The 126,320-nt window shown below is 40.3% G+C and overlaps 2 protein-coding genes across 3 annotated transcripts in view; both read right to left on the bottom strand.

The window, feature by feature from the left end:
* Positions 1 to 5,238: 5,238 nt before the first annotated feature.
* On the bottom strand, positions 5,239 to 82,464 carry PRKAR2B (protein kinase cAMP-dependent type II regulatory subunit beta). Its single transcript, XM_088533226.1, has 11 exons — positions 82,162 to 82,464; positions 54,753 to 54,788; positions 26,319 to 26,371; positions 25,428 to 25,511; positions 12,455 to 12,561; positions 10,808 to 10,961; positions 9,675 to 9,776; positions 9,027 to 9,101; positions 8,201 to 8,266; positions 7,872 to 8,010; positions 5,239 to 6,603 (listed from the first exon to the last, which is right to left on the bottom strand). The coding sequence occupies exons 1-11, from the start codon at positions 82,430 to 82,432 to the stop codon at positions 6,470 to 6,472; spliced, it is 1,221 nt and encodes a 406-aa protein (XP_088389352.1). The 5' UTR covers positions 82,433 to 82,464; the 3' UTR covers positions 5,239 to 6,469.
* A 22,928-nt stretch (positions 82,465 to 105,392) lies between these two features.
* Positions 105,393 to 126,320, bottom strand: part of PIK3CG (phosphatidylinositol-4,5-bisphosphate 3-kinase catalytic subunit gamma) — a 23,901-nt gene continuing 2,973 nt past the window's right edge. For both annotated transcript variants that reach the window (XM_010220211.2, XM_088533207.1), the window contains 10 exons: positions 125,726 to 126,320; positions 121,499 to 121,564; positions 121,161 to 121,386; positions 117,977 to 118,080; positions 117,050 to 117,196; positions 116,223 to 116,313; positions 112,547 to 112,677; positions 111,825 to 111,936; positions 109,719 to 109,876; positions 105,393 to 105,800 (listed from right to left, as the gene is read on the bottom strand). The exon at positions 125,726 to 126,320 is cut by the window's right edge. In XM_010220211.2, the coding sequence (XP_010218513.2) occupies positions 105,519 to 105,800; positions 109,719 to 109,876; positions 111,825 to 111,936; positions 112,547 to 112,677; positions 116,223 to 116,313; positions 117,050 to 117,196; positions 117,977 to 118,080; positions 121,161 to 121,386; positions 121,499 to 121,564; positions 125,726 to 126,320 (1,912 nt within the window). In that variant the 3' untranslated portion in view covers positions 105,393 to 105,518. The remainder of the gene's footprint in view (positions 105,801 to 109,718; positions 109,877 to 111,824; positions 111,937 to 112,546; positions 112,678 to 116,222; positions 116,314 to 117,049; positions 117,197 to 117,976; positions 118,081 to 121,160; positions 121,387 to 121,498; positions 121,565 to 125,725) is intronic.

Below are 126,320 nucleotides of genomic sequence, written 5' to 3'. Positions count from 1 at the left end.
AAGTTACTTCACAAGCCCAGATTTTTCTAGATTTATGAAAAGTCTGAACTCTAAGCAATAGTTATATCTTTATATAAGAAACTTGGAATACTCTTCTTCCCATTATCCCACCATAAGATCACCTTTACAAGTGTGTTCCTTCCCTGTCTTCCCTTATGCGTCTCAATAGCCTTTAAGCTGCTTGGGGAGAGCCCCAGGCTTGCTGGTTTGAACTCCTTTAGTTATAGTGCTCTAGATACAAGTTTGGCACAAGTGTTGCACACGAGGCTTTCTTTTTCCACGCAACGAATAAGCTGATTTGCTGCGTTAGAGCTACCAGCTCTTCAAAAGCCTCTGTCTGCCACAGTGCAGAAGGGGGAGAGCACATGGGCTGGATCCAGTGGCTACAAAAGATACATAATCCTGTTTATCCTCTTTCAAGTCCATGACATTTTTCAGGGGAAAAAAAAGAACTATCCTGAAGGTTAGTGCCTTGTTATAGAACAAGTTCCTACCCCACTACTCATCACTTTCTATATGAAACAAAAAATGTTGTCCCAAAATCAGTGTAAGATACATTTGCTGGGAAAGTTCCTTATAAAAAATGTCTGCATAAATGTAAACTCCGAAGCCCAATTCTCTCAATTCACTGGCCCTGATTCCACATATAGATCTTGTCAAGTAAATGTCAATGCTGTATTCACACAGCATCTGTGACACATAACACAGAATGTACAAAATTAAGGATCCTACCTGTGTCTTTCACATTAAAAACCTGCAAATGTGAATGTCGCGGTAGTTTTGAGAATCTGAGAACAGAATCATAACAGCTTTCTTATTTTAAAATCTACCTTTTTTTTTTCCTTTGCATATTGCAAGTGAAAGCATACCCTGTGAGAACACAGGAAAAGGAATAAAAAAGCAGGTTCCCTGTGCAGTAGATGGCAGTGGAACACACAAAACTCTATCAAAGCTTTCTTACTAAACACCCCTTCATTAGAAGTCAAACGCCAATCTTCTAAATGCCAGAATTAAGATTGTTTATGTCAAAGCAATACTTCTTGCTCTGTATGTCTGGTGTCTAATTAAAAACCTTACTTGTCCCCTTGCTCTGCGACCAAGACAGATGGGTTCTCAGGGGATGATCAATACCGTCCAGCACCAACGCTGTTTGTAGCTGTGTTGATTCGGTTATTTTGCTCTTGGAGGAGAGGTAGAAAGCAAGGTGGGGGCTGGGAGATGTTACTTGTGAGTTCTTGTCACTTCACGGATGGCTACCAGGAAGCATAAATGACCAGGAAATACTCTACATAAACAGAAGATACATAAATGAAGTTGTATTTGTCTTATTCTAGCTATCTACTTTGAATCTCTCCTGTCCAAAGCCAATTCATTTATGAACTGGCATCTATGCTGACTTGGAAACACACCATATTATTATTTTAACTCTGCCACCAGAGCTTTCCCATCTGTGTCCAGACATCCACCCTCACTAATTAACTGAACACCCTGTAAATCCTGATCAGCTTTCACCTTTGCTCAGCTCAGCAGCCTCTGCTCACCACCCTGCCTTTCTCACCCGGCTCTTCCTTCACATGACTTCTCGTTCCCCTAAAGCTGCTCCCACTCCTTCCCTCCCGGCACATCCCAGTGACTCTATGTGCACCAAGTCCCTCTGCTCTTGGGAATGCGGCGCGGAGGATCCGGGGCTGCACCCAGGGCAGCGCAACTGGCGTCAGAACAGAGACAGACCTAACAGATCCAGATACAACCCATAAGAAAAATAAGGGAAAAAGCCGCTATCCCAGCCCAAAGCTTGCAGAAAAACAAGTTGAGAAGAGACTACAAACCCAGAAGATCTGTAGGTTCTCTGTGTGCTAAGTTACAGTGCCAGGTGTGTTCCTGGGTACTGGAACAGTCCTCCGTGCTCCAAAATTGCTGGGAGAGCCCTGGCAGTTTTTGCTCACGTCAATAGCAAAAAATTCCTGCATATGGTTTGGAAGTTAGCATGAGCCAACGACCATTTCCAGTGAGTCATTCACACATGGCCACCCCATACAGTAAGCTGGAAAAAGTTTATAGGACAGCTTCTAAATTAGCTCACACACACAGTTAAAATAGTATGAATGTTGCCCACTTGATGCCTGAGTACTAGCAAATAGTCTTGGGCTAATGTAACTTACTAGCAGGGATGTAACTGTAGAGAGAAGGTAGGATATTTACCAAAGTTGCAGCCAGAAGTGAGAACAAGAGCTAAAGGAAGGCGAAGGTAAGGCCAGTTTCCTCAAGACAGTGACCCCATCTTACTTCACAAGGACAAACCAACAAAGAGAAAAAATAAAATACAGTTTGGTGAAACTTGTCAAAGGGATTTTTTTTTGTTTTTTTCACATTCTTCCAAGATTCATCTGTTCCTTTTCCATTTTTTTTCCATTTCCATTTCATTTCTCCATGAAGGAAGAGCATCCACTCTGTGAAGCACCTTCCTGAGCCAAAACAAAGTAGATGAAAAACTTAGAAGCAGACTTGGTACATGTCTGAAGGAAATCCAACCACAAAATTGACTTAAAAATAATCCTCCATTTTATAACACAGTTCTGTACTCTCAGCATACAAAGAAGCAATCCATTCCTGACAGGGAAAACTGCGGGGTAGCTTAGTTGAGGACAGACACAAGACAGACACAAGAGAACAAGAGAAGAAAACATCTTAGAAACTTAAAAAAAAAAAGAAAGAAAAAAAAGAGAATGCCTGCAATTATCACGTGTATGAACGGAGAAAAGGAGCTTTAAACTGACATAACAACTTCAGCAAGACTGTGTAAGGATGTCCATCCTGTGATGAACTGACTTTCAGCAAAGTGCATTGTTCAGCCAAGGCAGTAAATGTCTAAAAATCAGAAGAGTGAGAAATTTGCCATTCCAGGTATGTGAATTATAACCAGCAGATATTAATTTTTCACATCTGGATACTCCCTGGTATTAAAAAGCAGTGACACCTCACTGTCTGCCAGGGAAGGTGAGTTATAAATGACACAAGATGACACAAATAGCAATGCAACTGATCCCAAAGTGACTTTATGGGAAACTTAAAGCAGCAAACATTTCAAAAAAAAACAAAAAAAAAAAACAAAAAAAAAACAAGACACGACTCCACAGCAATGGAGCAATTTTCACTGAATGGAGAAGGTTGAAAGAGAGAAGATGATGGAGTGACAAATGCTTTAAGCTGCAGAAGGCTTCACAGTGCTCTTGATACAGCCAAGCCCCCGAGACTGACACCACGAGTCATTTATGGACCTCGGACAGGAGCTCAAGAGGGGGTGACTTTCAGAAACATTAATCCCAGATGAATTTGGATGAAATGTCACGGAACACAGACAAATGCCATTAAAAAGAGCCGTGGCATGACCATGAGGGGCAGGAAGCTTGGCTTCCTTAGGGTTTGTGCCTTGTGACGGCCTGAGGGCTGCGGTGACGCTTTTCTCATGGTTAAGGCATGTGTCAACGCTCACTGCCATCCTGTGCCGGCAGCACGTGAGCCCCTCCATGCCCTGCTCTCACTGACCTGCTCTGCTCTCTGGCACTTCTCTCCTTACGCAGCAGGGTGTATTTTCAAAGAGCTCACTGGAGCATTTTGTTTTCGTCTCCAGATCTTAGGCGCTTGTCAAATTTGCTTAAATCATGTACAGGTTTGCAAAATTTGCCCATGAGGTGGGGAGAGAAGAGAGAAACATGAAGACTTACGGGACGTGCCAAGTACCTAAATCCTGCTCCTTTAGGAGCCAGGACCAGGCTGGCAAGGACCACAACAAAATCTTTAAAAACAGAAGTGTCAGGCAATCTAAACACGGGCAGAGATACTCTCATAATGTGAACACGATACAAAATTATTTAAGATTATCTGAACTGTACCTTTTTTGATAGCTCCAAACAATAAAGACCAGTAACTTGGTATGATTTCCTTCTTAGGACGAACACCACATTTATGATGCTAGGACTAACGTTTTTGAGCTGTGCCTAGAAACAGATCCAGGAGAAATCCCAGATGCTGAGAACTGATGAAGGATGTAATATTTGGTGTGAAACTTGCAGCAAGACTGCTCTGTTATCGTCAAAGGAAAACCCCTGCAGTCACCATAAAAGAAAATTCCAGAAATCCACCAGTTCCCAAGAACAGCACAATAAATTGCTTTGACATTAAGCCACACTTTGAGACACTTTGGGGAAATCCAAAGTATGTGGGTCTCTGGCATCCAGAATTCCCCACTACCACAGTTTTTCCTGAATATAAACTGCAAGGACATCATCAGATAGGAGGTATATTGCTGCACCAGCCTAAGATCTATCCTGAGTAGAGAGGGTATCTGCAGAACTTCTTCATTGATGAAAATCAACATGGCAGTGTTAAGAATTATGAATGTTTTAATAAATAAATATAAACAGTTCACTTGTAACTTTATGATAATAAAATTAAAACACAACAATATCAATAAGCATATATTTATATATATAAAAGTGTTGTTTATTGTAAGGAAACTTTAAATATAACCAACAATATTGAAAATATTGTGACCGGCATTTATGGCCTTGATTGTAGTTTACTGCCATACAAGTAATTGTTAGCATTTTTCTTAATCACATTAAGCTAGTGCAAAGTATAGGTAACTTTTGGAGATTAAGCATACAGAATGACAAAGCACAGATCTTGGTTACCTGATTATTTCCTTCTAGTATAAGAAGCTTCTCTCTCTCTTTTTTGTTTATTTTCCCAAAAAATCAAAAGTACAAAGGCAAGTTATATATTTGCAATTACTCATACCAATTTCTAGGTTAAAAAAAGACACTTGTGAATTTTGCTGAGATTGTATTTTGTTAATAATTTGCTTAATAATTTATACCATACTCTATGATATAAATTATATATTGAAGTAGTATTATATAATCATAACTTCATATTCTGGTATGATTATATAAACTGCCAGAACATAGCACTAGCTATAATTACATCAACATAAAGAAATAAATGGCATTAGAAAAGCCATTATCTAAGAAGGAAAGATAATCGTTCAGGTGTTTGGAACAGGGCACAAGCAACCTTCCTAATACTCTTTAATGTCATTTTGGCAGAACTACTATCAATTGCCATTACGTGCACTAGTTTCCATGTACATCACCAGATAAGCAGTATTAAAAGCAGACCGTGCCTGAGATTTCCAGTCACAGACCTTTCCGAGCAAGGAGCCCCTGATATTCTCTCTCCTCAGTCTCGGAAGGCGTCCCATGCCATTATGGTCAGAAAGGCATTTTATGACGACCTACAGATTTTTGAAGGTAGTACCTGTCAGCTTTAATGACAACATACTTTTCAAACTTGCATTAAACTTTTAAATTCTTGATCTTTCAAACTAAAAATGTTTTTGTACTTGCTGATAATGATTTTCAAGAACAAGCTCAGCTTACTACACCTTTCGATATCAATCACTTCCTAACTGATCTGGTGTTTGATAACTAAGATCAGACTGTAAGAGGAGAGATATACAGAGATCATTTGATTTGGAATAGGGAAGGGATTTAACAAATCAAAAGGTGAGATCTAAAAAAAATGTAACTAGAGAACAAGCATAGAAAGAGAAGACAAAAATGCATAAATATAAAACAAGGGAGAAGGAAAAAATGCAAGTTATTCATGATTAGGTAGAACATGACAATGATCTATACCTTTGCTTTTTAAAGCATCAGGGTTAATTTGTCAGTTGTCCTCACTCCAGAATGTGCAGAATACATGTAACTAATAAAAAACGCAGTTTATTGCAAAAATATACAAGTCCTCTAAATTGCATAAGATATTGCAATGTTGTGCTGAAACATGACATATTAAACAAAGAGGACTTTAAAACAAATTACAAAATGTTAAAAATCAGATTTGGGTCATGAGCGTCACACAAAATGCATTATCATGCTTTATCTTACGATTACTCTTGTGTTTCACTACATCTGTGATAAATGCAACATAAAATCATGACAACTGTAATAGTCAGAAAGTAATAACTACTGTATATCTTCTGTATTAATACATATAAACACTTTGTGTGCACTAATACTTTCAACATATCACATTCAAACTAACAGTCTTTCCAGAAAAATTGTAACCATTTTGAAGAACAGAAGCTGGTTTAACAAGTTAATTGCATGTGGGTTTCTTGAAATCTACTCTTTATGGGAATGCTGCATGTGAAGGACTTGATTTTCAAAGGTGCTGTGCTACTACCATCAATGGTGAGCACTTTTAACAATCAAGTCCACAATTTATTAAATTCCGATTTTGTTTACTAGTATTTCCATTGTAGTAAGTCCAAAAAATACCCCAAAACCCACTCCCAAAATCACAGAAAATGCTTGGCATCTATAGGAAGAGAGACAATTTCTCAGTGGACTAACCACTACTGTGCTATTTTCTCGTAACAGATCTCGTGGCTCCATGGTTGTGTTCACGCACGGGGATCAGCAATGTCCATGTTTGTTCCAAACAGCGCAACTAGCTGCTCTTCGTAGTTTGCAATGTTTCTTTTCATAATTTCCATACAAGGTCCCAAAAGCCTTTCAAATGCCTGAACATCCATAACTAAGATAAAAGGGGAGAGAAAGAGAAAGAATATAATTTGTTTGTCAGTTGGAGACACAAATCTTGGTATTTATGACAAGCCAGTGTACAATTTTAAATGATAATAGGAAAAATATTACTGAGGCATATACTTTGTTTACACAGAAAAGAAACACCGTAGCAAAACCAGTATCAGCTAACACACTGCAGGCTTGGAACTTTATAAATTAACTTATAACTAGCTGGGTTCCTTATTTTGAAAATATTTTCAGATTAAAGTCTATGTGATCCAAGAGATGCCGGAGAGCTCTGGAGTGCCTGGATTCCTCCACAGAAAATAGTTTCAGTTGCCTTGTGATTTCAATAAAATATATAATTCGCTGATGTTGTGGCTGTATTTCTTTGCTATTTTACCCTTGCTTCTAGTAGGCCATGTAGGAAACCTTATACTTGTCTGTTTTCAACCTGGTTGCCTGTAGTCTCATGGCTGCTAAGAAAAATTGAAGATCTTCACTATTTGGACAGACCTCTGCACTCACACTGTGTGATGACTGGCTCTTTCCCATCGCTGCCTCTTGTTCTTCCCCATCTTTGATCTCTAATGTCTGTTCATCTGTGTATGTTAGGTGATAAGGATTTTAAAAACAATAGTTTTATAGATAAGTGGAAAACTTGGGTTTGCTAGCTTGGTAAAAGGCTGTCATTCAAGAAAGCTAAATCTGTAGTTTGTCATTTTTCCCTTTAATTGAATGCAAACATTCAGAAACGAAACTTTCGACATTGAAAAATGAGTGGACTGAGAAGAGGTGACCTGTGAGCTCAGCTCCTATGGTCTTTGCTTTCCTGTGCCTGAAGCTACAGTGTGACGGAATGATTAAATTAACAAGCTGGTGAAGGCAAAGGATTTGTTAAAGTCATGGTGATAAAATGGAACAAATTTTTTACTAAACAGTTACTTCTCAGGTGATGGTCTAGTGAGAAAGGAAATTCTTTATCTATTTCTAGAATGTTGGAGAGATTTATCTGACAGTTACAAAAGATTTGCTGCAATCCTCTCGGCAGTACCTTGAAACCACTCTTACCCACATATAACTAGAGAAACATTGGAGAATTTGTGCAATTTTTTTTGTAATGTAAATAGAAATATTTAGTAATAGTAGTAGATATGTAGTTCAAAAGTCTTACTTGTCGTTAGGTAAATGTAATTAAATCTTATATCTTGAAGGAAAGACAGAGTTCCAAATAAAAGCATCATTTTACATTAGATACAAAATATCACTGAATGTTACCTAAACACTTGACGGTGCCCAGAGCAAACGCGGAAGCAGCTCGTGGTTTGTTGGTTACAAGGGCAAGTTCTCCAAAATACTGTCCTCTTGAGCATCGAGCTATTTCTACTGCTCCATTCTCTTCTACATCTTGTTTACCCTGAAATATCAGGTTAAAAAAACAGAAAGAAACTTAGAGGATGAGGGAGAGAAGAGAGAGAGATCTGCTGAACTCAGAATTTTATAAGTAAAATTAACAATGGCAACAAGAGACATTAGTGTTTAACATTTAGAACACATCAAAATTTATAAAGCCCCACCAAATTCCATATATTGTATGAATGTTTTACCTTTCTTTTCATTATTATCCTTACTTCTCCAGATTCCACAATGAAGAAAGAATCAGCCATCTCACCCTTTAAGGGAAAAAACAAAGCGGGTAAGGCAAATGTGGAAGTTGCTTTTCAGCGTAATGGTAGCATTAAAGAATTCACCTCCAGTTCATGGAGTTTTTCAATACCTGCTGCAAAATAAATCACTTTTACTGTGAAATCTACACTCACGACACAAAAGGATCAAAATGTCTATACAGAATTGACAGTGAGGCCTTTCTGTGAAAAGGCATATCTGACTGTGCCTTAGACAAAATGCAGGAGAAAATGTTTTTGAAGATTTTACCATCCTTACTCCTCTTTCTCCCTCTCTGTATTCACCTCAAACAATCTTTGCTATACATACTCCAGTATAAACAAGCCTCCAAAGGCTGTATCTGATCTCTAATAAACGTTTCGGGGCAAGACAATCTCAGTGGTCTCAGTGGAAACCCTGGAGGGTTTCATTTTACATTCCCCTTCTAATGATTATGGCATTTATACAACAGAAACAAGATAAATCTCCAGTCCTTAGTGCAAACAGTAGTTCTCTTGCACAGTTTGCATTTCTAACTATACTAAAACTGTTGATTTCTTCATTCATACAGAAAGGAATGCTTCTCAAAGTATCATAAATGGAAAACAACTTCTGAACAGGATGATCACCTCTCTTGGACATCCGATTCATTGTGTTTAAGTTTTTTTGACAAAGAAAAAAAATAGTTAAAAATCACGTATTCTCTATATATGATATGGCAATTGTTGGCTATTGAAAGAAAAAAAAAAAAGAAATAAATAACTATACCTGAGCAATGATTTGTTCCCCATCTTTGTATACTTTGGTGCCAATCACATCAACAACTTTCAAACGTTCAGATACCTTAATTTAAAAAAAATACATTACAATATTATATTTAGTCCTTTAATACTTCACAAATCTTTAGAGAGAGCAACATATCTTTCTTCACCTGCGTTGATATTCATTAAAAAAGACACAAGAACAATTGTTCAATAGCATTCCAAAGGGTATATTGGTATATTACAGTCTTAATGGCAAGGTCTGTTAACAAAACTTCCACTTCTGTAAAAGTTTACACATCCCTAACGTCCAAAATTATTTTCAGAAAAAGTATACATTTAAAAATACAGATGTTAAATTAAAAGGTTTTACAATCTTCTAAATCATTGGTAATATTACTGCCTAAACTGGAGTAAAAAATAAGTTTAAGAAAATGAAAGATAGAAATTAAAATAAAAAAATAAAATCCATTTGTATACAGTATTAACAATGACTCTTGTCCTGAATATTTATAAATATAGTCTTTTTCCCAAACAAAAGTATATAAAATTTAAATCTGGATAAAATGTTGACTCCAAATTTAAACTTGGTAGAGGCAGGGTCTTATCATAGACCGCTGATACAGACATTACAATAACGTAATAGAAAGCTTACTTCTAAAGATTTAAGGAATGGCAATGACCCAATAAATTTTTCATACATTTTTCTCTTTTTGGCATTATTTTTTACAATGATTCTTCGGAACGTTACTCTGTCCTGTAAATAGAAGAGAAAGAGAAAAAGAAAGTTTACTAACAGAAAGGGCATGGAGGGGTAGAAAAGGCTTTAAAAATGACTAAAAAAAGTCATTGCTGACCCAGTTTCAGTCATTTAATTTAGCTAGGCTCCCCATATAGTTAGCTGAGGAAGATTTCCCTTGAGGCCAGGTAGGAGCACCTGAAGTTAAGCTCTTGATTTAACTCACACTCTCAGGAGCTTCTCTGCCCCTTGGCTATACAGAGGCTAGAGAGGTTGCCTTAACCAGCTTGGCCTCAAGCAGAGAATTGAGTGGAGTGAACAATATATGTCCTAAACTTAGCCCACATGATCCAAAACAGGAAAAGGAAGCATTTTCTCTGCATTTCTAGGGTTCAACTGTATGTTAATTATCAAGAGAGCTAAGTCTCTGTATGACAAGTTGGGGTCTAATGGTTTTCAAATAAATATCACATCAGGTCTTTAGCAAATGACTGGTATTTAAATGGGTGGTGCAGAAGCATACATGTCCCTTCAAGGAGTAAGGCCACCTTGGGATTTGGCATTGGATCAACACGTGTGCCTTGATGTTGAACGTCTATCTGAGCTTTACACCTCTGGTAATTTCTACTGTTGTTTTCAAAGGTCCAGACACTGATAAATAACCTTACTTCGGAATTTTACTCAGAACCAAACGCATTTCCTAGCAAGATATGGGAAAATATTGTATATATGCATATATACAGATACATATATATCAAAGTGACTGTGTCTGAACGTGTTTTTCAGTTTAGAAAATTATCATTAAATAGGAATATATATATATATATATGTATGTATGTATATAAAAGAAAGGAGTGCTTTCTTGAGCCTTTCAGAATTGTTTCTCTAGTTTCTGGAAAACGATAGTACTAGGTCTGGTATTCTGAGTGCTTTAAAATTAAACTTCCCTAAATTATCAATAATTTTTATGCAGATATAGCATATCATGGTGATTTATATAAAACATTTAAAATAAATTGCTAATATATTAAAACAAGTATTTCACTTACCAATCCCCAGATGGCACCAGGAGAGGTAGCTATAATTGTAGCTGCTCTGGGCGTGTTGTACATTAAGGCCAACTCACCAAAACTGCCTCGGTTATCATAGGTTCCAATACACCTCCCAACACCATCACATTTTACATAAATATCATATGTGCCTCTGTTAATAAAATACATAAATACAGTAAGTGGAATTTCCTCCCGTTCTTTACTAAGCAGCCATTCATTATATTATTTTATACCATGAATTCTAAAGATAAAGCATTTTGAGATATATATATTTTGCTTGTTTAAATGATACTAAGCACCTTGCAGGGCCAATCACTTCTATAAATACCAAAAGTAGCTGCTTTTTAAAGGGAGGGATAGGGTTGTTATTTTATTGGAAGTAACTCATTTTAATGAAAACCTGATTTACAATGATTAATAACGAGAGCTGCATATATTAAAAATGAAGACTCAAACTTAGCATCCGTGTTTCATTTCAACCACAGTTCACACAAATGAGATGAGAGTTTGCAAAAATGATTATGATACAGACAATAAAAAAATGGGTTATTTGCCATTTTAAATATTTTAAAGTAATAATTAGTATATTTTAATGCATTAATTAAAGGAGATGAACACACAGAATTAATGTATATGAAAAACAACATAAGACTATGAAATGATAAAATCATATAATTAGCTAATAAAATGCATATTTCTTCTCCCCTTTATTAACTAGGTAGCTTACTTTTTTGCTCTGGAAGAGGCATAAAACTTGACATTGTAAAACACAACCCAGCCATTCTCAATGATGCTGAGTCATTATTTTGTTCAGAACAGAGGATATATATTATACTTGATAGATCATGCAGATGTAATGCAAACATCTGCACCATGACCCCCGTGATAAGGATCTTAGGGGTAGTTAGGGACAGACCTAAAAACCGCAAGGTTGACACAATTTTCAGTCCCTGTAGCTTTTTGAGTAGGAGAGACAGACCAAAACCTCACAGTTCTGAAGAAATGTTGACTCCTGACACACTTCAAAGATTGTCTTCAAAAAAGACCAACCACATTTAGATTTCTTTTTTGAGTTCAAGGATAATATTCCTTTCAAACACTCTCAAAAGTCACTGTCAAAGCTTCCAACTGAAGACAGAAAATAAGGAAAAATGTTTTGGCACAGCCTGGCCAGAGCCTGTCTAAATGACAAGTGCAGAACAGTGAAGTAAATGCTCCTCCAAACACATTGGCTTCAGCAATAAGCAACATCGAAGATTTTACTTAGCTTTACCCAAGACAGAGTTGCAGGTGAAATGCGTTAACTAAGCTACTTAAGCTCTAATAATACTTGTAGGAACCAGAAATTGTACAGACAGTATTAGATTGCAACAAGATTTCAAATCTGAAGTTGCAAAATTTTTCACACTGTGTTTTATATTAGATCTTTCTCAATTTGGGAAAAAAAGTCTTTGGGATCCAGCAATACCTAAAGAAGGAAGCGACATATTTCAATAAAAAAAACCTTTTAAAAAATCACCTTCCACAGCTCAAACACAAAATATGCATTATATTTTCTCTCTCCCATGCAAGTATGCATAAAAATCAAATTCGAGTACAGAAAAAGATAGATTTTTCTCAAAGGACTTTAGCACAAACATTCACCTATCAATGACGTAGAAGTTGTCACCATCGTCCCCTTGATCAATGACATGCTCTCCTCCTTCGACCTGCTTTTCAAACATCGCGTCCAACACCTGAGACATCTGTTCCTATTAAAAAAAACCACAAAGACAAGAAGTTATCATCTGCTTTTAAAATGTTACTCTTCAATTAACTGTTCAGATTCCCAAATATACAGACAGTGCTTAGCTTCCTTCCTCGTCCCTGCCAATGACAGTATAGACCTTGACTGCTATAAGTTACCCCATGAGCATCCAAAGACAGAATTTCACCCTTCACAACTACATACATTATGCAGATGACAGGAAGCACCATGTCCCTCATTGCAGACAACACACCTACCTGTTTCTGCCCTTAGAAATAATTTATAGGGTTATGAGTTTCAAAATGATTGTGAAGTATCTTGGAAATGTAGATGCCTACAATGCCTGCACAATACAGGGACGAATTTAACCATAAAGGTCTGTCACGTTTTGGATGAATAATTAAATGCTGGACTTCCCAAGAAGGAAGAAATCACACAGGCCTATAAAACTACTTGATTAGACTTAATGTTTATGAAATGTGAATGTTTGGAGGGAAACGAATCAGTCTATCAAAATGACATCATCTCAATTATAACTGCCTAATAACAAAAAGAAAATTGCAAACTATAATATTTGTCTTGGTGGGTATAAACTTGCTAAAATGTAGTGTTCACATAAAAGATAAAAAACAACTCAGCTCTTTCTGCATTAACAACATGAATCCCAAATGTTAACTTAATAACTTGAGTTTCACTTGTAGTTTATTCAAAAATATACTTAAAATACTAACAACAATTACAAAATTGTGCTTGGTTTCTGAACCTTACTAAGCATATATCATAGTGGAACAAATAAGTTCCACTGAAAACTGCAAGAAAAAAAAAGTCTGTGGATTTAGAGTTTTCCCCACACAATTTACTTAATTCATGGCATTGCCAGCCATTGGGAAGTGGCATTTACCTTTTGAAGTAATACCAGTACTGCCAGTTCTGTAGAGTTCCTTTACAACCCATGGACAGATATAACCATACCACTTATCTCAGAGCTATTCAATGGGGATGCCTTTTTCTTTCGTTTGATGATAGACTTCATAGATTTTGAATACTTACGCTAAATTTTATATATACAAAGACAAAATTCAGTGGAATTAAATCTATTTTTATCCTACCAGATTTCTTCATTTACTCAACCCCCTGACAATATCAGCAGTAGCACATCACACAAGACTTCTTAAAAAATGAAAACTAAATACATTTTTACCTAACAGAATCTACCGCAGCGGGCACAGAACAACAGAATTGCAGTATCCGACCTCAGTACAGTCAATTTAAGTAAAATACAGTAACATATCATGTATCCTACCTAGACCAGCAAGGCAGCCTAGGAATTATTTAACTCTGCTTAGTATCTTTTTCATTACAGTCAGCCATGCAGGTGCAAAAAGGAGGATCATTTTACTACCAGTTCTTGGGTTAGATTTCAATTTCAGAGAGAGAGAGGTCTGTGTGCCTTTGGGAGACATTGAAAATAATGCACATGAGTTGCCCTCTAAAAAATCAAGTTAACAGGTAGTATTTCTTTTTTTTTTTCCCCCCGCTTTTCCCTAAGTAAACTAAAAGGAACTCCTACACAATCTGTAGAACTGACATTAAGTCTAATCGGCTGTTTAAAGCATTTGAAAAAGCGCATTCCCCTTTCACTTGCTTGACACCTAAATTGGCAAAGTGAGTCCCCAACAAGCAGCCCCCCGCTGCCATTTGGATAGAAATGAGAATATGGCAAAGCTGCAGGTTTCCCTGGGGCGCAGGGCGCGCGCTCGCAGCCTCCCTCCGACGTCCTAATGAACAGCCCCTCAGGAGCCTCAGGAATTAAAATACTCCCAAGATGTTTTGAAAAAAGGCTGAATTAAAAGGAGCAAAAAGAGGTTATTAGCTGTATTGATACTGTTATTTACTGAAGGAACAGTATGTACTGTTAAAATACTGATTCAATGTGCTTCACCTAAGCTTTCAGGTTGGAACATTTTCATTCTCATAATTATGAGTCAGGCTCACTAAAAGATACAACTTTTCTGGAAGATGGCTTAAAGACACAACTTTCATGTCACCAGGTCTTTTTTAGACATCTGAGTAGAATTCATAAATGCAGTTCCTTTTTTTAAAAAGATGTTTTTTAACACTTGAAGTCACTTAATATTTTTGAGGACTAAATAACTTACCATTTTCTAATAATCTTTTTATTTTCTGCAGAATTATTCACAAGCATTTTACATTTCTAAATAAATCACAACTGATTTAGAGTCATCTGGTCCCCTTCCCAAAACTCTCCACATAAAATAATGACAGTGCAGACTAATAAGCAAACCAGGCACATAGTTCAGTTCTCACAAGCAAAGATTATAAGCAAGACCTGCTGTGGAGGAAAAAAAGAGTTCCTATAATAATCACTCATGTCCCACAAGTTATCAATTCCTCTTGGGAAAATTTAAAATAATTATTAAAAAAAACTCCAGTCTTCAACAAATCTTTCAAAATGATCAATTTTCTTATAGAGAAAAAAAGTCAGCTTCATAAAATGTCACAGTGATGCATTTTGGACAAAGTCTGCATACAACCAAAGCTGTAAGCATGCATCTCACTAACAGAATATAAAACAGATGGTCTTCCAGCAAGATTGATGCCCTCCCTAAATTAGTGGGAGGCTCTTCTAGGGTAATGGGAGACCTGTTTGACTAAAGTTCAACCTCAGAAAATAAAAATTACAGCAGCAACGCACAAATTTTCTGCTCTCTACCAAAGAGTTTCATTCCTACAAATTCCAGCTGGTACTAAAAATGCTAAATGTGTGAAAGACAGACACAGAACCCACTGGTTTTTTTTACCAGAAAAAGAGTAAAATAACAAAACAAAGAGTCCCCACTGAATTTCCTGCATTTTCTAAGATAACATTTTGATTGCAGAATGACAAATATCAACTAAGAATGAAAGTCAGCTCTCAGGAAGGGGTACAAAAATGCTTGTCAGGTTTCACAACTGAAGTATTTGTAAATGAGAACTCTTTGAAACATCCTGCAAAAAACAAACCTCGTGTGTGTGTAGCTGATTTATTTTTAGTTAGCTGAATTAATACTGAACTTTGTTTATTGTCATCAAGATTCACAAGATACAGTAGTCTCAGCCAGTCCTATTACTTCTTCATTTTTCACTGTGTAGTTACAGAGAAAGAGAATTTTGTACCTGCACACATGCACTTAGACTCTGCTGCAATACACTGGTATCTCCCCCCAGTTTTTCCCCAAAATCTCCTCCCAAACAACTAATACTTGGCATAATCGATGTTCTGATAACAGATCTACTTTTTAATCCTAAAGCCAGATTTCTCTTTATCTAATCTATCTTTATCCTTGCAGAGCGACCACAGGGAGGATCAGTAAATTGAGGCTCAGTGTGGCAGGGTATCAGGAGGCTTCACACACCAGCGAGCCAAGCAAGCAGGTTTTAAGCTTTTATGTTAAGAATTAAAATATGGATCAGAGTTTAAATAAACTGTGGTTGCATACATTTCCAACTGCGAGACATGAGCAATCATGGAAGGAAACTTTCATATTTATTCTGACTGTGATCCTGCCTGTCTGTAAAGCAGTAGCTTCAACACCTTCCCCTCCCACGGCAAGATGGCAGGAGGAGAATCTCTGCTGCTCGTGTTTGGGAAACATCCCAGTGCTACCGTGTTAAAATGGAAAGCCAGTCATGGAAACGAAAAACTTAGTTTGTGTAGCACAGTGGTGAGCAGGGACCCAAACCCCCGTCGCTCCGTGAACACTGCGGGTTGCACCGGCTCTCCAAGAGCCTCTCAGCAGGGATGCACTGCAGGAGCCTCCAAGAAACAGGGGTTTTCTATTCCAGGTTTGCAAATGTGTTACATGCAATGCTACGGCGATCTGGCAATCTGTATCCTAAGAATCATACCTTATAAATGTGATATAGTTCCAATAATAAACAGCTTATAAAGTATCTCACAGACTCACACAGACTCACAGAATGGTTGAGGTTGGAAGGGACCTCTAGAGATCTAGCCCAACCCCGCTGAAGCATTAAACATTTATGTTGTGTGACCTTAGTGACTTATGCCTTAATTTCATTATCTTAATACAACGTTTTCAAATATAACAAAAGTGCATTTCCTAAGGACAATGCAATTTCCAAATGCAAAGTAGCAAAACTAGAGTTTATATAGTTTAAAATCAGTTTATATATATATGTATGTATATATGTATATATATATATATATATATATATATATACACACACACAACATTTATTTACATATTCTGATAAATACGAGCAATGGATTTTTGTTGCACTCCAAACTGACAAGCATGTAAATGATGTAAATGTCAAAAAAGGATTTTTTTTTCAGAAAATAATGGGAACCCTAGGGTTTTTGCCAGGAAAAAGCAATTCTAAATACCATCCTCTGTATAGAGAACATATTTTCATTTTCTTAGAAGTTGTAGGAAATCAAAGCAGGAAATCAGACCTTCTGAGAGGCACATCCACCACACAAATCAAATGCAATGTACCAAGAATGCCAGCTATCCACAAAATTTTCAGTTTAATAATAAAGCTTTTTTGGTAGAGAAATTACTGCATTTCTCTCAAAAATATCTTTCTAATAATTGACGTTTAATGGCAGAGCATTAATGCACAAAAGAAAAATACTATTTGAGTGAAGAAAGAAACCATAGATACTGTCCCATTGCACTGGCTTTCAGGTGTGGATTTATCTGTTGCACAGAGGAGCATTAGCTCCCCTAGCAGCATTGGGCAGCGTGATCTATCTTCTCATTTCACTTAGACTGGAGATGGCGCATTTATTTTTTTCCTCTTTTAATTAGCCTGAAACTGTACCTGCCCTGGTTTTACAGTGGCTCAAATGAATCATCTTCAGCAAAGTTCTTCTGCAGGTTTAGATCAATCAGAATCAAAGACTACATCTAAGAAGTATTAAATTTCATGGGCCCAGGGGACCGACTTGAGCATGGGTTTGGTATGGTCCAGCCTGGATGGTTCTTGGTGCAACTCTCAGCTTCAGCTTGGGCCAGTGATCGCTCTCCTCATGGAGCCGGCTCAAACTTTCGGGTTTGTCTAGCTGGTTACAAAGAGATGACACATGAAATAGAGAAGAAGAGATCTCCAGGGAGTAACAATAACTGTATTACCAAGGAAATCCTCCTGGAACAGTGTCCAGCTCTATCCTTCTGACTACATCAAATGAATAACTGCAAAGAGGTGCTCCAGTTCTCTACTTGATAAGCGCTGTCCTCCAGAAGCTGGTTGCATTGGAAAATAGTATATTAATCTCACCCTCTTTCAGGTCAAGAAAACAAACATGGCAATTGCAAATTAAGATGATTCCTTGAAAAAAAAAATCAGTTAGATATAGGCCGCTATAAGTAAAGCTGCATTTTATTTACCATGCATTAAAAATCCAATCACTGGCATGTCCTTGGAAAAGGACTTTTGTTTCCATCAGGAGAGCTGACAGCATGATGAGTCCTTTCCAAATGCCAATAGCTTTTTTAACTGCTAGACTGCCAAGTGATTTGCTACCTCTGTGCCAGATAGGCATCTTCCTAATATCATTTTAGAGATTTGCTGTGAGCCATTTTGCCAAGGGAAAAGAACAAAACTCTATAGACTAAACTCAGCTGTTCTTAACTACCAGAGATTCTAAGAAACATCAGTGTTTAAATGTTGATAAAAACTTGTTCTTTGACCAAATGCCATAAACTGAATCAATGAAGTGCTGTAGAAATAAAAAATTGTAGGACGCGATCATGACCAAAGTCGTGACAAGGACAAATGCTTTTGACAAATTTCCTCTTCTGCTCTTTAAAAGAAACTAGTATATTTGTACAATTAAAGTGATGTGGCTTCTCACAGGAAACACAAGACATCACTGGAATCTGTCAGGTACTGGTAGGCTCCAAGTGCTATTAAGGTGGATGAATAAGTACCAGGAGTATTGGGTGATAGGTTAGGATTTACATTTGGCAACCCTAGGAAAGAGAAAAGATGAGTGAGCAGCTAGAGTGCTGCCTACTAGAAAGGATAATTCCCTTTTTGTGACCTGAGAAATCCTGTATAACCAAAACAAGTCTTAGATTTCCTTGGACACAATGGTAATAACAAGACTTCCCCATCTCATGTGACTGTTGTAAAAATTACGATGTTCTGAGACACAGCTGTTAAGACTAACCTATGAACAAAAGCTAATCCTCATTTCTTCTGTTCCCCAAATCTCAGTTCTCATAGCCACTTTGTTCTTTATACCTACAACTACTTTACTCAAATGAGCCTAAGTTAAACTGATCTTCTCTTGGCCACCTTTTCCTCAGTTTTGGCAACATGTATCAAGCAATTAATACGTAATAACCAAGCAGAATACTAATATGAATCAGACAGAGAACCACAGCAGGGAGAAAAAGAAGAGGAAAAACCAGAAAAAAACATAAGCCGGGAAATCAGGAAAGAAAAAAGGAGTATTAATCCAAATGTCAGAGCAGCCTCTTGATGCTTAAGCAGCCTCTGCTGTTGCCACTGTTAGAGTCCAGATGAACATGTCATGTTTCTTCTCAGGGATGAGTGAAAGTCTGGTAAAGATGTCAGCAAAATCCCTGCTCCCTTCAGCTCTGTTCTGTTCTGCCTTTCACCCCTTACCAGGAGCTGTAGGCGCTGAGGGCAGGAAGAGATGGGGCTAATTACCTGCATGAGGATGGAGAGGAGGTGTTTGGCCCACACCACCACCCAAATGCTACCTGATCCTATCAGTTCTTGTCAAAATCCTCTCTCTTACTCTCCCCAGCAGCCCCTCCAAATCTGCCACATGAATTCCTGAAGCCTCATGGTCCTTCCAAGCAGCCTCCTCCTGACCACCATGAGTCCTCTTCTTGCTGGTTCCTCATAACTTACCCTGCTGCTGCCAAAAAAAAAAGAAAAATACACTTTGCCTGTGCTGCTAACCCTTGAAACATTGCTGCTATTCCGTCTTGACTCTACTTTAAAATGTGAGAAAACCCTGGAAATGACTACCAAGGCAACACATCAACATCCAAGACACCCAAGAACTACTCACTGTGTGACCCACAAATGCCTACTGCAGTTTGCAGCTGTGTTCACTGGGTTAAACACTCGTAGCTCTCTGAGGTGAAAGAATAAAAACTAGAGAGACAATCAAACATATTCTAGCTAAATATTACAAAAGTTAGAAGAGTTTTTAATCACTAGAATTTTAATCACTACGCTAGAATTCAGTACCACGCTCTGTAGATGTTTCTATAGATTAACCCAGTACTGTCAGTGCTGTGCTTGCCAGCACAATGCAGCTTGTCATCAGCACAGATAAAATTCTTAAGCCAAAAGTGAAGGCGTCTCACATTTGCCAGTGCTGCTGCAGAACACACTTAACAGCTGATCACAGGCAAGACTGAGGCAATTCTTCTTTACTTGATCTGATGTAACTATTAACTCTGCCATAGATAAAAGCGAAGTATTAAGTGTAGTTTTGTTAGTTTGCAAACCCATTATTTCAGGAGGAATTTTGCAAGGGCAGAGTGATAACACATTCAGGCACTGTGAGCCCTCTCCAGGATTGCTGGGATAAAATCTGTATTCCCCTTAATAACTCCAACATCTGTGGTCCTAATTCTTCACCAATATTTTTAAGAACTTAAGAGAATAATTATAATTATATGGTAATATTATACCATATGATACATAATAATTATATATTTTGTGCTATCATTATTATTATGAGAATCATCTGCTAGCAACTCTTTTCATGGAAGAATTTAGTGTTAAGCATAGGCGTCCACTATTCATGAAATGTTATATTACTCTTTCTTTCACCATCCTTTGAATTAATCAATACTAATTGATTAATCAATATTTGTGCTCTCTCATATTAATTCTCCAGGTGAATGATTGGCAATATGCCCAGAAATTGCTCTCACATACTTGTGAAGAACATGCATAATTTATTACCTTTTAGAAAAGGAACAGTCTATTTGAAATAGTCTCCATAAACAGGGTAAAGCGCCCAAGAATAAAGCTCCCCTAAAAGAGAACAGGCCACTTAAGCCTGCGTGCAGATTTTGCTACAAAAAGGGTCGAGGTTTTAAGTGCAAGTACAGCCCCCCCAGGCTTTTAACTGCTGCCCTTAACAGACAAACCAAAGAGCTTGTCATTAAAGAGCCCCAGCAGAGGTTGCCTTTAAAAAAAAAAAAAAAAAAACAAAGGACCAAGTCTTCTCTGAACTGCCTTGCCGAAGGGAAATGCGGAAGGCCGTGCTGGCCCCCACATGAGCTGCTGCTGCCGCTCGCAGCGATAACGCAGCCGCTGGCTGCACGCACGGACCCCGAGCTGATAGCAGCGACCCAGCTCGAGGCTTCTTGGTAGCGGCCCATCTGCTTATCTGCTTGTTTTCTCCTGGCTGCCTCATCCCCAGGGGAAGAAGAGGGGAAAGAGTCAAAGAGAAAGAAAAGAAGCTTTACAGAGAGAGGTGTGAAAACAAGCGCTTCTGACTCCATCACCAGTAACTCTGGTATCCGGAACGTGAAGGTACGGGAATATGTTTTGTGTGTGCACAAAGCAAGCCGGCCAGCACCCGCTCTGCCACGCTGGGAGAAAGAAAGTGGTGCCAGCACAAAGGGGTATGGTGTGAGGCAATCAAGAACAACAGCCCCACGGCCTGCCAGGAAGAGGCTGTGCTGAGAGGAGAACAGGAGAAGGTGTTTTGGAAGAGGCATGGCCATCCTCAGGTTAGATTTGGAGTGTAGGGAGAGGGAAGCAGACATCGGAATGCGCTTTCCCCTCTTAACTCACCTGTCCACGCAGTTTTGCTCCTGCAGTTACTTATGGAAAAATTCCAGGAGCAAAACTGTGTGGACGAGTGAGTTAAAATTTCCTGATCTGGTCATCTATGAAGGAGCAGAAGAGCCCTGCAAACTCCTCTCCCCATCATCTTAATGCACATGCATGTTTTAATCCAAATTCTTCTTCTAGCAAAGCTAAAAACAGTATTGAGTGACAGCAACCAGATAGGAGCCAATTAAGTCACCAGAAAGATGAAAAAAGATTAAAATACTGATTTTTTTAAAATGCTTTTTATTTTAAGGAGCTCACTCAGGGGTGCCTTGCCCAATTGCCATTGACCTTGACCAGTCACACACTCATCAATCCCCAAAAGTAAAGGAAGCTCCAGGATGATTCAAATAACTTTGCAGACATTAGGAATTTAACAGTTGGCTTTTAAAACTGCCACTTAGGGAATTGCACACCACAACTAGTGTTCCTTTGTAACATACTTCATTTTCAACCAGAGCCAATATTTATATTTATAGATATTTTTCCTTAAGTTCAACTATGGGGTATTTAAACACAGCAGTGTTTAAAAGTAGTGTTTACCAGCTAAAAAAGCAGTGTTTACCAGGTAAACGCAGACTCGAGACATAAATATGCTCAGTCTAAGTTTAGTCTCAAAGTCGGAAGATTATCTGCAGCTCTTCTCTTACATTTTGTCTCACATTAAATGGTTCTGCCATTTTTCACTTTTATGTGGAGGCTCCTGCCTTTCCACACAATGTCTTTAATTAAAATGCTGACCAGTACTTTAAGTCGCCTCCTCATTACTGCAACTTCTCCTGCTGTCATGATACCCTTATCTTATCCTTACGTCCACATTAAAACACAAATATGTTAGGGGTGGGATAACATTTTATGAAAATGTGAGCTCTGTTCTGCATCACGCACTGAGCACAACTGTTACCATGCCTTAGGGCCGGCTCTCCTGCTGTATTTGGGAATGCTGCTTGACACTTGCTAAAAGGCCATCAGGGAAAAGCCATTAAGTGCTCTACACTGTCTCTCCAATGTCCGCTCGCTGAGCTCTGTATGTTTTCCATGCACTGAACTATTACAGGAAGAGGTTGAAGTTCAGTGCAAAACAAAACAAAAAAAGTATGTGCGAAGGGAAGAGGAGGGACAGACACTATTTATACACAGCTTGGATTTTTGTTCCTGGGACTTTAGCTGAAGATCCTCTCTTCCATACTTCTCCAAGACGAAGGGGGTTTCTTGCTAATATACCAGGGAACTGCAGCAGCTGGCACACACTCACTTGTGCTCTGGGGTGGAGAGGCAGAGGTGAGGTAGAGATTTGGGGTGGGAATGCTTAAATTACTGCAACTCCAGTTGCCAAAGCTCTTGAGCCGCTGAACAGAAGTAGAGCAGGGGGGAAGAGGGGGAGAGGGCAGCAGAGTCTCCTCTGGGGAGCCATAGATCTTGGTGTCACTGAAGAGGCAACCAGACTGAAGAAAGCTGCATGTCAACACCCTTGCTAACTTCAGAGCCCAGTAGCTTTCCAATACCTTGCATTAGAAAATGTATAATAATGATTACTATTATTAATGATAATAATAATTCCTTTACAAAATCATTTTCTTTGCCTTTCCAGAATGCTGTCTGTGGAGGAGTTATACTAGAAGAAAGAGAGTCCATAAGCTACCGGACAATCTGAGCGAATGCAGGTAAACAAGAGAAAACTTTGGAGATTTCAGGAAGAGATTTCCAGGCTTTGGATGGCTGCATTGCAGAGCCCCATGAAGGGGCTAGGAAGTCTTTAGCCAAACATGTGGAACAGACTATGGGAACTAATAACAATTACAAAAAACTGATTCAGAAGCAAAAAAGAAAAAAAGGGCTTCAGGAAGATCAAAACATCAGAGGGATGATATGCCAACATACCAAAACAGTTCTGAGATCGCCTCCACAAATGGGGGAGGTAAGTCCTCAAATTCCTTAGAAAAGCTATATAAAATGTCTACACTGAAACAGCTTCATGCTGCAGGACTCCACAACACTGCAACACAGATGATAAGAAGCCAATAGATACCCACTCTGCAGACCGAGTGGCTGATGAACATCTCCTCTAATGAGCACATCTATCTAAATAGACAGAAGACCTAGCTCAGCAAAAGACAAAATGGATCTTGTCCAGAGGATTTGTACAAATGGGAGATACTCCCAAGAAACTGGGTAAACTCAGGAAAGAAGAAGGCCCAGATGAGTATCAAGACTCATTATATTATAAGTACCTCAAGGCAGGGAGTGAAGAGGATGGTGCTGGTCTCTTTTCAGTGGTGGCCACCGACAGAACTAGAGGTAATGGCCACAAACTGAAGCACCAAAAGTTCCACATGAACTTAAGGAAAAATTTTTTAACAGTGAGGGTGACAAAGCACTGGAACAGGCTGCCCAGAGAGGTTGTGGAGTCTCCTTCTCTGGAGATCTTCAAAACCCACTTGGATGCAGTCCTGTGCCACGTGCTCTAGGTGACCCTGTGTGTGCAGGGGGGTTGGACTAGATGATCTCTAGAGGTCCCTTCCAACCTTAAGCATTCTATGATTCTATGATTCTACGATAAGGCAGGTTATAGGAGCACACAATAAACCACTGGGTCTGAAGGTTCATAACAGTTAAGTGCTCACAGACTTAAACAAGAAGGGTCTGTCGAAGTATCATTAGCAGGATAAATTAACTCCTGACCAGCCAAACTGGGGCCAGGACACAACACTAATAAGGAAGAGATATAATAAAACAATTTCACATGCTCAGATGCCACTTTGTGTGCACAAAATTATGTATAAACATAATGCGAGAGTGGAAGGGACGTATTCAGATGACTTTGGCTTGAGCTTATTATAGCGGAACAGTTGATTAACTACCCATTAAACAGATACCATATAGGAGTTAGGAAATCCTTTGCACCAGGGTCCCTGGAATCCCAAGAGCGCACATACATTGGGACCTATGTTAAAACCCTTGATATCCTCTCATAGCTCTAACTCATGGCCTTGATGGGTCTCTCTGGCTCACCTTTCCTCATGTCTCTGTGAGTATGAGTACTCTGGGTTTCAGCTCAGCATTCCCATATGCCAAAGCCCAGAGCTAGAACCAGCAGATGGATTAAATCACATTTGCCATAATAGCACCTGACTTTCAAACAGAGCTGCAGGTTGGCCCTTCCATTAGCTCCTTCTTGAATGAAATTTAATTTTTTCATGCTTAAAAGTCTATATAACTGCTTCCATCTTCCCCATTTTCCCCCCTTTGACAGCCCTAAATCAGTTCTCTTGAGAAAGTATTTGGTATTTGGGAGTCATCCCAACCTCAGTGTACATGCTTTGATTTATATACTTGCCTTTCACTTAGTCCTGTGCTTTTTTGTAATATTATGACCTTTGTCTGTCCAGATCATTTGTTCACTGCACTTAATCTTTCTTAAAAGTTCATTACTGTTTTCATAAGCAATAGAAGAAAGATATCCTCTCAGAAGAATATTATTTGCACTGTTTTTACAGTGTCTATATTAAGTGAAATAATAATGTAAACATCTTGCTATTACCATTCTCTTCCCCTCTGTTTCATAATTTGCTTATACTATTATATCTCTAGTTAAGCTGCAGGCTTTGGAGGTAATTTTAAGATTTGATGGAGGGCTCAGTACACTTTTGAATGATACAAAATAACTAGAAGCAACAAAATACTGAATTCAAAGTTAACTGACAAATCTATATTTACCAATATATTAATATATAGTTAATATCATTTCAAAATAGGAACACAACAAAATACAGAACTTCACAAATATATTAATGTACTTCAATTCATTATTATAAATCATGGTACTTAAAAATAGACCCATATATATATGACGTGACTTCAAAAAAAGTCACTTTTGCAGTTTATGGAATGGTCAAGAAAGCATACATAGCTGCTTACAAAAGTCTATAAACTCCTACACAAAACTTGGGAGTCTCAATTATCACCAGCACTGCAAGATCTTCTTCATTATAAGGAATCTCTTACCGGATCGAGGTTCTTAAAAAGGAGGATGTCCTTGCAAGCCTCCTGCAGTCTGTTTCTTTGATCGTCTGTTTTAGGGTGAATAATCTGAAGAATATAACAGAAAAATCTTTAAAGTGGTCATTCTATAGCAGCAATTAGTTGAAAGTCTGAGCTAATACAGCTAAGCATTTTACATAACATTTTAGACTTGTTTGACAACATTCCCACTCCAAAATCTTCAGAATTTGCATAAATACCCAATGATGATACTATTCCCCACAATATAAGAAAATACTGCTCTACTGAATCTAAAAAGAACTTCTCATTTGTAGAATTCGGTTCATTTCTGCAAACCATTCTCAATATCTCTGTTTAAAATATTATTTTCACAGAATAAACAACAGACTTCACAGCCTCTGAGTGAGCCATAGGTTTTACTAAATTACCAGCATATGTTCGACATAAATTAACAGCTTCACTGATAATCAATTCACATGCTTACAATGGTATGCAGGGTTCCAAAACTGTGATAGTAGATGATAATCTTTATGAAAAAGTTACGAAAACTTTATAAACCAGAAAATAGATATTTATACTTGCCTCAAAAGTCCATTCTATGCTACTTTATATTAAAAATACTTAAATGCCTCTTAAAGGCATTTATTAAACATAAATAAATAAAATATATTTCATTAAACTATTGCATTCTAAAACTGAAAATAGAGAGTTTTTTTAATGTGCCTTTAAGAACAAAACCCCATAGATTATTAAAAGATATTACAATAAGGATGATTTCAGAAAGGAATAGTAATGCTGGTTATATAACTTACATAATTAGTCCTATTTTTTTCCTAATTATAATGCTTGAAAACTGAAAATATAAGTATTTATTTCAAAGCCCTATTTAAATACCCTGGTTTCTGTGTCATCCTCTTCTTCATCCGGATTGTAAGCTTCTGCACACACTGAAATTAAAAAAAAAAAAAGTATAATCTGAACTGAAAGTAACATAACGTTTTGCACAATTTACAGAACAGAAAATGAATCATGTGACATAGTAATGAGCTCAACAGAGAATTTCCAAGATCTTGCGCACAGGGAGAATAGTAGGTAATCTCCGCACTGCAGGCAAAACATCTACATTTATGTCATTTTTGACATGTTTTTTATGTTTTAAGAGATATGCCCTGAATACTCCTCAATCTCCCAGGTAACATGTTCTAAATGGCTGGACCTTAACATAAGAATTTATTTTCTTTCGTGTCTAAACTAATTCATTCCTGTTACAATCTAATCACACCATGTCTTGGCTTATCCATCCTGGATACAGATAACAGATCATTTGTTCGCTTCATCTACATAAATTCGGGTCTTTTAGGTTCCTGAAACCTTTTTTATCCTACCAACACTTAACTTTTTAGGATAAATAACTCTGATTCTTGACATCCTTCCTCACAAGCCATGGTTTTTACGTGTTCAATCTCATTGCTATTGTCTGTACCCTCCCGCCATCCCTGCCTTTATTGAAGGGGGATGCCCAGAACTGCAGCTGAACAGAATACTAAGTAGGACAGATGAATTACTCTGCTTTATACATCTTGAGGGCTATATATCTCTTTATCCATCCCTGCCTTTTTTCATAACAGCTTGATACTGTTTACTCGTGTAATTTTCATGACTTGTATATCATTCTCAAAAATCCCTGCTTAGCCAGCTCTCCCTGATGCTAGGTATTGCTATTTCTGGGTGTAGTGCTGTACACCCATTCTTACTAAATATCACCTATTTCCCCAGACTTTTTCTCCAATATGTCAAAATAAAAATCTAATCCTGTACTTGCAGTCCCTTTTCAGTTTGAGACAACTGCAAATTTAATAAGCATCCTCTTAGTTCCATAATCCAGATTAGTGTTGCAAATACAGAAAGATTATTTTACTATTCTTTCCTCTTAATAATGCAAATGAATTTTCATTTTCCATATGGTTCTTTCTTATGCTTGATTATAAAGAGCTTAAAATTTAGTCAGTTTTATGGTGCTTTTTGTTCTCCTTCTGGGCTGTCACGATTTGCATTTGCGCCTTTTATATTGTTTGTTCAAGGAACAACCAGTTTTGTTTAACTTCTTTTCTCTAGATTCTGTCCCTATGAGATTATGCCTGCAGTCCTCATTTTACTGTAATCTTCCCTCTTAGAGCCTTTCCTTCTAATTTTTCATTCCAGTTCTTTTCCCTCCTATAACCTACAAGCACTGCCATCCCAAGGTAATTGTCACTGAAGCCATCCCTCCTCTCCCTATCCTGGAACATCTTTGCTCTCAGAGGCAGTATCAAGTAGAACAGCTTCCCTCCTAACTGTTTTTTCTTCTCTCTCCAAATTTGCTCATATTCCAAGACATATTGGGCAGGTGCTATTCTACTTTCTCCTCTAACAGCCGATTGATTAGCTAGGCTCTCCTATGGCCACCATCCCCGGTACACTGCTAATAAAAACCCTCACCTACTCACACTCCTGCATTTGGTAGTCTGTGTTATGCCTGTGTGATCTGGAGCCATGAACGTTTCTCCTATTACTCACAGACCACGAGGATCATCCAACACTCTCCATGGGCTGGGTGAGGGCACAAGGGTATGAACCTGCTGTAGGGCAGCAACCACTGCCGCCTCCTCCCTCTCCTTCCACCATGTAAAGAGTATTGTTGTTCACAGATTGAGGTCCTCTTACTTATTCCTGATATTTCCTCTGTTATTATGCAAGCAACTTCTGAAAGAGTCACCAGATGGATCCATTAACGCCTTGTTCCCAAACCTGACTGAGGTGATTTCACTGCAATACGTGTTACTATACAGAGTGTCCCAAAGGAGGTCTTGGCCCTCACCATATTAGGCACCCAAAAACTACCATGTCCATTCTTTAAACCTTGGCAGCTTCAGAACTGTAACACAACTTGATACAACTCCCTTTGGAACCAACTGGAAGATTCCTACAGAATTTAATAAGAACTGGATTTGGTCCCAAATTATTCGTAATGCCCACAAAAGGAAATTTGAAATCTGTTGAACAAATACGATATTTTGCCTCTAAATAAACAGAATGTTCCTACCAACTATTTTATGGTAACTATAGTATTTCAATGTCATCTGAAATAAACTTCAGAAGATTTTATTAAAATAGCAACAACAGAAACATGTAAAATAAGCATCATAACCCATCTCATAAATCACTACGTTGTTTCAGCTGCTATCTGCCTCTGTGCCCGAGCATATATATGCGTACATGGGAGTCAACAAATGTGTGTTAAAGCACAGTATCCTAATGGATAAATAGTTCATCTGAAACCAAGGTACAGCAACATCATCCCCTCACTCCCCACACCCTCTATATCCTCCATGTCCATGTGTGGACAAACTCTGACAAAAGAGTAACTTCATTCCATGGCTACCGTGGTGTTACCACAGGTCACAGTTGGGCTGAACATTTAACAGTCTTCCAAACTACACAAAAGATGACTCTTCTCTCTGTTAGAAACTCATTCCCTTGTCTCATTAGCCATTGTCAGCAGGCATCTTTATCGAATGTTTCCTCTTTGTCACTGGTTACAGGGAATATGACATTTCTTTAATAACTTCAGTTTCTTTTGGCTAGCGCCCATCTCCTCAAATTTTAAAATGATTTTTTTGTTGTTATTTGAGATAAAGTCTTCTGGTAATAATTCTGTACCTCTTCTGACTAGCTTATCTTCTTTCCATAATCACTCCTGCATCCTTCATTTGGGTCTCAAGTTAAAGAGTATACAAATGCTGATAATGCAGCTCCGTGGTGCTAAATCTGGAATTCATTTTCCTACATGGATTATCTTTGTAGTCTTTCAGACCTTATAATCTAGTAACATGTTCATTTCTGAGTGCCTAGGACTAGATACCCCATAGAAGACTTGATACACTCAAGCACTTGATCATTGCCCAAAAAGCAACCCTAACTCAGTGGTTAGGAACTTACTTCACCCAATGTGCAATTATGGCATTAAAAACTGTGACAGTCACTGTACACGTTTCTCTCTTAGTCAATAAACTCAGCTAAACTAAACTATTTTTATTAAATTCTTCTAATGGAGGGTTACATCTCATGCATAATTCACCAGTGGAGAGTGAAACACAAGCAAGCCCAAACACACCGACACAGGAAGCTCTCAGAAGAAGGCAGAGCATCATCAAGATACTGAACCCACATGCACACAAATGTAACCTGCTAATAATAAAATGAATAATGACACGAAATTCATATGTAATCATAAACGTCCTACAGTGAAAACATGTGAGGAAAAACAGTCAATGTGTTCAGCCTCTAAAAAGTTCTGACCAAATGATTCGTATTCACAATGAAAGAAAATACTATAACAATTCACAGGATGAGCAAGCAAATTAATTTTATCTTCTCTCTACTTACTGTAAGTAAAGAATTAACTTTTTTTTTAAATTGCAGGGTAGAATGTAATGAGTTTCTCACAGCCATGCTGTCAGAAAGAGATTAATTATAGTATATAGAAGCACTAGCATAAATGACCTTTTTGTCCTTGGCTGGTGTGGTTAAAAGTAGCTGAGCTCAATTCGTTTATTATGGTAGAATTTTTGTTCCAAAGATTAAAAAAAAATAACATTAATTGCACAAAAAAGGCTCTTTAGAACAATGCAAGAGTTATCACTCACCAGAGAAAACAGAGAGCTTTTTCCTATCAAGTGACTATCATGGGATAAGTTTAAGATAAAGACCAATTAGTGGCATGTGATTACCATTAGGAGAAAAACATCAGAGCCTTTACAACAAAAGCTACCAATGTAGGAGTGAATGATTTAAAATGGTGTAAACTCTACTCTGTGATAAATGACATGTATGTAAATTTTATATTGCCTAAATTTGAGGTGAATAAACTGTCTATAACACAGATGACAGCTTACACATTAAATTTCCATGAGATCCAAAACTCCTGACAGAATTTTGTGGCGTATTGTATAGCACAGGCATCAGGACTATAACATGCAGTTACGCCGAGAAAAAGGATAAAGTGCTTCTTAATGAAGGAATCTATTCTCAACATGCATTTTCTTCAATTTTCTTGCCACAAACAAGCCTCCCTGTATTGTTTTGAAGGTACCAAGTAATTTACAATTCCTGTACTTTTATGAAACTAGTAGGTGAATATACTTCTACTGTATCTTAATAGTAGATCCTAATTCTATAGCACAGTATTTCTAAGTAGCACTAATATATATATCTTAGTTCTTCAAATGCTGACAATTTCCTACATAAGTTATTAAATAAAAGAGAGATTACTATAACGAGTTGAGGAAAGAGAAAAAGGAAAATTTATCTGACATTTGTATTCTGAAGTGCCTTGTGCTTATTTCAGGAGAAACTGGAAACAAAAGATTTCCAGGCAGAGGGCAATCTAGGATACAGGGAGTAACCGCAATTTGTACTGTAGAGTCCCTTAGCTCCATTTTCTCAATAATAATTTTCTTCAGGCAATTTGTGTACAAAGAAATAAGGTCATAAGGCACATTACAAAGAACTTTACAAGAAAGCAAGACAGTTATGAAACCATTTCCTCATCCCATTCAGTGTAAATCGATACTGGACAATGTTGCCAGCATCACTATCAGGCTGGAGTGTGAAAATAAAATGGGAGGGAGATGCAGAGCATCTCTGCCCATCGCAGCTGTGGCAGCCTGCCAACCTCCCCACAGACACCCCTCGCCACGAGAGCTCTGCCCATGCCCTCCCACGGCAGGAGTGACACTTCACTGGTAGAGCCATATGCTGATTCCTAAAGTGATTTAATATTGTGATTTTTCCCCCAGACTGTAAATACTTTCTCTACTAAAAGCAGAGTGAGAACATGGTGCATTGAAACTTCTGGTAGGACAGGTGCCAGTTCCAAACTGGATGGCAAATACTGTCTCCATCTCCATCAAAGTTCTCCAAAGGAAGTGAAATGAACTGTGCACTCCAAAATCCAGAATTTCAAAGATAACTTCTACTGAAGCAAAACTAACCCCGTTTCATAGGAGCAATGAGATATTACTACTTGTGAGTATGAAATCCCACCTTTCTTCCAGAGCTCTTTTTGACCGAATGAAATGAAGAGCTGTAAGAATAAAAACTGAAGAAGAACCTAGGGAAAGGAGATCCACTTCCTCCTCTGAGAGTTCAATGAGGCCAGATAGATAACATTTAAAACGTTCATGGAGCATCTAGTTGAGTGAACACCAATGAGCCTGCTGCTATGATACATCATTTGTGGAAAAATACAGATTATTTCAAGAAGACAAGTTACTCTAAATGGGAGCTAATTTGCAACAAAGCATCATCACTGAGGCTATCATATCCCCATGGTCCTGTGAAAAAGGTACATCTGCAGAATATCTAACCCTGACAGGGTCTCTAAACTGAATCTTCAAGCACTGTAAACAAAATTTATATCCGGAATGCCTGACACTTTGCAATTCTGTATCATTATTCTACTAGATGTACAGCATCTACATAAAGATGCTGCTATGCAACTTGGATTCAAAGTATGCACAACCAGAAAAAAAAGCTCTGGCAATCACAGAGACATAAAAATTCTTGAGATTTCTTTCACATGCAGCAAACCAAAATTTGTAAATAAATAAATAAGTTCCTCATCTGTTCTGCCAGATTCATGGGACAACTTTATCTCTGAGCAGTTCCCTACCTAACAAAATTGACTACGGACATCAGCCTCAGAATCTAAAGTTGGATAAAAACCAGGCAGCTTAATTACCAGGACCTTCAGCTTATTCTGTGGGCACTGATTGAACACCAGTAAGAAAGTCTGTTTCAAGATGGACTGCGCATGGAGGACTGGGCTCATCCTTTCATTGCCTAGACTGAATTTCTCCAAAGACTTCAAGACAGACATCAATACATACCAAATACCGTGTTAAACCATACAGTCAAGAACTGCTCATGCCATCAACTTTTCTTTGGTATTTTCTCCTGTCCGGTCACTGCTAACGTTATTTCACATGAGCCAAACTTAAATATCAAACTTTAAATATCTTGGCATTAGATATGATGAGCAATTGAAGACACTGAGAACACCGATTACATTGCTTTCAGCTAACTTTACCACATTGAGCTGTTCATGTGTGGGTGCCTCATCACAGCAAGTTCATTCTGTCACAGGCTACATAACCATTGTAGCCACATTTTTTTTTTGTCATGGAAAGTACTTTAGACACTTGGAATATAAGTGGAAAAATCATCGTATGTTAGAGTGCAGGCCCTCCCTGTATTCCACAGGCAAAGCACTCCACACCACAGACAGCAGCACCACGAGAAAGACACACACTTTTCCTAGAAATCACATGGTTTTGAATCACCAAATCAGCTACTCCACAGAACCACAACACTTCAACTTCACAACAGGCGGCTGAAAAGACTTCTGTTAAATGAACCTGAAAGGAGATTTAATAAAATCCCCCTGTGGACTTCAACAGTCCTTATCCCTCTTTATATTTCAGTTCTCACCATAACTGTGTAATTTGTCAAGCGGGAGCTAAAACACAGGCTTCAGGCTTGTGAGGAGGAGACAGTTTTCCCGGCCTCTCAGGAAGTGCTTGACTTCATCTGTCTGGCTAGCTAACAACAGCACAAGCACATTACAGTGTCCAGAACTCTGCAGGTGGTTATCAAACAATCAAATCCTGACAAAGTAAGAGGCATTTCCACGAGAAGAGTTTGCCAGTACATACTATATACCCTCTACTATTTACTATATAAGCTTTCCCCCAAAAAGCTAAAAGTAGCCTACAGAGTAGCAACATTCTGTACTCCTGTGTTGACCTGTGTAACCTTCTGTTCCCCTTCCTAAAACATTCTGAGCAGTTCACAACACTACAATGTGTTATTTGGGGCACAGCTCTAAAATGTATAAGTATTTGACAAGTTCTGAGCAAACACAGAGCTCTTTACATGCATTTCCTCTGTATACCACAGGATAAAAACAGAACTGCGCCCAGCTCTCTCTCCCATATTATTTTGTACTTCATGCCTGTCAACTACAGAGCCTTTGCTTATTGAAAAGTCAACGACAGGAAGAACTCAGGAAGCATGCATTACTTTTCCACCAGAAAGTTCATCCTTTACATAGAAAGTGAGCACACATAACTTGCAGCTGTTAAGAAAACATATTCTGAACAGCCCAGCTTAATATTTTTGCAGATTTAATATTAAATATTTCACATTGAAACATTTTTTTCAGTATTCTTAATACATCTCAGAGAGTAAACAGCTTTGAAATCTGATTTGCTAAAAACATGTTAAAAATTGTAGCTACAACTGTTCATCCCAATAGCAGTCAGGTTTTAAAATAGTAGCATAACTTATTCAACTATACACAATACCAAGCTGAACATTCAGCAAAATAAGAAAGGTACAGATAAAACTAAATCTAGAAGACTCTAAGAAACTTTGGAAAGATGTCAAATTAAAGACAGGTTTATGCAAGCCACAGTTAGAGGATGGTAGAATTTTATATACAATAAGCAGGCCCATAGGAGATGGGTTTGAAACTGTTTGTTCCTTGTGGCTTTAGAACTGCTAAATAAATACTTTGCTTTGAGAAGACTGATCTAGTCCTTTTTCAGACTAACCATCTGAAGCCCTGAACGTAGGTACTGAAACACTCCCCATCCCTGGAAGGTGGTTACGAGTTCCTCAGAGCATGTCACAAAAACGGTGTTTCCGCATCTGGGGTAGAATTGCCGTGGCTGCATCTGAACAGCCTTCACAGCAAACCTGCGCCCAGGTGGGATTCGGAACAGCAAGCTGAGAACAGGAACCCAACGGAGGAGGAGTTATCCTCTGGAAAGAATGGTTGCTATAGCAAATTTGCCTGCTTGGCCTTTTACAGGTGCACGGGAAGGAGGCTTGAACCCACGCTTTCCAGCAAAGCGCCCTCGGTCCCCCTCAGTCCTGCACTACAAACAACCTGTAATTAGACTGGCTTCATTCCTCCTGGGGCCAGACAGCTGAATGAAATGAAATGCAATAGCAAGCTAAAGGAGCCTGCCTCAGCAATCTGGAGGGAGAATCTCTCCCCTTAGAAGGGGAAATCCAGTGTGGCCCCTGCTCCGAATGAAAATTTATATATATTTTACCGAAGCACTTTTAAATGTAAAATGAATAAGCAGTCTCTGAAACAACAGAGGAATGCAACGCATTAGCAAAAGAAAGAAAAAGAAATAGAAAAATCTTCAGATTAGAGGGAAACTAAATGGGAGAGCAAAGCAAAAATCATTTTCTTTCATTTAACACCCAGAAGCAGCTTCATTAGAACTTTAGCATGCTAGTTTTAGACATGTTGGTTTTGGTTAAGCCCAAAACACTTGCTCAAACATGTCATGCTCACAAAATCCTCTACATCACAGATTTGATAAACAAAATTTTATAAACAAGTTCCAGCTAAAGACAGATTTGAGACAGATAGAAAAAAAAATCTACTACTAAAAAGAAATATTTCCGACAAGTTTTGGAACCGTTGATTTTCAACATCTGGTTTCTCATCAATTTTAGAAAACCCATTTAAGACCCTCTGCTAACGGGATCTTCTTTAGTTAACCTAAGGAAATTTAGAAGAGAAATTGCAACTATAATACATGCTATTTTACTTGGACATATTTGAAACGTAAACCATTATTATGAAATAATACTGGCACTGCATACTAAAGTCAGAAAATAAATACTCAACATAGCAAACATTATATAATCACCTACATGTGTAATGGCTCAGGAGCAAATAAAAAGCCAAAAGATGGACTAGAAATATTATTCTTCCAAGAACTTAGGCCATAATCATCATGGCAACACTAGTTACAACACTTTGATTCCCTAATAATAGCAATTGTCCATTTCTGTGCTTATCACTACTTTCTTACTACTTACTATTTGGAACATGAAAGAAGCCATCAAGGTCTCACAGAACTAGTCAATATTTTCTTAAAAGAGAAAGAAACCCTCAAACCATACAGCTAATGAGCTTTCAACACCTGGAACTTGTATTTCTCAGAAGCGAAGGTAAATATAGACAGTGTACTTCAGTGACTGATTTTTTTTTAACACAAATACATCCACTACCACTTTTCTAAATGCTTTTCTTCATCTCCCTCCACAAATAGTTTTATTCACTAAATACTACCGAACTTGAACAAAATAAATAGGTGAACAAATACCTTGACATGAACATAGTTTTTTCTTTCTTCACACAGTAAAACAACTTTATGTTTTCTTCTATCTGGATCTTGCAGGTTTCCACAGAGGTCAAGTTTTTGTCTGCCTTACTTTTCCTATCATTTTAAGAAGTTGCAGAGAAACTGGAAGAAGTTACATCAAATCAGATAGGACATGCCACCTTGTAGAACTTTTCTGCTTGTCACCACCAGTTATCTCCATTTGCTCAATACCTATTTAAAATCATACTGCACTTAGAAGATGGTTAAAGATGAACCCAGGAAAATCTGTGATAATGCCAGAGAAGATCACTGAAGAACATCCAGCAACACGAGAACAAACAGCCACGGATTGTCAAGACATTGTTTTCCCTTCCCCAGGCTATTCCATACCCAAAAAGTTATGATGGCAAAAGCTTGCTTGCCCATGTGCATCTGGCCAAGGAAGACTGTACTCTTTCCATTTCAAGAAGAAAAGTCCAAAGGGATCCGCACATGTATAACCTCTAGACTTCTACAACTAATCTCCAAGAATTAAGTGACAGTAATTCACCTTGGAAAAGGCTCAAAAACAAACTGCCACAATATTTTACTGTTCTGCTGCAGTCTGTACCAGTGTTCTCCATCTTTCTGCACAGCTCCTCATTTTACACAAACCTCAACTCACAGTACCTTGTTCTGATCCTGATCTGACTGGCTGTTGCATCCACCTGCACAACTATGACCTTACACTGTTGCAACAAAAATTAAAACCATCAGGCAACAGGAGAAAGCTCATGAATGTGGAAGCAAGAACCTCCTCAGAAACTGAATCTATACCAAAAAACTCAGGCATACAAAGAGGAGAAGAAAAATGAATTTGACATTTTACATTCAACGTAAAAAAAAAATGGTCATTTTTCTATGCAAACATACCCACAGTTTTAGGGAAAAAATACATTGGTGAAACTATTGTTCTTACTGAATAGAAAGGAGGAAAGATTTCTGTTTGTACTTATCATTCACTCAATAGTACAAGAGGTGAGATAATAACATATGCCATAATTCTATGGCAGCATTCTAAATGCCAAAAAAAAAAAAAGCATAGCTTTAGCCATATACATTGTATTTCCTGACAATTAATAACTAACTTAAAGCAATATCCTAAGAGATATCCCAGATGATTACTTTTCAGAAAAGCTCTTTTAGAACTACAGCACAAGTGAAACAAAGGGTTAACATCCCTTTTTGTTTTTTTATATAGTATTAGAATCCAGACTTACAGTTTAGTGTTTTTCTCCTGAGAAAGGAAATACCTACAGAGAGTCTTTAGCAACAACTCTGTTGAATATCAAATTCTAATACATGAAATTTTAGAGGAAGAAAGTTACTTCTAACTTCTTCAACCAAAACAGTCATTTGTAATGGAAAGTACTTTTAGAGATAAAACTTGGAGGGAATAATCCAGGCTACAGAGAAAATGAAAGGAACCTCAAGGGATCTTTATTCCCTTATAAATGTCCTGTGTTTAAGCAGTGGTGCTAAAGAACTTCTTGATTTAATATGTATACAGTTCCCCTGACACTTCTAGGAATTTCAGGTTTTATGATTAAATAATCATTTAGTGTAAAAGTTACCATGATAGCAGCACAGCTGGGAAGTAACAGCAATATTCTAGCTAAATGAAACAGACTGTATTTCCTAATTCATGTCCACACTTCTTGTGTACTAATCTAAAACTGCATGATTTTAATTCTAAAGAAGTGGAAAACAATAACAACAACAAAACAATAAAAACTAAAAGCTTGGAATACTGTGATTCAAACAAATGAGTTTGAAAGTGCTATGTTTAGTGTAACCATTTATAAATTAATGCATTTTTTTTCTACACTCTTAGAAGCCTTCCAGCGTGCCAAAATGCAGAAAGAAAGAAAAGTTACTTCCCATTAATGGCAGCTCTCAGATATGCACAATACCTTCACGTCAGTGTACAGCTCACTCAAGAACGGTGAGCAGTCTTCATCTTAGAAATTCCACAGGATTTCAGAGATTTCTAAGATTTTCCTCTTAGAAATCCTCCATGCATACCCTCATCCTGGCACCAGCAGACTGCGGACTGCCTGCGTGGCAGCAGCTCTACTCAGAAGGCCCTGGGTGTCCTCTGGGTACAGGCAGCTGTATGAACAGTAACTTTAGAGAAAGGAAAGCAATTATCACCCCCTACTCCATGCGTCTCAGGCCACATCTAAAATACTGTGTCCAGTTTTGGGCCCTCCAGCACAAGAAAGACATTGACAAACTGGAGTGAGTTCAGCAGAGGGCCACTAAGGTGGTTGGAGCACTTGGTGTGTGAGAGGCTGGGGAAACTGGGCTGGTGGTAGTGCTGGTGGTGGTGGGCTTAGCAGGCCCAGAGAAGATAGCGCTTCGGGGGATCAGGTCACCACCTGCGGAGGCAGCTGAGAAGATGGAGCCAGGCTCTGCAGAGTGACACATTGTGGTAGGAGAGACCATTAGCTTAAGTTGAAATAAGAGGTAGAGGTAGACATAAGGCTTTCATTTGGTAGCCAGTGCTCGTCAGTGGCAACATACCGCCTTACATTCATGCCACAATTCCCTAAGGCAACCACAGTGGCTCTACAGGTCTCAGGAATGAAAGAAACGAGACAGGCATCTCGTTGAGGCAGTCATTGTAGGAGAGGAGTCCCAATCAGTCTGGGACAAGAGGTCTGCAGGGCTGTCCAGAGTGGTGCTGGTGACTGAGCAGTGGCCAAGAGGCTCATTACAACCTTAGACTCCTGAATCAGATGAGGACTTGTGACTTTCTCAGATTCACTCTCATGCTATATAGGCATGCAATTCCTTTACTTGCTAAGTTTAGAAGAATAGCACACAGAACATCACTTTATAAGCAATAAAAATACCTCATATATGGATCAGAGATGGAGTACAAGCCTCCCAAGTCTTGCAGAAATTGAGCCAAGTTATAAAGAAGTTATTGCATTAAACAAAAATAATGAGTAATAGAATAATATGGAATAATAGAAGAAAATCTGTAAGATGGGTGCTCCATTTCGGAGAGCAGTTGGAGGAACGGACATGGCCTTGAGCACATGGCGGGGGGGCTCCAATGCCCCACTCCAAGTGACGGGGGGTTGAGCATCTACACCACATGTTCTGCCTGGGAAAAATAATTATCCAATCTTTAGTAACTATCTGAAAATAATTATCCAACCTTGTATGTATACTAACACTGTGCATGTGGATGTAGAGTATCACCCAAAGACAGACACTTTTTGCTGATGATAACAAGACCACCTAAAGAGACACAAAAACCTTCTGTTACACTTTTGCTCAGTAGGAGAAAGGCCTATTCATATTTTCCTCTCCTTCCTATTTCCTGTTCGTTTTACAAAAACAGTCAGAATGAGGAGTTCATCATTACGCTGCCACTACTAAAAACTTAATGTCTTAGAACAGACCCTGTGCAAGAGGGGAAGCAAAATAAAATTCAGTAAACTGCTGAAGGAAAATCTGGGGAACTTCCAGGTTATGTAAATTCATTCAGTAATTTTAGTGTTGGCTAATAAAAAGCAAGTATTTCAGCTGAATAAGGCACAAACACACAAGTTACCTTCTAATAGGCAAAAATACTGTGATGAAAAGATAAGCCTGTGTGACAGTTTTACTTCTGATATTTTGTGCCTTAAGATGTCTCCCAGGAAATTTTATTAAGATCAGAAGTTTCATCTACATTATTTTAATTGCTAAGGAATGTGATGATAGCCTCCTCTACTATTCCAGGTTTTTGTTTGTTTGTTGTCTTCCATATTATTTCCTTTCTTACTTTTCTATTTAATTTCCAATATGTTCCTGGCATTAAATTAGATAAATTATCTACTTTCTTCTGATCAGAAAGGCAGAATTTTAAAACACTGAAATGCTCTGAACCCCAAGTGAAGTATATTTTCAGTATCCAAACAGATCTGATATATGTTGATGAAAATGCAGAAGTGTTTATTTGCTTCAAGAAGATGATAAGAGTGGAACAGGCAACTGATATAATTAAGCTATTTCAAATCTCAAGAGCTGGAGTATTTAGCTTTTCAGTTTGAACTGTATTTTCAGCTTGCCCATTATACCACTCAAAGCTACAACTAAATACTTTTAACTTTATCAAATTTTATTTTAGCTTCTTTGCTAGAAAAAGATAACTGGCACTCTAATGTTAAACCATATTTTTAATTAATTTTTGGAAATTTAAGAAGAATTTTGCCTCTGTAACAATGGCTGCTAACAACTGTATTTTATACCAAAAAAAAAAATTCGAAAATATTCACATTTTATCATGTGTTACTAAGCTCACTATAATGCAGTTCATCAAGATAGTGCACTGAGCTTCAAAAATAATAAGCTAAAAGTTCAGTCAGAATGGGGTTAAAAAAAAAGGTAGAAATACTACCATTGGTTTCTGCGAGCACTGCAGAAACCCTTTAGAATATTTTTAGGTTCTCATGAAGTTAAATATTATTAACATAATATACCTATAAGGATGAAGCCAGGCAATAACTATAAGACTACATAGGAATTAGAGACACCACATAAAAGCACTGTACATACAGCATAGGTAGCTTGTGGGATCCAGAGAAAGGCGGAGACACCATATACAGAGCCTCCGCTCCCTCATACTGGTGCATCTGTCCCCCGCAGTCCCCAGCCATTCCTTATATCTGTAAGAATATAATAGAAAGAAAAGGCAGAACAGGGCGCTTCAGGACCTGAGAGAAATCGGGAGCCCACGGTGCAGGGTCTCTGCTCCCTCACCTACGCTCTACCCAACAGCTTCGGGCCTTCCATAATGAAGAATAATTCAGTGCTCCATAATGAAGTGCTCCATAGTGAAGAATAAATTTCAAAAGATTGATGGCCTTATGGGCACAGGGCAGAATGCATAGGATTAACACAGTCTTTCAAAGGCAGCAGGTCACTGCGAGGTGGATGATATTGGTTTTGTTTCAGTGTGCTTCATACTATTCCTGCACTTATATAATGTCATAAGGGGAAAAGAGATAGTATGAATAAAATGGGATTTCTCAAGGAAGCAAAGATCAAAAGACTGTTAAAAATGTAAAACTTAAAATAATATGTTCTAGTCAGTATTGTTTTTTTGCCTGAAAAAAGAAGTTTCCTAAAAATAATCAAAATAATAAGAAGAATCCTAAAAATAATTTGTCAAAAAGTTATAAGTATGTCAAAATCATGGGTATTATGGGCACTTTTTGATAAGCTGAATTATAAAAGTCCAACTACCTAAAGATTTTGGATATTGTTTAATAAATACACCTGAAACTCAATAGCCTCGTATTTATTATGAAAAATAAACTTAATAAACTTACACTAGGAAAATTTTCAATTCAAACTAATCATTTTAGATAGATATTGATGCATAAATATTGCCTAATGCATAAATATTAATTTCATTTTTTTTTCTCCCATCTGGATCACCAAAATGTGAAAAAAGGTCAATCACTGACACAGCAACTGAAGGAGAAACTCCTTTATTACTCATTAGCACTGAAAAAGGAAAATGTAAGCAATTCTACTCAGAAAGTAAGAACATAAGAGCCTGGAGGAGTGACAACTCGGGCGGATCTTATCAATGTTCGTAAGCATCCGATGGGAGCCTGTAAAGCAGCCAGGATCTTCTCAGTGGTGCCCAATGACAGGAGAAGAGGCCACGGGCAGAAACCAAAACAGAAGATTTCACTTGGTCATGAGAAAACACTTCTGCATTGTGAGAGTGGTCAAACTCTGGCAGAGGTTGCCTAGAGAGGTTTGGGAGACTCCTTCCTTGGAGGAGGAGTTTGGAGTCATTCCAAACCCAATGAATGGGACATGCTCCTGGGCAACCTGCTCCAGCCGACCTTGCTTGAGATGGCAGCTCAACTAGATGGTCTGCAAATGTCTCTATCAAGCCCAACCCTTCTGTGATTCTGTGATTTACATTAATGAACAACAGTAGAGGACAAAATGAAATACAGCTTTGTGAAGCCTGTGACTCTACAAATGCTACTACTTGCTGCTTAGCATTTATTTCTAAACACTTTTTGGTATCAAGTTCTAACAAAATCATGTTCTAAAACATAGCTTTTCCTCCATGTTCAGCCTAGAGCAGCTCTCTATGCTAACAGCATCACACTTTGTAAATACCACACTAGATTAACACAAGTAGAAAAGTTAGAAAATGCAAAATATAATATTGCGCGCCATGTCTTTATGTATGCATGCACGGACAGAAAGGTACACAGTTTACTGCTATATAGTAAAAAGAGAAACATGCATATAAAAAAAGCTGCCCATGTATGAGCAGGTGCACACACATACACGAAGAATTAATCCTCACTTCCTTACCTATGTTCCCCAGCCCTCCAGTCCTAGACATGCTCTAGGGTATTTTAGGATTGTCAGGTGGTTTCTTACTCTCCTGTGACCACAAGCCCAGACCAAGAGCTCTTCATCTCATGTAAGCTCTCGTGCTAGAAAGGCACAAAGCCTCTATTCTGCAAGACTGAGAAAAATCTTCTTTTGTATTTTCTTGTCCCATAGGATCACCTTCTAGCTCACTCCAGGTACACCACTTGCAATCAGTTAGAGAACAATTTACACAGATTATTTTATTTGTAACTATTAGCATCTATTCAAGACACTGCTTATACTTTGCTTTATAAGATCACAAAAGCCGTAATTCCCAGTGATCTCTGATACAATCAAAAGTACACTTGTTTATGATCTCTGGTGTGTGACAACCAGCTAAATGAATTCAATTAAATGTAAATTTGTCAGGACAGCTTCTGGTTCTGCACAAGCTGAGAGTAATACCCCATCTTTTGGGAGGCCAGAGCATCTACAGGAATTAGTTTGTTCCTGTTGCTTTTAATCTTAAATTTGTCACAGTTTCCTGACCATTTCACCCAAGTTGTGTTCAGGAGGTTTTAAGCAACCAACCTACCAAGCCATGGATAGGCAGGTGTGAGGCTGCCATGAGCTGCAGGACTATGTCAGCACATGCACACTAGCAGTGCAGCAATATGCGCGGTCGAACACTTCTGTCACGCTACAGCAAATGACTCTTTAATACCAGCGCTCCCTGCCTCCTTTCTGCAGCAAAGCTTTTATGTCATTATGCATTTTAATTACCCTTCCCTCTGAGACCCAGACCTCTGCAGAGGCTGGAGTTTGCACAGTGCAGCAGATGAAGATGTCTGACACTGAACAAGAACCGCTGCTGTGCTTGCAGGGGTAGACAGGCTATATGGGACCGACCGCCCCCCCGTCCCTTCACTCTTTTCTTTTTGCCTGTATCACCCACAGGCTTCCTATTATCCCCTCTCGGCCCTTATAAACCACGTGTATCTGCTACTCCAGCAAGCTCATCTCTGGAACACATGAGGACGAGTCTCTGCCAAATATAATGATGTTGAGCAGAGTATCTAAGGATCTCTCCTCTCCTTTCTCAGCTGTCCTATAGCTGAAACAGATCTTCATACTGACCATGAGATAATGTTACTGATTCTATCTATCTGATGTGCCCCAAACTCTACAGCAGACAAGCCTCACATAAGGAGCTATTTTTACCACATTCTACACATACATGTACACGCACACATTTTTTTTTCCTGTTGATAATGGATCTTTTGACATAGTCTTTTAGAGAACAAAGCCAAAATTGATAATGACTGGCACATCCTGGGAATATATTCCCATATGGCTAGAATAAATTTTATGGTTCTATTAGGAAACAAAACAAGACAAAACCCACACACCATTAGTGTTAGCACCAGCGACCTCAGCAAAAAAAAATAATGTCTGAAAGGTTCTTGACTACCTTGGCACTACGCTGAACGAAGTACTACTGTGATGGGACAGACACCAAAAACCTGTGTTTCTCACTTTTGCACATCATATTGGTCAGAATCTGAATAAGAATTATTCACTTCTTTGTTACTGATCTATATTGTCAGTGTGAAAAAAAAGAAACCCTTAAGATGCAGTGCATTAATGAAACTTTCTTTTTAATTCATTCTTCTCTAAAACAGAATGGGATTTAATTTGGAGATGGACATAAAATAAGCCATCACTGTGCGTAACAAAACAGACTGAATCAAGAAATAAAACTTACATACTACAACTTTTGTACATAGTTCATGAACCCTGCTGCCAATGACTGCAAACTAATGCTGCACAACCCAGCAGCTGTATCACAATCTAGGCAGATGCCTGGCATCAGACTCCATCACTGTCCATATCTGTTCACAGGAATTGCTATAACTGAAACTCAGAAGAGATCTTTAAATTCAGGTTCAGTCCTTGTACAGCTTTCAGACTTGGCTGATTGTCTGACAAACCCTGAGCTCAAAATCTGTTAAAGGGATTCCTTACCTGGTAAGCACATAGTGGAAAAGGGACAAGTGGGAGCAGAAATGTTGCATGTGGAAGGATGTCCCTAGCCCCTTACTGTAATGTGCCTTTCCACGCTTTGCTATAGCCTCATGCTACTAATACAGGACTGTGCAGAGAACACAGTTTAGTTACTTATGTTTTGCTCGATTCCAAATATTTGTATGCAAGTCACACAACTATTTCCATTAGTTTCTGTATACAGTAGTAAAAACAACTTCTGATACACAAAAGGCGATTAGCTAGAATTCCCAAAGTTCAAAATACTGTATGCAATAGTTCAGTAATAATAAGGACTCATATAGTACCCTTTTAAATAACTTGATTTGAATGAGCATAGATTTAGAAGTTAGATATCTGAGTTTACAGGAAACAGATTGCAAAATTATATGCTTGCCCGGCACAGAAGCAGTATGAAACATGTTGAAGGGAAAAAAAAAAAAGAAAATCAGAGATGCTATCTTTACCAGCTAAGTGATGTTTCCCTCCAGGTTTCAAAGTTGACTTTATCTTCAAAACCAAGGGTTGGAGAAAACGGCCTGAGAGATATATGATAATGATGCAAAAAGCCAAGTCCAAAGATGCTGTAGAGCAGGATGATGGGGTGGGGGAAAATACGGAGCACTGGATGGATAGGAAGCCTTGAGCCTGTGCTTTGACAAAGGACATTTTGTTTAAAGAACTGAAAAGTACATCACGCAGCTCAAGGCATTGTGCTTCCCATGAAACATATGGAACTGCCACAGAGTGTTTAGGAAGCAAAACATCAGACTGCCGCACAATTTTATACAACGTGCATAAACTGGCATATGGCATTTTAAACAACCACAATATTCAGCAGAGGTCTTTATATACATCATTTCCACAGTATTCAGCAGAGGTTTTTATATACCTCATTTCTCTTTTCTTCTGCTCACCCGTGTTTAAAAGAAGCAGGATTTGCCAAGAATTAAGTCAAGTTTAATGGTTGCAGGCCTAGCCATTTGCGTCATACTGTTCTGCAAGGGAACTTGTTAAGTGAGATGTTCGAGTACCTACCTTGTCCTCCTCATCTCTTACCCTCCAGAAAGAAATCTTCTGTAGCATGCAAGTCAAACACGACATAAGAGATGAAATGGATTTGTTTTGCAAAGCTGGCAGGCAGAAATTATAATTGATGGTCTGTCAATTCTATTGGGCATTAACATACCTCCCAAATCTGAAGGCACAAATATTAAAAAATAAAATGGACCAGCAGCTGAAGCTGAACTTATCATAGACACATATATTGAAATATTTTAGAATTATTGAATAGTGGCAAATAACAAATGTCTACTCTGAAAAAAAAAGCTGTAAGTACTATTTATTTCAATGATGTATATATTTATTTGAATACATAACAATTTTATATTTTCATCAAAATTATGTATTATGAACATTCTGATAAATGAATTGGAAGGTTATTAGCCCCTCTGATCATTTTTAGATCCTGGTGTGCCACTTGGATCATCAAGATCATCAATGGTGAAAGCAATATAGGAAGCAGGTTAAAGCAGGAAACACAGAATGAGCTACAGGTTGTCAGACACGGGCAGCCTGCACTGCCTGCCAGGTGTTACCTGGGGCAAAAAGAAGAACTACTGAGCTGAAACACTTGGTCAGAAGAACAAGAGAAATTAAAGCGTAACAGAGAATTATCTGTGCTTTATCTTCACTAGTCTACAGCATCCACTGCACACTGAGAGCACCCTTTAGGGACACTTAGTACATTTGTTCAATAATCACTGGCATGTGCAAACTACTGCTTGCAGATAAATAGCCATATTTATTATCATTAATAGGAACATTTGGCCTCATTTCTGGATTTATTTTGACAGAAAGTCTGTTTTCTCCGGAAAATCTGTTTTCTCTGAAATTTGTTCACTACTCATTTTACAGCAGAAGAGATCTTTGCCTTCACTGCATTTATTTTATTGCAAAAGAAATGCTAGATAAAGAATGCTAAATAGCAGAATATCAAATAGTGATCTGCTTTAAAGTAAGAGAAAGAAATTCAGCTTTTTAGATAGACCCCTGGGGAGCGCTGACAGCTCAAGCAGAACCTGTTTGGGTAAGTGTTTCAGCTCTCGGTTCTGGTCTAGGTTTCGTATATCTGAAACAAGATTTCATCACCCTGAACAGCTATTGTTATTATTTTATACCCTGGATTCAAACCTATATGCAGAATGATTTCTGAAGGTGCTTTTAAAATAGCAGGAGAAACAGAGATGAAATGTAGAGGAAATGTGAAGAAATTGTCTAAACCATGTCTTACTTCTTTCTAACCACAACATCCCTGAGCAGTATAGTCTACTGCTCAACTGCTTAGTTGGAAAATTTTTCCTAAAGACCAACCTAAATATCTTTGTGTATAAAAATTAAGCTAATTACTGTTTATTTATTTCCCTCCCTGACATCTCCCTTGGGACATATGTTGAGAGCCCCATCTAAAGCAACGTTTTACATACCACAGTATTTGTTTACTTATTCCTGCCATCAGCCCTTACTTCCTTTCTTTCTTCTTTCTCCTGTCTTCTTTCCTCCCTTCCTTCAAATTTCTTATCCTCTGCCTTACTGATTGTGTCTACTACTTCTTTCTCATTTCCTTAAAGGAGTAAAGTACTACAGTTGTGACAAGACTGTCTAGACATAAGGATAACCATAACCATATCTAAGACCCAACATTATATTAGTTTTCAGCACTTAGCACCAAATATTTCTGTAATACAGCTACAACAAGCTCTGAAAAACTGGTTTCAAACTTTGCAGATGTCCTTCTATACAAGGCAACATTTGGGCACAATCTGCTACAATCTATTTTCTAGTTTTTTTGTAGGCTTAATACAGGAAATCCCACCAAAAAAATCTAAATGAATGTTGAAAGTGAACCATTTATAGCTAGGAACTTCCAGAAGTAATCCACAGATTGCCAAAATTATGTTCTCTTTCACATGCAAATATTAGACCCCAACAGTACCCTGTATTGTGGAAGACATAGTACTGTTGTGACGATCTAGAGAGGGAAAAGCTTTGGAGAATCCTTCACCAAAATGACTAAATTAACTGTGCAAGAAAGGGAAAAAAAAAACAAGCTTCTCAGCACACAAATCCTTCTTAGGATCTGAAGCAAAAGCAACAGACTGCCTGGAACAAATGCCACAACTTTATTATTTTGTTTAATTAGACCTTCTGGACAAAAGCAATGGTTAAGATTCAGGAGCAAATGTAAATGCTCTCTAAACACCAATATACTGATGTTCACATATTGTTTTTCTAACAGGAACTTTTCTGAAATGTCCAGAATATATACAAAGGGGCCAGACTGCTCAGCAGATTAAACTCTTGTTCCTATGACTTTGTCTCACTGGCAGCAGAAACTCGTGAAGTGCACAGCAAGCAACGCACCGAAGGGGAAATCCTGCAGGGAAGGTGGCTCACTCGTGCTGGTGCTGGGAGGGCCACAGGCTCCACCTCTGCCTTCCGTGTGTGTTGCGGACAGGCTCCTGAATCGTAGGATCATTATGGTTGGAAAAGAGCTTCAAGATCAAGTCCAACCGCAAAAGAAGCCGGTCCCTCGTTCAGAGCTAGATCCGTGCTCACAGAAGGCGCCTGGAGCAGGCACCGGTCTAGAGCCCCACACGCTGCCCAGCTCCCTTACAGCCATCCCACCAAGGGCTGTAAGGGGCCGACAGCTCCTCGAGCCCATAGACAAGCCCATACAGTAGCCACAGTTGAGGCCAGCTGCAAGTCCCATGGCTCTTGTGGCACCTGCTACCAGGCTCATCTCGGGAGAGCTCTGTGGCTGCTTTCTCTGGTTATCCCTGGGATGACCCTGCCGCGGCAGCCGGGGTACGTGACTGGCAGGCCGAGGCCGGACCTGCTCTGTCTGGAGGGCCCATGGCGCAGGAGAGGAGAGCTCAGACTTACACTGATGGAAAGGATCTTGTACTGGAGGTCCACTACACCACACATTTTATATTATGGACGAATCGCAGTGCAAAGAGAAGTAATCACCCGATTGTTAAACTGCTCTGCAGATGTAATTGTGGTTACGCTCCGAAGGAGCAGTGAAACTAAGTGCTTCAAGGAAAGAAAACAGGAATCTCGGGCGTTCAGTTTCTGATGTAGCTGAAGTTAGTGACATACGTTCTCACCTGACTATAAATGCTGCAATTCCCTATGTACGAACCAGGGACATTCCCCATTCTTCAATGGAAATAGGTGTTGTGAAATTCTTCAATGCTTCTGAGGCACTTATGTGCTGCAGTGATGATAGCTGTAGGAGGGACCACGACAAGGAAAGAAAACACGTTCTGTAAAGTTTGGAGACCGCAGACTATGCAGTGTATTTGTGCAAAATCACAAAACAAGGGAATTGTTGCTGTTTAATACTCACATTGGCAAGCTTAGTGCTAACAGGGCTTTAATATTAAATAGTACTGTATGCCAGCAGATGATAGGTCATTTTTATTAAAAAAAAAAAAAAAAAAAAGGAGGAGGAGGATTGCAGGATTGGGCATTTAAATTTAGCTATCGACTACGTGCATGCAAGGAAGAGCTTAAGATGAACCCAGAATCACTTGAACTCCATTCTAGGGGTAATACAGAATTCAGGACTCACAGACCTGGTAATTCTGCTTGAAGAACGACATTGGAATTACAGGTCTATTAATAAAGTTCTTCATTCTTCCTCCTTCTGTCACTATGACTTGATACGCTCCTACAACAATACTTTCTCCTACCTGTGCATTTAAAATGGGGTTTACAGTTACTTCGTTCTTCATCATTATTTCTGGTACAACTCCAGCTTCTGCCTTATTGTATAAAATGGAATATCATTTCATTAAAATTAGCCTTCTTTCTTTCACTGACATTTTTTAACATGCCATAGGAAAGTGCATGCCAATCTTGTTAATAAAATCTCAATATAATTCAAACTGACTGAAATTACAGATGGAATATCTGTTTTTAAGTTCAAAACTTTATCTTCTTTCCTAGTGACATAATCTATTCTTGGCTAACAGCGTCAATTTGCTCTTACTAAATAGTAGCTTGTATTAAACAATTGAATTTAATATCACTTATGTTCCTCCAAGCTCATAGTTTGAGAAAGCAATTAACAATTCCTTTGGCAAGAGGACGCAAATGGACTAAATTCAGTAAAATGTCTTTGTGTTCCTTAAGTGGCTTGTCACATTTTCCATAGAAACCATTGCAGTGAAAGCTGGCAGTGATGTATGCAAACGCCCCGGTGGGCCTGACGAACGCGTGATCCGCACCTCTGCTCAGGATCACAAAGCCCAAAACTTTTATCCTTTCACTGCTTTCAAAGGGCACCTGCACGAGGGCAAGAGGGTGACACGAAGGATGGATGAATCTCTCCGGCGACTCCGTTCCACGAGGGCTGCCCTGACCCTCCCTCATCACAGCCGCAGACGTGCCCAAGCGCGGCCCAACCTGCAGCCCGGCACAGGCCTCGCACCCGCCTCCGCGTGCCGTGAATGTTATAAATAACAGGGCCATGAAGTATTGGGAAGTATTTCACTCCATGTGCGCTTGCATGCACGTTTATTTTTTTCAAATAACAACTTGGAACGGAACCAGCGTGTTGTGATTCTAAAATGAACTGTTTTCTGCAAATTTTATTGCACGATGGAAAGAGTTCCATATATTTCATTTTTTCCCCTTTTTTTCTGCCTATTGAGATTAAGGGGAAATATTCCAGTGCAGCAGAAATTGTTGCTGGAAAATATTTAAGTAATTGCAAGCCTTGAGCAGAAACGAATTGAAATGACCTGCTCTACCATTTCAAATTAACCACCATCTGCTTTAGATGCTTGCAGTGCCATTGCGTGGCTTTTGGGCATTTCATGTAATTAGTGGTAAAGAGAATGTTGCATCTTCCTCTTTTACTTCACACCGTAGGTGAAAACCTGATCCGATGGCTTGCAAGTATAAAATTTGCAACGTCAAACGCAGTGAGTTTTCCTTCCTGGAGACACTTGTGTAACTGCAGCAGTAGCTGAAAAAATGACAGGCCAAGAAACACAGGCCAGGGATAATTAGAAATTACAACAGAACTAAGTGATTTGATCTCCACAGTGAAATATGTTGAATTTGACTACCTGCTAAATGAATTAAATACACACTTTCCAGGAAGTGTAAAAGCAGTTTCCTTTTGAAAGCAGCTGACTTCCCCAGCCTTTCATCTTCAGTTAGTCAGCCATGTAAAGTTACCTGAAAGTGTCAGTTCTTAATACCGTGTGTAAAGGCAACACATATTTCGTAGTTTTAAAAGTTCCAGAGTAGAAAAATAAAATCACTAAAAAAAAAAAAAAAAAGAACAGAGATCTCTTCTAGTGTCTTAAGAGATTTTCTCTCATTCTAAGATTGATGACTGACCCAGGAAGTGTATAACGTAAACTTCAATTTATTTGTAACATGCAGCTGTCTTCTCTGTGGAGTGGTCATTTCCAGCACCTGGGGAGGACAGTGAGCCTGGGAGCTGTCACCTCTCCTGCTTCCTCCCGTTCCTTCCATGACAGCAGCATTTCCTCAATTGCAAAGTCATTTCAGCTATATCTCAACCAGCTTTTCCTTGCATGATCAAGGCAGATCTCCTCTGGTTTAAATTATTTTGGTTTAGAACTTTGCGGAGAAGATGAATAAAAAACAAAAGGCAGAAAATAGAGCTACTTCTTCTCCATGTTCTTGTTTAACATTACTTATAGTATTATTTAAGGTGCAATTTATTTCCCTTCCACTGGGACTAAAAGGGCATTTTGAAGTTGGATAATGTCTGGGGAGAGGAATGAGGAGCTTATCTCTGTTCTTGATAAGAGATGCTTCCCCTGTGCCCTCAAACTTGTCTACCAATCCTTTTTAGCATAGCAAACTCATGGCAACAACATTTAGGTTCTTTTTGCTGTTTCAAAAGCTTAAGTAAGAACAGAAGTGAAGTAAATTTATAAAACTGTTACGTATTTCTTAATTAAAGACTGCATCATGCAGTTGTCATTAATACTAGTAAATGGGTAAAAACAGCCCTGATAAGTGATATCTACTAAGTCTAAATTCAAGCTCATTCTGCAGCAGCCCCATGCAGGCTTCCTATGCAAGTTTCATTTCATGTGGGTGAAAAGCAAGAGCTCAGTGCTTCTGCAAACACACAGAACCACGCTGGCTTCCCAAACCTAGGTATCATGCACTTGAATAGATGAAAATTAGTCTCATCCATGGCAAAAGGAGCATCTGTCTATATTCAGAAATTGCACCTCTTGGCTAGCTCAGCTCATTTTTCACCTTGTGAGCATACTCACAGCCTGCTCTTCAGCTTCATGCAACCTCCACCTCCACGTCCCCTTTTCCTCCTGTCCATGTCTCCTGATTGCCTCAGTGTTTTTTTTTCCTTTCCTTCTATCCTAATCCTACCATCTCTTAAAGAAAATTTCAAGATTAAAGTATCTGCAGCAACCTGACTGTTCATTCTATCTGCATGATGTATTTCTAGCCGCCTCTCCATGCCTACCTTGTCTATTTAAGGCTATGAAATCCATTATTACTTGTACTCAGCCTAGAACAGGGCAGCACATTACTCACTAGTCTGCAGGTAGCTACACCACCAGCAGCACAGTATCTGTATCTGTGTATTTTATGTATAGAACACACATTGCATACATAAACATAGAGATAAAACATACTAAATGACATAGCTCCATACATTTTAAGAACTGAAATTCAAGACAATTAACAGATCCTAGCTTACTTATTCCTGTGGCAGTACATTAATGTACTCACAGCATGTTGGCAGGACCAGCTGTTAAATAATAAATGTCTCACTATATTGTTTTCAGCGGGCGCTTTAGTGATTAATCTCCGGCGGCTTAATTTTTAGCTCAGGTTAGAAAAATAGCCACATCTTATGCCACTATGTAAAATACTAGAAATTGCCCCCAGCATAACAGAGACATCAAAATCAACACATCCACTGCAGTAAATTATTATGCGTTGTGAAGAAATGGTTATCATCCAGCTTTTGCCTCCCTATGGCTGCAAGAGCTCAAAAAGCAGCTTTTAGCAGGGCAGGAGTCTCTGCTCGGGGTGTCACTTGTGTTTTCCCTCGCTCCTGGTGTGAGTGTGACGGCCACCAGCACGGACAATCCTGCCCTTCCACCGTCCTGCCCCGGCCGAACCCGGCGACTCCGGCCACTGCCGTGGTGGCACGCACGTAAAATCCGCCGTTTTGGAGGGAGTTATCTGGGAGCCAGAGCATGGGGCAGTGGGAGATGCGAACGGAAATCGATGCAGCAAAGAACGGCGCTCCTGCTGATCTCATCACGCGGGCGCCCGCAGGCAGCGAGGCCCCGACGTGCGCAAGGGGAGCGAGGGGCTTCGGGGCACAGAGTGAGACAGGAGGGCAGGGAAACGTCACCCACCACATGCCCCAGCACCCCACGCCACGGATAACTGCCACAGCATGCAGCATTAACACCGAGCAACGCTTAGCAGAAGCAAATCTTCAAGAAAATTTCCATGACACTGCAGAATCAAAGCCCTTGCACATTTTACTCTTTAAAAATAGCTCGCAAATAAAAAAACTCTTCATTTGGTCAGCCGCTCACTTCCTAAATATGAGAATCATCTCGGACTCCAGAATGCCACAAAGCTGGAAAGCGTGGAAAGCTCCTGGTCGTGATCTGGCTTTTCTGTCTGCAAAGTATCTTGAGCACCTCAATGTATCCAAACAGTTATTCAATAAAAGGTAAAGCCACTATCCAAAAACATGGCTGTGACAAAACATCTCTGTAAAATGCTTGCGTATCAATATAGTTTGAGTCACGTTTAATATTTGATCAACCAACTTGCTTAAATATTCTGTGTCTCTCTGGTAGCTATTTAGTATTTAGGAAGCAAGAACTATCACCTTTCATGGCTTTTCTTGTTTGAAAAAAAAATTACTTTGACTATTAAAGCTGCCCTGAAAATTAATAAAATAGTACATACAGTAGATTGTACTATTATCCTGCTGCAGCTTAATTAAGCAGTGCTCATTTCTGAAGTTTGCAGAATGTTTCCTTATTGTAACAGATATTGAATTCCACTTACTGGATTTACATCTAAAGAGTCTTATACATTCCACTTATTTTTCTGAAAAAGATAACTCAATTTTATCTCTCCACAAAAGACCTAAGCACATTAAATATTAATTGCCCAGAAAAAATTATTTATATTTTTCTCCAATAAGTGTGCAAAAATTCCAGACCTATTTCTAGTTTCCTTTCAAAGGGACATTAAAAGTAACTGCCATTTTTTTTCTGAGCAAGCATTAGCTTTTCAAACTCTCCTACTGAAATGCAAAGTCTTATCACATCTCTGCTGAAAAGTTGCATTGATTAAAGTCAGCTGTCAATCAGCCCCACTCAAACCTTGCCTAAAACACGCAACAGCATTTGCATAACCCCCCGCTCACTGAGTGAGTGCCAGCTACGAATCATCCCTTTTAATCCATGTTACACGTACCTTATAAAGTATCAGCAAAACTTAAAACCATTAATATGAGGGTATTTTGGAATAAATTACGCTTTCTTACAGTGTGCTTCATACAAGAGACCCCAGTCCTGCACATGCCTATCTCCATTTATTCTATACAGTTCTCATCTTAGTACCCTGACTAATATTTTTATTGACAAGGAACTATCTGAATGAGACCATTGAAAGAAAACCCAGAACTCTGGACTGGCTTTCTGGGTTGTGGAATACACACTTTATTACATTTACTAAAAATGTAAACTGCGTTATGTAAATTTAGATTTTTAAGCTTAGTATACTAAGTTGACCAGATATTTCCAGTTCTGCTGACTCCTATGAATGCATCATGAAACTCATTATATTTAAGGGGGGCAGTTTACATCCCACTTCCAGATTCATATTATTTCAAAAATAAACAGAATTAAGTTCTGGGCCTCATGCTTCAGGAGAAGAAGACTGAAAATAGGAAATACAAAGGACAACTAAGGGGGGCAAAAAATATTTATTTTTAATCTCACATAAGTTGGGGGGATCCTTTGCATGTTGTAATGGAAATAGGCAAACAGCTCTTCGAGGCAGCACTAACCGAGCTGACCTGCAGTTCAGGCAGAATGGCACCAGGCTAAGCAGGAGCACTGGGCGCTCACACAGCACAACACAGGATCATGCTGTTTTTGGGACCCCATCTGATAGCTCTACAGAGATGCCCCTCGTACATAAACCAGCTCAGTTTGTTAAAAATTTGGAGATTGCTTGCAGGGCTGCACATTTTCTCATGCACATGTGTTCACCAAACTGCTGGTTCCAGTTGTCTATGAAATAAGCATGACAACACTGGATCCGGTTAGTCCTGTCAAGCCTAATAATGTTTTTTTTCAAGACAAAAAACAAGCAGACTTATATTTTTCATAAATTCCACCGCAACAGGAAGACTTCAGCCAAGTGCCTCAACCTTGGTGACATTTTTCAGCAAACGGTATTTGAAATTTGAAATAAACCAGGGTCAGTCATCTTCAGAGAAAACTGATTAATGTTATATTATATTTATATGGCAGCCACAATCACCATTATTTTAATGTATTACGTAGACCAAGGAAACATGGAGCTTTATCCAACTTACCTGATGCCCGTCTTGTGAATCGGTTTATCGTTGGAGCTGAAAGAAAAGAGAAGTTTCAGTTAGATTCTTTTCCTAACAATTCAAGTACACTTTACATCTACCAATCATATACTTCGTGTGATGACCACAAAAGTTGTGCAATAATTATTTGTAAATCCTTATAAAAAGGCATATAAATTTCATATATACCTAAACTTTTAAATTGCATTGCAAGAGACGTAGTAACTAGCTACTAGCTAAGAGTTGAAGAGCATTTTCAACTTTTTAAAAGTTACTGGATGCAAGCACTTTCACTGCTCATGTCTGGCTGGGAAACGTTTAGATCTGTATTTCTGTTGTTTATTGAGACCGCAGAAATTGGCATCTTGCATGCAATGATGCAAACCCAGATTAAGACAAAATAAAAAATGAATTTTAATTTTGCCAGACATACCTATTAGAAATGCGGCAACAAAGATGCTCTTATACGAAAAGGACTAATCTGCAATTCTATCTGAAAGAACAAATTTTCAACTGTCTAATACTTACAACACTTCATGTAAGTTAATACAAATGACAAAAGGAAAAAAAAAAGTTTTTTGTGGCAAAGGGCTGTTCATATTGGAACATCTACAAATATGTGCTGCAAACATTTGCAATCCAATTCCTATCTTGTTCCCAACTGGGAGACAGCACAGAGAGACATCTTAAAGCACACAGTGTTGATAATCTTTGGCCTCTATTTCAAATCCAGGCTTACCAGCTTCTGTAAGACATATTAGTGATAAAATACATGTGTACGTATACATATACACACACACACACACATATATATGTTTTGCTTTCCAAATACAACCTGCACACTGCTTATAGTCAATATAAAACACTAGTCTTGAACTCTGCTTTCACATGAGACTCTTTCTCAGCCTTTAATGCAAGAAGAAAATCTGAATGACCTAATTTCCAATGCGGGCAACAACCTCATTAAAAATGCATAGCCTTATCGTGGTTATTAATATTCAGCTTTACAAAATTACTCTGAATTCTACATGGAACCGACTGAAGAAAAATACTGAACGTGTTGATTCTTAACACAGTTTTATCAGGGAGTTGCACAGCATTTCTGGAGTGTTTCAGTGGAGATGGAGAAAGCAGGAGGGACAACAACAGCTTGAGATGCAAACAGACTTTTTATTCCTTTGGGAGAAGAAAGCAGAGCAAAGATACAAATTCTGAACCCGAGTTGCAGATGGTTTGTGCAAGCACATACAGTAGTGACAGGTCCAAGTGGCAAGAAATGCACTGGGATATGAGGCTGCAGTGACCCTAACTGCTATTCATGAGCAAGGATACCGCTTCCGAAGAAATTATCACAAACCCCAAATACACACATAAATAACGAGAGATTCACATAACCAGAAAGTTTATTTTTAAACCCAAGTTCTATTCCGACCCAAAGTATAAAAAAAGCAAGACATTTAAACAAACATCTTTATGAGAGCAGACAGCATATTTTATGCAACTACTGTTGTGTAATGATGTGTAATTGGTCAAACTGAAAAAAAAAGCCTACTGTTCATTTTGTCTTGAAGGTGATAGGGCAAATTCACTGCAGGACACGGGTCAAGACCCACCATCAGACAGCTGTGCCATTAGCTCCAGTTCCATAAAGCAGCAGCAGCCCTCAGCAGATGTGCCCATAAAAAAGCTTTGGGGATCTGACATATTTCTCACATCACATAGTGCTCTGCTCGCACTAGAAGTTTTCCTCAAAGCCAGGGAAGATAATTTGGTTTGGTTGTCAGTTCCCTATAGCATGTGTAGATAAGAAGATTTAACTCCTCTACACAGCTACCTCAGCACATTTTACCAACACAATAAATAATAAATAATTATTAAATAAATAAATTCCTTAAATAAAATCAACCCAATGCTGAATTAATCTACCTTGAAGTCTGCACCTCTTTGACAGTTTCAGTAATTATTTCAAAGAGACAATCCCTTTTCTAGGTATTTTACATTAAATAAACATTCAAAAACAGTTTTCTGATTGCTGCAAGAATATTTAATCTTGTTGTTAAGAGGAGGAAAAAAAAGAGTAAGGGAGAAGGATTTTACCGGAGTGTTAGGAACTTGATAACTAATTGTCCTGTGTCAGGCATGTGAAAGCCCAGTGCTCAGGCACCCACCAGGCAAAGCCTTGTTGCCCAGGCTCGGGACCTCTTTGAAGCCATCCAAATGTGTTCCTGGGAATTTCAGAAGCAGCACCACAGTTCTTCATTTTGCTGCAAGTTGAGCTCCTCTCTCTCTTGTAGCAATATATCTTTGGTGCCCAGAAAATGGAAAAGTTAGCTTAGAAGAAGGGCTTGGAGAATCATCATTAGCCTGTACTTCCACTGAAAAGTAGATGCATGATCAACCAGATGATTATAACGTCTGGCAGGATAAACACAGTAAGGTGGTCAAGCAAAGTTTCAAAAGCAGTCATAAGGAGTAACAAGGAGCAGCTGAGGGAGCTGGGATTGTTTAGTCTGGAGAAAAAGAGGCTCAGGGGAGACTTTATTGCTCCCTACAGTTACCTGAAAGGAGACTGTAGTGAGGCGGGGGTCTATCTCCTCTCCAGAATGTACACCAGGGGAGGTTCAGGTTAGACATTAGGAAGAATTTGTACATGGAGGCAGTAGTAGCACTGGAACAGGCTGCCCAGGGAAGTGGGCAGTTCCCAGCAGTGTTCAAGAAACATGTAGATGAGTCACTTAGGGACATGGTCTAGCAGGCATAGAATCATAGAACGCTTAAGATCGGAAGGGACCTCTAGAGGTCATCCAGTCCAAGCCCCCTGCACACGCAGGGTCACCTAGAGCACGTGGCACAGGACTGCATCCAAGCGGGTTTTGAAGGTCTCCAGAGAAGGAGACTCCACAACCTCTCTGGGCAGCCTGTTCCAGTGCTCTGTCACCCTCACTGTTAGGAAACTTTTCCTTAAGTTCCTGTGGAACTTTTGATGCTTCAGTTTGTGGCCACTTCCTCTAGTTCTGTCGGTGGCCACCACTGAAAAGAGGGCAGCACCATCCTCTTCACTGCCTCCCTTGAAGTACTTATAGACACTAATTAGATCTGCTCTCAGCCTTCTCTTCTCCAGGCTGAACAGGCCCAGCCCTCTCAGTCTTTCCTCATAGGGCAGATGTTCCATGGTGTTGAAGGTTTTATGGCTGGACTTGCTGATCTTGAAGGTCTTTTCCAACCATAACAATTCTATGAGTCTATGATTCTATGTGAGGAGCTGGAAGTCTTGGCTTGGAAAGCAGAAGGACACATCCTAAGGAATATGAAGGTCTCCTCCTGGGGCTGTGCGCCTTTAAGCTACAGAAAACTGGAGGCTGTAAAGAGGGCAGAAACACTACCTGGCTTTGCCTGTGCTTATCTGATTCCCTGGATCTCCTTTTCTTCAGCCGCTGCCACTCCTGGGCTAAACTGCTTCACGAGCTAGGACCAGTGTGGCTGTTCTGATGTTCAAGTAAAAGCGGCACCCAGAAAGAGAGAGTCCTGGCACGTTTAGCTATTTACTTCATCAGAGACCTGAGGGCAGCTCTGAAATGCCACTCTCGAGCCACGTGGCTACTGCATTTCCATCCACAGGCTCAAGCCTTAAGCTAGGACCAGATGCAAGAAACTTCACCTGGCTGCAGCTCCCCGCACCTCTGCTTGCGCCTCTGGCCCCTCTGGCCCCTCTCTTCTTGCAGTTGCCAGCAGCTTCTCAGGACTTGCCACACTGCCAGCAGCAGCGTCGCAAAGCTGCTGCACTTGCAAGTCCCCTTGAGCACCCGATCTCGTCGGACACCCGGGGGGCCACGGGGTGCAAGGACACCCCAGCTGCACGGACACCCGTCAGCGTACAGCACCACAACGCAGCAGCGCAGGAAAGCTCGGGAAGGGACCTGCAGAGCTGCTGAAGTCAACTCGGGAGGGAAAATATCCAAAAGGTTACAGAAAGAAGGAAAAAAGGCCTCTATGTTGACTTATAGTTACCAAGAAAAACCTTATGGACCTGTGCAAAAAGTAGAAGGAGCAAAACATGGATTGCAAAACTTTGTCATTGCAAAATCAAATGATTTTTCCCAACAAGAGGTAAACTGGGAAGCATTCAGAACATTCCCACTGACATTTTATCTTTTATTTGACTAGCAGAGAGAGCACTGTAGCACAGCTGGGTGATGTACTTCAGCTAGGGGAGCATCTTGTTTAAGCACTTTATGCCACTCTGGTATTAATACGATTCTTCACATCGTTTTGTCCCAACAAAAGTCTATTGAAAACTGTCATAGGGGAAAATGAAAAAAGGCAAAAGAAACAAGCAAAAAGCAGAACCCCCCAGGTGTCAATATCCTGATAAAGTTTGTAATTTGAAATTAAGGGAGTTAGACATTTTTATATGACACATTCCTGCTGTTGTCTTATTCGGGCTAAAAAGAAATACATTGCCTAAGACATTACCTGCTGGTAGCTGAAATTTCTGTTTGCTCGTGTTTGCAAATCCCTGTTTAGACAATTGTATGAGACTACAAAATGTTCTGAAGTATTTTGGTGAAACAGAATCAAGCAAGTAAACAGAAGTAAGTAGCACTACATAAATGATAAAAGCAGATGAAAATGTTATAATGTCACTAAGAATCCACTCTTTAAAAACAGCAGCGAATTACACGAAGCACTCACTGAAGATAAAATGTTTCCTTCAGTGACAACTGTCAGACAGCTAACTAGTGCTCTCTTCCTTTCTGGGTATTTTTTCACTTATGCAATTCCCATGTACATTAACCAGTCACCACCACACCCCTGCAAAACAGAAAATAAAAGTGATATCATTTTGAAAGTGAAAAAAGTAGAATAGGGGATCAATGGGATTGTTCATAGAACAACGAGGCTAGGGTGGTAAGGGTAAAAAAGGTATTTCTTTACCTGGGAGCTCTTTATCCTGTTAACTTGCTCTAATAGCACTGAGCCTTTTTGCAGACTCTCAGTTTAAGTGCTCAAAGTCAGGCTAGTTTTCAAGGCTGTCGGAGACACTAGTGCCACTACCTGGAATAATAAATTAACTCTGTTGCAGAGACCAGACTTAGGGGCAGCCGTGCCAGCTCTGCCTCCGTGGTCTGCCAGCCAGGGCAGCCGCAGCAGCCCGGCAGGAGCCTCCTGGGGCCCCTCCAACGCTCCTAGGAGCGTTTGCTGGTTCACAGCAAAACACCCAACACCAAAAGCCTGCTCTCAGTGAGCAGGGTCGGCAGATCAGTGAAAAAATCTCTAGATTAATAAAAATTAGAAGAACAGTTTCGATTAGCCCCTGTAGTATCTTCAGAGCGCAACAGACTACCCCTCCTAAAAAAAAAAAAGAGAGAGAGAGAAAAAAAAAGAAAATTAAGCTCAGTCACTATTTTTCTAAAGACCTCAAATTTGACAGCTGATAACCCATAGAGAACAAGAATGCTGCTAATAAGTCTTAAAAGGTAGCTACAGACAAAAATAGTTCCTGCACGTCAGTGCATAATCCTTGGGTGGAAGGCACAGATACCCACAGTGAAGTTATGAAACAAAGTCAGAGCTAAATCTGACATTTTTTGCTATCATATTGAAGGCAAAACAGTGCTAAAACTCCCAAGGACAGCACTGAGGTCAGTGGCTCGTAGCTCAAATTTCAGCATGAGGTTAAGAAGCTGTTTCTCAACATGCCCCACAATGTTTTATTAACCAAACTGTAATGGCTTCAAAGGGGCTATTCTTGTTTCACCCATGTTTCCTCGTGACAGCACCTATGTAACCCTCCTTCCTTGCACCACAGACTCCAGCATCTCAGTTCCGAGCTCTGCCACACAATAGAGACCCAGCAGCCTTCAGGAAGGTGCTGGGTTATACTCACTGCAAAGCTCATTCCCAAACTGTGCAAATGAATAGGGGCTGATCCCCTTTCCTACGCAGATTATTAGTTAGAATGAACTAATAAGAACAAGAGAAAAATCACATCTGAATGCAGACTGGATACCTTTCTAAAACGCACACTTCAATTATTAACCTCAAAGTGAAGCAAATGTGCTAAACTCTCCGTTAACCAGAGTGACAGTGTGGGACATCCTGCACAAGAATGATAATAGCAATAATAAAGAGAAGACTAATATGGGAGAGCATGACTCAGGGTATTGCATCACCCAAGGACACCTCTCAGGGTCTGCCCTCATTTCTCTCCATCACAATTTTAGGGTTATTCCAGGAGGAATGATCATGGCAGAGCATTGCCAGGACAGAATCACAGAATCCCAGAATGGTTGAGGTTGGAAGGCACCTCTAGAGATCATCTAGTCCAACCCCCCTGCTCCAGCAGGGACACCCAGAGCACGTGGCACAGGGTGGCATCCAGGCGGGTTTGGAAGATCTCCAGAGAAGGAGACTCCACAGCCTGTCTGCGCAGCCTGTTCCAGGGCTCTGTCATCCTCACAGGAAAGAAGTTCTTCCTCACAAGGAGATGGAACTGCCTGTGTTTCAACTTGTACCCATTACCCCTTGTCCTGTCACTGGCTGCCATGGAGAAGAGTTTGGCCCCATCCTCCCTACAATCACCCCTCAGGTACTTGAACATGTTAAATAAATCTCCTCTCAATCTTCTCTTCTCCATGCTAAACAGGCCCAGCTCACTCAGTCTTTCCTCATACAATAGATGCTCCAGTCCCTTAATCATCTTCGTGGCTCTGTGCTGGGCCCTCTCTAGAAGCAACACATCCCTCTTGTCCTGGAGGGCCCAGAACTGCACCTAGTACTCCCGGTGTGGCCTCACCAGAGCTGAGGAGAGGGGCAGGATCTCCTCCCTCGACCTGCTGGCAACGCTCCTCCTGATGCAGCCAGGATCCCACTGGCCTTCTTAGCCACAAGGGCACATTCCTGACTCATGGTTAACTTGTTGTCAACCAGGACTCCCAAATTGCCCTCTGCAGAGCTGCTTTCCAGTAGGTCAACCCCTAATCTGTGCTGGTGCCTGGGTTTACTCCTCCCCAGGTGCAGGACCCTGCACTTGTCCTTATTGAACCTCATAAGGTTCCTCTCTGCCCAACTCTCCATCCTGTCTAGGTCTCTCTGAATGGCAGCACAGCCCTCGGGAGTGTCGGCCACTCCTCCCAGTTTGGTGTCATCTGCAATACGGACAGAGGTGGACAGGCACTCAGGGCAGGCATGGTGGTGATGTGTTTACAATTGGAACAGATGATCTTGAAGGTCTTTTCCAACCATAATGATTCTATGATTTTGTAAGACACTAAATTTAATGCACATTGACACTAACAGGAGCACCCAGAATCTCTGGCAAGGTGGTGCAAGCCGCCACCACAGGCTCCTGCCCCTCCCAGGACTGGAGTAGGCTCCACAGAGCTGCTCAGCCAACGCAGCAGCACAGACAGCCCCGGGGCAGCCACAACGGCGCGGGCAGCCACAGCCAAGGATTCCCCCCTGGGTAAGTAAGAGCCTATTTGCAGCCTTGACGTGCAGTCAAGGCATGTGGCCATTCCTCACTTAGGTGCTCTAGAATCCCATGGAGGTATTACTAGAACACAGACCTAGGGAGGGGATAAAATCAAGCCATTTACATAAAACAAAACTGCAGAAAAGGCAGTACATTTGGAGAATGTGGATGTCCCTTTCACCGAGAAATTTATTAGAGCTGGAAGAACTTCAGGAATGGCCACCTGCCTATTTCTAGGCTATTTCTAGGCTACTGAGAGAAGAGGGGAGAGGAAATCATTTGGGCTCCTACAAGCGAAGAGGCTGGTATGGGGAAGTCAATATATTACATGGGATGCCCTAAGATAACGGCTTTTTTGTTGTTTGTTCAAATTACATCTACAGATTTTAAAACCATCTGTACCACGACATAATATACCCATAATTATTCCCATTTCTGAAGACATCAACGCATCTGTAGAAAAATAAAAATATACAGAAACCAGAATATCCTATTATCTCATTTTTAAAAAAATATGCAACAAACAAAAGCAAATTTAGAAGAGGCAGCCCTGACAGTTTTCTTCATAGAACTAAAATGCAATTAGTCCAAACTGAATTTTAAGATTGTAATGGGCTTTACAGATTACTTAACTTCTTGACATTTTCAGCCTGGAACATGAGTTCTGTTTTGTTGTAGAAGAGTTTCTCAAGAAAGTGAGGAAAGCCTCACAGCTCCAATATTTAGAAAACTATGCTGAATAATTGCCTTATGCTCCTTATGGTATAGCTCTGGGCACATATAAGAAAAAAAACCCACCATGACTACTGACTCAGGTCAAAAAAGATAAATATCAATATAATTTATATGCATATAATTATATATATATATACTTATATATATAATTTTATATATATATATACACATATATATATACTTATATATATATACTATATACTTATATATAAAATTATATATATATAATTATATTATTGTATAATATAATTTTTATATAATGAATATATAGAGAAAATGAATATATTTGTATTATGAATATAAATATATATCCAGGGAAGGTTTTGACAAATTAGTTGATTATTAGCAAGTCATCATGCAAGAACATGAATAGAAACATGTGGACAAATATGAAGACAAATACCTCAGTTTTTGTTTTGCTGAAGGTGAAAACTCTTTTTATCTACAGATTTAAACTCGTCACTATCAGGAAAACAGCATTTTTGCAACTGAAGCAACTGAAAACATCAAATAAGCAGTGACTAATAGATTTTCTCAGGTTTTCATTTCTTGCACTATTTCCAGGTTATTGCATTGGTTTAAAATATATTTATTTTTTAAATGCTGTTCCTGAGTAGCACACTTTCATGGTCATATTTTGACATATACGTAGAACACTAGAAGTTGGCTGGTTATTTACCTTGTCATAACACATATCTAGAAAGAGAGGCAAAGTATCGGTTAAGAAATTTCAGCTATTATGAATAATTGATGCTCTGCATAATTACTATAGCTGAAAATAAAAACATGAGTTGCCTGTCTGATCTTACTCAGGGTTAGAGCATATTTACTTTTCCCACTCAAGCAGATCAGATTTTGACTTTTCTAAAATTATTTTTAAGGGCAATCCTACCACTTTTTAATATTCTAACAAAACACAATAAGCTGAAAGTAGATTAAGTGCATATGTTCCTATATTGAATGCTTCTTATCTGAAATATGCATTCCACTCTATAGCATCACATGCTAAACATAGCATGTTTTCCTACACAAATTCATTGCCACTACTGCTTGTGACCAGCACATTTTGTCATTATCTCATTAAAAATAATCAGTCATCTAGAGAAGAAAAAAAAATATATCATTCATAGCAATATTTCTAATTTTCAATTATACCAGTGGCTGCAACAAATCAATTTGCATGAGATCTTGTTTGATAAAGCTGAAAATCTGTGTTTGGGGAAAGCTCTGGAGTAGCTGCTGCCCTCAACCTCAGGTTACTCACTATAGGCGATGAAAATTAATGATGAGCAGATGATAAGATTATGTCCATCAGGGACAAAATAATTAGAAAGCAAAAAAAGCAGTATGAAACTGAACATTAAAAATACCAATAGAATAAATATATGAAGAATGTCAATCTTCCCAGGACATGCTCTGGGCTATGAAGACCCAGGCTTTCCTATAAAGAAAAAAACTAAGACCTGAAGGGCTGTGTTAGGTTGATCATGATCTATAGGCCCCTTTTTGCTTTTACTCTTTCTTCCTATAATTTGCCAAACTGTTTATTTCTACCCATCAGAGACTTCTGAGGGTTTTTTTAAGTTCATTTTTAACATGGCTCTCACACCCCACAGTACATGCAGCAACATCCCCCTTTGCTCTCGAAGCCATTTATTACAAACTTGAAAGCATCTTCTGCTACAGCCATAGCACAGTTTACAGCCACTACTAAAAACCATCTGATATGAAATGTCTGTAATGTTTTTATCTTTTTATCATCTGTAAATGGCTCCTTTCCACTTGAAATTTCATAAGCTATTTTAAGAATATTATGGTTATTTGCTTTCTAACACTGCAGCGTAGGCGTTTAGATTCAATTTCATGTTCTTTTCTGCTTTCTAATTTTGCTGCCTGAGGCGTATTTACTAATGTATGCATGTTCCCAATCAGAATGAGAGAAAAATTGGTCATTCTGCTAAAGCTCTACCATCCATCCCAGAACAGTTGAACAGAACCACTCATCTGTAAAACTATCAAACTGACATTTTATATGTCATTAGGCTTCAGGATCAACATCCCAGGAGACAGAGAGCAATCTGCACCTGCCCTTGAACCAGAATTCCAGTCAAATGGCAAAGCAGACCAAGGTTTTGCAGAAGTGACCTGTTCTCCCAACCTCTTGAATGTCTAAACCTTTCCCTTACACAAGTGTGTCTTATTTTTGCAAAATTTTATGTAGGCTCTCATTTCTGCAAAATTTTGGCCTACATTTTTTAATCTCTTGACGGCAACTGAAAGTTATCTTTATTACACAGGAATAAAGACGTAATGTGGTTGATGGTGGTGGGTTGGGGAAGATGTCATGGCTGTCAGTATTCTTCTCTGAGGGAGTACACCTTTGTGTGGAGTTTGTAATTATCTCATCTATTTTACACAATTTTGCAACTGCAAAACATAACCGCTTCTCTCCCCATACAGAGTCACGCTACCTGGGTTTAATCCAAACTCTCAAACTTTTTAAGATCAGGCTTCCCTACCGTTATTCATGTTTTTGTCACTTTGCCATTAGGTTATTACAACACATCCTACATAGGCAAGCACTATTAAAAATTTCTGAAGTTAGGATTATAGAACATCTCTTCCCACTTGCTAAGACTACCTGGGCAGAAACCCAAACTACAAAGTTCCTTGATGAAAAAAAATATATTAATGTGTATGACTTTCAATCTGCACTATTTGTTTTTTCATTTGCATGTGAAAGTTAAGATTTTTTTACTTGATAGGTATTTTAAAGTTTGCATATTTTAAGCTCTTTACATGCTTAAGGAGAGCATCTCTTGCACTCATGATATTTGTTCTCAAATGGTAAGAACTAAAATAGACATTTTTGTTAGTTTTCAGAGCATGAGGTAAAGCACATCTTCCTGTTTGGTTTTAGAGAAAGACTAAGAGGTGCAGTTTTAGTGAGCATAGTTATTGTTAAAAAGAATAAAAAGTTATAAGAGTAACAAATATCAATAAGAGAACTGCACCGAGACTGTTGCAGAAGAGAGATGGATTAATTAGCATCTAACACTAGCAACAAAAAACCCTGAGCTACCAAAAACTATTGTCTTGAGACTTAAAAGGCTGAGCCAAAGGTTGAAAAGAAGGAAAAGGGAGAGGAAGCAGCAACTGAAAATAAGCAACACAGGGTCGGCGGGAAGGAAGAGTCTTCCTGCTCACACTGCGTGTTTGTGCAACGTCAGGTTACAGCAAGCAGCTGCCAGGGCCCGTGCTGACGCCCTCAGCCCAAGCATCCTTCATGGTCTGGCCTTTCCAGCCCTCAGAGGCAGCGAAGGAAGCAGAGCTGATGCCGGTGGCTGCACTCGCTTAGTAACAAGAACATCTGCCTCCCCTTCAGCCGGTCAAGCCACTGTCCGCATCCATGAAATCACCAACCAGGCATTAACTCAGGAGACCTGTCCATGGTTCGCATTCACCGTGAATGGCTTTAGGAAGCAAGAGAAGGAGCAGGGAAGAGTCACCCTGTGTCTGCTACCCCGAGGTGTATGTGCTGAGGATCCTATAAATGGCACCCTCCACACTGGGCAGCTGGGTGTCATTTTCCTCTGAACTGGGCTTCTAAAGAACGGTAGATATCAGAGATGAGCAATTTCCAGGGGACCAGGGGACCTCTTCTTGCACCCACTGGTGTATGTCAGCCATTTACAGAACCACATAAACATACAGCACAACATGAGTCTCATTTCCATGATCATCACTGTTCTCCTCCTGAAGTTCTTCCTTGAATGGCTATCTCCCCATTTTGAATATACACCAGGATCATTGCTCAGAACACACAGACCAGTACAAGGATGTTTGAAGAGCTCAGCTGCCTAACCTGGTGTGGAGACTTCTTTGCTCAGTACGTAGAATTTGGTCATAAGTGATACTAAACATTGTGGCTTGAGTCCCTTTGTAAACCTAGTCCTTATTCTCAAGCTATCCTTTAAGTCAGTAGCTGAGCCTTGATTATGGAGGATGATTATGGACCTGTAGAAAGCTTGTTCTTCAGGAAAATACAGAGGTCAAAGAGATCCCTTGGCATGAACAGACCTTACAGACTGGTGAAGAGGAAACCTCTTCTATTCTGTGCTAGGAAGAGATGGGGAACAGCCACAGGGAAGCTGCAGATACCAATTTATTTCAGGACATTTTGTTGTGTTAGGGGGAAACAGGGATTACAGTAGAGGCTGAACTATCTACTGTCATTTGTTTTCTTCTTCCACTGCAGTAGCATTAAAATATTCTATGAGATAATCTAAAACTGTAAATCCTGCTATTTCTTAAGGGTACCTTACCTATGAATCACTTTTAGACATTTCTAATAGAAACTTCGAGGCAGTGACGGATTTTTTTGGTACTACTCCATTTTGCTCAAAGGTTTGGGCAGCATTTGAAAAGTTGCATCTGTTTTAAGTAAACTGCAGCATCACAGTCACGTTCAGCCACATTTCAATCTGTTCCTGGCTAGCAAAGCTTGAGAACGTTGTCTTGATTTCCTTTTGTAACTATCTGTGAGATTCCAGTGAAGGGCCAACTTTCCATGACTTGATAACAGAGCTCTGCAGCCAGCCACGGGCTGATTAGTCACCAGACGATGAAATAACTGTTGGCATAGAACAAATGGTCTTCCACCAGGAGGCTTTTAAAAAATAACCTCCTGTGCTTTCAGGCTGGATTCTCTAGCAAAATCACATTTGGTAATGACCTCAGTGCTGGAAAGAATGCCAAAAAAAAAAAAAAAAAAAAGTAATGAAGCTGTGTGGTCCATGACCCCAGCATCCCTTTCCTCCAGGTCTGTCCATAAAGTCTGACACGTACTGTGTCATATTTTCTATTTAGCTACTTACCTGGACAGGCAGTACAAGATCCTGAAGAGGGAAGTAGGCAGGGACAGACTAAAGGCAGACCAAGGGGTATGGCTGAAGATCTGCAGTCTTGCTCTGATACAGAACATTACAGAGAAAAACAACTCTCTGCTTAGAGAATGTGGAAGAAACTCTTTATTCAGTCCTGCTTTTCTGTACAGCATCCCCCAAGCTCCACTGCCTCTGAACAACCTTTACTTTTTAGAGTACGTGAACAGAAAAGGTCAAGAACCTGCCTCAGAAAAGGAGAGACAAAAACTAGGTAACGAGTTCGCCTGACTGGTTACAGGTCAGACTAGCAACACACATTACAAACAACCGCCCCAACCGCCAGAGCCGTGAATTGTGAATTGAGAGCAAGCTCTGCAGACTCATCCCCTGAGGACAAGGCAGCAAGAGCGAGCGCGCCAGGGAGTAAACGGGAAGCCTGGCTCCAACCTGCTGCTCCGCAAATTCAAGTGTCCTCAGCGAAGGCAGACTAAAGTTTCTGTTTCTACTTACGTGTTTATAAACATGTTTTACATTACACCCTCAGAAGATTAAAAATAAAAAAAATCAAAAAGATTCTAATTTATTTGACCACTTCCAACGTTTCTTTCTTGTTTGTGCAACAAATAAAACAAAAGTACACTACTACTGAAAGTTTCTGAAATTGAAGGGTATTCAACCTCATCAACTTAGGGTAAGTATTACCTTTATGTTCTCCCTGTCCATGTTAGGTTCCTGGAAGGGAACGCCCTGGAGGTCCTGGTGGACAAGCGGACGATGAGCCAGCAGGCCCCTCATGCAGAGAAGACCATCAGCTCCTGGCTGCCCTAGGCAGAGCATTCCCAGGGTGAGGGGAGATGATCCCTGCCCTTTGCTCAGCACTGGGGAGATCACATCTGGAGTGGGGCCAATGAGATTTATAGTCTTACATATATGTCTTATGTCTTATATAGGCTGTACAAGACATCGGCAAAATTCACAAAAGCTAGTCTCAAAATGTTAATAGAGAACCTCTGTACGCCAGGCATTTGGCTTCTTGGTTTTAATTCCTTTTAGGAGTTTTAAGTTGCTCAGCTGTACTACTTGAAATTTGTTTTTGAGAAAAGCTAGTAGAAAAACAGACTTTAGGAAAGGTAAAGGGAACAGAATAGATGGCAGTTTTTTTATTTGAAAAGTTTGCTATTTTATTGCCATATAGGCTCCCCATTTACCAAAAGCCTAGATGATTATTCAGGCTCTCTCACATAGTTCAGTGAGAGAGAAATCCATTATTTTCTACAATTGGCCAGAAACATCCATGCACCAGACAAAAACAAGCAAACAAAAAACAAAGCAAAACCAAACCAAAACAAAAAAAACCTTTAAATCCTAGCATTAACAGCTCTTTTTAATTTGTTTCCAAATTCTCGCTTTTTGCTACTTAAGCAAGAGGTTACTTATAAATTGAGCCACTTGCACAAAGCTTTCAGGATCTGACCATTAGAATACAATACAGCATATATCTTATTTTAAAAACCAAAACTAATGTTCATCAAAATGATTCCTTTAACCAAGAACTATGATTAACTTCATTTTCTTTCCATTAAATTGTAAAAAAGCGATAGTTTCATCCCCACTGGTGAGTTCCAACTCCCAGTTTAACTGGAATTTGCATGACTTTGCAGTTACAGACTACAACACAACTTCCACCTTCTTTCTTTCCCCTCCCTAAAGGGTGATTAGTCACATGTATTCAAGTGCTCAGCATATAAACACAGAAACCAGCATCAAACATGAATTAGACTGTGAAGTTCTCTTTAGAAAACATTTTAATTCTGAAATCTATAATGTACAACTTGTGCAAGAAAAGGATGAGCCTCATGTTAAAGCAAAAACAAACTGCACTATCTAAAATGTAATCCAAAAAAAATTCTAACATTGAGACTAAAACTAAATTCTTCCCTTCACCTAAAAAAGAAAAAAAAAAGGTTAATCCTCCAGCTCTATAAACTGTTTTGTCTTGGAGCACAGGACACGAGTTAAACAATGTCAGTTTGTAGCCAGAAGTAAATATAAAGTGGAGTGTCCGGAATGAGTGCGTAAATCTTCTTGGCTCTGCCTTTACATATCTAAAACAGCACATGTGTTCGTATTCTGACCTGTGTATCTCTTCCAAAAGAAAGAAAAGCAACAACAAGAACAAAAAAACCTCAAAGAAATACTTTTACTCAGCAGTAAGCAGAGCTCATCTCACTTTTGGAGTCAGTTACAACAACACCAGCGTAAGCGAGAGCAATTATGTTTCCCTCCTGGATTTTTACAAGGAAGACTGTGCTTCCATAGAGACTGACCTGTCAGTTTTAAATTAGCTTCGGCACCGACCATTTAAACACTGGAAACAAGCATGAGTCATTTCATTTTGCACATGCAACAACCCTTGCTAGACAAGAGCAATTAATAAGGGCTCCTGCACTTTCTGTTGCTACTAAGAGGTGTCAGTAAGATCCACCTCATTTCAAGCAAGCAGCTTCCTGGCACATGTGCTTATGGCATCAGGTCACAACGTACTCATTTCTCCTGCACTCCTGAATAACGATTCATGCTGAACAACAACCCCGTGGCCGGCGGGTTGCGGGGCCTCTAGCACTGGGTGCCTGGACAGCTCCGTCCATCCCCGCAGCCGCCCAGCGTCACCTCCCCACAGAGCCACCCCAGGCCACCCACACCTACTTGCTCTGTGTTATTAGGCAGAAGCTCTTATGGTTCCTTCATCTGTAGGATAAGGAAAATGACCGCTCTCTCTGCAGCTTGTCCGCATTCTTTGATTGTCAACGATTCAGACCCCATGGTGGCAGAGTTATCCAGACTTGGAAATATTTTTCCTCAGGAGGAAAGTATGTCCCCAAAAGCACTCAATGAGGCATGTGCTGACACGATGACCACTTCAGCGAGCTGGATCCAGGAGAACTCACCCCTCCTGAAAGGCAGGTACCTGCATCTCACTTCAGCTTAATCCCACACAGTCTTCTGTCATCCTGCGTAACAGCCATAAAAACAGCACCATGCCAGAGCTCTAAATCTCTCCCTGTCTCCTTGCGACTGACAAGCGTGATAGCACACATTTCTGTGATTTACCTTCCATCACCGTCAAGCAGGATTGCAAACAAGCCTTTACTTCAAAGCAGGGGAAACAAATGTTACCCACTGCTTGGCCCGCTCTTTACTCTGGAGCTTGAGCCATCTGCTTAATTTTGCATGTTGCAAGAAGCAAAAGAAACTCACAACAAAACACTTAATATAATTATAACAGCAACAAAAGGTTAAAAAAAGAATAAACAGGTAAAATGCAAATGCAGAAAAACTCTCTGTCTTTTATTGCCATTTTTCCTATCTATTGCACACAAAGGATCCTTTAGCAAAAGAGATAGTTGAGATCAAAGAAGTAGGTTGCATCTCACTGCTTTACACTTATGCGCCATATAATCCCCTAGGAAAATCCTCTCTTCAGTGGGAGTGGATCAAACGCATCCAATTCTGGCTGCAGAATGAAAGTCAGGCCTTTTTAGCAACATTTACGGAAGAGCACATTAAAGAGCTTCCCTCTGGAGGTTCTGCCACATTCCCGCAACTCCCCAAAATGCAGTCAGAGAGGAGGATAAATCACTACAGGCTTGCACAGAAACCATTCTCCTCTCAGAGGCTCAGACTGAGACAGAATCACAGAATCACAGCATGGCTGAGGATGGAAGGGACCTCCGGAGACCATCTAGTCCCAAGTTCCTCCTCATACAGGGACACCCAAAACATCTTGCCGAGCACCTTGTCCAAGTGCCTTTTGAATATATCTAAGGAAGGGGAGACACCACAACTCCCTGGGCAACTTGTGCCAGTGCTCTGTACCCGCACAGTAAAGAGGTTTGTCCTCATGTTCTCATGGAACTGCCTGTGTTTCAGTTTGTGCCCATTGCCTCTTATCGCTGGGCACCACCGAAGAGCCCCCCTCCCTACAACCTCCCTCCAGATACTTACACCCATTGATAAAACTCCCCCTCAGTCTTCCCAAGGCTGGACAGGCCCAGCCCTCTGTCCTTCCTCACAGGACAGCTGCTCTAGTCCTTTAGCCAGCCTGGCAGACCTTTGCTGGGCTCGCTGCAGTAGCTCCGTGTCTCTCTGCAGTGGACACAGGGCTCCAGGGCCGGCCTCACCAGGGCTGAGCAGAGGGGCAGGATCCCCTCCCTCAACCTGCTGGCAACGCTCTGCCTCGTGCGGCCCAGGACACCCTTGGCCTTCTCGGCTGCAAGCAAACATGGCTGGCTCATGCTCAGCTTGTTGCCCATCAGGACCCCCAGGTCCTTCTTTTTACTGGTCAGCCCCAGCCTGTACTGGTGCAGGGGATTCTTCCTCCCCAGGTAAAGGACCCTGCACTTCCCTTTTTTGGACTTCATGAGGTTCATCTCTGCCCATCTCTCCAGCCTGTTGGGTCCCTCTGAACAGCAGCACAGCCCCCTGGGGTATCAGCCATTCCTCCCAGCTCTGTGTTGTCAGCAGGGCTCTCTGTCCCTTCATCCAGGTCACTGATGAAGATGTTCAACAAGATACACTCAGTATTGACCCCTCGAGGACACAACTAGCTAGAGGCCTCCATCTCGGCTAGCACTACAGACCCCACCTCAAAGTCAAGGTAGACAACGTCCACTGCTCTCCCCTCATCTATGCAGCCTGTCACGACATCACGGAAGGCTAAAACCTACCCAAGCTGGAAAGCACCTTCATTTCTTCAAGTGGATCAACTGTTCTGTGAACAGAGTTTTTGTGAACAGGTGCTGTTCTGTGAACAGAGTTTTTGTAACACTTTTATACCATTTTATTTTAGTTCACCAAACCAGAACTTCTTCTTACAGGCAGGAAAAAAAAAAGTCAAGAATCTCCTTATACATCCTAATGTCTGCATCTGTACTGAATGCAATGATTTGGAGGATGGAATTAGAGAGCATGGAATTGCTACTTTTCCATTTTTAATGTTGTGAGGCCATAATTTGAAATAATTCCACGCTGATAACATTCATGTGCAAATATCTGCCAGATAGAGCTAGCAAGGGTCCACTTAAAACTGGAGCTCCATTTTGTAAGTATTCCCAAGAAAGTAAAACCAGAAGAATAAGGAGGCTCTTTTTGCAAGATGGATAATGGAAATGAGTCTAATTCTGCTACACCCACCTCAACTGCCAGTAGCAGCTATATTCCAGGAGAAGGACAAAATCTACAGATTAGCAAGAGAGACATGCAAATATTGCAGATATTTTTCCCCAAGATATGAAATGTGCACCATATAAGAATAAATAACCATCTATCTACTTCACGAACAATATTTTATACATGCATTAGCAATTAAATACTATTTCCTGTAGGCTGAGGAAACAGGAAGGAAGGAAGACCGTTAATTCTACATTTAAAACTTCAAAAATGCTTAAATAACGTAACGGTGAAGGCTGCAATAGTTTGTTTCTTATGATGATGAGTGCCTATTAAAAACCAATAAAGACAGATAAACCATCAGCTAAAATATGGCTTTTAGAGAAAAGTGTCTGAACATTACTCAGAGGTATTGAACTAAATGTCTGGAAAGAGAAGACTCTATGCATTAAAAAATGGAGAAAAAGAAAAAGAAAAAAATGAAAGAAAACAAACGAACAAACAAACAAAAAAGCAAAAACTCCAGAGCCAAAGAGAAAATGACCTCTGGATCTGTTACTAAATAGACATATGAAGAAGCAGATCTGTACAGGTACCTGGACTCTAAATCCACAGTTTTAATAAAAATGAGACATAATTGGAAAAAAAACCCTCTAATTTTAATAATATCTATTATTGAGAACTTATATTTTTCATAACCTATCTATCTTCTGACAAAAAAACACAGTCTTTATTAAGACCAGAAGTCTTTATTAATTGCTAGAAAATGTCAGGTTTAAAGCCTTTGAAAAAATTTAAAATATGCCTATACATCCAGGATGAGTATCACAAATGTTAATTTGGAAGAGAACAAGAAATCTCAAGACAATCTCAGCTCTCCATTAAACAAAATTTTCATCTAGGCATTGGTAATCTGGGTATAGTGCTTAAATATATTTACTAGTTTGTAGTAATTCATACACAAAACCTTAGAAACCAATACTTAATTTCCTGATCAATATCCATTTCAAGGAACTGTGACAAGCAGCAGGGTTTTTTGTTGTTATTCTCTATTAAAAAGGCCCTTGCTGGCATAACTGCAGAATTAAGAATCAATGAGAAAAAGTGTCCCATCTGCAGAGAATATCTGAGAGAGAAAAGGGCCAGTGATGAAAGTAATGGGAAAGAAACTGGAACAGGACGACCAGTGCAGGGCCAGCATGTGCTGATCCGTGGCGCCAGCGCAGGAGAGGCCGACAACACTCGCATGCACGACAGCACGAGTTCAGGTCCATCCATGAACTGCAGCAGCCACAAAGGACTAGGAACTCAGTGAATGAGATCTTATGTTTCACACTAACATTTACAGAAATCTGCTTCAGGGGCCTGGAACATCTGCCCTATGAGGAGAGGCTGAGGGAGCTGGGCCTGTTCAGCCTGGAGAAGAGAAGGCTGAGAGGGGATCTAATCAGTGTCTATAAGTACCTCAAGGGAGGGAGTGCAGAGGACGGTGATGGTCTCTTTTCAGTGGTGGCCACTGATAGGACTAGAGGAAATGGCCGGAAACTGAAACACCAAAAATTCCATAGGAACTTAAGGAAAAATTTCTTAACAGTGAGGGTGACAGAGCACTGGAACAGGCTGCCCAGAGAGGTTGTGGAGTCTCCTTCTCTGGAGATCTTCAAAACCCGCTTGGATGCAGTCCTGTGCCACGTGCTCTAGGTGTCCCTGCGTATGCAGGGGGGTTGGACTAGATGATCTCTAGAGGTCCCTTCCAACCCTAAGCATTCTATGATTCTATGATTCTATGATTCTATTTCCAGCCTGCGTACTCAGGCTACTAAGCCTGAATGTTTATACCAGGTTCCAGCTTGCATCCATCCCAACAGCGACGATGCTGTACATCTTTTATTTATGGTCCATGCTGAGGCTCTCAAGGAATGTTTTGTTTCCAGTATTGGGCAACGGATTCTTTTCTTCCTGTCTGGTATGTATTAAAATAGACATGTAACAGTAAAAAGTTATACTATGGAAAGACTATAAGTGTCTATGAAAATACACTTTACATCTGTATCGCAGCAATTCAGAAAGGGTTGATGCCATTAAAAGGATCTTTATAGAATCAGGATTGTGTCTAGGACAGCTCTGAGCAGGAAAGATCATGTTACTGCTTTTCTCTTCAGAATCTATTTCATACAGCAATTTTCTAGTCCCTCCATTAAGGAAGTCTTCCTAATATTTACTAATTGGCCTTCTTAGCCCAGCTTTGCAAAAAAAAAAGCATTTTAATCTAATAACTGGAACGATGTGTGCGGGAATACTAGCCTCATCATCAGCTTTTACGTCTATAAGCTCTCAGCTTCAAATTCTAACTCTGAGGATTTATTCTAAATATTAATATCATTAAGCAAAGCAATTTAAGAGGAAACATAGAAGTGAAAAACACAATGTTGTTACAGTATGCTTTTGACCACTTCATCTTCCATCAGAGAGAGCATCATAATACAATAAGGTCATGCTGACTAAATTCAATTTTCTGCTTTTGTCTTGTTTCTTTCTGTATTGTTTCTTCATTCTATCTGTGGTCTGCATATTATTTTTCTTAGCTGCAGTGCTAATGAAATGTCTCATATAGAAAAGGATGAGAAATTGTCTTATGGCTGTAGCTCAGTTCTCTCTGTGGACACTTTGTGTCTACCACTTACACTCTTTACACACCTTTGCCATTTGACATCCTCTTTCACTGCAGATAACACACTTGTATTTAAGCCATTTAAAATGCTGCATGATGCACTGCGCATTTAATTAACATACTTTTGATGTAGTCCCACAGCCATATGTCTTCTGTTACTTGTAATATGGATTGAAATCTGTATTACTCTACCTAGTGACTCCAAGCAGAAATTCTGTGTGAGTACCTGTACTACTTTTTATCTGCATATGCAAGAAAAAGTTTGGAACACAGCTCTTAGAATCGAGCAACATGAAGCCTTTCCTCAAAGAAAAGTGTAACAACACCTGTCAAATAGGAAAATAAAAAATAAAACAGATTATCAGAGGAGACTTAAAGACATAAACTTTATCTAGTTCAACAAATTGTTTAGCACTATGACTGAAAACTCATCTATGGAACAAAAATCTATTTCAAAATGCAAAAAAAAGTTTGTAATTATTTGCCATGATCAAAATTCCCAACGAGAATTTCCAGCTCAGTTCCAGAAGCGAACAGGTTATCACCCTTAAACAGCAAGTAGAAGGGCTAACGGGGAGGGCTTTCCTGAAAGGGCACAGGGTGTCGGTGTGAAACTTTTACACCAAGGTAACTAGAACCGTGTCATCTTCAAATGTCTCAAATTGAAAAACAAAAGCTAGGCATCTGCTTTAGAAATTATCAATATCATATCCACATTTATTCTCTATGGTAATACTACCTGCTACACCTATTTATTTAAACACGTTTATCTAGCATGAAGTAACTCTTTACATGTTTAGACTGTACAATCTGAAAATTTTCAGATAATATTAATAGGTTTCTATGACCAATGTATCTACTGTTTACAATGAGATCACTCTTTTTTCTCCTTCCAATTCATGGATGTCAAGACTCATTCTAGCAGCAGAGGATGATGAGCTATTTCAAATGTCTTTTTTCCCCTCACAGCTTTCCCCTTCCTTTTTAAAGTCACTCACCATTTTAAAACATAGGTTTTTTTCCCAAAATTATATTCACTTGAAGCTCAAAAGCTTAACACAGAATAGGAATAGCTTTTCTACGGCATGATTTTAAGAACATCTCATTACAATAATAATTGGTGAAATATATTGGTAAATATATTATTGGTGAATAATAATTTGTGAAACACCCCTTTCATTTGTTCTTAATAATCAAAATCACAAAGTGTTATACTGCACACTCCTCAGCATTTTGCATTTCAATCAACACCAAAAACATTTTAATTATATATGAAGATTGCAGCTCCAGCCACATGTCTATTCACCTATGACCACTACTGTTCTCTTTTGAAACAGAAAATGGCTGCAAACAGCCTCCATGACAAACTGAGTTGGCGCTTTTCTTAGAATGCTTGTTCATTAAAACTCAAATGTTGCAAGCTTCCAGATACGGCCCTACAACAAATGAGCATGCCAAAATATTAAAATGGTCTCTCAGCACCAAATAACCAAGTTTACATTCATAGGAAACACTGACCACTAATTTTAGCTTAAGGTTGCATTTATGCTTTTTGGAAATACATATATATGGCAACCAGAATTTCAGTGGAAAACTCAGGACACGAGTTTGAGGTTTTAAGGAGAGCAGGGCTATAGCTAGATAACAGAAAATAAGAGGGGAGGTTTTCATGCCCTCTCGTGCATGTTCTCCCTTATCTCCTCCTCATTTTGGTCCTGCCCCTGCTCCCTCATCTTGCACCTTTGCTCACCACCCATCCCTTTGTCGCCTGTCCTGTGCCCTGCCTTCCACCTTGCGGTTTCACCAAAGTCCTAACAAACGATGTTTTGCAATCCAGAGGTCGTCTTTGATGCTGGAAAAACAGAAGCGGGGACAACAGTCTGTACCTAGATTAATCTGTACCTTGTGACCTAGATGTGTCATTTCCAAACCATATGCTCCAGATTTACAGGATCAGCTAGGGCCAATGAGTCTCCAGAGATTTGACTATATAAGGTGGGTTTCCCTCAAGCTGATGGTTTTTGCTTGACAGCAGTGGAGGGCAAAAGGCAATACTTTTGCATAACAGCTTAGGGATAAAGCATAAGAAATGTATGTATTAAGCTAAGCTTAATTAATTGGCGGATAGCAACCAGCCTGTGCAGGTTACAAACACTAAGATATGATGTTGTCTTTCCTTATAGCTTCAGGAGCACATTCTGAAAACAGGCATCCAAGGATATGTGTTTATTTTGTTAATTATATTTTTTAAATGTCTTTCATTCATGTAAATGCATAACCAGCAGCAAACACAGGGAACAAGAAGCATAAGGTTCCCTTGGGAAACTGGACACAAACAAAACACCTAAAACATTCTTGAGGAAGTAAGGTTTTCCTTACAAATTTATGATACGTCCAAGGAACGGAGTGGTGGGGTTTAGCTGTTTAGTACTGACACTGTTTATAACTTACAGCTCATAATCATTTCAATTTCATGCCATTGTATCCTTATATCTTTGCATGCTTCCTAAATGTGTATGGCTCTGAGCTGAGTAGTTAGCCAAAGATGGGTTCAAGTTGCTTCCTTCGGAGGATGAGACTGGAGATACATTCAGATGGCTTGGAGACAGTCCTACTTCTCTTCTGATCCTGTTTCTTTAGAATTTTTTCCCGCTCCTCTCAAATGTTCACACACATCTTAACCAAACGACAGCAAGTAACAACGCCTTCCCTCATGCAGGTCTTTGCCTTGAGCAGGGACACAGCCCCTCTGGGGAAGAGACTGCTATTATTTCAACTAAATTCTTAGCACAGTCACATTTTTAAAATCTCAGTGGTTATAGCAGAGCATGCTTTGCTCTCGTCACACATATATGCACATATTGCAGATGAAACCATGCTCTTCACTGTAATGATGACTGAACATTTCCCATTAGAAGATCTCACTTCCAGTGGGTTAGAACGGCATTAAACTAAGCTAACAATCTGGATGTGCATCTCCATGTCCACATCTCCTCAGTGGGACTCACCTGTACCCACAGACTTCCCTCCTCTAATCCTCATCATGGCTGCTCCAGCTTGGTCCCAATTCCCTTTTTGCCTATAGCCACCCAAGTGATGAATTATCTCCCTTCTACATTTCAGGTGAGAATAGAACTTACTAAAACCAACACTCCCGAGGGCTGTGCTGCCATTCAGAGAGACTTAGACAGGACGGAGAGTTGGGCAGAGAGGAATCTTATGAGGTTCAACAACGACAAGTCCTGCACCTGGGGAGGAGCAAACCCAGGCACCAGCACAGATTAGGGGTTGACCTGTTGGAAAGCAGCTCCGTGGAGAGGGATTTGGGAGTCCTGGTTGACAACAGGTTAACCATGAGGCAGCAATGTGCCCTCATGGCCAAGAAGGCCAATGGGATCCTGGCTGCATCAGGAGGAGCGTTGCCAGCAGGTCGAGGGAGGGGATCCTGCCCCTCTGCTCAGCTCTGGTGAGGCCGCACCTGGAGTACTGGGTGCAGTTCTGGGCTCCCCAGGACAAGAGGGACGTGGAGCTTCTAGAGAGGGTCCACCGCAGAGACACAAAGATGATTAAGGGCCTGGGGCATCTATTGTATGAGGAAAGACTAAGCGAGCTGGGCCTGTTTAGCCTGGAGAAGAGAAACCTGAGAGGGGATCTGATCAATATGTACAAATAGCTGAGGGGAGAATGTAGGGAGAATGGGGCCAAACTCTTCTCCGTGGCGGCCAGTGACAGGGCAAGGGGTAATGGGTACAAGTTGAAACACCGGCAGTTCCATCTCCATGTGAGGAAGAACTTCTTTCCTGTGAGGGTGACAGAGCCCTGGAACAGGCTGCACAGAGAGGCTGTGGAGTCTCCTTCTCTGGAGATCTTCCAAACCCGCCTGGATGCCACCCTGTGCCACGTGCTCTGGGTGTCCCTGCTGGAGCAGGGCGGTTGGGCTAGATGATCTCTGGAGGTCCCTTCCAGCCTTAACCATTCTGGGATTCTGTGAAAACTTCATTCCTAGAGGTCACTAAGCAAACATTACTAGTATTTTCAGCCACTGCCCATCGTTACTCAGCTTTGAATTTGAAGTTATATGTTTTTAAGAAATTCCCATGTCTTTCTATATGGTCCCAATTTAACAACATCCTATTACAACCAACACAAACTCCTGCTCTTACTGCCCCCTTCTCTATCTACCTGTTTTTGCTGCACAGCAGATCTGGAGTAAGGTTATAAATTATCTGATGTTTTCTGTTTTTTTTCTGGAAGAAAATAGTAAGTAAGGCTAACAGAACTGATGAAGCACTATTTATCACCAAAAGTTCACTTGAATGTGGTTGTGTACAAAGTTTTGCCTGATCCCTGCCTTTTCACAGCTTACCTATTACTGCAAAACATGCATGAAGTGCATGCATAAAGCAATTCAGACTGAATAAAGCAACTAAAACACATGCCTTTACTATTGATACTGCAAGCTATAACCCAAATGCTTTATTTGAGCAGTGATCTATTTTATTATTTGAACAGAGAGAGTGAGTATAGTATAACATGCATTTCAAACTTTCAATTAATTACAGGATTTTTTTCTAAATATTGGCTCAATTTTATGTATGCAAGTGTAACTAACACCTTTCAATTTAAGTAATTCCTATCTGCATTAACAGGAGTTATTCCTGTTGATTGATTAAAACTCACATACCTGTGTAGGACAACATACATAAAAGATATCTCAAAATCATTTCCAAATTGAGCAGTGTGTTCAGAAGGTGATAATCTAAATGCTCTGAACTTGAAGAACATTTCTTTGGAGGTCACATTAACACTGATAGGTATCAATTCAGCATTACAACCCCAAAGTGCTCCCAGTCACACTAGGTAACGGGCTCAGCTTTCACTGGATTTCTGCAACCGATGTAATGCACACAGAATAGGACCCAAATATAATTTAATTCCTGGCTCACATATGACTCTTAATCCTGAATACAGTAATTTTCTTAGCACAGACAGCTTATGCCTCAACTCATCATTTCTAAAATGGAAAAATGCTTATGTATCTTACAAAATACATTTCAAGGACAAAACTAATATGGACAGAGTGTTCAGCTGCAGTATTTGTGGGTATTTAGAAACATGTAAGGAAAAAAAGGGAGCTGGAGACAACAGCAATTACCACAAGCTCCTAACAACAAGGACCTCTTTGAATTTCCAAATTAGGAAATACTGCCAACATGACATTTCAAGAATTGTTTTAACAAAAAAAGGTACTACAGCCATGTCTGAGCTCCTTGCCATTTTTTTTTTTTAATTTGCTTTTACCTATAAACTCTTGTGATTTGTTCTTTTCAGCTGCATGAAAGCAGTTCACCTACAGGACAGACATTATACAGAAGGAGACTGACTACTCAAAAGACAAAAGGGAAAAAATATATGAAAAAAAAAAAACTACAAGCACACATCGTTCCTCTCCCAACTTTCATTCAAGAAATGCTACCTATCGAAGCAGAAAGGAAAAGCATAAGAGAAATATGCTCTTAAACCGATATTTAAGCCCATTAAACGACGATTTGAGCACCAGGCTTTATGCCTGCAGTCAGTAACAAAAGGCTGAGCGGCTGCATTGTTACACGTTACTTTAACAGAGCAGATACTCAGGGCAGATGTAAAATCCCAGCGTAAAACACACACTCCTGCAGCAACAAGCACACAGTCACTAATCAGTTACGATAACGTATTGGTTACTATAAGGTACTCATTAAGATGCCTTCGCTGTGGTTTCAACAATATTTCCATTTTGTTGCTTTTTGATATTCCAGTTGAAACAAATTATGGGTCATAACACAATTAAACTTTCAAAACACACGGGGTTTCCCTATTTTAATGTGCGCGCCAGGCTCGCAGCCAGCACCGCGGCCGCGGTGAGAGGCACCGAGAGCATCGGTGGCCGCGATCGCTGGACGGCCGCGCTGAGACCCTCGCTACCCGCACGCCCCCCGCTCCCGCTGTGAGCAGCACGCGATGGGAATGACAAGCGTATTCCAGCGTTAACACAAAGCACCTGGAAAACTTTCCCAGCTCTGAAACACCTAGCATGCAAAACGTTATTCTAGCAGCTACATGGATGCACATGTGGCCAACCTCTGCACGCTCTGCTACGGAGAACCGCCCTGGGCATGACAGTGCGGGGATCGACGATGCTCCAGTTCCCGAGCGCTCCCAAGGAAAACTCTCAGGATGAAGATGCTTCGACCTGCCGCGGACTTGCCCCACGCGCCCGACCCCGCAATAAACCCCGTAAAAGGGTCGATGGGCATGAAGCGGCCCCCGGAGCAGGCCCCGCGCGGCCACCGCGGGCGCGACGCTGCAGGTGCCGCTGGCCGCCCTCGCGGGCCCTTCCCTCTTTCCCGCACACAAGGGACCTGCTCCGCGCGGCGCTGGGACCCGCCGGGAAGCACCGCGGGGCCCCGGGCGCCCCCGTCCCGCCTCGCTCACCCGGGAAGGCGGCGGCCGCCTCCTCCTCGCCGCTCTCCGAGTCGCTCCGCGCCGGCTCCTGCGCGAAGTTGACGCCGCGGGCGCGCTCGTGGCCCGCGCGGCCGCTCGCCTCGCGCTCGCGCTCCCGGGCAGCCGCCGCCGCCGCCTCCTCCTTGAGGCGCCCGAAGTACTGGAGGGCGAAGTCGAGCAGGTCGGCGGGCTGGCTGCGCAGCACCTCCACCGTGAAGCCCTGCAGCAGCTCCGTGAGCCCCGCCGGGATGGAGATGCTCATGCCGCGGCCGGCGCGGGGGGCGCAGCCCGGGGACGAGGCGGGGGCAGCCGGGGCGGCGGCGGCCGCAGCGTCTCGCTCCGCGTCGCCCCGCACTCGCCGCGGCGGCAGGAGGCGGCGGCGCCGTCCGTGACTGCAGCCTCCCCGCCCCCGCCGCCGCCTCCCCCCCGCGCCGGGGGAGCGTGGCGCGCATGTGACCCGCGAAACCATGGCAACGGCCCGCGGGCGCGGGCCCGGCGCCGCAGCGCCCCCGAGGCCGCGGCGGCCCGTGCCCATGGCGGCCGGGGCATCGCCTCCCGCCGCCTCCCTGCCATCTGCTTGCATGCACACGTATAGACACGAGTATGTGCATATATGTACGCATATATACACATGTATGTACATTTATGTATCTAGGCACAAATATATACATATATGTGTGCACATACACATATACACGCATATGCACATATATAAAGACATGAATATACATATATGTGCGCATATACATATACACACACATATACACATATATAGAGACATGAATATATACATATATGTGCATATACATATATACACACACAGTATATAGGTATATGCACATGTGTGTATGTATATGTATATATATGCAAATACCTACATATATGTACATATACGCATATATACATATATCTATATGTGTAGGAATATATACATATATGTGCATCTAGGTGCACATGTGTGTATGCATATATGTGTGTATATATATGTACAGCTGTACACATATATAAAATTTAGGATGATATATATATATATATAATTTTTGATTAGGAAGTGCATCCTGATTGTTAGATGCTTGTCCAAATACATTAAAAAATGCAAGAAAAAAGGGGGGGAACAAGAAACAGCAATTGCAATGTGGAAGGCCCAGCGCGACGTCTGCCATGTGGCGCACATGGCTAAGCCCTGTCACACGGCTAAGCCCCGTCACCCTCACAGCAGGAGCTGCTGCTCCTTCCTGGTGGGCTCCATTGGGCGGGTGGCTGTGATGGGGACCCTGCCTCTTGTATCAGTTGGCTGAGCCCTTCTTGGGAGCCAGGGCCTCAGAGCACATGGGAAGTGCGTTACTCCCTAATTGCCGATGGCTTTTGGCCAATGTATTGGGGATTTGGGAATTTCTGCTAGGCTCCTATTTTCACGCACCAAGAGAATTGAGTTTTGAAACATCCAAGGTTGAAACTGCTTTATGATAACTGATTTGACCAAGCGTTCAGTATTATTCAAATTGCCTCAACATATATGTCATCGGGGCTTGGGGTAAGATAAGCAGTCAAAGACTGAGTCCATAATAACGAGGAGATACCGAAAGATATCATAGAATCACAGAATGCTTAAGGTTGGAAGGGACCTCTAGAGGTCATCTAGTCCAACCCCCCTGCACACTCAGGGTCACCTAGAGCACGTGGCACAGGACTGCATCCAAGCGGGTTTTGAAGATCTCCAGAGAAGGAGACTCCACAGCCTCTCTGGGCAACCTGTTCCAGTGCTCTGTCACCTTCACTGTTAAAAAAAATTTCCTTAAGTTCTTGTGGAACTTTTGGTTCTCCAGTTTGCGGCCATTACCTCTAGTTGTGTCGGTGGCCACCACTGAAAAGAGACCAGCACCATCCTCCTTGCTGCCTCCCTTGAGGTACTTATATACACTGATCAGATCCCCTCTCAGCCTTCTCTCCTCCAGGTTGAACAGGCCCAGCTCCCTCAGCCCCTCCTCATAGGGCAGACGTTCCAGGCCCCTGATCACTCGTGTAGCCCTGCGCTGGACTCTCTCCAGCAGCTCCACATCCCCCTTGTACTGTGGAGCCCAGAACTGGACACAATACTCCAGATGCGGCCTCACCAGGGCTGAGTAGAGGGGCAGGATCACCTCCCTTGACCTGCTGGAGATGCTCTTCTTAATGCACCCCGGGATCCCATTGGCCTTCTTTGCCACGAGGGCACACTGCTGCCCCATGGTCAACTTGTCATCCACCATGACACCCAAGTCTTTCTCTGCAGAGCTGCTCTCCAGAAGGTCAGTTCCCAGCCTGTACTGGTGTCTGGGGTTATTCCTCCCCAGGTGCAGGACCTTGCACTTGGCCTTGTTGAATTGCATGAGGTTTTTCACCACCCTGTTGTCCAGTCTGTCCAGGTCCCTCTGGATGGCAGCACAGCCCTCTGGGGTATCGGCTACTCCTCCCAGTTTGGTATCATCACCAAACTTGCTGAGGGAGCACTCTGTGCCTTCATCCAGGTCATTGATGAATAAATTGAACAGGACTGGACCGAGGACTGACCCCTGGGGGACACCACTAGCTACAGGCCTCCAACTAGACTCGGCACTGCTGATCACCACCCTATATTGCTTGAAGAAAGCAACATGACACTGAGATACGCAAAACCTACCAGGCAGTTCATGCAAAACAGCATCTCGACCCCCTCCTAAACCGAATTACTGTCCAAATGGATCCCATTGCTCCTCGTGGAAGCAATTTCACATGGAATTTGTTTTGCAAGCTGGATCTCCAAACTTTTCTAGACCTGGCAAATCAGTGAGCGGAGTGACCAATTCGTGCCTGGTGGGAGCCAGGCATGCCGGGGTCAATTGCCCTGGGCAGGAGACACCTCTAGCCATGGAGCTCTGGAGTACCTGGGAGCAGCATCTTGCCGCTCGCTGCCATCCCTGGCTGCCCTTACCAAGCACTGCAGGGTGCCAGGTGCCGCCTCTACTTCTGAGGACACGAGGTAAGTGCAGCAGGAGCTCTGGCCCACTCTGTATATCCTCTATGACTCAAACAGCAGCACAGGGTCCTTCATCATCTGATCAAGGAGTTCACTAGCCTGCTAGGGACCCCGTCCTCACAGGCATGGCTGAAATGAAAGAAGGAAGTGAAAGTCCTCCTGTGAGGATATCCTCAAGAGCAGATCAGTGCTATGCTTCAGAGACCCAAATACAATTGGCCCTAAGAAGCAGGAGCTAAACCCCAGTGAATCTGTTAATGAGACTGGGGACTAGCTGATGCAGCTGCCAGGATGTGGAAAATACTGCTCTGAGATTAGCCAAAGGGAAAGAGGGAGAGGCGGCAATCTACAGTAAAGACTTTCTAGAATCAGGCCTGGCTCCAGATTTTTAATATCACTTGTCCTTCTTCATGTGTTCTTAGCTTTATTTCAGCAGCCTGTGAAAATCCAGAGGAACATGTGACCTCGAGTCAAAATATTGTTTTCTCTTTCCAGTCAATCAGCAGTAGCAGACTTTAGCATTTGTAGCAAAGCCCAGTGATGATGTTTTTTTGGATACTGTGCTACACTTGCCGCAGTGAGGTCTTGTCTTCCCCACACTATTTGTTCTTGTTCCATCCAAGCTCCAAGCACAGTGTCTGAAAGTCTGTGTTAAATCTTACTTGTTCTTGTGACAATGCACAAACCATAGAGTAGTTCCCACCTGTTTCAGGCAATGCATTGGTTATACAGAGATGATTATGAGCTGGGTGCCCTGAACCTATTCTTACCTTTCTTGTCAGCCTGGGATCAGTACCCTTGTCAGCAGAGGAATCAGATGCCAAATAACACTGGCATGCAATATATATACAAAAAGGATTATTCCAGGGGTCTAGCTACACATGGGCCCATACTGGTCATCATTCTGGATGTGTCTCTCAGAATAGAGACCATGACTACCTAGGGACTGGCTGCAGAACCAATACTGCTAGCACTCCCTCGACCATGTGATTTTATTTAGATACATCTATTGGAACAAAGCATTTTTTTTTGGTCACTGCTAGATTAAGCCTTGCTCTTGAAAGATTTCTGAAACTCCTGCTGGACATGTTACTTGGGCAGAAGGTTGCAGCTAGCCTTCTTTCAAAACCTTTGCCCAGAATAGATTTTTTAGGTTTTTTTTTCTTGAAAAATCTCCTTCGCTGTGGATCAGTGTTCTCCTTTTAGGACACTTGATAATGCAAGGGCAAGTGTGCAAGCTTGAAACAAATGGTTTGTAAGAATAAGAATATTCACATACTTACTGATTTCTGGTCTCCTAAAACATCTTTAAATGACACATTTATTGATTTTTTTCCCTCTCAATTTACAAATCAGCTATCACTGGCTTACTAGTCAACTCTAGCTCACTGAATTTTTATATTAACATTTTTTATTGGCTATCATTTCACAACAGATTCAGGAACAAGAAGATATGCAGCTACAGAAGAGCTTAGTCCTCTTTTTCTATTATTCTGATTAAAGTGATGATCACTATTACTATTTTACTGATGACATTACCAAAACCAAATCTATTTATCACAGAAATGTTCAGTTCTATCAACAACAAATGAAACTAGTGTCTATAAGTCATCAGCCAAATTTAAACATATCCCTCACAACTCCTCCTTTGTTTCATTCTCCTCTTCTCCATCTAATACCCTTTGCTCAGCCTGTTCTTATTGTTCTGTGGACTCAAAGAGCTTGCTCTTCTCCTGCCTTTCTGTAAATCTAGACTAACCAAGACCAAGTAGCTATTTACATACTGAAGAAAAATTCTTATTTATGTCAAGAAGAGTCTTCCCAGAGCAAGTACCAAGGCCAAATTCGAAAGTTGGGGTGGAAGGAATCCACCTCAGAAAACAAATTCATGCTTAAGTTTTGTAAAAGAAATAGCCCTTGGCATCTGTAGTACCAATCCACAGTCAGTTTAACCTGGTTGAGTTTTTTTCCTCACCAAAATGGCAGCGCTCTCAGGCCTTGAGCTGGGCTCCCTGGGAAGCGTGGGCTTCATGGCAGATAGCGAACTGTTGTTATTCAGTAGATGAACACCTATTGATTTCTGTTGAAATCTACTGGCTTGTTGTCCTTTGTATTCAAAAACTACTGCATACTCTCTCAGAAAATCCGTCTCCTTTATGTTCCTCAGCGTGGGCACTTGCAACCACCTGTAATTTCAGAAAGCATGGCTAGAATTTTTAAAGTCAATACAGAGTTTGTAGAATTTGCCATCAGAAATAAACTTCTTTCTCATTTTGAAAGTAATGAGATCAGATTGCAACATAGAAGTAGGAGACATGCAATATTGCGGATTTTATTTTATGCCATGTCCTACTCCGTTTACAAAAGTGACATTGTGCATTGACAGCACAACCTGTTAAATGGCTAACAGAGACATCTCCGAAAGTAGCTGGCCACAGAAAATCATCATCAAATGGAGATGTGTTCTGGAATCGACAGCAGGCTGCTTCTATTCAACATCTTCTACAATCATTTGGAAATAAATATTAATGTTGCTGACAGGATTTCCAGATGACACAAAATGCAGTTTGATTGGTGATATCAATATGCTAGGGAAGCACAGAGCAGTCTGAATAGATTGTCCATTTAAGTATGTTTTTTTGGAACAAAGAAGGCAAGATATTTCTACAGAATGACAGAGTTTTATCTGCTTTGCAAAGCAGTGGCTCTACAAAGATTTTGGGATCAAAATGGAGAAGTGGCTCAACTTGGACCCCCAGTTCAATTCTGTAGAGAAAGGAGCTAACAGGATTCTTGATAATGAGAGAATGAAAGAATGGGGGATAAATATAAATAAGCAAAAATGAGGGATTTTCCCTTTGTAAAGCATTAATGCAACCAGTGCCAGAGTATGGCATGGTTGTGATGTTCACATTTTCAAAAGACTATTAAAAAGTTGTAGATGTGCAAAAAGAGACACAAAAATTATTCATGAGCTGAAGAAAATGCCTTAAGGTGAAGTGAAAGAGCTCAGTATTTTTATCAAGAGGAAGATGAAAATCTGACTTGAATATAATACATAAATGCCTCTAAAGGGGGAGAAACACCAGTTGTTAGAGGTTTTCCAAAGTAGCTAAGAAACACTGGATGGGAACAATGGATGGGAATGGAAGCATGGGCTTCCAACCATTGTTAGTGAGTCTTATATATCTAACAGTAAAAATTAAAAAGATGGATTCAGAGACAGAAAAGAAGTCATAGGTGGATTCTCTGCCTCTTAAAATCAGCCCAATACTCCTGCTTGGAAAACAGCTTTTATCCAAAATGTTGGCATTAGGCTCAGTAGAAGAGGCTTATTTTGAATGATCTGAGTGATAAAGAATATCAGCCTAAACAGTCCAGTGGTTACTTCTGGTTGCTTGAAGGCAACAAATTCATAGATCGTTCTTGATCATCAGAAACAGCTAAAGATCTTCTCTTGAAAAATCAAATGCTGAAAATCCCCAGTGATTTCCTGAAAATAACATCTGTATTTTTCAAGATTCAGTGTAACAAACTTTTCCACTACTAGTGCAAATAAAAATGGTTCGATTATTGATATAAGATACATGAAATAGGAGTGGGCTGTACCAAACAGCAAATTACTGGTATTTCTGAGATGAAATGAAACACACAAATCCCAAAAGAGTAAGTTCTTAGATATTATGAATTATCGAGTAATAGTGAGAAAATCATGATAAAAATATGTTTCAAAAATCCCACAGTTGCCACTGCGGATGCTTGGGTATTATTTAAACTCCAAATAGCTTATAATGAATGGATGGTTTTGCTTTTCACTTTTCTCAAGGGAACTAAGAAATCTCATTATTTGTGAAAAATTAACTTTCTCTCTGCAAATTTTCTCTTACTAGTCCTGGGCTTAGTTTCAAAATCTTCAAATCTTCTACGGTGCGGCAAGAACAGGGAGCAAAGGAGTAAAAAAATACGTGTTTGAATGGAGAAAGAGCCTATAATCCATGCTCTGAGTTGCTCATTAGCTGCCAGCACTCTTCCAAACAAATCCATTACAGGAATTATTTTAGGTTTCTTGAGAGGTGACTTCCAGAAGGAGAGGCTCAAAGCTGCAGAGTCTGCCATTGTAACTAATATTTTCCCCTAGGGAAGAGAGAATTTTTCAGTTGATTTTTTTTTCTGGGAAATCTTACTGCTGCTCATTATTTTCTTGAAGAAATTAGCCAGCATTCTTGGAGGAATAAAGCTTAAGCATCGGTTCAGTAGAACGCGTAAGCACAAAATGAAATATTTTCCTGTATTTGAACCTCAGTGGGCTGGTAATGTTCCTCACATCCAATGCAAATTGGCAAACATATTAGTGAGTGAAAATATTTTTCTGCTCTGAACCTGAACATGGATGTGTTTCTTCTGCACTCGCCTTGAGTGTCTCTCCACACATCCGCCCAGCTTGTGTCCCAGCGGGTAGACGCACACCGAGCTGTACAACACGCAGCCCTGGTGCCTTATTTGGGGTGAAACAAGGGGAGATCAGCTATTGCCTTGCCTAGGGGGGAAGATGTGTGCCCCTGCTTGAAAGTTATTTTTGGTAGAAGAACCACAACTTAGTTCAAAACAGCAGAATTTAAAGGACAAATGTGGATGCTTCGGAGCTATGCACGGGAATGCCAAGTCTCCATTTGTCTCAGGATGATTTGTTTATAAGAACTTGTAAATGTGGATTTAATTAAAAAATAATCTAGATGTAATGACCTTTTCGGGTTCTGGAATGGAAAGGCTGTCTTTCTATCTCGCTCTCTCATATAAATATATGTGTGTGCATGTGTAAATAAATACACACAAGCATACATATATGCCTGTATATGACATACCATTTCTGTTTTGTCAGAACTTAAAGACCTCCATCCCATTAATCACTCTACAAATGCAATGTAAGTATCTTAACTTTGTTGACCTACAGTTAATTAAGACTAGATATTTAATGCAGACTTAGGGACCATCAAAAAGGTATGGGATTATTTTTGATAAAACACAGAAATGTTTACATTTTTAAAGTAAAATTCATAATTGCACCACCCTTTCCATACTCCAACTTTATCCCATGGGTATAAATACTGCCAAACATGCATTCCCGTGAGCTTTTTATCATTGCTTTGAGCAAGGCCTATTTTTATTCAAATCTATGGGAAATGCACACACTTTGTGCAGTTGCCAGAACGTGATTTCCCAATGCCCCTTATTTATTTTCAAGTGTTTTTTTTTTCAGATTTGACTTTTGCAACACCACCTATGGGGAACTAAATCTCCAAGGACAGGCACTGAAATAGAGATTTGGAAATGGGCACCATCAAGAGGAGCCTTCCATGACAGATCCTTCCATGGAATTAATCATGACAGCAGCGTTTTTCCATGAAAAGCTAAGAACCCTCGCCATGAAAATACAAGAACTCCTGTCCTTCCTGGTCAGTCTTCAAAGCAACCCCAGTGTGTGCAGGGGCTTGGACTAGATGACCTCTAGAGATCCCTTCCAACCTTAAGCATTCTGTGATTCTATGATTTTCAAAGATGTTCTGCGTTATCAGTTGGCCCAAACAAATATGTATTAAGCATCTACTGCAGAATGTCTCCTGCCTTCTGAAATAAAAAAATCAACATAGAGAAGAGCCTCAAGGGCTGGTAGACTTGTTCTTAGTCACCTCTCTGGCCCATCAGATAGTTATAAATTTGCGGCTCTGAAAACCTCAAAGGATTATGCTTGGCTTTCCAAATAAGACTTTTTTTTTTTTTTAGTGCATTTTCATACACTGTAATGAACAATTGGCTTCTGAGCTCAAATGCCTCTGGGCAGACAGGAGAGCTTCCAAATTTCTTATAAATCTAAGGATGCTTCTCAAAACTGTATCACCTCCTTCTCCTGAGTGCATATGTGTAAACGATAAAAATCTCTCTTAGTAGGGTGCATGGATGGGCTACTTTGGAGCCAGAAACACTAGTAGAGACTTCAGAACACAACCTGTCTGCCTTTTCGGTAGGAAAGGAAGAGCAGTGACAGTGCCTTAGAATAGTCACTTTCAAAGTTAGGAATCACCCGTGGAGTGTCCCTGTGTCTCTGCTGGTCATCCATAACAAGGTGCTTGTTTTGATGTTATTCCAAAGGAATTGAACTTGGTACACTGTGAGAGCATCTCAAATGCAGGCGCAGGTGTGTGCAAATGTTTGAATGAGGAAATTCCATCTGACCAACCACAGCTCTGGTAAGACCAATTATTCCTCAATATAAATCCTGAGCATTTTATCCTTCTCACAAAAAGCCAAGAAAAGATTGAAAGATTGTGAAAGATTGCTGGAAAGTCTGCAATAAAGATGCTTCACAGATCCCCTGAATAGAAAAGGAGGATGCAGGCAGTGGATGCCGTGTTTTACTAACTTCAGTCAGATTGTCCTGAGGGAGCTGGCAGCCAGGTCCTTATTACGGAATTAGATAATGACGATGGAGAGGACAGAGAGATTTTCAGTGTATGATCAATGCCATGCTGCTGCCTCAGCTGCATCCATTAAGATATTCACCAGGCTGAGATCTTTTTCTTAATCCAGGAAGTGCTAACCTAGTTTCACGGTCCTCCCCTGGGGGTACCCTTTGCAGGCATTAAGATACGTGCAGAAATCCTGCTGTGACTCTGGCTGTGGGCGTGAGGGAAGGAACACAGCCTGGGTTTGCACTGTTGCTCATTTATTGTGGGGGTGCCCGGATCGGTGGCAGCCCCAGAAGGGAGACAGCTCGTTGTGACCCTCCAGCCTTTCTTGCCCTTCCTTCTTGCTCCTTCAACACTGATACAGAGAGAAGGGAATCTAGGAGCAGGGCCGGAGGAAGGGCTGATTTCTGCAGGGCTTTTCGCTCCTGCATCGCTGAGGGCTCCTATGTGCCTGGCGTGGGCAGCGCTGCTCCGTACTGTCCCGCAGGGAGGTAAGACTGGAGGGAGGGACGGGGCGGGAGGCTGGAGCAGGGCAGACACACAGGGCTTGTCCCGGAGAACTGCAGCTGGTTGCCAGGTTGCTAAGGAAATTTGGGTTTCTTAGCAACTGAGGTTCAGTGTTTGCTCACCAAAGCCAGAGCAAGGAACCCAGGCCAGTGGGGATGCTCCCAGCGGAAGCCAAGGAGCGGCGGGAGGGCAGCGCAAGATGCACTCCCTGTGCGAAGGGCAGGTTTGGTAGGAGGTGGCCATGCTCCTTCCTGCCATGGAAAGCCCTCTGAAATCATGCAAGGCCCCAGGGACCCTGTATTTACTGCTTCTTACTAAAACTGATTTACATTCACAGAAACCAGCAGGGTTTGATTGCACTTTACAAGCAGCAAAAGCCTTTCATACTCTTTCACACATCGTGTACTGAACTGCTTCTGTGCTCAGTGAACCTGTGCTGGAAAAGTTGCTTGTAAGCTTTTGTCCACTGTAGAAGATGCTGGGATCAGGTTCTGCAGGATTCACAGCATTTTCTCCTGTGAAATGGCAATTTAATTAGAAGGGAACATGAGAGAAGAGCAATATTTCATAGTCCTTAAAGTGGAATGGAAAATCAGAATTACAGGAGAGCTGAAGCTGGAAGGCAACCCACCATGTCTCTAGGCAACCTCTACCTGGGTTTGGGCATCCTCTCAGTAAAACTACCTTTTCTTATATTTCGGTGGAATTTCCTTTATTGCAATTTGTGCACCCAGCACTTCTTGTCCTGGCACTGATGGTGATCAGCCAGACTGAGAAGAGGCTGGCTTCATTTCAAGGTTGGTCAGTAGTCCCAGTTCTCTCTGCCTCTCCTCATATGACAGATACACCAGTCCCTTAACCATCTTTGTGGCCCTTTGCTTGTTCCTGTATGTCCAGGTCTGACCCAGTACGGCAGATGTGGCCTCCGGGTACGGCCTCACCAGAACCAGGCGAGGGGCAGGATCCCTCAACCTGCTGGCAACGCTCTTCCTGATGCAGCCTGGGAAGCTGTCGGCCTTCTTTGCCATGAGGACACATGGCTACCTCATGGTCAACTTGTTGCCCACCAGGACCCGCAGGTTCTTCTCTGCAGAGCTGCTCTCCAGCAGGTCTCCCCAGCCTGTACTGGTGCGGGGGTTATTCCTCTCCACATGCAGGACTTTGCATTTCCCTGCACTGAACCCCATGAGGTTCCTCTCTGCCCATTTCTGCGGCCTGTTGAGGTCCCTCTGAATGGCAGCACAACCCTCTACTGCATGGTCCACTCTTCCCCATGTCGTATCATCCGCAGACTCGCTGTGGGAGCCCTGTGTCCCATTGTCCATGTTATTAGTGAAGAGGTTAAAGAGTATTGACCCCAGCATTGACCTATGGAGACACCACTGGCCTTTTTATTTTTATTACTGAGCTGTGTAAAAAGAGTTACATTCTAAAAAAAGGTGTTGCCCCTTTGGAGGGTGAAAGGTCCTGATCCTGCAAGTTCACTCAAACAGAAAGGCAATGGGACTTGAATGAGGAGGGATTACTCACCCAGCAGAAATTACAGAACGAGGCCAAATTTCTCTACTAAAATGGAAGTAATTCAAACATGGAAAAGATTATTCACTTTCTCATAAAACAGGACAAGCAGTAGTGTAAATAATGTATGATTTGAAAAGATATGACCACAGCTGAAACACACAGGGAATCTCAGTTTTGAAAACAAATGAGAATTTCCTACTAAGTGGTTAGATCACAGTGTTCTCTTAGTATCTGGAAGGTTTTTTTAGAGTTCCTCTATTTAATATAGAGGAGCTGCAGTAGTTTCAGGAGTTTGGAAGCCAAACGTTATTAACAATGCCTTAGGCTATACAGAAAATTTTGAAAACTATGTATTAGCATAAATAAAAATTGCTACATTTTTCAATTTACTTCATTATATGGCCTTAAAAAGAGCATCCTTGGCACAGAGAGATGATCTTATCATTTGAGAAAACATGCCGTATGGCAGAAATATCTTTAACTCTGCCATAAAGAAGGGTCCTGACACAGACATAAAACCCTTTTTTATTCCAAGTATTGCAGATCACACATACGAAACTTGAAGAGAATGAACACATCATGGCACCACATCATGGCACCATGATACTGATTATCGAACTCTTGAGATAAGGTTAAGTGCCTAAGAGGTGTTTTCCAGACAGAGTACTCAGTTAAGAACCAGGGTATGTGTCAAGGAGATTTTAAAGTTGAGTATTACTCACAGCTCAACAGTGATTAACGAATGTTGAAATAGGACACAGAACACTCTCTCTTTCAGTATTCCAAGCAAAAGTAAAAAAAATCTCCCCCAAACTGTGCAGCTTCTTTTCCCTTACCTGCACAGCACCTCTTCGAACTCGGAGCACCTCTGGGTGAAAGACACCTTAAGGTTTCAAGAAGAGGTAGCCCCCACTTGTATGATTCAGGGGCAGCAGAGATGATGCGGCTGTGTCCTGAATGTGGACTCTTTGACAATGACCAGTCTAAATAGCCATTAGCAGCAAAAGATGCTTACTGCAAAAAGGACCCACAATTCTGAAGCTTCATTTCAATTAATGCAATTAAAACTATCAGTTCTTAACCTGTGAAAGGGCAGCTGACCTTTCAAAGCGCTGGCTCTTTGGAGTTCTCTGCAGCTCTTTGCTCATTTTGTGATATTCCTGATTATCTTTCAGAAATATAAAGAACCCATGAATAATTACTTCCTAATTTGCTTCTTATCAGTTAATGTGGCAAATGCTTCCTAACTGTAGCATAGAAATGAAAAAATGAAAAAAAAAATCTCTGGACACAGAACTCTTTGCTAGGAAAATCTTGGTGGTTCGTGGAAAAGTTTACAGACAATGCACAATTCTTTTCATTATTCCAGTACAATTGATTCCCCTTCTTAACCTTTTCAGTTTGAAAAATGCTCATTTTAACATATTCAGGGTAGTCCCTTATATGGGAAACTGTTTTTTGACAGTCCTCTTGTCAAGTGCATATAGGCCTACTTTATGTCAGTGCTGATTTCCTTCCTTAGTTCTGATACTTTCTAAACTTATTTGCTGTATTTGGATTTTCAAAGCAATTTCCTTTCCAAATCTGAGTTGTTTCTTGGTCTTGGTAACTGGATTTGTGTGTATGGATCCTTGTGTTGGATAGGGGAAAAGACTGGGGGTGATGGACATTCTTGAGTCAGTTTGAAGTCTATTCTTTGGCCTTGCTGATGACTAAATTACTAGTCGCCTGGACTAGTCTAACTCAGTTTAGTAGGATATAATCCATGAGAAGATATTCATGAGAAAGTGTTTTCATTTAACATGATTAGCTCCTGAGAAAAAAATGAACCTAGATATTGCATTAAGTAGGTATTCCACAATTTATTATTTATTAGCCATCCTCCTTTTTTGTTGGCTAAGGCAATTCCATTTCACATGCTCCCTTTCTGACTCACTCTGACAGCTGTGACAATCTATTTGTCACAGAGTTTAATATACACCAGTCTATATTTAAAAAATAGCTGGAGGTGGAGCATCCCTTTTGCGGGCTTAGATCCTTAAAACACAGTGTGAAGATTCACCAGGTTACTCTCTGTTTTTTTTTTAAACACTGCTTTAAGGCATTGCTTTTAACTTCGCATTTCAATGAGTTCCCATATGAGAGTGACTCTTACATAGAGAAAAAAGAAAAGGAAAAAAAAGAATAAAAAAAGGCCTTGCCCGAAACTTCCTAGTTTTCTTTATGTTTGATATCAAGTTGGGGTGAGCCTACACCAGGCTGTAGCAGGTAGTGGCATGTTTTCCATTCTGGGGTGAATTGTTCCGGCTTGGTGCCATATGCCTAATGATGTCACATGTCATCTTGGGAAGGACAAATCACTCTCCTTCTTGTTTGGCAGCTCCTGCTGGCATGCTGAAGAGGCCTATATTTAGTGCTGGTACTGTTTAGCCAACAAGCTGGGAAAATTGTCATTTTGATGCAACTAAAGATTTGCTGAAGCTGTTTCCCAAGAGTTGAAGAAGACATGGTTGAAGTCAGCTTTCACGTTCCCGCTCTGAATCTTGTGCTGCTATTTTCTCCTCATGCAGTATATCCCACTACCAAGTACAGACCTGGCTTACTACAGACCTGCAGAGCTACAGCTAGAGCTAGGGTTCATTTACTCTGTGATTTTGCATTGATTCCTACACATCTGACTACAGCTGGATACAGCTGAATACCTCCAAATTTGCCCTCCTTTTGTTGAGACCTGCCTGTCTTCTTCTCTTGCTGCTCCAGCTAGACTTGTGTCTGTAGCTGCATAAACCAACCCGTCTTTGCCTGACATTGGTGGTCTACAATGGACATGTATCCTACTTACTGCTCAAAAAGCAGCCGAGTTTGAAGGCCAGATGAACCCAAGTGCTCCCTGTGTGGGAGTTTCACTCCCCACTGCTCTTCCCCCTCTTCACAGTGGCATCAGTGGCAACCAAATGGAGCAATAACACAGAATTGTCTTTCTTTTTGACTCAGAATTGGCTACAGAGACAAACATTGTTCAATGAAAGCATCCAGGTTCCTTCTCCCAGAGGCCATTCCTATGGGAATGATCGTCATACCGAGATGAATGAATTCATACTGCCGTGAATGATTGCTTCGGTCTTCAATATGTGCGGTTTATATTTAAGTTACATTTTCCACTAGAGATTCAGTCTCTGCTTGGGCTTTGCTGATATAGCAATATTAACAAGTTTTTTTTTTTTTTAAATACTCTCGACAAAAAGACCCCCAAAATTTCGATGTAAACATGATTTATTGTCTTTGTTTAGTCTGTGTTTGTATTTTGTATGAAGAAACAGAGATCCATGTGGGTTGAGCTAAACTAAACAAGCTTTCTATTAACAAAACTTTTCAAACACACTCTGCTCAAAGCAACTCTATTTAAGTCACATGATAAAAAAGATTAAGGAATACTCTAATTTCCTCTTCCTTGCCAAAAAATCCAATATACACATCCATCTGTTTCCTTGTGTCTTGCAACACATAAGACAGATATTCTTTGGTATTCTCTGGAGGTATTAAAAAACTGTGAAGATACATCATAATCCTTCACTTTTGAGTTTAAATCTTATCCTTCATCTGAAGCCAGCGCTGCTTTTTGTTCTTGCAGATATGGCCAAATTATCAAGAATTAACTGTATTGGGGTTGGTTGTAATGGAGTTTTCTCATCTATGTTCTAAGGAAGAGGTTCCAGGGACTTGCTGATGTTGCACATTAATGTGTTCTCTTCGTTTGCTCCTTCAGTACTGCTGGCAGCATGCTGCACTAAGAGCAGGTCTCATATGTCCCTTCGTGCATAAGAATTCAGTTGTTCTGCTGATTTAATTGCCGTGAGAACAGATCGTCTTCTTAGGCTTCTCATCATAATAACACTGACATTTCTTGCAGAAGTTTTAAGTGATCTGGCCATATTTTATTATGGTATCTATCTCTTCTTTTAGTGAACAAATGTTGATTAGTAACTCTTGGCATTTGAAATGACTCACAGCTTCTGCTTATTTTTGGCAGTTTAGTAAACTGAGGAAAGGTCCTGACCATCTTCATTTGCTTTGATTAGTAGCTGATTGACTGTTTTTGTATCTTTCTCAGCTTTCTATCCATTGGCCAAGAATAATACGAAGAGCTGGTTGTGCATGTCTGAAACATTCTTCCTTCACAAATCTGTTTAATCCCTCAGATGCTTGTTGCTCTCTATTACTTGAATGAGTTCACTGCAAATCCCATGTGCAGCAAATACTGCCACGTTGTGATTCATGGATAGGAACATTCTCCAAGTCATAAAACATCTCTAGCTCACTTGACTGGAAAGAAGATACTTGCTTGTGTCTTCCAAAGGAGCTTTCTTCCCATGAATGAAGTAGCTTAATGAAAAGTGCCAACCAGAAGCCAGTTTTTTGGAGAGTAGCTGCTCAAGGGTAAACCAATGCATGCTCCTGCTCCTAAAGGAATAGTTCTGCTCTTTTCCTTGTGGATTACACATACTTTGAATAAGGGCTAAGGAAAGGAATGACTTGCTTTTATTTGAGCAAATCTCTCAAGAAATGGGGTAGATCCAGAGCGTGTGCACACGAGTGGGTTATTGCACTGTGCACTAAGCACTTCTGCCGTGGCTCCTGAGCTGGCCCATTCTGGGCCAGACAGCTCCTCCAGTTGGTATAACTCTTTGGATAGCATAAATTTTAGGTGAAAGCACACAAGCAGCCAGTTAACTAGAAACTTCTTGCTCCCAACAACCTTTGGAGGTTAAATGTGACATATGGACACGCAAGCGCATTGCAGATTGAAGGCTCTCATCTTGGGCACCTTCTGCCCCTCACAGCAACTGGGCAGCTTCAAGGATTCTGCCACAGTGCGACCTGCTGCATTGCCAGCTCCTGGGTTGTTTGGATTTAAAAAAATGCTGTAATAATCAACTAGCAGCAGGTAATGATTTCTTCTGAGACAAAAAAGAGCAACTACCAACTCCCGCTATGCTCTGTCAGATGCATCAGACATTGTCACAAGCTCCTTGCAGCTAGGCCTGGTGTTTTGCTCAAAGGCAGTGGGCGCTGACTACTCCTGATGGTTCTTGCAGGGGAAGAACACAGCCCACCTTTTCCTATGTCTACCATAAGAGGTTCCCAGAGTATCTTTTGCAGAACTATTGAAGTATTTTAATTGTAGTCACCATTTTTTGTTTGTTTTCATAGACAAGCTGTAGAGTCAAACGCCTTTCTTCATTCCAAAAATCTTTGGTAGCCAAGGAAGCTTAGTCACTCTGCACGCTCACCACACATTAATAATTCTCCAGAAGATTCATCGTCTCATTGATCTCTTTTTCCATTGTTTCTGGTAGACGCTGTAAAGTTTTGTGGAATCATCTGCCTCTGTTCCTCCAAATTTTCTTTGCACAGCCATCTAAAAGTAGACACAGTGTTTTTTTTCCTTCTGGAATTGTGTTTATTTTCATGTCATGGTTTTTGTCTTTTAAATCAAGGCTTTATGGATCTGTGAAATTTCTGACATGTACAAAAATCCCCTTTCCTGTCTGAGCGGGAGCGTTCCTGTAGGAACATGTGCGCTCTCCTCTGCGCTCGCGGAGCTTCTCCGCGTTACAGTGCTGCTCCTGCTGACACCAGCAACTTGCCTACTTGTAGGGGGTGTAAGGTACCTGTTTGCCTTGCAGCATTTAAGTTTTATTCCAAGTTTTTTTTTTTTTTCCCGAGATCCTTTATGTCGTTGGGAGGTCTTGCTGTGATCTCGGTGTTACTTGCTGCATTTCAGTTCTGACAGGTATTTCCTACTTGTAGCGTGGCTTCCCGATCTTTTGGGGGAGATGGTGCTTTTAATTGCTTCATTGTGATTCAGTTTCAGAATATGTTCTCTTGATGTTAAAAACAGCAGTGTGAGGTGTTTCTTGTGCTTTAGCTCTGATGCTGTTGTAAACTAGGATGTTGCTATCATAAAGTCTCTTCCATACATCTGTTTTATCGGCCTATCTCTTGTGAAGCTGCTGTGGTAAGGGCATTCTCTGAAGTACTGCCTTCCAGACACTAATGAAAGTAGCTAATTTGCTACTCAGCGCTACTAGCTAGAATGACTACAGTTTTAGTTAGGACATGTAATGATAGAAGTTACAAAAACTAGACTGTGGTAGCCCCGTGTTATTGCTTTATTGCCTTTTTTTTTTTTTTTAGTAGAGAAGGGCTTTTCAGATTTGTGTGTGCGTGTATCTGCATTACTTTTACATCTACTGCATTAACTGCATTAGGATTTCTCCACACTTTTCAGAAAAAAAGATATGTATTCAGTATGATGGCTTTTTTCCACCTTGAACCTTATTGGTAATGTGTCAGGAAGATGTAAACAGAGCATTTCACCCAGGACCTTGGTCTTCCAATTCTCTTGCTTCAAAACACACTAGGAGAGCTTTTTGTGGTTCTTCTGCCACTGGTTTCCCTTTCTAAAGTAATTGTGCTGTCAGGAGAATTTTTAACAAACACATTTGTGCTGTTGCATGTTTTGCTGACATCACTCTTACGTAGCTACCTAAATTTTTGACACTTGATTCTTTTGTAGACATTTAACCATGTATTTCCTTGCTATGGAAAGTGGAGATTCTATTTTTAATTTTAGAGGTTAAAGTACAGACAAGAAGAGAACAGAAGTGGTGAGAAGATGCAGAGCAGCAGGGAATAATTGTTCACATTAATGGCTTTATCTATACAAGTTTATAATTTGCAAGCTCTATCAGTTCTCATTGGGTAGTTCTCATCAGTACTTCAGGACCATGAGGGGAAGTTTTGCACTGAATTAAAGAACATTCTGCTTGCGTTGTTTCCCCTTCCCAGTATTTATGTGGGTGGCTGATGTCATGAAGATGATATTCTTTCACATACAGCTCTTCACAGCTTGTGTAGATCTTTACTGAAAAATAATTGAGAAATATAAGACGGAAAAAGAATGCTTTATTTTTGTCGTCTGCTCATTGTTCTTTCTACAGGTGCACTTCATAGGCCTGGTATAGAAAAGGAACATGGGGGCATGTGGGAAAGTTGTCAGGGGCCAAGTGAAGAGGTAGCAGGGAATGAACAGAGCTTGGATTTTGGCTGGGTAGAGCAGCCATGGAGAGGTGTGTGTAGTGTTTCTGTGAGCACCCGCAGCTGACTTTTTCAGAAAGAAAAGCAATTACACGTACACACAGTGACAGAGAATAGAAGGCAGCTAAAAAGTAATACTCTATAACTAATTAGTGGTAGTTTTTTTTAATCTTCAGTTTGGGATGGGGTTTTGCGATAGGGATCCCTTGAAGAGGGCTGGGCCCTTTCTCCTGATGCAGACGATATCGTGCAAACAGTATCTCCCTCCAGCCCCAATATCTCCCTCCAGCCCCAAGGCTATACAGTATTGCCAGAGCCTACATGTCTTGCGAAAAGAGAGGAAAGGGTCAACTAAACCAGCTTTTGTATAGAGATAAATAAGGTTTTTTAAGCACACACCGATGTCTGAGCAGCTTCTCTTAGCATTTACAGAAGAGAGCAGGAAGAGAGTGAAAAAGGAGAACAAAGGGAATCGGTGAGACTTGAGGAGAAGGTCTCCCGAAGAGAGGCATCCTCCAAATCCCTTAGGGGAGCATTTAGCTGGGCACTTAGTGCACTAACTGCAGTTGTGCACAGCAGCCGTGTGAATCCTGTGGAAGGATTCGTTGCTTTCAGTGCAGCAGGAATGGTTCAAGCCCTGCGAGCTGCCTCTGCAGAGAGCAGGGAGAGCAGCCTGTCAGGCTTCTCGGAAAACCTGAGTTCTCAGAGCATCTATCACGTAAAACGGCTTTAGTGCGGCCATGGGCATGGCCCAGCTTGCCTCAGAGCCAAGGAGCTCCCCTAGCTCTTAGGGATCTACTTAGACGCTGACTTCTGCTTAGATCTCCTCCAGAAAATTAACCCAGTGAGCTAATTAACACCCCCCTGGAAAGCAAGGGCCACAGCGGTGGCATGAAGAAGACCTTCCTGTCTTTGCGTGTGGCATCATCATGAACGCAGGGTACCCCCCGTGAACACATGGTCTGCTTTAAACGTCCTGCAGCTGCTGGGTATTTTTCTGTGTAGGCAGTCAGAATTACTATTTTATAAGGTTTGGAAAATACATCAAATGCTGTGGGAAAGAGAGAGGTTTGTAAAACAGAGAAGCTGTCATGAGCCTCGTCACAATGAAGGATAACTTTGGCTGGAGGGAGAGCATTTTGAGGAGCCCCGTTCGTCTCCCCAGGATTGTCCTGTGCGGAGGCACCTGACAGATGAGCCCACCCTGCGGCAGCGCCAGGGTCTGTCCGGCCTCCCAGAGAGGCCAGCCTCAAACGCTCACAGAAAGTGCATCTCCATCCTGACCGTTTACTGCCAATCCCCAACACGTGCTGGTCGATCTGGGAGCAGAATCACAAGATCGACTGTTCCTTTCAAACCTTCTCTGTCACAGATAATTTTAACTGTAAATACTCCCAGTGAAAGTCAGCTTTGACCATGCCTTGAGGTGTTCATGAATGCTTTGGCACATAAGTGTCCTGTGGCAGCCCATTGCTCAGGTTACTAAACCAGAACAGCCTCTCCTAACCTTTTGCAGGATAATGGGTTTAGTCTAGACAAAGTCAAAGCAGGATCTGGTACCAAATCTGAGCTATGATATTGAATCGATTTCGCCCTAATTTGAACCTATTTTGCACTGGACAAGCTGCAACTAGAAGATTCATGAGAGCACGCTGGTGTTTTTCAGGTACTTACTTGTTACGAGGATACTCTAAGGGCCCACTTGACACTGTGGGCATTGTGGATACCCTAGATTTTCATTTAAAGACCTTCTTATCAGTAAGACTACTTTACACATAAACAGAACAAGAAACCCCACAGCAGCTTCCAGCCTATAAATCTGGGACTATTCATGTGGATTTGCAAAACACGGCCACCAAACCATTAAAAAAAAAAAAAAAAAAGCTTACTGCAAAATACTGCATAACACCTATAGTTTCATTCTTGTTTTTTTCTCATATCTGTTCATGTCTGTATTCTTCATCATTGTCCACATTTTAATGGAAATCCTGCTAACTATAAATAAGCCCAAAGATTCTGCTAATGATAGATTGAACAATTCTAACAAGTCTATAACTGGTGTATTCAACAGAGATATAAAAATAATAGTGTTGCACACCTTACCTCCCTTCCAACTTTTCTTTCTGCCCTGGAATATAATTAGGTCGGAGCCATGGGAACACATTCGTCACTAACCAACATCCTTTATGATCTTAGTGAAGCCAAAGCATAGTGTTAAGTTGCGACCGAGTGTGAGGCACTTGCTCTAAGAATAGATTCAAGTTTCCACTGTTAGGTGCAATAATCACGCAAATTGAGAATATTAAGAAAACCTAATACTCAAAAAATGAAAAATAAATTTACAAAAATCTTCCAAATAATCCTAGGGATAACAGGAGGAAAGGATGTTAATTAAGACCTACTCAGAAATTTAGTAATTGGGTCTCTCTGCATGCTATATTAGACCTGTGAAAAATGTGCTTAGTGACTAATTTACATTCACTGTTGTATAGCCATTATGTAGGGGCTAGAGCAACGTGAACGCTTGGTGTGTTTAGGCTGGGCCTGTGCCCTGGGCTCAAACTCTGCATGACACTAGGCTCAAATTCAGGAAACTGGGGTTCCAGTCCCTGCTCTGCTGGAAGCTGCTGTCCTAAAGTTCCGGGTCGAGGCCTTGGGTAGGTTCCTACGGCATGGAGCAAGGCTGGGACCTGCACGTCTTCTCCTGAGGGCAGCAGCTGCGAGGACACGGGCTGGGAAAGCAGGACGTGTGCCCGTCCAGGCCACCACCTCACCTGAAAAACAGTCCATTTTATCCATTAAACTGGAACAAAACACTCCTACAAAGTGGTAGTGTTCTTTGCGTGCTTTACAATCACAATAATTGGAGTTCTAAAACTACAGACTCTTGGAATTTAAGATATCTCACTAATTCTAGAGGGTTATTGATATGGAACTAAAACAATTCCTCTGAGTGGGACTTAGAATATAATTCCTTAATGAGACTGCGCAGTCTTTGAATAACCGGGTAAAAAATATTTATATGTATTTAGGGAAAGAATGCTTCTTCATGAATGATGATCAAATGTACAGAACAGGCTCATTTATTTCAGGTCTACAAAACATAAACTTAAAAATACCATTTTACAAACAATATTCACCATTTAGTTTATTTTAGTATCATCTTAAGACTATCTTGCACAGGATAATTATGTAACCGAACAACAAAATATTCAGCATTTAAAATTTTTTAGACTTCTTTATCTTACTCTACTAATATACATGAAAATGTTGTCAGGCACAGTGACGAATTAAACATCTACATTTCAAAAAAGGATTGGACGCATCTCATAAATGAGACACTAATTACAGTACATTTATTAAAAATCCTTCAAGAATACACTCAGTAGTAACAGTGGCAGCAGTAGTTAAAATCCTTATAGGTCTGTGAAATGATCGAAGCAATGAGAAAAAATGAAAAAAAAAAAAAAACAGTTAATCATTTAAATGTAAAGTAAAACCCATGTAAAATGATAATGAAAGACAAAACTACATGGGCACAAGTGCAAAAAAGCAATACTGGTAAGCCATCATCTCTTTGGTAAAAATCAATTAGCAGGAAGTGTGCCATATAATTCAAGTCAAAAATAAATTTGTGCTATATATATTTTTTCTACCATAGGCACACTTGATGATTTGCAGGTATTCTACAGTAGAGAAGGCAAAATTCTACTTAACACTGCCCATTTTTTTCCTCTAAAAATAACTATTCTTTTTTTCTTTCATAAATAGCTTTTCAGTAGTATAGTCTCTTAAACAATTTAAAAATAAATAGCAAAATATACACAAAATTTCAAAGATTACATTTAACTCCTGATAGGTATATCCTGAAAATATATCACCAAAGAATAAATAATCTTTGGGTTTTTTGAATATTTGGTAAAATGTTAATTACTCTTATATAAGGAGTTTTCTCTGAGGAAAATCAAAGTACCGTTGCTTTTGCTACAAAGCTTTCACTATACAGATGGAATTGCAGCAACTTTACAGTAAGAATATAACCTGTAATATGGATATTCCCTGTTAAAAAGTACAGCATAAAGTTGCCAAAATTAAATGTAACGAATTTGAGATTCAAACCTGAGGAACTTCCAGGTAACCATGAGGTTCTGCTAGAGAGATAGTCAAGAGCAGTTGCTCGACAGCAGCCTACAAAAATGGTAACAATTTGTTCTAGCAGTGGAGTCAGAGCTGTTTTCTACTGATAGCACTATTAAAAATCAGAAAGAATAAAGAATTAAGGAAGGGAAAGATCTGTGCTCCTGGAGAGTAAGGCCTCCTGAAAAAGAAAATCCTACGGGGATTTCAGTGTGACCATGAATTTTAAACAGACTCTTCTCCACTTGAAGGGTTTCACCCTCACAAATGACGATGTCACAGGGAATTTCTGTTTCAGTTTGGAGGTTATCATCTTACTCATGCTCCTCCTTCATATCTGAATTTATTACTAAAGAAAAAAAGAAAACTGCAAGTCACATAAGCAAAGCAACTGGCTAACAGAATCCAGCAATCTTCAGTGTCATTAGACACTAAAAAAAAAATCTTAACTGCAGGAGAATCTTCTGGAGGGGCAAGCATAATTTCTTGCCTTTTTTAGAGGATCCATTTCAGCTGCCAGAAAGTAAAGGCAATTTTAACTGTTCATTTATTAGGAATGCATAAATAACAACATATAGATCCACTAAGTCCCTATCATGCCTACACTTAATTTACACAAAACATTAAGCAGAATGCTTTTCTACTCCTTGTTTGATTCCAAGCACGAGATGCAAAAACCAGTTAAATTGCACAGTCCAGCCCTTATCTCTGCAAACCTCTATCTGATCGAGAAAATGTTTTTTAGCATCTTCCTCGCTCTTCCCTACTGTCAGCGCATCCCGAATATACTCAATATCTTCTTTGCTGGTTAGTTGGGGCATTCCAGTCATTAGCATCATGGAGAAGAGGATGATCAGCAGGTTTGTGTGGTGTCGAAGAGCTAGATAAGCCTTCACACATACATCCTGCAAGACAGAATGAAATTTGTTGTTAATTGATGAGGGCAACTGAAAGGGATGATTTTAGGAAGTTCATCAGAACTTCTATGAGCTACTTTCACTAATCAGCCATATAAAATTATTCATATATGTCAGAGAGAGGAAGATCCAGTAGAACTGTTCATGTGAGCAGAAACACGGAGCTGACTTTGGCATCCGCTGCTCACTATTCCTCCTTTCATTAACATACCTTGGGGCATGAAGTACTGTTCTGGTGTGAAAAGGAAAGGCTCTTCTTAATAACACTGTATGAATTATTAAAGCATAAAACCTTGGCTTCACAAAAATTTCAAGTTAATTCCCAGCAACAATTCATCATCATTTTTTATGACTAGTATTTTCCCACTTGCAGACACTGGGATAGCAAGTGATACTGAAAAGAGCAGCACCTTCAGGGAGACTATTTTTTCATTTTCTATATATATGTGTCTATAAACTTTGCAGAGGTGATGGCTTGTTTAATGGAGAAGATATTTCAGGCTTGTCCTTCTGAGAAATTCTTTCCAGTTCTATTTTTAAGGCATGCTGCCTCGCTGTAGGACTGCAATGTTTATGTCCTGTCATTCTGGATTCAACGGATTATTGTTTTTGTTACAGCTTTATCACTTCCATTTATAAGTAATTCCTGCTTAACAACATAAACTTTGGAAGAATGAAATTCCTACAGCTTGAAAAAAACCTCTGATGCCTTTTAGAATAATATTTAATGATGACTAATACATAAACTGAACACATAATTTATTGTATTTGTTAGTCATTTGCTTTTAGAAGCAACATTTTAAGGGAAACAATGCAATGAAGAAATGAACTGAACACTAGAATGTTAAATGGGGCCTGTAATGCAGCAGTGTAAACAGATGCAAAATATTTCCAAGAAAGTTGTTGCTATTAAAACCAAAATTAAGCAATGTTGTCTTCCACCCAATTAAATATTCAGATTCATCTTACCAAAAATTTGCAAGAATCCATTTAGAAATTGTTAAGAAAAACAACTTTTCATATAAAATTCTACCAAATCTCAGTAGCGCTGCACAGCTACTGTGCTACTTATTTTTGACCAGCTATTTTTCTTCCTTAGTAACAGCAAGAATTGCACAAATATCTATGACTGTTCCCATCAGCAATATCAAGACAACCAGATGAACTAGGAAGATACGATGGAAGCGGGATGGTATGCTGAAAATCTGTCTATAGGGTTTCTCTTTTCTCCTCCGTTGCCTGGGCCCTTACATCTTTCACTCTAACTTTCCAAACAAATTCTGTCCTAAAATAAGACTACTTTTACAAAATCTAACGTTAGTTTAGCTCTGGCAAAGCAGAAGACAAATTGCAGTGGTCAAAGTACAACTTACAATACAAAACACCTTCATCTTTTCATAAGGATTCCTTTCGCTCTGTTAACACCAGAGAGAAAGAAATTGTCATGAATACCAACTTCAAACAGCAAAATCTTGTCACAAAAGTTAGCGTGTTTTGTTCCTCTTGAAAGAGATGAAAGCTCTTTAGCTTTATCAAAGCCGGCTTTGCAGCGCTCTGCGGATGCTGTGTCTCACCGCTGCTGGTGTCGGAGGCAGCAGAACGATTACAGCGGAGAAGCTGCCAGGCCCGCGTCTCGGGAGCGCTCCAAGGACTCAAAAAGGCTTAAAAATCTGCATCTACTTGTTACAGTTATTTATTCATGCAGGAGCAGAACAGAATTTTGAATTAACGCCTTCCAAGAAAACTTGGTTTTACGCTTCTGAGACAGGCACAGAGAACCAAAAATAATGCATACATTTGCATCAAGGGTATGTAGATGTTTACCATGGGATTAAGAAGCAAACTGCTACCTAATCCAAGGTCACAGGGAAAATGAGAGGTGCTGAGGAGGACTCAGAATCCCCCTGTATAACAGACAACAGAGAATAGTTGCTTATTTTGAATAATATTTTGAAAATATTTGAAACTGCCATAAGCATTAGTCTGCTAAAGGTCAGGCAGTCTTATCATAGAATCCTTAAGGTTGGAAAGGACCTCTAGAGATCACCCAGTCCAACCCCGCTGCTCCAGCAGGGACACCCAGAGCACGTGGCACAGGGTGGCATCCAGGTGGGTTTGGAAGATCTCCAGAGAAGGAGACTCCACAGCCTCTCTGGGCAGCCTGTTCCAGGGCTCTTGTCACCTTCTCTTATGACAGAAACTGTCCAAGTCCCCTTACACAGGTCATGTCTTCCCAATACAGTATATTACAAAAAGTAATTTTCAGTGACAAACTGTAAGCCCTTCTTACTGCCCCCTTTCTTTCAGAATCATGTGCATGGACTTGTATAAACAAATGGTGCAACTACAAGAAAATACAGATCTACTGAATGTACACAGGTCTCCGTATTATCAAGCCAGCAGAGTAAAGCAACAAAATATTAATGAATAAATTAATGAATAAAAAAGATTTCAAAATTTAGTGGAAACACTTGCAACGAAGAAAACAGGTTAATTAACTAGGTGTACAAAGCTCAAAAGACTAAGCAGATGTAAGATGAGACTCTCTCAAGGCTTTCTACAAATAAGTAGTAAAAACGCTGCCTGTGAATAGTGATAAAGGGGTTGCACGGATTCCAGCCAAAGGCTGGAAAGTGAACGTCACCACATTTGACACTTAAAACAAGGGAATTTTGGAAAGTACTACGGCAGCTGTAAAATTCACTGATGAGACAGAAAAATACTTGTCTTTTTAGATTAAGTCATGCTCCACTTAAGTACATTTTTGCAATTAGGACAGAGGGCCATTGAATACTGCTTTCTATGAAATATTTCCATAATGTCACTAATAGCCTTTGGCATCTGAATTTGATTAAACTGTCATGAGGAAAAACAAAAAAAGGAAGCAAAATTCAGACTAAGAGGTCATAGAAATGAACTTTGTTGCAAGATCAGGAAGGGTACCATGCCACTGACAGTTTTAAAAGTTCACTAATAGGTAACTATATTACCATGGTCTTTAATCAAAGTGATTTGTGTAGCTAGTTTCCTCTGACACCTACAATACATTTTAAAACTATAACATTTGTATGGACCGTGTCCAGTAGGTAACAGAGAAATAAAACCAAACAAAACTCCCACAGATATTTTAAATAGTAAAAGCACTGAGGGATGTGAAAACAAAGGAACAATATACGTTAACATAGCTGAAGTACAAATTAGAGATGCTCTTAAAATTAATGACGGATAAATGGTGAGACTTTTCCATTAATACCTGAATGAATCAGCAGGCACAATGAATGAAGCCCTCCCTAGCAGGAAACATGATAAAATTACCCATTTTAAAACCAAAACTCATTTTGCTTATTTTTGAACCACACAAATAAAAATGCTTATTTTTTACAGCAAGGTATGCGAGGTCTATTTTGTTCAGTGTTACTAACTTTGCTTGGATGGATGCATTTCACTTTTAACTTCCTTTTTATTGATCTTTGAGACAGCCATTTAATGCACTATCCAAATGGCAGGATCAGGAGAGAACAGCACTGGCAGAGCCGTCTGCAGAACACCCAGCACCTGCTCCTACTAAACAGGACACTCTAGCCGATGCTTCGCAGGTACTGAAGCCCTCTAAAAAGTATTTTTCAATCAAAACAAGGAAGAAGAAAGGACTTCCCATATGGTCTGCTGCTGGCTGAAGCTTTCTGAAGTGTTTTTGTAGATGTCTGAATTCTAGTTCCCATAATGTTATAGATAATTTTTGCTCTTAGTTGCTTCTAAAATATCTCAGAATTGTATTATGATTCAGTGAAATTCTATTAACATAATCCCCAGAAGCCTAGACGTTTAAAAACTAAGGCCCTAATGTTCCTCTCAGTGAGTAAAAACATTGCTTAATTGATTTACAGCTAAATATTAACTCTTTACCTGAAATTTATGGAAATGGACACTCGTCTTCTTTCCAGAAGTCCCCATGACAAATAGAAAATCTGGAGTCAGCACAAAAGGAACTCTTTCCTTATTAATTCCAAGGAAGCTTTTATAATTCCCAAGAATATGTCCAAAATCAATATGAAAAAGGTTACCTTGATAAAAAAGAAGAGAAGTTAAGGTTAGGCTGAAATAAAATAAACTCAGCGCAGTACTTACTTGTATTTGCAATACCCCCAGCAAACTGGTTTGGGTATAGGTGCTCAGTCTTTAGTTTTGCAGAAAAGGCTATTTACTGTTTTACATCTATAATTCTGTTTCCTTGGCCAAGTTACTTTTTGTTTATCTTTTCAGCCTTTCACAAGCTGGAAGAACTGCTGTATTTTCTAAACATACACTAACAACTTTTCAAAAAGCAAGCAAGTAAAGCTTGTACATCCAATCCATAACAATGCAGAATCCCAGCACATGAGTATATGGAAAAGCCTTGCAGGTTATATTACCAACTCCCTTGGGATTGTGGCACAATCTCACTCCCTGGACTCGGATGAGCCACTAGAACATGCTTCTTTCTCACAGATCTGCATTACCAAGTTCCAAACCATCTTGCACATGCAGAGTAGATTTGCACTGCCACCCTTTGGAGAGTGCACTAGGGCATTAGATCCCAAGAAAGTGACCAAAAAAATCCCATTTTAAGGTTCACTGCACTTACAGGAAGAGAGTGGCCTGTTCCTCTCCAAATTACTTTGCTACTAGCACTGCTACACAAAATGCAAGAGTGTGTTTGATGAAAAACACAGATTTGCAATAACAAAAATTGTATATTAAACAACAAAACATCAAATGCTATAAGCACTTACTTAATAGTGCTTCTTAGGTGAAATAACCTGAAATGTTCCAGCATTTCAGACAGTTTCTGTGTCCTCACAGCCTACCCCAGAGCTGACACGCTCTGCAGAGCTGCATTCTTCATGCTTCTATTTTTCAAGACAGCAGAAGACACTCTGGCTGCTCTGCTCCTGCTCATCACAGAATGACCTTTCTTTTCTCTCTTCTTTCCTATTGACCTGTCCTTCGCTCTCTGCAAAATGGCACTGACACTATATGATGTAGGATAGAACTACATGTAGTAATGTTAAAATTAAATCATTTCTTTGTCTTCTTTTCCTCCAGGATTTCTGATGAGCTTTTATATTGCAGTCTTCAATTAGTTCATTTCTGCCTTCAGGCTACTTTATTCTCTATAGCCTCCTAAGGACAACTGGTAAAACTTTAACTATCATATGATTAATATTAAGTATACAGTCTTCTAACTAAGCCCAAAAGAATTTTCTGTCTCTTAGCATTATGTAAATACTAATTACAAAGTATCAAGAGCAAGAAACTGGAAGCGAATATCTCAGACTAAATAAAACTCCACATGTACTGCTCATTTTTTGTACTTCCTGGGATTCCTTCCATAGAAGGATAAAATTAGGGACAAAACAATGTGCAACTAATGAAACAACTCCTAATGAGGTTCCTTCAGGAGCTTCCGCACTATCTGCAGCCTTTACTAACAAAACATACTAGCAAACTAGTACAACTAGTAAAACTAGTAAAATCCTTGTAGGATTTTCTATTATGGCATATAAAATATTCATGTCTCTTGGAAGTGAAAGCATTCCAATAACATCTAAATTCTGACATCAGAGACAAGTCCACTAAACATAGAGCCACATTCATACTCCAGACAGGCAAATAGCTGTCATTTCATCTGGCTTTTACCTTGCTGGCTTTTAGATCTTAAATCTAGGTGAAAAATGAGTTTTACATTCCACAGAACTTACTAAGTAACAAACTCAAACTTAGAAAAGCAAAAGAACCACCTTATTAATGAAAAATATCTAGAGTTTGTTTCAAGGCCAAAAGGATGACAGTAGGTTTCAATGCTACAGAAAGACTTGAATTTCTAAGTAAGGCTGACAGAATTAGATTGTGTCCCTTCACCCCTGGTTAAATTCATTATTTATTAGATTAACACACATACCTAGTGAAGTATAGCCAGCCTCTGCTTGTTCTATGTAATTCTTTAAAAAAAAAAAAAGGAAGAAAACTCACCTGCTTCTGTAATCATAATGTTGTCATTGTGCCTGTCTCCTATTCCAAGTACAAAGGTTGCCACGCAGTAACCAGCACAAGAATAAACAAATCTTTCTACAGCTGCCTGAAACTAAAAAAAAAAAAAAAAAAAAAAAAATCAGAGAGGTTAAACACTTCAGTGCTGAAAACTAACACTCCCTCGTCATTCTCAGAGTCATATGACTCTCTGTGGACAAGTATCAATCAAAAATTAGACAACTCTCTTTTATAATACACCTCTGCACAACAGAGATTAAGACACCTACCCTGCATCACACTCAATATGCTGCAACAGCAGGCTGCCCCCTTTAACACGAAGTAAGTATATAGTTATGCACACTTGCATGAGAAAAAGCAGGAAGAAAGCTTAGCAGCAAAGAAGTTGTGGGTACTGAAGCCTGCCCCTACATCCTCTATGCCCACAGCCTTTCCGTTTTCCTAGACATCCTTTCAATCTGCTCCCCACGTATCACTTGTAAATACACTGACAAGGGGGGCACTTCCAAAGCATCTTGTTGCTCAGCAGCCTGCCTGCCAGCTGGTGCAAAAGGCACCTTTGCAGAAACTCACAGCTGGGTACAGGGAAACAGAATGGGTTTTTCAAACTTCCCTGAGTAGTTCAAACACAACCTTATGGGCTCTGTGCTGCTAAATTGCTTGGGTACATTTGAAAATCCAACTTAAGAATTCAAACAACTCACCTTTTCTTCAATCACACATCTTTCCTTGAGCCACTGGTTCAGTATTTCATCCTTAAATGCACCAGTGTTGCCAACTGTGCTCTGCTGGATTTTGGCAATTGTCGTAGCATCTTTCACAATTTCAATCATTCCTACAGAAAATAAGGGAGAAATAGTATTAATTTAATATAAATTGTTAAAATATTTCAAAAATAGGCAAAATTACATTTAAAAGGTGGATTTTTAAACCACCTTCATAAATCTGGCTACAGCAGGACTGGGGAGCTGAAGAGAAGCTGCAGATTACAGTGCCCTGGCAAGACCCGTGCTGCCAGAGCTGTGGCAGAGGAGCAGAGCTGGAGGTGCGCAGTGAGCTGCAGCAGCTGGACTGTTAGTGCAAAGCTCAGGATTTTGGGACCTGGACGTAGGTAAGAGTCAGTACAAACATTCTTCATCAAAACAGAAATATAATGAAATAACTGGCCCATTCCCCCGAGCATGGGACTAGCAGACACTGTGAACAGCAGACAAGTGAGAAAGTCCCTCAACGGAACAGATGCAACTCAGCACCTCAGAGCATCACGGTGCAGAAACAAGGACTGGTACTGTTTGTGCCAACAGGGCCCGCAGTGAAGAAGCTGGAGGGAGAAAGCAGAAGCAGAGGCTGTAACACAGCTCTCCTCTGCAGACAGACGGGCAAATACCAACTGCCCTAGTGCTGGGCACTCCTAGGAAGGCTCAGCTTTTAGCAAGCTGATTTGGGAATTGGAAATATTACGTTTTCTTTCTCAGGACTAAGTCCAACAGGGTCTTCTAGTAAAAACTTGCATTCAGCCCTAGCTCAACACAAAGCAAGCAAGCAAAGTAACCCTTACCCCTAAAAGGGATTCAAGCCAATTTCTGATCTGAATTTGTCTCCCTACCTGGATCTCATGAATTTCTATCTATTCACATTCTTACCCTCTTGCATTTACTGTATTTTCTGCAAAATTTTCAGCAACAGAAAGACAAAGCTGTAATCTTTTCCTGGCCTTCACCCACAGCTAATTTCTCCCCGGAGGTATTTCTTCTGTCTTGGAAGAGATTAGGGTTTGTTTATAATAAAATTATTGGGGAAACATGACTGATAAACAGCAACAAATTGAAAAGCTCTTCATTTTGGTCTGTGCTTGCCAAGCTGCTGTTTTCTTCTTCAGAGCAAGCTCCAGATGACATTGCAGCTACTAAAAACACTTCCCTTCCCTTGCCGTGGGAGATTGCTCACTAATCTCCCTCTACCGGCCAAGAACTTCTCAATTCCAGGGGAATGGAGCTATTCCAGAAGGCACCTTCTATTTCTCTTTCCATTTAAAGTTCCCCCAACATAGCTGTTGTTCATTAGCAGTGTGCAAAGTCCATAGATTTTAAGGCAGATGCTAACAACAACAGCAGCAGCAAAAACAAACAAACAAACAAACAAAAACCCCAGACTGTTCATTCTCCAGTGCAGTGCCAGAAGAGGGATATAAAGTGCCAAAAGAGTGGTATAAAACCAGCTTATTTTGCCCAACAAAGTACTTCAAAGGTATCACGGTAAAGAGTCATTTGCAGGGACAAACAGCATCGCTCTACTGGAAAACCTTTAGAAACCCAGATCTGCCTCGCAGGAGGTATGGCTAGTCCTAGAGGAGACTTCAGGAAGTGTGACAGAAAATCCCAGTTGGACTTATTCAATGGGAAGGAAGCACTGGAGATCTGTGCTACTAAAGCAGGTGACTTTCATATTATGTGCCAGCCTGAACTTCTTTAATTTGGCACCGATACAACACAGTGAGCAGTGGTGATCACCTCATGGAGCCAGGAACATATGTGGCCATGTCACAGGGAGAGAAAACAGGGCACAATCTGTCATTTATGATGCATGGTAAAAAATAAATCTTACTGAGGTCTGTTTGGAGAGTACAGACATTTCCAAAGTTGCCAAACTGCACTGAAGATAACAGTCCTCGACAGCTTGGGAAGGATGTGCACAGGAGGGGATGCCACCCAGGCACTGGGAACCTGGAAGACACCTGGCTGCTTCCCTGCACTCTGTAGAGTGGGGAATGTCCTTGTGTCACTACATGGGCTCAGAAACTGCCCCAAATTTCATGGAAAATATTAAGTGGAAAGGAAGAAAAAGCCTGGAAAAGGATAACAAATTAATACTGTGGAAGAACATTTGCGTGCCACGACTCTCTGGTTTTGTTCCAAACAAGCACAGGTTCTACACCAAAGGCTCCCAAACTGAGTATTACCAACGAAGGCTGCAGGTTTTCGCAGTAAACTGAACAGGAACCGTTATGGGATCAACTATGTCCCTAGTGTGGTGCTGAGGGGAAGCTTAATTCTTAGCTCTCCCACATGCATATAGGAAAACAAACAATTATGTCACTGAAATCAAAGAATGGGGATTCTGTTAAGAATTCATGAAAGAATAATGAAGTCCATAATTTGAATTTAAGAACATTATAATCACTGGCACAATTCCTTCACCTTTCTCCAATACTTCAATGTTTTAGACTGTTTTAAGATGACTTTTACAAACTTAAGTTAAATTCTAATATCCCTACAAAAGCCTAGGCTTGTTATAATGTACCTGAAATAAGAGAGAACCCCCTCCCAGCTCTCCTTATATTTAGGGTTAAAGTGCAATTAGTATTTTGATATATCATGTTCCACTTCCTTTATTACTAGAATTTGATCAATACTATTTATTTAATTTGCAAGGACTTAGGAAAAAGGAAATTTTTGTGTCATACTATGTAGCATTTTATCAGTGAATTTGAGTATTCTGCATTGCTAAGAAATCTTGAGGCCAAAAGAATCATAGAATCATAAAATGCTTAAGGTTGGAAGGGACCTCTAGAGGTCATTTAGTCCAACCTCCCTGCACACGCAGGGTCACCTAGGGCAATGGATGATAAACATTTTATGTGGCAATATATTTTAGCTAGGAAGTATGTTTTTAATGCTGGTTTCTAAGAGTCAGCACAATAGATTAATACTTCAGCACAAGAGATTAATAGCTTTGGGGACAGCCCATTTTTGTAAGCCAAGGAGGCTTTTCTCCAGTCAAGTGCTCAAGACCTGGACTGCATCACTGGCTCTACGGTTAATTCTGCATTAACTGGATACTAGGAAACTGGGATAGTGTGCACACAATGTGAATGTACTGGGATGCATGAAACATGAAGAATCAATTTGGAGCCACTGGAATGTATGAATTGTGCATCAGTTTGGCTTTGTGGATCTAAACTGATTCTTCATACCTCTTTAGGTTGCTCTACACAACATCACACTGGTCTCCAGGAAGCCTTTTAAGCAACTCTTTGATCTCTCTCATCATTAAGTCATGAAAATAGATCATTTGTGCTGCAGGAATTATGCCCACTGAGGAATACTGCCCACACAGGTGTTGAGTAGTGCAGCTCTTCCTGCACTGTTTGGCTAGCATGAGGTATGAAACTCTGGTCAGAAAAAAAAAAAAAAAGAGTGTTTGGCTATTCTAACCCCCCCTTTTTTTTTTCTATTTTATTCTTATCCATATATTAAAATACATTTTGAGTAAGTTGCTTGTTTTCACCACATTTTCCAACCAACTATGGTTATTAGAGGTAAATTGATTGCAGGTTCCAGCTTCTATAACTACGGTATTCTGAGTTTCTAATCACATTACCTATTTTGTTTCCAGTAGAAATGCAACCATATGGTAACAAACAAAGGTCCAAAGACTCTGCTTCCCAAATGGATTCCATAATGCGAAGAATCTAGTTGAAAAAACAAATATATACACTTCAAGTTATATCAAGTTGTTTGTGCATTACTTATTCACACAAATAACCCTACCTGGACTTCTGAGGTGAGGCTAAACTTATGTGTCTATTTTACAGATAAGAAAGCAAAACAGAGCACGCAGCCATTCAAGATTACCAGTTAGAGAAGAAGGGCTTATATTTCCTCATCTGTTCTGTGTTCAGGCAATTTCCACTTAACAAATATTTTTCATGATTTCTATATGAGCAGAAACTCAATGCAACAGCAGGTATACCCATTCTTTTTTTTTCCCCCACCGCCATAAGCATCCCCCAAAGTGCTAATGAACTAGTTTGAGCTATCAGTGATATACTACCAGAGCGATGCTACCTATGATTTTGTTTTTATTTTGTAACTTCATTCAGTGCATAAATAAAAGAGAAAAATAATCCCTCACAAAAACAGACCATCTTGTGCTATGTAAGAGATTTTTTCTCTAGACCACCAAAGTGTGAATGTGGCAGGAGAAAAGAAAGTAACAGTAATACAGGAAAGATGCAGAATAGAAAAGAAAATCCACTTTTGATGTCAGCTGCTGTCATACACAATTTAACAAGTGAAAGACTTCTATTTTACATGGACAATAAGGATATTGTACTCACACTTCAGCAAAGTAAAAAGATTTTTAAATATGAATTTTGATTACAGTATTCATTTTAAGCATTCAAAACAGCATTTTAGCTATCATACCTGTAAAATAAGCATGTCCTGTCGGAGGTCATCTCCATGTTTGAAGATAATGCCTATGGTTTCATTTGACAGAGCTGTGGGATCTGCACATTTAAATTCAAGCCAGAGGGGCTTCTTCTTGGATGCCATTACTTTGCATTTCTCTATCTGTGAAAGATAAACTTATTGCCAGGTGCTCTACTCAACACCAACACAACCAACCTCCTTAAGCACCAGCTGGAGCTCACGGTTTTAAGCCTGGCTACAGCTCCCACTCTGTTATCGGGCAGGCACCCTGTTGAAAGCACGGGCAGAGTGGCATGCACTCGCCACACAAAGCCTCTGAACCTGCAAGCTTGTAATGCTGGCCATAATAGGGGAGCTGGAAAAAGTCCAGCTTGACTCTGGGAAACTGGATTTAGCTTGTAAATCTGGTTCAGGCTGAGAGCGCTTGTAAACAAGGAGTGAGAGATTCTGACATCTCTGGCAAATGCAGAAGCTCCTGACAGCCCTCCCTTTGACGGCTGTTTTGCAAACCAGGCAAGTAAGATTCACCCAGTGCAATTTACCGTATCATTCCCTCCCCTGATTTCCAGTGACCTGGATAAGAGTGACTCAGAACCCAGACTGCTTCAGTCTATTCAATTCCCTCCATTCAGGCAAACTCAATGGCATTTGTGGAAGTAATTCAACACAGTCATTCATAAAACAACAGATTAAACATTTTGCACACAGTTGCATTCAGAAAAAAATTATTTTAGTTTTGGGAATGAAGCCTTACTGAGAACAAGAAATGCCACAGTATTACAGTGAAATAGGGTAGGTCCGCAGGCGAGAATCTCAAGGTACATGAAAACAGGATCTTTAGACATTAGCAAAATATTTTAGCAAATAAAACATATTAAGAGATGATTCAAACAGCATTTGTGGAAACTCAAAAGTACTTACCACCAGGGCTCCTGCTCTTAGCCCAGGATCATAGGGGACTCTAAAGCTCTCTGGAAGTTTGCTGCTCTGTAGTTTTTCAAGCTTTTGCCTAAGTTGCGTGATAACTGCAAGTGAGAAATCCCATCAGAATCAAATTTGGAAGGAAAAAGTTACAGCTACTCAAATCTGCTAAGGATCCTGATTTAGCTAAAAAAAAAAATCCTCAGGTTAGCTACTTTTAAAATCACTCTGCTCATGCTCTCTCAATTTGAAGAACGGAAGAAAACTCTTTAGCTTGCACTATTTATGGCTAGGCTCGTTTCAGCCACCTGAGGTTAATGTCTTCAAGCACCACACAAATAATGAGCCCCCTGCCAGTTTCATAGTCTTGCTGACACTTCATCTCCAGAGGTTTGGAGATTATATTAAAGTGTCACCTTTTCAACAAATGGAAACAAAACACAGAACAATACACAAAAGAAATATGTTACCGTTGTAACTGCCAAGGAAATGTTGAACTCTTCACCCCAAGGGCTCAGAAGTAGGAGGCAATTAAAGCACCTAACATTTTCCAATCTTATTTTAACCTACATTTTTGTTCTAGCAGCCTGACTCACAGCTTCTGAGCACTTGGCATCAATTATACTGTGATCATAAAGACTCCAACAACAGAGATACTGAATTTCCTATCCTTCTAAAACTTATTTCATATTTCAGCTTCGTTAATCTCACAGTGCAAAAAAATAACATATGCCATTTATTTATTTGCACAAGTTTTTTAATATCCCCACATAAACTGCATCTGTAGCATTTTTTCATTCATAAAACCCAGAGATTGCTGAATCTTCAGCATAAACACACACAAAACACTGCATGTGATACACTGTTCATCTTGGCTAGTGGGCATTAGCCACATAAGGAATACATTTGCTATCACTTTTCTAGGACAAAGATCTGAACACTATTCAAAAGTAAATTATAACTACACAGCATATTTGATAAAACTGCAAATATGTTCAGAAGTGTTTCTGAAGAAAATTGAAAAGGAAAAGAGTATTTTAGATGAGGGGGAAAAAATCTGCTATCAACTCAAATAAATCAAGTCAAGAGAATTACTTGGGAAGTAAGAGCACACAGATGTGATATCTGTCTTAAGGACTTAGCAAAAGAACTACCTAGAAATGCCAGGAGACTGATGCAATATCCATTCTGGTAAAAAAAAAAAAAAAATGTTGACTGTGAAATATAGGAGCTAATAGGTGAACATTTTGATTAGATAACCTCTCCTAAAACCAAACCAAACCAAATCAAGGTTGTAGTAAACTAAGCAATGAAATAACTTTCTAAAATGTAATTACTGATTTGCTAAACAACAGGCTCTGAATATAAATAGCTTGATTTCAATAATTTTTCTAATTATCACAGACAACATAATTTGGAAATTGTACACAAACCAATTGAAGCTCATAGATTAAGAATTAAAGACTAAGAATTATCTGATTTTAAAATACAACCAAAAGTGTTTGCTAAAAATATTTCTGAGTTGATCTATCTTAAGAACAAAGTGCTACGCAGTTTAAGAGAAGAAAGAGCAGCACAGACACGTATTTGGAAGAGAAATCAGCTAACAGAGTGATGTTGAAAGCAGACAACCCTATATAAGATGGAAATATTACGATCTTAAGAATTTATTTATTTCTGATCACTTGCTATGTTTAGATATAAACAGACACCTTACATGAAAGGTGAGAGAAACATCTTCGGAGTATGATCCCTACTAGATAACACCGGACTTAACAGGAGGATTTTTTTAATGAAAAACAAATCACAAATAATGGCAGAAGAAAATAAACACAAAGACTAGATGAGACTGCATGAGGGGATGAAATGCTAAAGTATAAATATGTATGAATACTGGAAACACTAGAGCAAAGAAGAAGCAATATACGTAAGAAGAAAATTGAGGAAATGTGTTTTAAAAAATTTAACAAGCAAAGGCTGCCTGTTGGAAAAATCATATTCTCAGAAATCTGAACATAAAATGAATTAGATATATCATTAGCAGGACACCCTATAGTTTCAGGAAGCTTCATTTTTTGGAAATGGCTATTATATAAGTAATCTTTCAACGTTCTGCTGTATATTACATACAAAGCTTACTTAACTTCAAAATCTGGTGGGTGTTAATGTGACTGCTTTCTCTTGAAGCTTATCTTCTTTTCCCTCACCCTCTTCAAAAGTAATGTATTATGAAAACCACTGCCAGTACAGACATGTACATCTGCAATGGCAGTAGATTATTCTAGAAAAAGTGGGATTCTGTACCACATTCACTGCTAAATAAGCAGAGCAGGAATGATTTTCTGAGCCAAGGATCTCATGGGCTAGACCATATCAGCTTGAACTGATAAGAAGAGCTGTTCTCTCTCCAAGTAGCTTTTGGAACTCAAATGGTGTCATATGCCTTTTCCTTCTTCCTCCTAACTCCAAGCAACAAATAGGAATGATGATGAACAAGTTCTTAGGGAAAGAAGTAGAAAAGCACAGAGGTAAATAATCATTGCATAATCCTAATGTGGCCTCCAAACCTGTGCTTGCAAAGACTGGAAATAACACCACCACGTCTGTGTCTCCCGGGACTGCTGCTCCTCACACTGCAAAGCACCAAGAGCATGCTCTGTGCATCACTGCCCACCCAAAGCCACTTTTGTGGGCTAGCAAAAACTGTACTGGACTCCTCCTCAGCCTTACTGCCAAGAGAGATTTTGGGACTGTTTAGAGTAAGGCTATGTTTCTTGGCAAATGTTTCTTTTTCTCTTTATTTCCTGTTAACATTCGTGTTCTGGGTTGTTTCTTTTTTTCCGTGCTAAGATTTTTCAGTGCTAAGGGTTACGTACAAGATCTTAACTGAACACTTCCCAGTTGTTCAGCGTAGAAGTTCAGGATCAGCCAAAGCAGAGTTTGGTATAAGGTGTCTATAATATTGATATACTTCTCTGCTTTGGGGAGAAAGGGGCAAAGAAATGTATTATTGATTTAACCTCTATCAATCTACACTGTCAATTTATAAGAGTATAAGAATAAGATGCTCTTTTACAGTGAATTATGTATGAATTTCTAAATAAATAGTAATTTTCTGCCTCGGTTTTCACACACACAGAAAAAAAAGCAATAGAGAAACAGAGAAATGCCAGTGAGCAAATACCTTGAGACGTGACATCATACTTTTCTGCAGAAACTGATTTTATCTCCATTGTGACTTTATGCAGCAATTCAATGACTTGAACCTGCTTCATGAAGTCCTGCAGCATTGCCTTCCCACAGCCCCGCAGATAGGCCTCGAGGATCACAGCAAACCTCTGCTGGTAGTGCATAGACTGGGCAATCTCACTTCTTAGAAACCAAAATAAGAAGTGGCCAATTCTTTTGTTCTAGAGGGGTAGAAAAAAATGCTAGAATTAGCACGCATGGCAATTTCTTGAGAAAGAGTCTTCATGATGCCAGTTGCTTTAACATAACCTGGCTGTATTTTGAAGTACTTACTCTCAAACCCCGTTTCAGCAGAAACCTGGCTAACGCGCTGTCATGATATGGCTCAAATTTCACAGCCTGAAGAACACAAAAGTAGAAGACAAATGCTATTAACATATTTAAGAACCTGTTGCACTTAAAATTTACAGATGACATCTACAGACCACTTTGCTGCAGGAAGAGAAGCAGAGGACTTCCAAGAAAGCAGAAAGCTGAGAAACCAAAGCAATGTTTCTTTGATTTAGAGCAAGCGCTTTTTATTTGTGACAGGTTCTTTTCGGATATTTTATTAATGTGACAAATGAAAGCAACACCAGAACCAGAGGTCATGTGTGTTAGTGAAACAGAACAACACCTTTCTTGGGCAGTCTTGGTAGGCTGTAATGAAAACCACCAAGACCAGAAAATTGCTTGTAGATGATTTGCTCAGAGGATGCTTGAAAAGATTATTGCCAAATTAATTTATCACTTGTAGTTGTCCTTTAATCAAAAATTTCATTAAAAACATTTTTTCCTGATAATATTCACAATGTAAGGCTCCCACTTCATGGCTCCCTACCATGAGCAGCACCAAGAACGACATCCAGCAGCAGCACTCTGACCCGGAGCCCCTGAATGTACCACAAAATACGCTACAGGCCCTGATACACTCCTCTATTAATGGGGCAGCATTAAGAGCAAGAGTTCAGCAGAGCTCTTTTTCTTAACAACTACCAGCACAGATGTATATTTCTCCTCTTCTGAGAGCCACTCCCCTGCACCCAAGCCCACGGATATTTTGAAACTGTTGCCAAAAGAGGGTGGAAACAGAGAGTCAACAACTTTTTTAAAGCTTCAGGATTAGATTTTTTTTTTTTTTTTTTTTTTTTGCTGTTGTGCCCTCCTGCCCCCCAATAACCAAGTGAGTTTATCTACAAAAAGAAAGCTCTCACGTTTTCAGGTGGTGGGACATGAGGGGGAATTCAGCCATTCCAGGTGAGGTTTCTCGTTTCCTACTGCTTGTCTGCTCCAGGGATTCACGTTTGTAGGAGGATTGTATTATTATTAAGAGGGAGAATGACTTACGTGCATACCCCGAGACACGGGAAGAGAAATAGGAAGCAAGAAGCCCCTGGAGCAGAGCCATGGAAGGCTCCGCGTGGCCAGAGGGGGTGGCACCAGAGGGAGACAGGGAGGTGACAGAGTAGGGGATTAAGGCCAAACAAGGGGATGTGCAGGGAGCTCCCAGGACATTCAGCTTTCAGAAGCACCAAAGTGTGCAAACCTCCCGCCACAGTTATTCAGCAAAACATAATGGCTCTTTCAAGACATCCGTGGTCCGCAACTTGCTAAGAAACAACTGTGCCCTCAGCAGAGATCTGCTACATTCATCCAACTGAGCACAGTTCTCAGCGCTTAAAAGCCCAGCAGCACCTGGGTGTCTTCTCGGTATTGCAGTATTGGTGGCATTCCTAAAATGTAAGTGCTCCTGTGGGTTGTTTCAACAGAAACAAACACCCTTTTTCAGTCAACCTTCCAGAAGGACCAAGCTTACAAAAATGCTACCAGGACTTGTTTTTTCCTATCACTGACTAAGCAAGAGAGAGAAATGCCAAGAACTGGACTGCCTTGATCATATCTGCAAGGCCATCTGTCTCAGTGCACCAAGCAACAGCATCATATTCAGGAAAATTTGTGAAAACTTTCAGATGTAAACTGGTTTTCAAAAATATGGATCATTTTACTTTGGTTAGGTTAGGAGATGTGAGGTTTTTTAAATAAAAAGTACTTTTCACTGCAATAAGGCACCTAAAAGCCTTATTATTACTTAAATTACTACTTAAATTTCAATGGATTTGCTCTAAGTTCCAAGAAAGCCTATTAGAAACCTCATTCTGGTGTAGGTTTTGCTGAATGTTCTCAGCATATGCCTCTGAAAAACAATTTAAGAATGAAATACAGCCAAACAACAGTTCATTGCTACAAAACAAACATCCCTAAATCAAAGTTGTAAATATATTTTAGCATGAAGGAATATTAGAAAAATGTTTTATGAATATCCTTACAATGCTTAAGGTTCACAAATAATTATTTAAGAGAATCAGCTCCAGTTTTCTTTTCTCCCCATGAAGGCAAATTTCAATATTTGAAAATCACCAATAAAAGCTGGCAACTAAAGGCCCCTGCCAGCACCCTGGCCTTACCAATTTGCCAGCAGAAGAACTTTACTCTCTGCCATGTACAAGCAGTTCAGTCTTTCTCACTGACAACAGCATTTCTGGTATTTACAACAGCATTTTCTGGTATTTAAACTATTCTTTCCATGTTTTATTAACTGTAGAGAGAACCACAGACCTTTCTGGCAAGCTCTATGGGCTTATTTATGGCATGCCTACTTCTCTTTGGGAAAGACCTGGGGAGAAATAAAATGTTTGTTTGTTTTCTAACTCTACTGGGAGGCAGAATGGAGAGTATCCTGTGCACAGTGTAATAACCATAAAGCTTTCTTGAAGTCACACATGCAAAAGGTGATGATCATTTTCAGAAGAGGCATCTCAGATGCCTCCATTCAGCGTAGCCTGACCTGCATTCTCTGAAAAAAGAAACGGGTTTTCAAATATACAGGGGTATCAACACATTGCTGCAGATCAGCAATGGCCTGTGCACTGTAACTAGCCATGGAAGGAAAGACAAGGAAGCAGCAGAGGTCAAGGCTGAGCTCTGGGATTAATTTCTTACTAAAAATCATCAGTGAAATTAAACTACTGCGACCTTACGCTGGGCTAGTTTGACTAATTTACTTTTAGAAAGATTTGTCCCTTGTAAAATTTTCTCGAATTGTATTTCCTGAGAACAAATGATTTTGAAAACAAAAGGAAAAAAGAATCACCTCTTCTTTTATGCATTTGCCTAACAACCAGTCACCGCTCAGTTTGGATATAAAAGGAAAAAAACTGCTGAGCTACAAGCATAGTGCGTAAGCTCACCACCACGCTTATATATATGTATATGTATATATATAGTAGCAGCTACATGGGAGGTCCAGGGAGGTAACCACAGCGGTTCTTTCGTTCATGCCTAAGTGCCTAAATCCTGCCTGGGGAGCCTAATCTTCAGGCAAGCAAAAACAAGGTTGGAAAGGCTTGTTTAAAGCACTACCCAAGCACTTCAAAACCAAAGCTGAGTTGACTGACTCCTTTTTCCTAGGAAGCAGAGCTCTCCCTGCACAAACTACAACTCCCAACCCACAGGTGCCCAGGCTGCTGCAACTACTGTATTTTTTTAAATGTTGATCCTGTTCTCTGATCCTCTGCTGAATCCGCTGCTGGCTCCGTGGGATGACAGTCACTCCGGCTGGGCTGGGGCCCTGGCAGGCCTGGGAAGACGTGATCACCGTGGGGAGCAGCAGTGGGCACCTCTCACCTGCCAGCACCAGCATGGCCCCTGCCACCACCAACATGGCCCCTGCCACCCTGCCGAGCTCCAGCTGTTTAGCGAAAAGCCAACAAACCTATTTTCATGTATTGAAAAAGGCCCAAACATTTCAGATGTTCCATCCCTCCTTCAGGAGGCCACACACAAAGCACTTCAGCTCGATAGAGCTGTGGTTCATTTCCATTAAAAACACAGTTTTATGCAACTTCCCAGAATGAATTAATCTTAAATAGAGAGTCATAACAACCCTTTATTTTCTTTATAAAGGTTTTTAGAAGTTTCTAGATAAGTGTGTTTACCTTACAAGTACAATATTGAAGACACTGCCATGTAGTATGCAACTAAATGGTTATTTTTAGTCTAAAACCCAACTCCATATCCAAATCTAAATAACCTGAACTCCAACTTCAGGCCTCGCCTCCATTATCATCTGCTTTTCCTTTCCTTCTGCTGTGCTTCCAGACTGAGTAAAACCCATGGGTCAAGGCCAGGCAACAGCTCTTCGATGCTACGTGATGCAGAAGGACAGACTCACAGCTCGGGTGTGTTCCCACCACAGCTGCGCTAACATTGCCCATTTCCAGAAAAACATACTACTGTGGGCACGAGATGCAAACTGCAAGACAAGGCAACTGCCACACAAAGATGCGAGCACAGAAATAAAGGCAAATGCAAAGTGTGTTTCAGGTTAATTTGGTAACGAATGCTGCTTTGACTAAATACTGAAGATCTCAAAAATGGGGTCATTTACTACCACAGGAATGGTTATGTGATAATGCAAATATTCCCGGAAGCCTGGAGTTCAGGAATGCAAATATACCTTACCTGCACAAGCTGCAAGAGGTAGTGAAGAACATCATCATCTTCTAAGCTCTCCAGCTTCTGAACTGCCATTGCTCGCACATTTTCGTCGGAAAAGTTACAGTCCAGAAGCTGCATCGTGAGTCCAACATCCAAAGCACTTTGATCCCACACCTCCTTTTTAGCTAGCAACTGGTATGTTTTGGCCACTATTTCTTGTTGTCCCCATTTCACTGAGCTAAGAAGCTTAGGATATGCCTTGGGGTGCTTTATGCTTTCATATCTAAAATGCCACAACAGTTCTTTGTCCTCTGGAGAAAGTGGATTAAGTGGATCTGTTGCTATGATCTCTTCAAGTTGCTTGCGAAGCTGGTTGGGCATTTCAGCCCGTGTCCTGTCTCCTGGCAGGTCAGATGTTATCCTGTGCTTGGGCAAGGCAATTGGGTGACAATATTTGTCCAGTACGATGGAAATAGCCATTGAGTTTTCTTTATCTGGATTAGTAGCTGACGTGAGTTTGTCTGCATTGATACTTCCTTGTTCTTCCCCCTTGCCTGGGATTTTCCACATGTGAAGCACGTACTCCCCACTTCGGAGCAAAAAACGGTGATCTATCAAC

This window comes from Tinamus guttatus, unplaced genomic scaffold (assembly GCF_059628265.1).
Source record: "Tinamus guttatus ecotype Peru unplaced genomic scaffold, ASM5962826v1 Tinamus_guttatus_pri_ptg000489l, whole genome shotgun sequence".
NCBI classification, from domain to species: Eukaryota; Metazoa; Chordata; class Aves; order Tinamiformes; family Tinamidae; genus Tinamus; species Tinamus guttatus.
Note: the sequence above shows the minus strand (reverse complement) of the source record. Positions and strands in the feature narration are given on the sequence as shown.

Bases quoted from the DNA above. Each gene is read 5' to 3' on its own strand.
- PRKAR2B (XM_088533226.1), bottom strand. From the start codon at position 82,432: ATGAGCATCTCCATCCCGGCGGGGCTCACGGAGCTGCTGCAGGGCTTC. The intron at 26,372-54,752 runs GTAAGTTGGATA...TTTTAATTTCAG, and splicing joins ATTCACAAGACGGGCATCAG to TGTGTGCAGAAGCTTACAAT. The intron at 10,962-12,454 runs GTGAATGTTTGT...TTTTATTAACAG, and splicing joins AACTTCTACGTCATTGATAG to AGGCACATATGATATTTATG.